Genomic DNA, 132737 nt, shown 5'->3' on the forward strand with positions numbered 1-132737 from the left:
AGGAAAAGGTAGGATGAGACTGGCAACTGATGGTTATTAATGCTTGTAGCTAGGCGAGTTTTAACACGTGAGGGGGATTCTTATTTGATGTGAGTCTGGGTGTATATATGTATGCATAAGCACCACTGGAATGCAGGTGCCCATGGAGTCCAGAAGTGGGTGTTAGATCTGCTGGACCTGGAGTTCCAGGTAGTTTTAAGTCACTAGATGTGGGTGCTGGAAATCAAATCGGAGTCCTCTGCAAGAGCAAGTACTCTTAGGCACTGAGCCATCTCTCCAGCCTCTGAGGGAACTTTAAACACAAAGAAAGTAATAATATGAATCACAAGAAAAACCAAGTCCCTCAAGTGAGGGCCAGTGAGTAGTTATCAATTAACAGTGGTTATTGCTCAAAGCATAGAGATTAACTCAGTACCAGGTAACTAGGTGGGTGTGGAGACATCCACCACTACGGAGGCTGTGGCAGGATGACCTTGACTTCAAGAACATCCTGGGCTACATAGGAAGCCCTATCTCAAATCACACAGAACATAACTGAAGCCTGGGGTTTTAAGGTGGTTGGTGGAGCAGCTAAGGGGGTGAATGGTAGTGTACGTATATACACGAGGTAAGACGAAAATGTACAAAGTAGGCAAAAGCTCATTTGAATCATAATTCAAAGCTGCTTCTTCTCATGGTAACACAGATGTCTCACAGCTGAGAACTAAGCAAGGCATTGCACATTTTATGGTAAACATTAAATTTTTTACTAAAAAGTGATCAGGAATAAGTTGATAGTCTTTTATGAATCCAACTTCCTGAAAAACTGCATTAGCTAATACAGGGGTGACAAGTTGACAGCCAATTCTTCCAAGCTCTGGCTTAATCTGAAGTGATAAGACACTCCTTCCCCTTGCTTATGGTGACCACAGAAGACTCATTTACCAAAATGTAGACAGGTGGATACATGGTACCAAAGAACACATTTTTAAACATTTTCACTTTATTAAAGTTTTGACAATGAAGGGTTCATAAAGTATTATTAAATTCTATCTGCTGTACAATAACTATCTGTTCCCACGTAGGGAACACATGCTGCAGTTATCATTTTAATATGTACAAAAGCAGAATCCTTACTAAGGACAACATGGATAAATAGCAAGCTAATAACAAACCTAAAGATTTCAGAAACGCCTCCTGAAGGAACCAGATGCCCCCTTGCCAGACACTCTGAAGAGCTGGGAGACATATCATGTGACTACAGATGTGCCTGAGCCAAGTGACAGTGACTTATGAACCATAAGAAAACACAACCCATTCTTCAAGAGTGGCACGAGGAGAGCCCCCAAACACCCTCTGCTGAAAGACAGAAAAGCTTTGATGGGACCAGAATCACAAAACAGAGATCCTTCATGTGGCTCATTAAAGGGTCCTCCACGTGCACGTTGAACACAACAACCAGCTTGCAGGACTGAGGGCCCCACAAGTCCTTTCCTGCTACCGTACTTGGCTATTTGGGGCATTTGGGTGCAAACGCTTAACTGGTGCTAGCCGGGAGAGGCCAAGGCGGAGGCTCTGACTTGGGGACTTGGTGGGTGCTCCTGCCAGAGGGCTGCTGCTGGAGCTTCTGCTTCCGGAGGCGGCTGCAAGAAACACAGAGGCAAACAAGCAGTTAGGTATATTGTTCTGCTCTGCAGAGCCTGTCAAGAGCAGCCCCAGATCAAAAGAATGACCCACGTCAGCAGATCTTGAGGCAAAACTTTGTTGCCAGGAAAAACAAAACAAAACAAAACAAAAAACAAAACACACTTCACTAATGTCCCTTGACTCTGTGACAGTCAGGGATGTGTCTGCAGACTTTTGAAATAAGAATGTCTCTGTTTACTGCTGTTTTGTTTTATAGTAATGAAAACAAATCACACTCAACCTTGATGCCTAATAAAGAAATAGGAAGATGGTAAACTGAAAACACTGGTGTGGAAGAACATGAAGTATCATTGGAACTGCTCACAGTTAACTCCTGTGACTGACTAGGAGAGAGCTACCACTGGCAGCTTTCTAAGCTGGTGTGCTTGATAGCAAGTTACCATACCTGGCGGGACCCACTTGGGTCTCTTGCCTTCAGCTGAAGGGCCGCACATTTTTGCTGGTTTCCTACTGGCCTCAGAAGAAAGACCATCTGTCTCGGGTAAGGATGGAGAGCCTGACTTGATGGCAGCTGGAGCCTTATCTGCTGAAGTCACTGAAAAACATAAAAGAAACAATTGTCATACAGGTAGATAATGTTCAAGTCTAACATATATGTCTAAAAATGATGAAGTCTCATATCTTCCAAAAATTCAAAAGGCACAGATTACCAATTTGAAAACAAAGATCACTTACTGTCCAGGTGAGGTAGTACCTGCCTGAAATCCCAGTACTCCAGAGGCTAAGACAGCAGGGTTTCAACTCAAAGCCAGCCTGGGCTACAAAGTGAGATGGTCTCAGAGCAAACACCACTTACAACAAGCCTAATGACCACGACTTTGGGTGAGCATTTCTGTGCCAGGTCGTGTGTCAGGTGTGAACTTTCGCCCTTTATGACAACTCCCACCTCAGGATCACTGACACTATCAGATAAGCGAACAGAGAGGTTAAGCAATTTGCCTGTAGTTTGACAGCTGTTGTTAGAGCCTATAATAGAAACTAGGTTTGACTTCAAAGGTCATACTTGTAGCCATTTTACAAATAATGCCTCCTCTGTATGTGTTGGAGACAGTGTTGACAACCCTGGGGTTACAAAGAACACACTACGTGGCTGGTTCGTTCTCAGGAACTTACTGCCCTGCACTGCACACCAGTTGGGGGACAGCAAGGGAAGAGCGGTGTCTACTGCAATGTGCTGACAGTCCAGCAATGCTCGGGAGGGAGGGGGGGAGGGGACCCTTGGAACCTCGTGTGTTTAGGAAGTGTAGAGGAGATGATCCTGGGCTGAGCTGATCATGGCTGAGGGGAAAGATGAGTGAAAGGACCTTTTCTTGGCAGAGAGAGTGGAGCATGCAATGCCCGACCACAAGCTCCTATACTGGTTTAGTATGGGTGGAGGAGGAATCTGAAGGGCGGGAAAGCTGAGGAGTACAATCAGGGGACTGTCATGTACCCACAGGCCATGGAAAGGAGTCTGGCTGTTCACAGTATTAAGTCTTCTCACAAGTGATATCCATGTTAAAAACTTTGTACTGGAATGAGATGATACACTGTATATCAAATAAAGCTTGCCTGAGAATCAGAGAACAGAACAAGCCACTAGATTAAATATAGAGGTCAGGCAGTGGTGGCACACACCTTTAATCCTAGCACTCGGGAGGCAGAGATCCATCTGGATTTCTGAGAGTTCAAAGCCACCTTGGGCTACATGAGATTGATCCAGTCTAGGAGAGAAACAGAGCCAGGCAGTGGTGGCACACACCTTTAATCCCAGTACTTGAGAGTCACAAGCCTTTAATCCCAGCACTTGAGATCTCATGCCTTTGCTACCAGTATTTGGGAAGCACACACGCCATTAATCCCAGCACTAAATAGGAAGTGAAATGGCTGGGTGGAGAAAGGCATATAAGGCCTGAGGAGACGGGAACTAGGAGCTTTCAGCTGAGGACTCAGCGGCTTGAGTCTGAAGATTCATAGAGATAGGGTCTCGCATTTGGCCTGAGGATTCCATAGTGATGAGAAGTTTCTCTAGTGGCTTCTTCCTTTGTCTCTGTGATCTTTCAGCATTTAACCTAGTATCTGGCTCTGGGTTTTTTATTATAAGACCATTTAAGATTCATGCAACAGGTCATGGCGATAAGACACCTGCCAGAAGACTGAAGCATGAAGATTAAAAATAAAAGCAGCATTTTGTAATAATCTATTAGGTAATACAGACTCAAAAATAATCTAACTTTTGAACATAAGAAACAGGTGTTCCATGTCCAAGTTATCACAAATTCTCGTTGTAAAAATTACACTAAGATGTTAAAATGGGTCCTTAAAACAGAGATCATGTCATGCAGGTAAGAAGGACTCAAGCTCATGCAGTCCTCACTGTTTAAACATCCAGACAGCATGGTCCAGCCTCTAAACGAGCAAACCTGGGATGGAGCTCCTGGCCCTCACCCCTGTGTACAAACCCCAGCATATGCTGAGGTGTTCTGAATGTCAGTGCTCTTATGGTAAGGTGTGGGTGCAGGGCATTTGCAGGGATGGCTGTGTGCTAAGAGGTGGAGGGTCTGTACTCAGTGCTCCTGTGGCTGCCAGGGCCCCGAATTCTCAGCTTTCTCCCCACTCACAATTCCTTCTAACCAGAGACGAGCATCAGCAGAATGCTGCAGGGAGGGACGAAGGAAGATCGGAAACAACAAATAGGACTCTATAAAGGACGAGTCGGGAGCAGGCTTACCCGACGCCTCATCCTTGTGTTTCGATTTCTTTTCTTTTCCCACTGCAGGTTTTCTCTGCACTGCTTTCTTCTTCGTTTCTTTAACTTTACGTTTTCTCACTGCAAATTCTTCATCACTTTCTTCACTCTCATCAAAATTAGAATCGTTTTCTGAATCTTCATCTAAAACAGAAAATTACATATTCTGTCTTTGCTCTAAACACTGAGACTTCTATTGCCTTATCTGCAATAGCCTCACGGTCACTCAACACACTAAGGATGCTCTTGCCTCTGTGAAAGCATGGTTTCTAACCTCAAATGTCAGCCTCTCCTGACCCGAAATAACACGTCCCACTTCACTCCCACCAGCCGTTTATAACCTCCACATTCCTTCTTCTTCATGGTGCTTTATTTTCTACAGTCCCAGGGCTCACACCCTGGAATCCACTTGCCAGACAAGTGCCCTAGCACTGGGCTGTCTGAGTCCTTCAGCTTGCACACCGTAACTCTCAAAACAGTATGTATGTGTTTACCATCTGTGACCCTCACTAGAATTTGAACAGTTTTGCTCATTACGATCATCTCCCCAGTATCTAGAATATAGTAAACATCAGAGGCATCACGTATTTGTTCAGTGAGTGTTGATGAACAGGGTTATATGGTGACAGAAGGTTAAAATCTAAAATGTTGTATCTGATTGGTATTAATGTACAGACTTATTCTTTTAAATTTGTAACACATTACAGTTTTGTCAAAGTCACCATATTTTCCCTTTGCCTTCATTTCTACTAAGTCTGAAAACAACTGATAGTAACATTGTTTCACACCACTTTCAACTCAAAATACTTAAGTTTCTGCTAGTTATAGGAAAAGCTGAAACCTGTTAGAACAGGTTAAGCGTTGCTCCACAGCTAGTGGCAGCCCGCCTGCCTTTTCCCCTCTTCCCCAGGAGTCCCACTGACTGCTCGTCTGTCCCATGGCTCAAGCCTTTCCCTCAGTCAGAAGTGGGACCTCATCCCTTGTTGCCTGTTTGTTCAGACCCAGCTTAAAGGCTATCTCTGGACAGTTTCTCCCTATGTGGCTGAGTTCAATGAATTGCTCTAGGAGTTTACGGACTTCAAAGGCTCAACACAGTGCTTTGCATACGTCCTGCTCTCCAGGAAGTTTTTACTGCACTCCAGAGGACTGACTTGAAGCAGGGGTATCTCACCAGCTGCACTGTCCGGCTCGGCGTCATCAGCACCGCTGTCGTCACTGCCTTCCGAGAGTGCCCTCCTCTGCCGCTGCCGAGCAGCGACTTTAGATGATGCTTTTTCCTCCCCTTCAACACTGCTGGCGTCCCCCTCCTCTACGACCTTGTCCAAATCTTCTGGAGACAGGAACATCAGTGAGAACTCTGGGCAGACTCTATGACCTCTGCTCCAATAACACTACACAGGCCACGCTGGGATGAAGTCCACCAGTCTCCCAGCAATAGCCTCTGCTTTTAAGGGTTATTCTGAGACCCTAAAGAGTCACTGCCAAAGAACTTTCCAGATGGCACCGGGAAAATGCAGCCCTTGAGTGGCCACCCTTGGTGGAATGGAGGGCCTGAGTAGTCACAACTGTCCAGTAAGGAAGAAAGAAGGTCTACAGTCAGTGAACAAGACTAAAACATAAAGAAACAAAGACCAGGAGATAGAAAGCCTTGAGACATGGGAAGACTTTGTTTTAGCTATGGGCACAGGAACTTAAAACAAGTTAGAAAATAGTACTGTGAATGAAAGAACTGTTATTAACATCAAAACGTACCTGAGTTTTCACTGGTTCCACTGCAGTTAGAGACAGGAGGAGACTTCTCTGTTAGCTCTGCTTTCCTATTGCTGTGTTCGTCAGTGCCTAGCATAGGAGGTAAGCAAAGAGCTTCAGATGCATCCTAATCAGTGTCTAAAAAGCAGGAAGATGACCAACGAACCATATGAACACACAACCGGGATGAACCATCCTGGATGAACCACCCTGGACTCCCACAGCCCAGCGGTTTAACTTGGAGGAGCTAACATATGGCACCAGTTTGGGCTCTACAATAAGACTGGGGTTTATTGTCGGACTCCATATGTAAACTTTCCTATCTCCTCTAGATTTAATTTCCCTGTCTGTAATATAAAGATAATAATGTCTTAGATGATTATTGTAGAAGATTAAATTCAAGTGGAAACTGCTTCTTATATGACCAAGTACAGTCAATAAATATCACTTCTGTGCAGACAAATCCATGCTCATGCTCCCTTGAGCTCTGTGGCGGCTTGAGAAATGCCCCGTAAGCTCACATATTTGAACTCTTGAGCCCCACTGGCAGCACTGTTTGGGATGTGGAGCCTTGCTGAAGGAAGGAAGACACTGGACGCCTCGAGAGTTTATAGGCTCAGTCCCCTTCCAGGTCACTCTCTCAATGCCCTGGGTATGAACAGAAATGTGATCAGCTGGCTTTCTGCTCCCCCTTGCCTGCCATTGTAGACTCTTAACTCTCTGGAACCCCAGGCCAAAATAAACAGCTCTTGGTCATGGTATTTTATCACAGCAACAGAAAAGCAACTGATACAAACTCTTTCCAATCATTACAACCTACAAGTGATAAAGCACTAGAATGTTTGCACAGTATGTGTGATGCCCTGGATTTCAGCCTTAGCACCATAAAACAAAACAAAACACAACCAACCTCAAGAATTTAGGAGACCTTTAAATAATGGTATTGATAACAATAAGTCTCCATGCTGTGAAGAACATTACTCAGTGAGGAGTGCTACTTCCAAGAAAAATGCCTGCTATACATTCCAGTCTTGTGAGATGAGGTCTAATCTTCTAATTTGAGATACAGGACATGAAAACACTCTTGACATTTCTGATTTCTGACTAATAGTCTTCCAATTCAAAACAGCTGATTATTAAAGAGGCAACATTAACTTAAAGTAAAAGCTTCATCTGTGTCATCATATACTACAAGGTTACAGCAAAAAAATTCAGAAGTGAAAAATCACAGAGAAATCTAGAAGTCATACTCTGAAGTCTATTGAACTTTCTATGAAGGTTGGTGCCTCCAATCTCAGTAGATAGCACAAAGTATCACCATTAGGTCATGTTCAAGAAACTCTGATTTAAAAGATAAGGAACTGGTCTGTTAGGACTGTCCAGCTCATTTGATCAAGATTGGACTCTTACTGCACAGCATTAACTTTTTATTATATCAGTGTCCCACACGTACATCTCTTTGCTTGACATATAAAGGAGCCTGGGACTTACACTATGAGGTGGGCTGCTTGATCTAATAAAAAGTTGAATCCACAGAGGCCCTCGCCAAATGCTCTTTTTATAGATCAAATCATGTTCTTTCCTCTGTGAAGGCCTACCCTAAAAAGTATTTACAAAAACTGTAAGACACTTTTAAAGATAAACACACAGAAACAGAATTACTTTTCTCTTGAGACTTCTGCACCTGGTTGGTAACTGTTGGAAGTTCCTTCACAGATAAAGCCAGGGCAACTTCTAGGCCTCGCTGGAAGACCTTGTCATCCAAAGCCACCCTAAAACAGACATGTGAATAACAATGGGTTTTAATTTCAATTAGAGCACTAATACCACTAAATCTAAAAAGCAAGTTTCAGATTTTCCTATATTAGTACTTAAGAGCAGCTACCTTCCAAAAATGTTCCCAGTGTCCTTGACTGACTCGAGACTCCGAAAATGTAGCAAGGTCCTGCTATCCCGAGTATGGGTGTGGCAGGAGTAGCCCTCTGCTGACTACTGTTCTTGTAAATGTCCTTTCTCTTTACTGTCAGTTCTGCCTACAAAGCTCTGGTTTACCCTAAGACAGACTCAGTTCACACATCACTCCCATCTCTTCATCTCCTCCACTGCTGTCTACCTCTGTTCTCCTAATTTAGATTTTAACAAATATTTCACTACATACTATGTAAAGATACTATTCTGGGTGGAATACTAAAAGTACCCTGAAGGAATCTTCAAGGTGAATTAGGAAGGTGGAGAAATAAGCCATACCAATAATTAGCCCAAAAAAGGCAGACTGAAAAGCCTTCCTGCTCAAGTTAACCTATAGTTCTAATGACTATAATAGGAAAACACAAAGACAGATAAGGAAAAACTTGAAGAACTTACTTTTTAAGTAAGTTATACTGGTGGGGATGATTTTGGTCTTAATAATTCTATGCATGTATGAAACTGTCAAAAAAGTTTTATTGAGATATATTTCATGTATTATAAAATAATTTTCTTCTTCCTCCTCTTCTCCTTGAGATAGGGCATCATGTATCCTAAGTTGCCCTCAAAACTTAGCAAAGTATAACCTTGAAGTTTTGGTCTTCCTGCTGAATAAAATCCAGGAATTCTTGCACAGAAGGCAATAACTCTACCACTGAAGCTGCATCCACCGCCCCATAAAATTCACCCTTTTAGAGTAGATAATTCAGCAGCTTTAGTATCTTCAGAGTTTTGAACACATCATCACCGTCTAATTTTAGAACACTTCATTATCCACACCCATCAGCAGCCATTCCTGATCAAGCCATGGTTGCTGGTTTTATGTCAACTTGACACATCTAGAGTCATTTTGGAAGAGGGAGCCTCAACTGAGAAAATGTCCCCAACAGATTGACCTGTGAGTGAGCCGGTGGTGCATTTTCTTGATGTGGGAGGGCCCAGCTCACTGTGGGTGGTGTCACATCTGGGATGGTGATCTTGGGTATTACAAGAAAGCAGGCTGAGTAAGTCATGAAGAGCAAGCCAATAAGCAGCACTCCTCCATGGCCTCTGTACCAGCTCCTGCCTCCAGGTTGCTGTCCTGACTTCTCTCAGTGATGGACCAGGCTATGCAGCTGTAAGCTGAAACTGTTTCCTTCCCATCTTGCTTTTGGCTGTGGTGTTTTATTATGGCAGTAGAAACCCTACCTGGGACATTGCTACCCTTCTCTCAGTCCCAAACAACTAGTAATTCATTTTCTGTTTGGATTAATTTATTCTGGACACTTCATACAAATGGAAGAATATTTAATAGGTGGCTTTGTGCCTACTATAGAAAGCATGGCATTTTTAAGGCCCATTCACATTATAGCATATATCTGTAGGTCATTTTTTGTGGCTGTGTCCATAACAGATAACTTATTTTATTTAACCAATTGCTGATGGACAGACATACAGTCGCTTTCCTATTTTTAATACTATAGACGTTGCTATGAACATTGACACGAGTGGACATATTTTCAGTTTCCTTGGGTACTACCTAAGCCATGCAAAAACAGTCCTATGTTTAACAGAATGAAGACTGCTAATCTATTTTCTTGGGTACCTGCACCATTTTACAACCCCATCAGCAAGATCTTTTAAAGGTTCCGATTTTGCCACATCTTCATTAACAGTTATTAACATCACCTAGTGGGTGAGAATTATCCACTTCTGTTTGCCTGACAGCTAATAATACCGTGCATCTTTTCATGTTTTTCCTGATTACTTCTGTACCTTTGGAGAAATACTCATTCAGAGTTTATACATTGAAATTGGACTATCAGCCTTTTTACTGTAGAGCTTAAATACTTAATATACTTTGGATGCAAGCTACTTAAGTTGTATCTGCAAATATTGTCTCTCACTCATGGGCTGAGCTTGTCTTATATTTAACATTCCACCCATGACATTCACAAGTAGAAACAACAATTCAGAGCACATTTCTCAATGCTAATGAAGTCTTCCCAGAGGAACCCATGACAGTAAAACATTACCCATCCCACCTACCCACATCCTTTCTGTACTATCATTCTGGGGTCTCTTAAGACTGCTTTCTCCCTCTTGGTACCAAATGATGAGATGTGAGGGTTAGTCTGGACACTATAGGACCTTCTCTTTGTTGGACAAATCACAGTAGGATAGTGAAAATACCTTTCATCTATAGGGGGAAAATGGTTTAAAATGTTAACACTGCCCTTACCCTTCCTTTTAACAGAGTAGCTTTGTGAGATCTGAAGGGGCAGAAATAGGCACAGGGTTAGTAACATTATTATTTAATGTTACACAAATGTTATTAATAAAAAGAAAAGACCCAGTTTTTTGCTTTAATGTTTGTGACTTTATTTTTCAAGTCAGAAAGCACTCAATGGCACCTCCCTGTGCTGCAAACAACACTCACCACCTGCTCAAATCCCCGTTTAAACTGAGGTGTTGAATGAGCAAGTCTGACAGCAGCATGTGTTTTCTGGGTCTTACCTCTCACCTTTTTTTAGGGGCTTTCTCTGTCAGGATGTCTTCTTTTTGGAGATTCTTCAAGCTAGGTTTTGGTTTGTTCTGCTTTAACTCCTTTGGCACAGTTTTGGGCTTTTTGTTTCTAGGCATGGTTGAAGAAATAAAATCGTCTATTTTTTATATAAATTAAAAAAAAGGAAAATTATTTTCTTGGCAGCTAAAGTTCATTACAGTGTATCCACATTTTATGCATAATCATGTTTAATTTCTACCTTAAAAATCAATAAGAACAATTTGTCTCTACTTTCACTCATCCATCCCAAGATGAATGGCAGCCTGTATATAAAAAAATCAACCTATCAAAAATAAATTCACTGACTACTACAAAGGTAATTTAAGACAGTTCATAAATGTCAGACGTAACAATTAACCAAAATCCACAGAACCATTAGGAAAACTGTAAAAATTTACCTCACCAAGTGGAAGGAAATCATTTTTAACCAAACTTCACAATGTAGCCCAGTATGTTACAAAGGTACATCACTAGTAAAAATCAGGCCTAGAAAACAGGCAGCACCACTGGCAAGGCAGGACGGCTCCACAACTGCAGCTGCTGTCTACCGATGCCGAAGGCCTCCCTGTGACCTGATCAAATCTCCCCACCCACTGCTGCTTCTCACAGCAGGTTCTGTCCTACACACCCTCCAAACTCCTGTGGTTCTTCTCAGGATACTCAAGAAAACCCATGTATGACACATGCATGTATACCTGCAGGATCACATACTTTTTAATAGAATTTGTTAACATATTTCTTTCATGCTTCCACATACAGAAATATAACTTTCTGCACATTCTACCCCATCTAGTATCATGAACGGAACTGGCAATCTCTAAGTACCTTGTCACATACCTTTGACAGTAATAGAAAGCTAAAAGCTATCTGCTAGACTATTTTTCTCAAGTTGTAGATACACTTAATGCAAAAGAGATAGAGAAATTACTAAAGTATTTGACTTAAAGGAATATATGGTAGCCTGGGAAAGAAATATATGTGGAATATATATAATTATATGGAAATATATAAAGGAATGTATGTTGCTGTGATTGGTTTAATAAAGAAGCTAACTGGTCAATAGCTGAACAGGATAAGCTTAGCCTGGGAGAACCAGACTCTGGGAAGAAGAAGGGCAAAGTCAAGAGTCGCCAGTGAGACACAGAGAAGAAACAGGAGGTGCAAGATGAAAGAGAGGTAAGGCCATGTGGCAGAATAGATTAATAGAAATGTGTTAATTTAAGTTGTATGAGTTAGCCAGTAACAAGCCTGAGCTATAGGCTGAGCAGCTATAATTAATAGTAAGTCTCTGTGTTGATTATTTGGGAACTGGCGGGTGGGAAAGAAAAGCCTGCCTACAAATATAACTTACTTCTAGGATGAGACTATAGCTCAGTGGTAGAGTATTTATACAGCACATAGGAGGTCCTGGGACTGATTCCCAGCACATAAACACACCACATAAAGAGGAAAATTCTGAGGAAATAAATTTCTCAATCTGTTAAGCAAAAGTAAAAAGCTCTACTTACCATCAGAGTCACCACCAGAGTCCTCAAACTGTGAGTAATTGACTGGTTTTTTATTTCTATGATCAAGACAAAATTTTCATTAATACAAATATTAATTTTTTACCTTCACCTTAGAGTTCTGAATAGTCTTGAAAAGAAGGATAATGTGGTTAGGGTCTCTTAAAAGTACTTCAATCCAAAATATTATTTGTATTTAACACAAGAACTTGGCATTAGCTGAAAAGTCAAAACCATATCTAATACACATGATGTGGAAAAAAATTAATGCAGGAAACCCTCAACATGAGGAGAACACAAATAATTTTCAATTAGAACTTATATTCTGTTGAGTGGCTACTGCACATTCATACATTCCTCTGTGCTCATTCTTTGCTTACATTATAAATTATCTCTCCAGTTTTACCCATATTTTAAAAAATCCCTCAGAGGTAGAGTCATAGTGGTTAAGGGTATATACAGCTCCCTCAGAGGATCTCAATCTGATTTCCAGCACCCACGCCAGGCAGCCCACAACCACCTGTAACTCCAGCTCTAGGAGTAAAAACCCTCTGGCTTCCTTAGGCATTTGCACTCACATATACATACCCACACAGACACACACACCTAAAAATAAAACAAATATTTAAAAGAAATCTCTCTCTAATACAAAACAATGTTTTTTAATGGGATGGACACTTTAAAATAGTTTGTCCCTATCGTCTTTGTGAGAACTAAAGTAGGCGGAAAGAAGTGTCAAGTTGTCTGGTTTCCCTTCTGTTGTCTACTGAACGCCCTGTGTAGACAAGCGTGTTTATCAGTTGCCCGCTCTTTCAGGCAGAAATGGAGTTCTGAGAAAGAGGCTTGTCCAGCTCCTACTTCACACTCACAGGTGTCTCCTTTGGAGAACCTCACGGCCTCACACTCATAGAAGGGATGGTGTCCATGTCGCTCTCTCACTCTCCAGAGCTGAAGAGTTTGACAGCTGCATGAACTATGCCAGCATCTTTAAAAACTCTGGGACAGAAAATTAGTAAATCAAACCAAAAGCCTCAGAAAGAGTTAAGTACACTCAGGTTGAGTTATAACACACACATCAATTCTTATTAATTCACGAAACACAAACTACCTATTGTATTCTGGAAACTCAGTAGGGTGAGAGTTATGCGGAAAACTATTACTTTTAAAAATGATTTTTAATTATGTGTATATGTGTGCCTGTGTGCAGGTATATTCATATGAGTACAATGTCTGTGAAGGCCAGAAGAGGGCACTGAATCCCCTGGAGCTGGAAGAGCTGTGAACTGTCTGAAGTGGGTGCTGGGAACTGAATCCAAGTCCTCTGGAAGGGCAGCAAGCACTCTTTTAACTAATGAGCCATCTCTCCAGCCCATGAACGCTTCTCTTTTTAAAAAATCTGAGTTTGTGGCAATGGAAACTACAATAACTGCTACCACCCCAGTGTGACGTCACTGCCACAGTGTGTGTCGAGGTGCCAACAGTCCTATGGTCATCGCAGTGCAAAGGACCCAAGAGCGCTGACAACCCATGCTTTGGTTTTACTACAATAAAATTGACAATCTAGTGGTACCCGGCTGCTAACGTTCACTGCTGTGCAGTTCAGATGACCTAACTTTGACCCCTGGATCTAGGAAAAGGTGGAAAGAGAGAAGTGACTCCAAGTTACCCACTGACCTCCACATTCAAGACATGGAATGTGGACCACCATCCCCATCCCTGTTATATACACAAAATAATAACAGACACACAGACCATAGTCAAAATCTCACAGGCCTGAGATTCCGGGGACCCTAGAGGCCTGCAGATCTGACTACTACTATGCCAGATAGCAGCATTTATGTCTTCACTATCTGCATGCCTATCCCCTTTCAACTTTACCATGTCAGAAACAGAAATCCAGTCCTGCCTTCTAAACCTCATTATCTTAGACTTCCCTATCTCAGCCAATACAAAGACCATCCACTATGAGCTCAGTCCATACGTTGTCCACCTTGAGTCTTCCCTTGTTTCCTCACCTCCACACCCGCTTGTCAGAAGTACCTAAGCTCACCTGCTCGACCCCCACATCCACACACCGTGCCAAATCACAATCCGGCCACTCCTGCTCCCACTCAGGGACTACCAACAGCCAGTGACCTTTATAAAGTAAAATCACAACAACCCCCTCCCGCCTCCACCCAAACGACTGACTTCCCACTGGCCTAGAATAAAATCCGAACTCCTTTCTAAGGCCTGCGAAGCCCTCCCTACTTTGGCATCTAACTCCTTATCTGACTTAATCCTCGACAATTCCCCTCCGTGCTCGTGACTACCACATCTTCAATGTGTCTCTCAAACATGGTCAAGCTCGGGGCCTCGGCTTCTATGTCATCTACTGAGAATGCCTCTTGCATTTTGCCTAGGTGACCCTCTCACTCTATTTAAAGCGAGGCTTTCCTCCTTCCTACTATGTTCCACTGTGGTGTTTATTTTGCCCCACCCCACCCCCACCCCATCTTCCACTAGAGTGTAACCTCCAGCTCCCTACAGTACAGGACTAAGTGAATTCAGTAAGCTTATTTTCGTTTGGTTGTGCAGCGCTGGGGATCGAACCCGGAGCCCCTCACGTCCTAGGCAATTACTCCGCCACTGGGCCACAGCCTCAGCTCTGCTCAGTACGTCCACGAAACGGACGGATGGCCTAGCATCCCGGCTGCGATCCCGGATCGCAGCTGCGCAGTGGGCAGCCGAGAGGGACCGGAGGCGCGTGACCGGTCCCTACTCACTCCCAAGCTGGACGGTTCGGGTTAAATGGGCCTTTCTGCCTAGGGGGCCGAGGGCCGTACAATGGGCCCGTCTGCTTTCTCTGCACCGCGGGGCTGCGGTGCTGAACACGGGGAGGCCACGTCCGTGGTCGCCCGCTGCGAGACGGGAAGCCCGAGGCGGAAGGAAGGCGGGGCGCCAGGCCGGCCACCCCGAGCAGAGCAGCGGCTGGCTCTCCCCGGAGTCCGGGACGATCATCCCCCTGCCGCCGCCCCGCCGCCCCCGGCCAGACCCGGCCCCCTCCCTCCACCCCGCAGGGCACCGGCCTCCGGCGTCCCCCAGCGCTGCCTCCCCGCCCCGCGGGGCGTCACCAGCCACGCACCTGGCAGGGCGCACCATGGTGCCCTTCCTCGGCTGAGAGCGGCAGAGTCCTGCAGCGGGACAGCGGCCGTGGCCGTTTCCATTCCCGCCCAAAATCAGACACCGCGCCTCCCCGCGGAGCCCCAGCCCGCCAATCACCGCTCGCCTGCCGCGCGCGGCGCCTGCGCGTTAAGAAGAGCGCGCCTGCGCGCACACACCTTCGCCCTCTGTACGCCATTCCGGATCCTGTCGGCCCGGACCCAGTGCGTGTTTTGTCACCTGCCCTTTCGTCACCACAGCGGTGTGGTTCCGACTCTAAAATAGAGTGTAAAAATAGTAACACTCCTCCAACTTTTATAATGACTAACTTAAAGAGGAATGAAGCAAAGGTATTTTGGATCGGAGTTTTCCCTGGGGCTGGAGGAAAGGGGAACCGAGGATAGCGAATCTGCAGGAGAGAATCTGTTGGCTGTAAAAACAAGCAAGAAGTCAGCTGATTTATTGGGCGGCTCGGCGTTGACAGCTCCAAGTGTTGCTTTGGCTTCCGAGGAAAGAGGTGAGCCCATGCCAACCGCGAGGAAACCCCTTCACTGCGGAGGTCTCAGTGAGGGTACCCATTAAAGGCTTACGGAACTCGAGCAGGCTTCCTGGCGACTATCTAAAGCGCGGGAGTGCAGCTTGGCATTGACGGTTCAGTGTATGTGGAAAACTTAAGTTTGTAGGTTGCATGTTGGTGTGACAGAGTGGAGGCACACCCAGAGAAGACCCCGGAGATTTAAACTGGGTTAAGATGAATTTATCCTGAGAGCAGTGGACTCTCATGAGCAAATATAGCATGAAGATGCATTTTATTGGTTTTGTTCTGTTGCATGTATATAATGTATTCTGATTACGCTTTCCCTCGCCTTCCCATATCCCCCTCCCATCCCTACTAACTTCCTCATCCCTTCTAACCCCCCACTTCCCTACCAGTCCGCTTTCCAGATTCATGGAATGTTTGGTTTGGTTTTGTGGCCCGTTTAACTTAGCCAGACCTGATGAATGAGCATTGGATTGCATCTACTCGTTGGAGTCTGGTGGGGGCACCAGTGGACACACAAGTGAAAACAGGGACTCCCCTTTCCCTGAATCAGTCCTTAAAAACAACCCAGACCTTTAGCAAGGCATGGGTCCCCATGAGTCCCCCCTTAGCTGCTGATGGGCATGGATCCTTCTGAGTCCCCCCCTTAGCTGCTGATGGGCATGGGTCCCCCGAGTCCCCCCTTAGCTGCTGATGGGCATGGGTCCCTCTGAGTCCCCCCTTAGCTGCTGATGGGCATGGGTCCCCCGAGTCCCTCCTTAGCTGCTGATGGGCATGGGTCCCCGTGAGTCCCCCCTTAGCTGCTGATGGGCATGGGTCCCTGTGAGTCCCCCCTTAGCTGCTGATGGGCATGGGTCCCCCTGAGTCCCCCCTTAGCTGCAGATGGGCATGGGTCCCTGTGAGCCCCCCCAGCTACTGATGGGCATGGGTCCCTGTGAGCCCCCCCTCCAGCTGCTGATGGGCATGGGTCCCTGTGAGCCCCCCCTCCAGCTGCTGATGAGCATGGGTCCCCCGAGTCCCCCCTTAGCTGCTGATGGGCATGGGTCCCTGTGAGCCCCCCCTTAGCTGCTGATGGGCATGGGTCCCTGTGAGTCCCCCCTTAGCTGCTGATGGACATGGTCCCCCCGAGTCCCCCCTTAGCTGCTGATGGGCATGGGTCCCCGTGAGTCCCCCCTTAGCTGCTGATGGGCATGGGTCTCCCCGAGTCCCCCCTTAGCTGCTGATGGGCATGGATCCCCCCGAATCCCCCCTTAGCTGCTGATGGGCATGGGTCCCCCTGAGTCCCCCCTTAGCTGCAGATGGGCATGGGTCCCTGTGAGCCCCCCCAGCTGCTGATGGGCATGGGTCCCTGTGAGCCCCCCCCCGCAGCTGCTGATGGGCATGGGTTCCCGTGAGCCCCCCCTCCAGCTGCTGATGAGCATGGGTCCCCCGAGTCCCCCCTTAGCTGCTGATGGGCATGGGTCCCTGTGAGTCCCCCCTTAGCTGCTGATGGACATGGGTCCCCCCGAGTCCCCCCTTAGCTGCTGATGGGCATGGGTCCCCGTGAGTCCCCCCTTAGCTGCTGATGGGCATGGGTCTCCCCGAGTCCCCCCTTAGCTGCTGATGGGCATGGATCCCCCCGAATCCCCCCTTAGCTGCTGATGGGCATGGGTCCCCCTGAGTCCCCCCTTAGCTGCAGATGGGCATGGGTCCCTGTGAGCCCCCCCAGCTGCTGATGGGCATGGGTCCCTGTGAGCCCCCCTCCAGCTGCTGATGGGCATGGGTCCCTGTGAGCCCCCCCTCCAGCTGCTGATGAGCATGGGTCCCCCGAGTCCCCCCTTAGCTGCTGATGGGCATGGGTCCCTGTGAGCCCCCCCTTAGCTGCTGATGGGCATGGGTCCCTGTGAGTCCCCCCTTAGCTGCTGATGGACATGGGTCCCCCCGAGTCCCCCCTTAGCTGCTGATGGGCATGGGTCCCCGTGAGTCCCCCCTTAGCTGCTGATGGGCATGGGTCTCCCCGAGTCCCCCCTTAGCTGCTGATGGGCATGGATCCCCCCGAGTCCCCCCTTAGCTGCTGATGGGCATGGGTCCCTGTGAGCCCCCCCTTAGCTGCTGATGGGCATGGATCCCTGTGAGTCCCCCCTTAGCTGCTGATGGGTATGGGTCCCTCTGAGTCCCCCCTTAGCTGCTGATGGGCATGGATCCCTGTGAGCCCCCCTTAGCTGCTGATGGGCATGGGTCCCTGTGAGCCCCCCCAGCTGCTGATGGGCATGGGTCCCTGTGAGCCCCCCCCCAGCTGCTGATGGGCATGGGTCCCCCTGAGTCCCTCCTTAGCTGCTGATGGGCATGGGTCCCTGTGAGCCCCCCCAGCTGCTGATGGGCATGGGTCCCTGTGAGCCCCCCCCCCGCAGCTGCTGATGGGCATGGGTTCCCGTGAGTCCCCCCTTAGCTGCTGATGGGCATGGGTCCCTGTGAGTCCCCCCTTAGCTGCTGATGGGCATGGGTCCCCGTGAGTCCCCCCTTAGCTGCTGATGGGCATGGGTCCCTGTGAGTTCCCCCCCCAGCTGCTGATGGGCATGGGTCCCTGTGAGTCCCCCCTTAGCTGCTGATGGGCATGGGTCTGTGCATTCACTACTGTTCACTGAAAAGACACTTATCTGATTAAGGCTGAGAGCAGCACTGTCTCTGGGTCCCTCTGAGACCCAGTGTCAATATTTAGAAGGTGGGTTGACACTGTCAGTTTAACTGAACAATGATCTTTAGGTCCCTCCTAGGGCCTATGATCTCCCCTGCTGTGGGGTTCTGACCAGGATTACAGTACCAGGCATGGATTTGCTCCTATGGAGCGGAACTCAAATCCAGTCCGAGCAAATTGGATACTTTCACAACAGTGAGAGTGAAGAGGTGGACACATCTTGTCTGGCAGATTAATATAGTTCACAGCTGGATAAGACCATTAATAACATTTCTCCCACAGCAGCCTGCATAGTACCTTCCAGGACTATAAAAACTAGCCAGCAGAGAGGAAACTTCCAGCTTGATTCTCTGTGTCTTCAACTGAGTTGTGCAGTGTCTTTAGCAATAGAGTTTGTCATCTGGTTTTTGTGGGCAACTAAGAATAATGACACGAATCTGTATTGTATTTTGGGGGGCCTCAGATATGTACACACACACACACACACACACACACACACACACACACGCTTTTTTTTTAAGAGACAGATTATATGATTTAGGTAGAGAACAGCGTAAGAACTGATTTGGTGGGGAAATTCTAGCAATGGGAAGTCCAGTTGGAAGATTGATGAGTAGATTTTTAAGGGATGTTTATTCCTACTCTCTTTACTATACTTTGTTTTCTCTGAGTAGTGTCCAGTGTGCCTTGTGGGTGGCTTCCTGTATGGTGTGTTCTCCTGTATATGTGCTTCCTACTGGGAGGCCTTTATTGTATTCTCTCACCCTTTCCTATCACATTTCATGACCATTATATCTAACATCTTCAAGATACCACCGGGTCTCTGTTGGTTTGGCTACCTTTACCAGTTCCATAAGCTCCACACCTGCATCCCCTCTGTATCTTTCCTAAGGATCCTCTTGCCCCATGTCTGTTCCTTCCCTTGTATTAAGTATTTTTTTTATTCTTGTCTAGGAATAAAAGCACTTTCTGAGCATATTGTTGGCCTGAAATTAACTTTTAGGCTGATTGTGGTGGTGTATACCTATAATCCTAGCACTTGGGGGTCAGGGGGCGTTGAGGCAGGAAGATGAAATGTTTGAAGTTAGCCTGGGCTACACAGGGAGTCCTAAGCTATTCTGGGCTGCACAGTGAGAACATGTCCAAAATGAAATGGAAGTAAAGTAGAAATTGGAATAGTTGGTTGAGAATCACATGGGTACAGTCTCTGAGTGCTGCTGGGCTGTGTTTTAGAGGAGTTGCAGCAGTAATGAAACATGTTTCCTGTGGACGTGTGACTCATGGCTTTTTTGTTGTTGTTGTTGTTGCTCATGGTACAGAAATCCTGCTGAAGAATATGAAGAAAAACCGAGAAAGATTCTGCAACAAGGAAAGAGAATTCGTGTACAAGTTCAAGGTAGGAAATGAGCGCTTCGAACTGAGAGTGCCCCTCAGGTTTCCTGTGGACGAGAATGCCAGCCATTTGCATGGACGTCTGATGCTGCTGCACAATTTGCCCTGCTTCATAGAGAGTGGTGAGGACTGATTTGTGTTCCTAATGTCTCTGTCATTGGAAGTTTCTCGGCAGCACACAGATTCTGAACTTGGGACCTGACATGTGAGACTGCACAACAGAATGTTAGGATCATGAAAAAGTGACCAAAAGTGAATTCAAAACCAGATGAATGGTGGGTTCACGGTACACACAACACGGACACTTTGTACTGCTGATGCCACCGTGTTCTGCACCTCCAGTGAGTGCTGCCCAGAGCTTCCTGGCTCAGATTCCAGCCTGCTCTTAGGCACTGCGGTGCTTTTACAGTTTTCTGTTCTCATAGAAATAATGGCTTAATTGTGGAAAACAAAGAGTGTAGTATTTTTCTCTCCTCACTCCTCAACATTGAAGTTTTTTAAATCACTATGTCTTTAGGTTGTATTGTGTTAGGATGTTTGAGTTTCCAAACAGTTTTTATTACATTGATGTATGGTGTGCCACAGAGCCTGCGTGAAGCTAGAGAAGAGCTCACAGAGTTGGTTCTTTCCTTCCACCGTGTGGGTCCTAAGACCTAACCCAGGTTGTTCCCCTTGGAAGCAAACATCTTTATCTACTGAGCCTTCTCTTTGGCTCCTGAATGTTTGATTTTTAAATATTGCTGCTTTAGTTGCTGACTTCAGTTTTATAAAAATTTGTTTAATAAATTTTGACATGAAATTAAGACAGAATTGCAAACAATTTCTGAAATGCCTTTAAACATATGTTTTGCCATTTTATACTACATATTTATGAAAAATGTCATTCTTGTCATTGACAATTATAAAATCAAAATGAAAAATATTAAAGATGCTCTGCATCCTACAGTTTAACTATTCAGCCAAGATTTAATTATTTTTGTAAAAATGAACAAGCACATCCATTCCATTAGTATACATCTTTTTAGTCTTTGTGTGAATGTGTGTGGGGTATATATGTATTGGGGTGTATGTGTGTGGGGTGTATGAGATATTTGGGGGGAAATGTGTGTGTATATGGGTGTGGGGTATGTGTGTGTATGGGTGTATGTATGTGAGGTGGGTATGGATATATGTGCGTGTGTGTTGGAGTGGGTGCAGGAGAACAAAAGTTGATATCAGATCTTCCTCTATTGTTGTCCACCTTTTGATTTTTTTTTTGGGAAGAGTCTTTCATTGGCTCTACAGCTCATCAGTTCAGCAAGATTTGCTGGTTAGTGAGTTCCAGGGATACAATACTCCAGCCTCTGCCTCCCCAGTGCAGGAATTATAGGCACACACTGCCATACCCAGCATTTTACATAGGTCCTGGAGATTGAAATTATATTTACATGGCAAGCACTGTACTCACTGAGCCATTTCCCCAGCCTTTAATTTAGTCTTTAATAAACAGTCGGATTTGTAGTAGACACCAAGGTAACATACATTTCCCCATGATTTTTAAACATTAAATATTTGATTTGTATACCTATTGTCTTAGTTAGGTTTATGTTGCTGTGGTACAGATCATGACTTGGGGGAAAAGGTTGCACTTGCAGTCCATCATCAGGGAATCAGGGCAGGACCTCAAGGCAGGAACGCCGAGGGAGGAACTAAAGCTGAGGTCATGGAGGAGCACTGTTTACTGGCTTGTTCTTCACGGCTTGCTCAGCCTGCTTTCTTGCAGTACCCAGAACCACCAGCCCAGCAGTGATACCACCTACAGTGGGCTAGGCCCTCCCACATCAGTCATTAATCAAGAAAAAGCTCCGCAGGCCTGTCCACATGCCAGGCTTGCGGCAACATTTTCTCAGTTGAGGTTCTCTCTTAGAGACTGATATTTCAAGTTGACAAAACAACCATGAACCTAAATATCCGAGTCGTGTAAAACTTTCTATGGTGAGTGCTTTGTGAGTGTACAAAGTTTAAGAAGCCCTGTCTAGAACACACAACCCCAACAGCATCGGAAGTGTAAAATATGACTTAACCTTCCAAGAAGAAAAACTGTTCACCAGAACTTTGGAAATTTTTGTTTGTACTGTAGTTATTCATGAAGTAATGTAGTATCTGAATTAATTGGCACAATACAAATTTAGCCACAGTACTTAACCTCTGAGTTTGGTTGTGGGGATTTACCAAGTGTCTCAGCATCACTTGCATGGTGGAACTTTGCTGCTAAATCGGTCTCTCTTTTCCTCTGCTCATTGGCTTTTGAGGTGCCAAAGTCCAGCAGGAGCACTTAGCACTGAACCACCTTTGTCCACTGACTTCCAGAGTCATCTCTTCTGAGTCATTTTGCAAGGGCCATGTTTTTTTCACAACTAGGGGAACTTTTAAATAGAGAATCTGTTGGATCATTGGAGCATGGATTATTCTTGGAACATGGACCATGAATGAAGCTGTGTGAGGAGATTTCTGAGACTTTGTAAGAAAACTCCAAGGAAACAAGATAAGAATCTTGTGACCTCAGTTTCTTCAAAACACAGAATTGTTCTTGGAATATGCTTTTGTGCTCCTCCCAAGTGTAGCAGACAGGAGTGAGTTTACTTCAGCTGTTGATACTCACATGCACGTATGGAAAAACATGTTTTTGCTACATGTGGCTCATCCTTGTGATTGTATACTTTACTCAGATGACTCTTCTTAATCCTCAGAGTATAAATTGTCTGATGCTCTGAGTAAGTTAGCTATTGCATGAGACTTTAGTCTGCCTCAGATTTCGGCTCCACTCTCCCAGGTTCACCCCACCAACTAGAGAGGTAAACAGATAAGGGAAGCTTGAAGCATTCTAGTACTGTCATCATATAAACCAGGACCCAGGACACAAAAGGGCAAACACTTACCCCATTGTCCTCATTGTTAGTTCTCAAAAGGTTGTGCCATCCTAGACAAATAGCATCACTGGGAGCTTGTAAACCTGTAAGAAATGTGAATTCTACTTTTTAATTTTTTAAAATTACATATTTATTCATTTTATTTTATATGCATCTCTCTGTGTGTGCATGCGCATACCATGGCATGTGTATGGCAGTCAGAATACAACCAAACTCAGTTCATTTGGATGTATGTCCCCTACTGTGTGTATGTCTTGCTGATGATGGCATTTGTTGTCTCTTGTACAGACTTAAAAGAAGCTCTGAGCCGGTTTGTAGAAGAAGAATCCCTCAGAGACCATGACAGACATGCCGAAGCATCCTTGGATGCTGTGAAGTCAGGTGAAGTAGATCTGCACCAGCTGGCAAGTACATGGGCCAAAGCTTATGCTGAGGTAAGACAGAGGGCAGAGTGTGTATTTCAAAAATACTCCAGACTTTACGAGGATGTTTTCATTGCTGAAGTCATAGGAAACAAAGTAGAGAACCCATTGCTTTTTTATTTGCAAGCCAGTAATATACACCATATGTTCTTGCTTCTGTGCTTCCATTCTCTATCAACATGAGTTCCCGAGGCAAAGTATTTGTGTGTGTGTGTGTGTGTGTGTGTGTGTGTGTGTGTGTGTGTGTGTGTGTGTGTGTGTGTGTGACTCAAGCCACCAAACACTTGTTGAAGACAGAGGACACTTTAAGGGAATTGGTTCTTTCCCTCCACCCTGTAGGTCCTAAGGATTGAACTCTGATGAACTGTCTTCAGCCCCAGCACCATTTTTTTAAATGAAGTATGTTTGGAATCGTACTTTTGGAAACATGAAGCTACTTTATCCTCTGTATTTCTTGGAGCATGTTTACATTTTTTTACATGTTTACGTTACTCTATCTGGAGTTCCAGTTGAGCTAACACCTTGAATTTCATCTGACAGCCTAAGCCAGCAATCCAACTTAATTTTCAGCTCTGCTTACTCCTGCTTTCTCACTTGTTTTTGTCATTGTTGTAGAGTGTCATTGGTTTTTTGTAGGGTTGCAGCTAGTATGGCCAGTTTAATGAAGTACAAGATGCTACACACATTATTACTTTATTTACTAACCTATGAATCATTTTAGAGTATGATGTTTTTAATAAGAAAGTTTTCTTCTGATTATAGAATATTTCATACAAATTATCTTTATTGTGCTGCGTAGTTTTATATACACTTGATACAAGCTAAAGTCATCTGAGAAGAGGGAACCTCAATTAAGGAAAGGCTTCCGTAAGATAGGGCTATAGACAGGCATTTTCTACACGAGGGAGGGCCCAGCCCACTGTGAGTGGTGCCACTTCTGGACTGGTGGTCCTGGGTTCTGTAAGAAAGCAGGCTGAGCAAACCATGGGGAGCAAGCCGGTAAGCAGCACCCCTCCATGGCTTCTGCATCAGCTCCTGCCTTCAGGTTCCTGCCCTCAGTTTTTTTTGGTAATGAGATGTTACGTGGAACCATGAGTGAAATAAACCCTTTCTTCCCCAAGTTGCTTTGCTCATGGTGTTTTGTCACAGCCACAGAAACCTAACTAAGACATTCATAATGCATTCACACACAGCCAAGTTAGTGGCTGTGAGAAGTGCCACTGTCCTGACATAGCTGCCGTTGGCTTGTTGCTCATCCCTTTGATGAACACGTGTGCATTTTGTATGGAAATGGGATCATGGCATACTGATTTTCTCTATTATTGTAGGCACTTCCATCCCTCGCTCTGCAGGAATACCTCATTTATTCCCCAGGCTACGTTACAATTCATAGTAACAGCTTAGGTTCTGTCTCTCCATGTTCTTTTTTGTATTCAAACAGTCCTACAGTAACATCTACATGGCAGGGGCTCCATGTCTCTGTCTGATGTGTCAAAGCACAGTCACAATCTCCACACTTCTCTAGTGGGATGTTGAGCCAGGACTGAATGTGTGTATTATCTCACAGACTACCTTAGAGCATGCCAGGCCTGAGGAGCCGAACTGGGATGAAGATTTTGCAGATGTGTACCATGACCTGATCCATTCCCCAGCCTCTGAAACTCTCCTTAATCTGGAACATAATTACTTTGTTAGCATCTCAGAACTGATTGGTGAAAGAGATGTGGAGCTGAAAAAATTACGAGAGAGGTACCACTCATTTCTTGTGTTATTATAATTAAATGTTACATTGTGAAATATAATAGCCTGTAGACCAGCTTGTTTGCACTTTCATAAAATTGAAACACTGCAAAATGCTTGGAGTGAGCTGTCTTCTTTACCACAGCCCTACAATTGGCATCTTCATTTTGCAGGTGAGAAAACCGTGGCTTACATAAATCCAGTAGTTATCCAAGGGCAAGCTAGAATTTTAACCAAATGATTGTGACTTCAGAACTATTAGCCACTCCTTCTCGCTCTGTCCCTACTCAGAGCGTCTTCTGGATTGCCTTTCTCTAGGCCATGGTGTCTTTCAATTATATTGTAAGCTTCCCACACTAGGAAGAAAATAGAGATAGCCATCGCATTGCCCCAAAAAATTGTAATCAGATTTGAATTCCTCTGTATAGTCTCCCTAAGATAGCACACAAACAGTGCTTTCTTGGATACAGTTTCTGAGTTAGTAAAAAGCCACCAACTCCTTTATGTTGATGTGTGGCTTTCCGGGATGCTCCTCTGGTTCTGTTAATTGTGGTGTAAAGCAAATGTCCTCCTCCTACATAGTCCACTTTGACTTAGCAGACCATTTATTACCTTAAAAGCATTTATTTAAGAGTCTGGGTATACATAACATCTAGATGAATTTTAATATTACTGGTGTACAATGGTTCTTGTTGTGGAAGCTTGTTAAGACCAAATCACACTTAATTTTTATAACTGATTTAATATTAATACTAAAGAAGTCAACTTAAAATGAGATGCTATATGCTCCTGTCTCTCATTAGCCTCACATTAGAACACATTAAGACTAACATTGTGTGGATAATATTTTTATTTTAATGGTTATTATAGTTAAAAAATTGAAATATAAAATAATCACAGATGGATTTCTTTTCTTTCATGATGCTGAACAATGAACCCAGGCTTTGAGCCTCATGTGTCTAAGGATTCAGCCAACTGTCAATCAAAAACATGCAAAAAAAAAAAAAAAAAAAAAGAGTCATGCCTATTTTGAACATCCTCAGGCTTTAAATCTTGTAGTTATTCCTAAGAATACAGTATAACAACTACTTACATTGCAGTAGTTGTTGTAAGCAGTCTAGAGATCATTGAAAACATGCTGGAGGGTGTGCATAGGTTGATACAGATACTCTGCCAGGGACCAGTGCTGTGAGTCCCCAGGGCTAACTGTATTGCTCTGGACACCCTTGGCTCCTGTGTGTCCCTCACCAGTGCTTCACCCAGCCAGTGGCTGCTCTCACCCCTGCCTGCTCCTCCCTGAAAAGTCCCTGTCTGGCCACCCATGGTTACACTGTTCTGTTTTCAAAATCAGAGGTGATTTCTATTCTGTTTATTTATTATTTTTCGAAACAGCTTCTATTCTACCAGGGACAATGAATTAACTTACTAATTATTTACCCTCTTTGGAACTTGATGTTTGATCCTTTTTTTTTCTATTGTGGAATAGTTTTTTTTTTTTTTTTTTAGGAGAAGTTATGGCATTTTATCGCTTGACATTCAGGTTGCAGAGTTGTCATACCTGGTATTCTGAGCCAGCCTATAGTTAGTGTTTATCTGAAATAGAGACGACTTTCCTTTGAATTTAACCTAGGCAATATCTTAAATAATTAATTATATGATTAATTCCTTGCATTTTTGGATACATTCAGGGTGACATAAATGTTCATGAAATTTTCCTTGAATTCTTTTGTCTTTTTTTTCTTATGAGAATTTTGCTGCTTTTATGAAACCATATTCTAGATAGTTCTTTAAACTTTAGAAGAAATGACAATAACACTTTTTATCCACTAGAGGGAACACTTGTAAAATATTAGTGCAAATATGTATCTAAGTTTTTAGTAGACATTTTTGTTTCTAAATGAAAACCTCTCTTATAATCATAATCTTCACCTGATGCCTCGTACTTTCTAAAATATTAATAACCAGGAGTGGGGGTGCACACCTGTAATCCCAGTTCTCAAGAGGCAGAGACACGAGGCCCCCAGGACTGCATCATGAAACCCTGTCTCAAAAAGCAAACAAAACAAAAAAGTTTATGGGACTGTCTGCATTGTATATAGTGAAGTGGAAGCTAAGTGATACTGAATATCTACTTCCAGAAGATGTCAAAGTATTCATATGTATAAGTTGTATGGGTCTAATTTCTTACATCTATCTATCTTACTTAATTGTTATGAATAAGTATAAAATCAGTTTTAACAACTTACTTAACCAGTAAAACTTAGTTTGTGTTCTATTCTGTTTATTATATGTTTGTTTAAATTTCTGTATTTACTTAATTGCATATGTATATGTATGGAGTATGTACATGTTCATATGGGTGTGTTCATGTTTGTAGGTAGGTACAATGTGTGTGAGTGTATGTGTGTGTGTGTGTGTGTGTGTGTGTGTGTGTGTGTGTGTGTGTGTGTGTGTAAAGGCCACAGGTCAATATTGAGTGTCTTCCTCAGTCTCTGTTCTCCATAGTTTTTGAGACAGGGTCTCTCTCACTGAACCTGAACTTTATCTATTTGCCAGGCTGTCTGGCCACTGAACTTAGGGATCTGCCTGTCTCTGCCTCCCGAGCACTGGGGTTATAGATATGTGCCACCTCCCCTAGCTTTTCTGTAAGTACTGGGCATCCAATTGGGCTGTCTCGCAACCCCTCAAAATAGCTTTTAGAACAAATTTTGCATGCATTAAGAGATAAGTTTTAACTTGAGATTTTACCAATGCTGTCAGAACATACAATAAATTATGAAAGTACAGCTCAGTAAATTGTCACAGAGCAAGCCGACCCTGGTAGCTACCACCCAATCAAGAAATAGGATGTTTTCAGCAACAGAGGCCTTCCTCAGGCCTTCCTAGTCACCGTTTTCTTTTACCTGTAAGTCACTGCTGTCTGTACTCACAACACCACTGATTAGCTCCTTCTGGAGGGAAGCCATTCTGTACATTGTTTCTTTGGGTAAATGAAGACTGTAGCGCTAGGCTACAAAATCAGGCTGTATTTTACATCACTCCTTAGAAGCAATTGTGTGACTTAACAGTTTGTCTCTGTCTTTTCAAACTTAACTGGCAGTTTCTGGGTGTAGTGGAGACTAACTTTCAGCATTGAGATCAGGTCAGTTCTCATATACTTGTGTGGAAAATCTGCTTAGGCTGGGATAAGACTGTTTCCTCAGGGACTCTGCAAATGAGAAGGGGTTGGGACTATCAAACAGTCACTGAGAGTCTGCTTGGATTTTGACTGCTTCCATTTATACATTAAGCTCAGATCATGATCTGGCTGCATATGTGATGTGGTTGACACTTTTAAGACATACTCATCAGTATTCACATACTCATTTTCAAGGACTCAGAGTATTTTCAAGATATTGGAGTTTTACTTCTTGGATATATTATCCTTCATAAAATAAAAATTATGCTTTCATTTTATTCACTGAACTAAAATGGCTGTATACTTTAAAAGTTTGATGAATTTATCTCATTTATTAATTATGTTTTAGACAAGGTATTGAAATGGAAAAGGTGATGCAGGAGTTGGGGAAATCACTCACAGATCAAGATGTCAATTCACTGGCTGCCCAGCATTTTGAATCCCAGCAAGTAAGTGAAATGAAATATAATGGCTTCAGGTATATAATTATGTTTTCTTTTCTTGTGAAGAACTTGACCAGTTGGCACTCTCTGTTTAGGACTTGGAGAATAAATGGTCCAATGAGCTGAAGCAGTCAACAGCTATCCAGAAGCAAGAGTATCAGGAGTGGGTGATAAAACTTCACCAGGACCTAAAGAACCCCGACAACAGCTCCCTCAGGTACTGACCCTCGCTTGTTCTTAGTCCTGTGTGTGTCCATCACTATCCATCTTATTCCAGAAGTAGCCTTGTTGGTTGTATATGTTTGGCAATGAAAATGCAAGATTTTGTACTTCATTATTATGTAGCTCTGCTGACCTCAAACTTGGCATTTAGCCTAGGATGGCCTTGAATTTGGAGAAATCCTTCAGACTCACTATCCCAAGTGGTAGAATTACAGGCATTTTCTTTCATTTCATTAAATTGCACTCCACTTGGCATGACTGGATGAATGTCAGACACTCACTAAGCAGAAAGAGAAAAATATCTCTAAGTACAGTAAACCGATTTCCAGAATATGCTAGCACAGGCTGTAAGCATTGGTAGACAGTCCCGGGCTGGCTTTGGAGGAGCACTGTCTTTATGTAATGCCAGCCTCCCACTAGTCTTGCCTCAAGGATAAGAAATATGTCTGCTCTTTTTTTCCCTTTCTCTCTTTCTTTCCCTCCCTCCCTCCCTCTCTCCCTCCTTCTCTCTCTCTCTCTCTCTCTCTCTCTCTCTCTCTCTCTCTCTCTCTCTCTCTCTCTCTCTCTCTCTCTCTCTCTCTCTCTTCGTGTTTGTTTGTTTTGTATGCCCAGACAGCTCCTTGCCAAGTGCTCTTGACACTGGCACACATGAACTGTGTCCTCTGAGCTCCACACATGTGTACAGCTTTGCCTGCATACACAACTACACACACACACACACACACACACACACACACACAAATAGTTGGTGGAATCTTCTCACGGCCATTTTAGTACCGCTTCCCTGCATATGACAGTCTTTCATTTACTTTGCTGTTTTTTTCCAAACTGCGCCTATCTTCTAGGGACAACCGAGGTACTTGACTTCCCAGCCAGCATTTTGAGAGCAGTGGGGTTCAGGGGTTGGAGCGTGCCCTGCATCCGGCTTTCTCTGCACGAATGTGTGCACTGACCCAAATGTAGAGCACATGCTGTGTTGCAGGTGATGGATTTAAGGAAGCTGAGAAGTTCCTTGCCACACAGCTGCCTGTCTGTTTGCTGCTGTGCTTCCTGGCTCGATGCGTAGGTCAAGTCACTGTAAATCCGGCCTTTAGTTTCTTCTTTCTAAACCGTATGCCTCAGGGAAAATGCCTTTACCATTACTGTCTTTGGTAGGTGTCTCCTTGAGCAATAGAAATTCTGTTTTCAACTCTTGGAAAAGTAGGTTTTTTGAGGGCTAAGTGACATGAAGTCAAGTCTGCCTATTTTAATGAAGCACAGATTAAGGAACTGAGACCGTCACAGAACCGTCACCACAGTCAAGACATGACCTTTCCTCTTTGCCTTCATGTCCGACACTCTCCTCTTGCCACCCTGTCAGCCTCTCTGAGCGTGGCAGCTGAGCTGGAGCCTCGCCAGCGCTCCAGTGTTTTTCAGCCATTCTCACGGGCATTGCTGTGACCTCTCCTTCCAGGTTCACTGTGTGTTCCCGATAGCTAACGTGTTGAACAGTGTCCACGTGCTAACCTTGTGTCTATGTCTCTCCTTTACGTTTTCTTATTATTGAGCTGTGAAACTTACGTTTGTACTCTGGCTACCTGTTTATCATCAGAAATGTTTTGTAGATACTTGGCCCCTGTTCTGTGGCTTATCTTTTTGTTTGTTTACTTTTAAAAGCAGACTTTGCTATTTGTGTAGATCAGCCTTGCTTGGGCTAGCAGCGACCTGCCTTCTGTGCCTTCTCTGTGCTTCAATTATAGGTGTGTCCTCCCATAGCCAGCTCTTCTTCCTCCTGCTTCATTGGAGAGTGGCAGTGCACACCTTTAATCCCAGCACATGGAAAGCAGAGGCAGGCGGATCTCTGAGTTTGAAGCCAGCCTGGTTTACATAGTGAGTTGCTACTCAATAAGACCGGGTCAAAAGGGAGATATTTTTCTAAATAGTAATTGTGTGCAGAAATTAACAGGCCCTCACTATTAAGATTGTTTACATCTTGTCAGTAGGGCAGCAGACTTTGAATTTTATCATCTAGATCCCCAGTGCCCAGTAGGTTTCATTTTCTATGGTAGTAGCTGGATGCTGTTTGTGCTTGGGTTGGAACTCAGGATTTGGAAGTGTTTTTCTCTGCACACTGCTCCATTGTTGGCATCCAGCAGTCTTTGCACATCTGTGCCATGGAGTAGGTCCTCTCTATGCTGCTGCTCTTCTCTCAGCAATTGAATCTTGTTTCTTCTCACCTGGTCCTAGACTTACTGTGGGTCAAGCCTTCTCCCATGGAGCTGCATCCCAGCCCTTGTCTACCTGTTGTCCGGTTCTGTTGTCTGTCAATTCAGCTCCAGTCTGGAGCAAGCCTGTGTCTGGCTCTCAGCTGTCAGTCGTTCAGAAAGGCTTCTCTTGTCGTCAGTCCCCGTGTGTCCTTGGCCACACTTAGTGAAGACCAATGGGAGGAGTTCGGGTGCATAAGCTACGGCTCCTAACCGTTCCGAAGTGACTTGCTAGCCTGCACGTGACCTTCAGAAGTCTGATGTGGTTTTCAGCTGATTTCTGTTGACTTCTTCGATGACAACACCCTTTGACAAATGTGCACTGATGCAAACAGGCTACCCCTTTTCCTCGTCCTCCGTGGAGAGTCATGCCACACTTGGTCATTAAGTTTCCTTCATTGCCTTGTGCCGTGGACTTGACTGGAGCCGTTATGTGGCCACAGCTCCTCTGGGGCAACTTTTCCAGTAATGAGCCGAGCAAAGAGAGCTTTCCTGTGAGAGAAGAGTGCAGGCGGAAATGCAGCCAGCAGCAAGTGTGCACATGGACCTCACAGCTTCATCATTTATCACTTAACTTTATGAATGGTTACTATCACTCTTATAATCATCATCCTCATCACTGTGTGTGTGGCGCGAGGTGTATGTAAGCAAGCGTCTGGAAAGTAGAGGACAACTTTCGGAAGTTGCCATTTCCCTCCCACAGTGAGTCTGGATATAAACTTCACGTCGGCAGACTTGGGAAAGTACAGCCTCTTACCTGCTGAACCATCTCAACAGCCCAACTTCTTCATTTTTAACCTGCCTTGCTCTCACGTCACCTGTTTTACTGTTTTGTCTAGAATTAGCCTCGTCGTGAGAACCACTGTATATTTTTAAATATGTTCAATCTGACCTTTAAAGGTATTACGTGTTAGTTCATCAGTTAATCCCTGAATCATTTTTTTTTTTTGTGATATATATTTTTTATTTTACAATACCATTCAGTTCTACATATCAGCCATGTGTTCCCCTATTCTCCCCCCTTCCACGCCCTCCCCTTACCCCCAGCCCACCCTCCATTCCCATCTCCTCCAGGACAAGTCCTCTCCCGAGGACTGTGATCGACTTGGTAGACTCAGTCCAGGGAGGTCCAGTCCCTTCCTCCCAGACTGAGCCAGGTGTCCCTGCATAAGTTCCTGGTTTCAAACAGCCAACTCATGGAATGAGCACAGGACTTGGTCCCACTGCCTAAATGCCTCCCAAACTGATCAAGCCAATCAACTGTCTCACCTATTCAGAGGGCCTGATCCAGCTGGGAGCCCCTCAGTCTTTGGTTCATAGTTCATGTGTTTCCATTCATTTGGCTATTTTTTTTTCAATAATTGAGTAAAACTGAAATTTATTATATGCCACAGTCGTCCTACGGACCTCCATGCTATATATATATAGCCTCTATGGTTCTATGGGTTGTGGTCTGATTGTTCATTTTATATCTAGAATCCACCAATGAGTGAGTACATACCATAACTGTCTTTCTGGGTTTGGGTTACCTCACTCAGGATGATATTTTCTAGTTCCATCCATTTGCCTGCAAATTTCATGCTTTCATTGTTTTTCTCTGCTGAGTAGTACTCCATTGTGTATATGTACCACATTTTTTTCATCCATTCTTCCGTTGATGGGCATCTAGGTTGTTTCCAGGTTCTGGCTATTACAAATAGTGCTGCTATGAACATAGCTGAGCATGTATCTTTATGGTATGTATCAGCATTCTTTGGGTATATGCCCAAGAGTGGGATGGCTGGGTCTTGAGGTAGTTTGATTCCTAATTTTCTGAGAAACCGCCATACTGATTTCCATAGTGGTTGTACAAGTTTACATTCCCACCAACAGTGGAGGAGTGTTCCCTTTGCTCCACATCCTCTCCAACATTGGTTGTCATTGGTGTTTTTGATCTTAGCCATTCTAACAGGTGTAAGGTGGTATCTCAGAGTCGTTTTGATTTGCATTTCTCTGATGATTAAGGATGTTGAGCATTTCTTTAAATGTCTTTCAGCCATATGTAGTTCTTGTTTTGTGAATTCTCTGTTTAGCTCTTTAGCCCATTTTTTAATTGGACTGTTCAGTGCTTTGATGTCTAGTTTCTTGAGTTCTTTATATATTGTGGAGATCAATCCTCTGTCAGATGTGGGGTTGGTGAAGATCTTTTCCCAATCTGTTGGCTGTCTTTTTGTCTTATTGACTGTGTCTTTTGCCCTGCAAAAGTTTCTCAGTTTTGAGAGGTCCCATTTATTAATGGTTGTGCTCAGGGTCTGTGCTGTCGGTGTTTTATTTAGGAAATGGTCTCCAGTGCCAATGCGTTCAAGAGTGCTTCCTATCTTCTTTTCTATTAAGTTTAGTGTAACTGGATTTATGTTTAGGTCTTTGATCCACTTGGACTTGAGTTTTGTGCATGGTGACAGATATGGATCTATTTGTAATCTTTTACATATTGACATCCAGTTATGCCAGCACCATTTGTTGAAGATACTTTCTTTGTTCCATTGTATAGTTTTGGCTCCTTTGTCAAAAACCAGGTGTTCATATGTGCATGGATTAATGTCAGGGTCTTCAATTCGATTCCATTGGTCCGTATGTCGGTTTTTATACCAGTACCAAGCTGTTTTTATTACTATAGCTCTATAGTAGAGTTTGAGGTCCGGGATGGTGATGCCTCCAAGGGTTGCTTTATCGTATAGGATTCTTTTAGCTATCCTGGGTCTTTTGTTTTTCCATATAAAGTTGAGTATTTTTCTTTCCAAGTCTGTGAAGAATTGTGTTGGGATTTTGATGGGGATTGCATTGAATCTGTAGATTGCTTTTGGTAAGATTGCCATTTTTACTATGTTAATCCTACCTATCCATGAGCATGGGAGATCCTTCCATTTTCTGATATCTTCTTCAATTTCTTTCTTTAGAGATTTAAAGTTCTTATCAAAAAGGTCTTTCACTTGTTTAGTTAGTGTTATCCCAAGGTATTTTATATTATTTGTGGCTATTGTAAAGGGTGATGTTTCTCTGACTTCTTTCTCAGCCCTTTTATCATTTGTGTATAGGAGGGCTACTGATTTTTTTGAGTTGATCTTGTATCCTGCCACTTTACTGAAGGAGTTTATCAGCTGTAGAAGTTCCCTGGTAGAGTTTTTGGGGTCACTTATGTATACTATCATATCATCTGCAAATAGTGAAAGTTTGACTTCTTCCTTGCCAATTTGTATCCCTTTGATCTCCTTTTGTTGTCTTATTGCTCTAGCTAGAACTTCTAGTACTATATTGAATAAATATGGGGAGAGTGGACAGCCTTGTCTTGTTCCTGAATTTAGTGGTATCGCTTTGAGTTTCTCTCCATTTAATTTGATGTTTGCTGTTGGCTTGCTATAAATTGCTTTTATTATGTTTAGAAATGTTCCTTGTATTCCTATTCTTTCTAAGACCTTTATCATGAAGGGGTGTTGGATTTTGTCAAAGGCTTTTTCAGCATCTAGGGAGATGATCATGTGGTTTTTTTCTTTCAGTTTGTTTATATGGTGTATTACATTGACTGATTTCCGTATGTTGAACCATCCTTGCATCCCTGGGATGAATCCTACTTGGTCGTGATGGATGATTGTTTTGATGTATTCTTGGATTCGGTTTGCCAATATTTTGTTGAGTATTTTTGCATCAATGTTCATGAGGGAGATTGGTCTGTAGTTCTCTTTCTTTGTTGCATCTTTGTGTGGTTTGGGTATCAGGGTAATTGTAGCCTCATAAAAAGAGTTTGGTAGTGTTCCTTCTGTTTCTATTGTGTGGAACACTTTGAAGAGGATTGGTATTAGTTCTTCTTTGAAAGTCAGGTAGAATTCTGCACTGAAACCATCTGGTCCTGGGCTTTTTTTAGTTGGGAGACTTTTGATGACTGTTTCTATTTCTTTAGGGGTTATTGGTCTATTTAAATGGTTTATCTGGTCTTGATTTAATTTTGGTATTTGGTATTTATCCAGAAAATTGTCCATTTCTTCCTGGTTTTCCATTTTTGTGGAGTACAGGTTTTTGAAGTATGATCTGATGATTCTCTGGATTTCCTCATTGTCTGTTGTTATGTCTCCCTTTTCATTTCTGATTTTGTGAATTTGGGTGTTCTCTCTTTGCCTTTTGGTTAATTTGGCTAGTGGTTTGTCTATCTTGTTGATTTTTTCAAAGAACCAACTCTTTGTTTCATTGATTTTTTGTATTGTTCTCTTGTTTTCTATTTCGTTGATTTCAGCCCTCAATTTGATTATTTCCTGGCGTCTATTTCTCCTGGGTGAGTTTGTTTCTTTTTGTTCTAGAGCTTTCAGTTGTGCTGTTAATTCATTGGTATGGGATTGCTCCATCTTCTTTATGTGTGCATTTAGAGCTATGAATTTTCCTCTTAGCACTGCTTTCATAGTGTCCCATAAGTTTGGGTATGTTGTACTTTCATTTTCATTGAATTCTAGGAACTCTTTAATTTCTGTCTTTATTTCTTCCTTGACCCATTGATGTTTCAGGTGGGTATTATTCAGTTTCCATGAGTTTGTGGGTTTTCTATAATTTTTGTTGTTATTGAGTTCTAACTTTAAGGCTTGGTGGTCTGATAAAATACAGGAGGTTATTCCAATTTTTTTGTATCTGTTGAGATTTGTTTTGTGTCCAAGCATGTGGTCAATTTTTGAGAAGGTTCCATGGGGTGCTGAGAAGAAGGTATATTCTTTTGTGTTAGGATGGAATATTCTGTATATATCTATTAGGTCCATTTGAGTCATAACATCTGTTAGGTCCTTTATTTCTTTGTTAAGTTTCAGTCTGGTAGATCTATCTTTTGGTGAGAGTGGTGTGTTAAAATCTCCCACTACTAATGTGTGGGGTTTGATGTGCGTTTTAAACTTTAGTAGTGTTTCTTTTATGAATGTGGGTGCTTTTGTATTTGGAGCATAAATGTTTAGAATCGAGACTTCATCTTGGTGGATTTTTCCTGTGATGAATATGTAATGTCCATCCTGGTCTCTTTTGATTGATTTTAGTTTGAAGTCTATTTTATTAGATATTAGGATAGCTACACCAGCTTGTTTCTTAGGTCCATTTGCTTGGAAAACCTTTTCCCAGCCCTTTACTCGGAGGTAGTGTCTGTCTTTGGAGTTAAGGTGTGTTTCTTGTATGCAGCATATGGATGGGTCCTGTTTTCTAATCCATTCTGTTAGTCTGTGTCTTTTTATAGGTGAGTTGAGACCATTGATATTGATGGATATTAATGACCAGTGATTGTTAATTCCTGTTATTTTTTTGGTTGTGTTGTGTTGTCCTTCTGTGGTGTATGTTGGTGTAGGATTATCTATTGCTTGATTTTTCATGGATGTGTTTAGCTTCTTTGGGTTGAATTTTCCCTTCTAGTGCTTTCTGTAGGGCTGGGTTTGTGGACAGGTATTGATTAAATCTGGTTTTATCCTGGAATATTTTGTTTACTCCGCCTATGGTGATTAAGAGTTTTGCTGGGTATAATAGTCTGGGTTGGCATCCATGGTCTCTTAGTGTCTGCATGAGGTTTGTCCATGATCTTCTATCTTTCATAGTCTCTATTGAGTAGTCTGGTGTTATTCTGATGGGTTTGCCTTTATATGTTACTTGGTCCTTTTCCTTTGCAGCTCTTAATATTTTTTCTTTATTCTGTGTGTTTAGTGTTTTGATTATTATGTGGCGAGGGGACTTTTTTTTTGGATCCAGCCTATTCGGTGTTCTGTAAGCTTCTTGTATCTTCATAGGTATTTCTTTCTTTAGGTTAGGAAAGTTTTCTTCTATGATTTTGTTGAATATATTTTCTGTGCCTTTGAGTTGGTATTCTTCTCCTTCTTCTATCCCTATTATTCTTAGGTTTGGTCTTTTCATGGTGTCCCAAATTTCCTGGACGTTTTGTGTTAGGACTTTTTTGTCTTTATTGTTTTCTTTGACTGACGAATCTATTTTCTCTATCGTGTCTTCAGTGTCAGAGATTCTCTGTTCCATCTCTTGCAATCGGTTGGTTATGCTTGTTTCTGTAGTTCCTGTTCGTTTTGTCAGGATTTCTATTTCCAGCATTCCCTCAGCATGTGTTTTCTTTATTGTCTCAAATTCATTTTTCAGATCTTGGAATGTTTCTTTCATCTGTTTAATTGCTTTTTCTTGGCTTTCTTTGATTTCTTCCCATTTTTTGTTCGTTTTTTCTTCCATTTCTTTAAGGGAGTTTTTTATTTCCTCTTTAATGGAGTTTTTCATTTCCTCTTTAAGGGAAGTTTTTATTTCCTCTTTAAGGGAGTTTTTTATTTCCTCTTTAAGGAAAGTTTTTATTTCCTCTTTAAGGTAGTTTTTCAATTCCTCTTTAAGGAAAGTTTTTATTTCCTCATTGAGGGAATGTTTTATTTCTTCTTTAAGGGCCTCTATCATCTTCTTAATGTCATTTTTAGGGTTGATTTCTTCTGTTTCTTCTGTCATGGTATGTTTAGGTCTTGCAGGTGTAGAATCACTAGGTTCTGATGTTGCCATATAGGTCTTTATGTTGTTGCCTGTATTTTTGCACTGGCGCCTACTCATCTCTTCCTCTGTGAGGTGCAGGTGGTGTCTGTGTCTGAGAGTGCCTCTCTTGTTCTAATTTTTAGTCTTGGTTTAGTAGGGGTTCTTGGTTAAATTGGTGCTTTTGGGCTATTTCTTCAGGGGCAGCTGATTTCGATCGGTGAATTATATACTTATGATTCTGGTGATCTGGTTTGGTGTCTGGGTAGCGCCTTCTTCTGTGTTCTCAGGTCACTTTTTGTTCATTTGTCAACTCCTCAGCTGATCTTGTTTCTTCAGACTTCAAACTGTAGGCATCTGAATCCTCTCCCAGATGGGTTTCAGCTGAGCAGGGTAGTCTCACCAACACCTCCAAGTTGTTGGGTTTCACAGGATCAGCAGCTGGGCCCTGGATTGTCCTCAGACGGAGTGTTCAGATTCGTTCTGGTTCTGACCCACGGAGATAGCTTCTTCCCCAGATGTTGGGGTTAGGGGCGTCCCTGTTCCAAGCTGTGTCTGCTTGTCTCCGTCCCTGGGCCTGTTTACCTCTGCGGTCCACCGCCGGGCCTGTATGTCCCTGTCAGCTGCCGCTGGGTCTGTCTGCCTCTGGGGGCCGCCACCGGGCCTGAATGTCCCTGTCGGCCGCTGCACGTCTACCTCAGCGGGCTGCCGCTGGGCCCGTCTTCCTCCACAGGCCGCCGCCACAGGCCTACCTGCATCTGCTGGTTTTCGCCGCCGGGCCTGTCTACCTCTGTGGACCGTCGCTGGGCCTGAATGTCTCTGCCGACTGCCGCCGGGCCTGAATATCTCTGTCGGCTGCCGCCGCTGGGCCCGTCTACCTCAGCGGGCTGCTGCTGGGCCCGTCTACCTCCGCGGGCCGCCGCCGCAGGCCTACCTGCGTCTGCTTGTCTCTACCGCCGGGCCTGTCTACCTCTATGGGCCGCCGCTGGGCCTGAATGTCTCTGCCGGCTGCTGCCGGGCCTGAATGTCCCTGTCGGCCGCTGCCGCCGAGCCCGTTTACCTCAGCGGGCCGCCGCTGGGCCCGTCTACTTCTGTGGGCCGCCGCTGGGCCTGAATGTCTCTGCCGGCTGCCGCTGGGTCTGAATATCCCTGTCCCAACTTCTTTTTTTTTAAGTATATGTAGAATAATGTCAGAGGTCCCTTATCAGATGGCAACAAAACCTAGCCAGTTCAGAAACTCCCACAAACCACTTCTGACACCTGCCATGCTAAGGAAGTACAACACAACCAGCCTTTAACACCTGAGCTTTTGGTGGAGTCGGTATCGAGGCTGGCGACGGTGCTGGATCGAGAGAGACCACCAAGGCTGGAATCCACGGACTTGCTCTTGGTGCTGACCTCACTGCTCTGGGAACTGCTGCTGCTGTGCCGCTTCTTGCCTTTGCGAAACATCTTTCACCATAGCTTGATCCAGAGAAGATGCCCTCCCCGCCTGGGTTCGTGCGTCCCCGGGCCTCGGGCGCCTGGCAGGGTGTAGGATGGTGCAAGCAGTGGCGGCCCGGCGGCTACTCCGGTTCGCACTCCAGCTCCAGCTTTGCCAGTTCTCCGGCCCCCGGGTCCTCTCGGCCACGCCCCAGTTCTGCGCAAGCGCAGTCGTCAGGCCCCCCTGCCTCCAGTTCCGAATCCGCGCCGCGGGGAGCCTGAGGAACCTTGTTCCTCCCTGAATCATTTTTAAGCCGCCAGGAAACAGTAAGCAGTGATGTGTCAGTTGATAGTGTAATGATTGAAGAGAATAATCCACATTGCTCACTGTGAGGAAATGGAAGGACAAGTGGGGCTTTGAGAACCTGTTGCTGCTTATGGGTGGCTTGTCACCATGGATTAAAGATGAGTTTAGGAATAAAGTAAGCTCTGCTGTCAGCTGTTCAGTTCTCTCTCATTTCATGGAGAACTTATTTTCCTCATAGAAAAATTCGGATGAATCTGCAGTGAGAGCCTAACAGTCGTTGTATTCATTTCAGTGAGGAAATTAAAGTCCAGCCGAGCCAGTTCAGAGAGACTGCAGATGCCGTTGGGAGGATTTATGAGGAGCAGAGGAAACTGGAAGAGAGCTTCACTATTCACCTGGGTATGGACGCTCTTTTAATAGCTGTGAGGAACTTCAGACAAATCCAGGCATGGGAGCAGAATAGACCGTTATTTCTAATTTCACATCGCATCCCTCTCCACGAAAGCCTAGGGTTTGTGTGCTATGCGTTTTGTGTTTTAGCTTAGATATTTGCGGAAAAATTATGATAGATGGGACATTGAAGGGCCCATTTTTAGTTATTGTTGCTGGAGGGCTTCTCTCCAGGTTCCACCAAGCCCCGCAGTCCCACAATCCACGTATGAAATAATCACTCAGACGCTTATATTACTTACAAACCGTATGGCCGTGGCAGGCTTCTTGCTAACTGTTCTTATATCTTAAATTAACCCATTTTTATAAATCTATACCTTGCCACGTGGCTGGTGGCTTACCGGCGTCTTTACATGCTGCTTGTCCTGGCGGTGGCTGCAGTGTCTCTCCTCCTTCTTCCTGTTTCCCCAATTCTCCTCTCTCCTTGTCCCGCCTATACTTCCTGTCTGGTCACTGGCCATCAGTGATTTATTTATATAGAGCGATATCCACAGCAAGTTATTATTTGGAATATGGATTTATCTTGCCACCGAAGTTCGCATTTGTTACAGGATTTCTGTAGCTGTTTCAGTATCTTTCTGTAACTTGTTCATCCCTAGGAGCCCAGCTGAAGACCATGCACAATTTGCGATTGCTGCGGGCAGACATGCTGGACTTCTGTAAGCATAAAAGAACTCCTGGGAGTGGTGTGAAGCTCCACCGGCTCCAGACAGCACTGTCACTCTACTCCACATCTCTCTGTGGCCTGGTTTTACTAGTAGATAATCGAATCAATTCATACAGTGGCATCAAAAGAGGTAAGCAGATGCTGTACATACATCTCCCATTCAGGTTCGCTTAGTAATGCCATTTTTGTAGAGGAATCTCACACTGTAGTCCACGCTGATCTTGAACTCAAAACAGTCTTCCTACCTTTGCTTTCTAAGTGCTGGAATAACAGATATGACCCACTACACCCAGTTTTCAAGTAAAACCATTTTTATGAAGGGATTATGAATAACTCGGCAGTTTTATGTGTTTCAGTACATCAAGCCGCAAACATACCTCATCCTGGCCATTTCAAATTAAAGTGAACAGTAAACAAACTACACAGCCCTGACTACTTTGACATTCATTACAGCTCAGTGATATTTAGTTCGTTCTAAAACATCATGTCTGCTGCTCCTATAGAAGAAGATTCTTATTTCAGGCTGCAGTTACAAATAATAATCCAGCTATAAATACATTTTTCGTTTTAGAAGCAAGTCCTGCTGAGTGACCTTAGTTTACCCAGTGTCTCCTGTTCCTTCCAAATTAAACAGAACCACACTTCTTATCATTTACAGAGCTCATTGTTTGCTACTTAAAGATGACATGGAGCTGTATTAGAATGTTCTGTACTGATTCTTTACTCCTAGGAATAAAGTGTTGATGAAAGTCATTGTACTCTATAACTTAATGCACAGTTATTACCAAAACAAATCATATTTACAGTCTTCAGTGTCTCAGATCTCAGTTTCTATAAGGAATTGATAAATATTTGATGGATCCCTTAGATTTTGCCACAGTTTGCCAAGAATGCACGGACTTCCACTTCCCACGGATTGAAGAGCAACTGGAGGTCGTCCAGCAGGTGGCGCTGTACGCAAGAACCCAGCGCAGGAGCAAGTGCAAAGAGGCTCGGGGTCAGTAAAGCATCCTTAAAGCACACTTACCCCTGCACCAGGCCATCCTGCTGGCCCGGAGGCGGCACTGAGACACAGAAGTTCATAGTGCTGGGAGAAAACTTAACAACAGACTTTAACATCTTCAGAAGCTTGGGTTCTATTCCCAGTTTCCTCCTCCTCCTCCTCCTCCTCATCATCATCATCATCATCATCATCAGGGATGCTGCCAACCACAGGCAGTGCTAAACTTGCACCCACTAGGTTTTCCTACACATACATAACTACCTGATACATTTTCACCTTTCACCCAAAGAAGCAGTTAAGTTGGTTCTCTTTGGCACATCTGAATTGTCCCTTCACTGGTCTCAAGCTTGGAGGCTACTGTTAAGCAAAACAAAAGCTGTTTGAGCACACTGTGATGTTGACATTGATCTGACAACACAGCTGTCAGCTACTGATGGCAGGTAGAATGCACCCTGACTGCACTGGTCAAGGGGCAGGTCACGTCCTGATGGAGTAGTGTGTGATGGAGGAGTGTGTGATGGAGGAGTGTGTGTGATGGAGGAGTGTGTGATGGAGGAGTAGTGTGTGATGATGGAGGAGTGTGTGATGGAGGAGTGTGTGATGGAGGAGTGTGTGGTGATGGAGGAGTGTGTGATGGAGGAGTGTGTGATGGAGGAGTGTGTGTGATGGAGGAGGAGTGTGTGATGGAGGAGGAGTGTGTGATGATGGAGGAGTGTGTGATGGAGGAGTAGTGTGTGATGATGGAGGAGTGTGATGGAGTAGTGTGATGATGGAGGAGTGTGTGATGGAGGAGTGTGTGATGGAGTAGTGTGTGATGGAGGAGTGTGTGATGGAGGAGTGTGTGATGGAGGAGTGTGTGATGGCATGACACGCCATCTTGGTAATTGAATGGCAGGCAATGGAAAAGTTCTGGATACTTATCTCCGGAATGTTCTGTCTGATGTCTGGACCACAGTGGATGGTGGGTAACTGACACCATGGAAGGAAACGTACAGATGAAACTGAAGGCTGCCCACCTTTCTGTGCTGTCTGCCTGTGCTTCCAGATGGACTCGTGTGTGTCAAAGCACGTGTCTAGTTCTCCCTTTACACACACACGGGCACCGTTCCGTATGCTGCTTGTGCACTAGGGCCTTCCTAGAGGGCCTTTGCTGTTGTGTAGTAGTACATTGCAGGGTACCTGGTACTAGTCACCCCCTTTCGTAGGTATTTATTCTTCATATTTGATTGTTAGTAGTAGTGCATAAATAATACTGTGCGTGAATCATGGTGCACTTGTGTAAGGAGTAAGCATGTCTGTGGTCACAGAGCACGTGTACTCCCCTTAATATTTCTAATGCCAGCCACTGCTCCCTGATTTATCTCTCTACCAAAGGTCTGCTGTGGCAGCATGTGTTCCATTTCAGAGCAAGGCAGTGATCAGGAAGTCGGTATGACAGTCCTCCCGAGAGGACCGTGCAGAGCAGCGCAGCACGTCCTCTACTCTGTCACCCTCCCCACCTCACTCGGCTGGTGGTGGTGGAGTCCCAAGTATAGTTAAAATATAATGATACCCCTTTCCCTTCTCCTTCCTCCTTCCTGCGCCTGCCAGGAATATTTTAGTGTCATTGTTAGTCGTGACCAAACACATGAAGACTGAGATTGTAAGTGTGGAAGAGGGAGGAGGATTTGGAGTCTACATATGAGAGAGAGTGCAGTGCATGACAGGAGGTCTTTAAAGCACCTGTGGTTAAGGCAGCCTGTGTCTGGCATGGTGTTTTGTCCTTGTTACAGCAACTACATTGTGATTTAAAGGAGTCAGTAGAATGAGGCGTTGTTGTTTGTTCATTTGTTTTGAGATGGGGTCTCAGTATATCCCCAGCTTTCCCAGAACTCACTTATTTTGGGATCTTCCTCCCTCAGCCTCTTAAAGGCACTAATATGTTATAGAAAAGTCTTGTGAAAAACACTTTCTGAGTGTCTTTTTCTGCACATGAGTACCTATTTTTTCATCATATTTACATCATGGTATACAACTACTTGTTTATTCTGTTTCATTCATTTTTTACTGTGTTGTTATAGTCATTATATTTCTACAGCTCATGATAAAAGCCAAAGATTGTCTTATGAACATTATATGTGTGTATGTGTGTGTGTGTGTGTATATGTGTGTGTATGTATATGTGTATGTATGTATATGTATGTGTGTTTATAAGTGTGTGTGTGTATGTGTGTGTTTAAATACAAATCACCTATTCACGTTACCGTGAAAGCTGTTACTTATCAAAACATGGACAGGAGAGTAGACTTTGAGCTGTTCTCTCTACTTTCTTTTTCCCTTTTTATTTTGAGATTATATTTTAATTACAACATTCCTCTTCCCTTCCCTCCCTCCAAACCCTCCTATATACTCCTCCATGCTTTCCTTCAAATTCATGGTCTCTTTTTCCGTGAGTTGTTAGTGCATGCATATCTCTCTCTCTCTCTCTCTCTCTCTCTCTCTCTCTCTCTCTCTCTCTCTCTCTCTCTCTGTGTGTGTGTGTGTGTGTGTGTGTGTGTGTGTGTGTGTGTATCCCAAATATATATACAAGTAACGTTATATGGACTCAACAGGTTGTGTTTTCAGGGCTGACTGTTTGGCATTGGACATCCAGTTGGTGTGTTGTTCCCTGGGTCTTGTTTCTTTGAAAGGGATTGTTCATTCCTTGTACAGTCAGAATTAGAGTGTTTATTCCCTGCAGTCTGTGTTGTGACCCACTGCTTATTTAAAGCACATCCATTGCCGGGCTCTGCTCTGTTACATGGAATATTCAACAGTTCAGAGCCTTCTGTCTGTGTGTGCTTCTCACACTTTCTCTACTCGTTCTTAAAAATGTGTCTGTGTTTAAAGACATAGTGCTGTAGGTCAGTTTGTCAGTGTAGTACTGTAGACACCACCAGGTCTGTTCAGACAATGTTTTAGAGTTGATGTTTTGATATGTGCTGTTTAGTCATTTGAAAATCTGACTTTTCTAGTATGGAATGCCATTTCAAAAATAGATTCTAAAATAGTTTTCAATTCAATTTGACTAAGTAGATAGGCTCTAAAAGACAGCTACTTTGAAAGGCAGTACTTATTTTGATTTTGTGACAAGAGATTCTTATAAAATCCAAGTGTATCTTCTATTAAAATATTAGTATTATGTAAATAATGTGTTCAGTCAAAATAATGGATACTCAATCAAAATGTCTCTCATTAAATCAACATTTATCCTTCTAAGAAAAATACCATGCCTCAAAAAAAAATATTGATTGTCTGAAAAAGTTCTGCTTGAAACAGTATCACATATCTACTTTAAATCAGTTGTATATAGTGTCAGATGAGATAGTAAATTTTAGGAATGTGCTGAATATAAAATGGTTCTTGATGTTGCTAGCGGTCTATCTGGTCCAGAGCAGGTTATATCAACAACAGTGAGTCAGAGTCTAAAAATAAAGATGGCCACACCACAGCTATCTAATGAAGTTACTTTATACGCAGCTAATGTAGTGCCCTGCACTCTCACAAGGAAACTAGAGTGTCCGCAAGTCTAATGTGGTTGAGACCATGTGTGGTCAAGGCTAGTCCCACCTCTTATCTGTGCGCCCTGGCTTATAAGTCTAATGTGGTTGAGACCATGTGGGGTCAAGGCTAGTCCCACCTCTTATCTGTGCACCCCCACTTATATAACAGCTTACCAAAGCCTTTCTTCTCTTACATAAGATAAGGAGGTGTGCTAAATTATAGTGCACACGTTTAGCATTGGCAAGTCCCCGAGTCCAGCCGTAGGTAAGAAGAAAGAAAGTGAGGGAGGCAGAGAGCAGAGGAGGAAAGGGAGCACCACCTGCCTCCCACACGCCTGGTCATGAACTCAGGAATTTGTCGGTGGCTGTGAAGCATGGAGCAGATGGCAGGCGTGTGGGGCGCACAGTGCACTCTTATAACATGGAGCAGATGGCAGGCGTGTGGGGCACACAGTGCACTCTTATAACATGGAGCAGACGGCAGGCGTGTGGGGCGCACAGTGCACTCTTATAACATGGAGCAGACGGCAGGCGTGTGGGGCGCACAGTGCACTCTTATAACATGGAGCAGACGGCAGGCGTGTGGGGCGCACAGTGCACTCTTATAACATGGAGCAGACTGCAGGCGTGTGGGGCGCACAGTGCACTCTTATAACATGGAGCAGACGGCAGGCGTGTGGGGCGCACAGTGCACTCATAACATGGAGCAGACGGCAGGCGTGTGGGGCACACAGTGCACTTTGCTGTTGTGGTTGTCTTGAAAGAGCACAGAGTACACTTTTATATTGTGGTTGTTTTGAAAGAGGAGGGCTGATATATTTCTGTATGTGGCAATATTCCTTTGTGTTGTATTTTCTTTATGAATAGATTCTGGAAACCAAAACGGAGGAAGTGATGATAAATCTAAGAATTCTGAGAGAAACTATTTGAATATTTTACCTGGTGAGTATCATTTTGTTTTAAATTATTGCTTTCTTATGGTCGCATACATTAAAATAGTAGGTTTGAAACATGCTTTCTTACGGTGTTCATTATAAAATGTTTGGCCGTATATCTCTTTGAAACAGCACTCGTGTCTGTATAATACACTCTGACAGACGTTCTCCAATGTAAGCCCCATTTCTGTACTAGTAATGACTTAACTTCTAGATCCATATAGAAACGCCCAAAAGTCACATAGAAGTTTCATGATTTTATATTTCTAATGTGCTCTTATACATTGTTTCTTAGTTACTAAGTAATGAGCCGAGAGGTGATTTTAACTCTAAACTAGAAGGAGGAGTGCACAGAGATGAACGTGGTTGAACCATTTGCTGGTAGTGGGCCATTTGCTGTAGACTCTTGTTCACATTTCCCTCACCTCTTTCTGCCTCTGGGTCTTCATTTCCCTTCTTGTTATTGGATGCATTTAACAGGTGGAATTCAAGCTCTCAGTCTTCCTTCTGGGTGAATTCACAGCTGGTTCTGGTTCTTACAGTCCCTCACATGCCCAGACACCACAGGAAGCCTTGTGCGTGCTCTGTAAATGTGAACTCTTAAATACAGTGGTAGGTTTCACAGTCTTAAAATCATCTTCCTTGATCGTTTGCTCTCCTCTTTTAAGGTAGTTTCTCCCATTTCCTTCCGCAGATCTTGAGCACACAGGCCATGCCACTAACTGAAGGAAAAGCCAGTCTCATTTCTGCATTCACCCTAGAAGGCATAGCACATCGAATTGTGGTCATCAGCCCCCAAATTTCCTCCTACCTTCGCATCTCCTGCCCTCATGGATAATATTTAGAATCACCACAGGCTGTTTCCTCCCCTCTGGGGAGCAGGAGCCATTTACCTATTATTCCTCGTGGGCCCATGACCTGAGTCATCACACTGTGGCTTTCTAGGAGTGTGTTGGCTGTTACTGTTTTGGAAGTGCCTATCTCTTTATTGTTCTATTTATTTCCTTCCTTCCTTAAAAAAAAAAAAAAAAAAAAAAGCCTGTGAGTTAGTGTCATTATTACCGCTGAGCAAGGAGGCTGAACAAGGAATGATGTGCCTTAAGTCTGAAGTAGGAAAGGAGTTTGAAACCACCACTATACTGACAGCATCTGAATTTCCACAGCCAACATATTGACAGGAGAGGAAAAGTATCTTCATCAAAACTTATTTTAAACCGTGAAGAAAACCAGTTGTTTTCATATACTTTTTTCAAAATTTAATTTTTTTTTTGTTTGTTTTTGTTTTTGTTTTTCGAGACAGGGTTTCTCTGTGTAGCTTTGCGCCTTTCCTGGAGCTCACTTGGTAGCCCAGGCTGGCCTCGAACTCACAGAGATCCGCCTGGCTCTGCCTCCCGAGTGCTGGGATTAAAGGCGTGCGCCACCACCGCCCGGCCAAAATTTAATTTTTAATTTAAACATTTTTTGTGCAGTATGTTTTTAATCCTGTTCCTTTCCCCTTAGCCCAGGAATGGTTGTTTCTTTATTATGAACTACGTACTTAACAGCTTATGTCATCCAATTTTCACAGTTTCATAAAAAAAGCCGTTAGGTCTGATTTCCCCTTTGCCTGCACACAGTACCAGGTGAGTAAGTTGAGGTGCGGTCACTGCCTCACCTAGCCAGAGTGCTGGAGGGCAGCAGCTCTCCTTCACTCCAACCCAGACCCTCTTCTGCAGTGCCTTAGTAATCTGCTACTACTGCCACGCCTGGACTGGCCCCATTTTACTAATGGGTAAAGTGAGACCAGAGGCAAGTCATCTAAGGTCGAACAAAGCAGTGCCAGGTTGGGGATTAGGAGCACCTGACCGGCTCACTAAGCCATCCCCCCTCCTGCTGGCCCACAGCCCAAACCCAGTGCTGGGAGTCCCTCCCACTGCGCAACCAGCAGGCATTTCAGTGGCAGACAGGCACAGGACCCAGAAGATCACTGCCCCACATGGTCAACTCCTTTCTGACGAGCAGTCCATGTCTCATTGCCATCACCAGACGACTTCCTTTTTCCTTTCTCCTTGACTGGCTTATGTTCTATCTCTGGCCCCATCCTTTGTCCATGTTCTTTTTCTAGTTCGTTAGTTTGTTTTTAAAGAGGCATCTGGAGGTGCAGCTTATATACACCAGTAACTAACGATGTTAAGGTGCAAAACCATACTACATACTTCATGATTGTATTACGTTTATTTAGATGTGTGCATACGTGTGTGCCTGTATTCTGTCTGCATTCATGCATGTGCACATGCCCTGGTACACATGTAAAAGTCAGAGGACAACTTGTGGGTGTTAGTGTTCTCCTCCTACCGTGTGGGTCCTGGGGATCAAGCTCGGGTCATCAGTGCTGACAGCAAATGCCTCTATCTACTGAGCCATCTAACATGGCCACAGTACTTTTATAAAATATTTTTTCTCAAACACATTTACTATCTCATAGAAATACTGAAAACAAGTACATATGTCTTCCCTTTATGTATTCCTGGATTGATTTATTTTATTTTAGATTTTAATAAACAAAATACCATAAATATTCATAAAAGGAAAATGAATTTTTTATTTTTAATGATTTATTTATTTTTATTTTATGTGCATTGGTGTTTTGCCTGCATGTGTATCTGTGTGAGGGTGTCGGATCTCCTGTAACTGGAGTTACAGACAGTTGTGAGTTGCTATGTAGGTGCTGGGAATTGAATCCCGGTCCTCTGGAAGAGCAGCCAGTGCTCTTCATCACTGAGCCATCTCTCCAACCCCAGGAAAATGAATTTTAAAACATAAAGAGTTTAGTAAGTAGCCAGATAGATGAACCTATTTTGTAGTATTAAGCCACTGAATTGTAACTTTTATTAAGATAAATTTCATCTATACAAGATAATTAACAACTTGTTCTCAACTGTTTTTGATAGTTGAATTTTTTTTTTAATTTTTTTTTGTTTTGTTTTGTTTTTCGAGACAGGGTTTCTCTGTGTAGCTTTGTGCCTTTCCAGGATCTCACTCTGTAGACCAGGCTGGCCTCGAACTCACAGAGATCTGCCTGCCTCTCGAGTGCTGGGATTAAAGGTGTGCGCCACCACTGCCCGGCCAATAGTTGAATTTTTATACACTGCAAAATTGCAAAAATTCAATGAAAAGGCAATGAAACATTCAGATAAGAGTTTATACTTAAAAAATTCTACCAACTTCACAAGTAAATAATGACTACTCATCAGTTTAGTGTATTAGTACTGTGTTCCAGAATGTTCTTACAATATTTTAAAGCACACTTCTGTATAGCATGAATCCCAATGGGAGTTAGTATACAATTTGTTCTCGATAAAGACAGTACTAGACAGATGTTGCCTAATGTCTGGGTGGATGGGACAAAGCCAGCAAGATATTTCTCCTTTGCTTGAAATGTCAGGTCAACTATAAAGGGATGGCATTCACAGTATGGTATGATATTTCCCAAGGTGAGGTTCGTCCTGCAAGGTGGACTGTCTTCAGGTTGTGAATTAAGATCCCTCTCTGATGTGTCCATCTGCTCAAGTGATCCTGTATTCTAACCATTGCTAACTGTTGCTTTTCCTTCCGTGGTATTCCAGTGAATACCCCATATGGACTTGTTTGACCGAATGGGTTGCTGTAGTTGTCAGTCCTGTGAGCCTTGGACCGTTGTTTCTGTCGCTTGCTGTGAGCTCGCTGTGTGTCCCTCATCAGTGTAGGGACTTCTCCAGCAGCTTCAGCTTCCTAGCTGTGCCTTCGTTCTACCCTGGCTCTTAGAGGGCCTACGAAGTATCTTTAAATACAAGTATTAGGGTTAAAAAGACAACTCTAATATAGTTCGCGACAAAGATGAATGAAATTGAGGGCAAGGGCTAATTGTAGAAGAGTGAATATAAACTTCTGGGAGGACAGGGCAGAATTTCTACTGAGATGTGCACATAGATAAATATGTATTTACATGTGTCTGCTAGGTTACTCATTGTTGACAGAACAAAAGCTGATGAGATTTTCTTGGCTATTAGGCTGCATAAGAAAAATGATTGTAAGAAGCCTGAATTTTACAGTTTAAGAAACACCACTCCAGCAGTCCATCTGAAACACCCCCCATGCATTCAACAAATCTTTATTGAGAACTTTCTATGTACTAGACATGGATTATTAAGATAGAAAAGGCCCTCATTAACTGTGAGCCATAAATAGTACCCTCTTTAACATAATCTACGTAAATAATAGGATGTCATTGTTAAGAGAAAAATAGAGCAATGGTGGTAAAAACCGTGTGACAGGGAGAGTCCTGTATCAGGTAGGATGTCAAAGAAAGCCTTTCCAAGAAGGCCACATTTGATCTGAGGTGTGATTGGTGGTATCAGCCATGAGAAAAGATTGGAGAAAAGCCTCTAGGCATCAGCCTCAATTGGGAAAAATCTCTACAGGTTTTTAGAGCTGAACAAAGGTTGTGTGGCTAGAGCAAAGAAGAGAGATGAGGCAAGGGGTGTTGAAGAGAAAGGCCTTGTCCAAGCAGTGTAGGCCTTGTGGATCTTAGTAAAGAGCTGGCTGTTTCCAGCTGTGCAATGTGTCTAAGTGAGAGAGTGCTACACAGGGTATTTGAATCATTTTGGACCAGTAGGTTTATAGTCAGGCATGACTGAGAACAAAGAGCTCATTGGACGGGGATGGATAATGGAGAAGGGATTAAGTGCAGTTTCTGTATTTAGGATCTGAGAGACTGCTAAGCAAAGATTGGCCAGTCAATCAGCTGAGATGTGAGAGAGCAAACCTCGGATGCAGGGAGGCAGGTAGCCAAGTCACATATTTTCACATGTTAAATTTGACATTTTATGTTGAGTAGAGATTATAAACACTTATATACCTATTATCCAAGGGGTTCCTTCATACCACTCTGTGACCCTCTTGACAAACTGGCTGTTATCTCTTATTTTAATTGTTTTTCTCCAAGAATAAGAAGCAATGATTGCAGTTGCTTCCTAATATGAAGTCAACCCATTGGCTTCTCCCATGGTTATTTATAGAGCTGTGGATGAGTGTGACTCATGCTTTTGAAAATCATGGCTGCATTTGTTGTTCACAGGAGAATTTTATATTACACGTCATTCTAATCTCTCTGAAATCCATGTTGCTTTCCATCTCTGTGTGGATGACAATGTGAAATCTGGAAATATCACTGCTCGGGATCCTGCTATTATGGGACTCCGAAATATACTCAAGGTTTGCTGTACCCACGACATCACAACAATAAGCATCCCTCTCTTGCTGGTTCATGATATGTCAGAGGTAAGCAGAAAACCCTGCCCTGTAGTGAGTTGTTACATAGCAATACTGTTAACAATCTACATTTTAAAGGGTTCCTTTTCTTTTAACTGGTAGACGTGTGTCTCCTGTCGGGTCAGTTGAATTCAGTGACGTATAAAACAGTATGCAAGCCGGGCAGTGGTGGCACATGCCTTTAATCCTAGCACTCAGGAGGCAGAGCCAGGCGGATCTCTGTGAGTTCGAGGCCAGCTTGGGCTACAGAGTGAGTTCCAGGAAAGGAGCAAAGCTACACAGAGAAACCCTGTCTCAAAAAACAAAACAAACAAACAAACAAACAAACAAAACCAGTGAGCAATGCTCAGAAAATTATGTGTTGCTTGATATTAGTAGGCATGGAATTCAAGAGCATCTTTAACTTTCAATAATAAATGGGTCTTCTAGCCTTTCTTCTACTCACCCTTCCCCTCCACTTCCTTTTCCTTCTCTGGTTTTACTTGAAGAAGCAGTAGATTTATCTTCACATTTACTGTGGAGTTTTTCTCCCTCTCACCAGCGGCTTGGTGGGAGAAGGGTACGGAAGATGGAGTCACGATGAGTTTCCCGGGAAGCAGACTCCAGAGGCCAGCACTGAGGTGCAGATCTGGTTTAGTGTGTGTGTTCATTGGCATATATGCATACGTTATCCCATCAGCTAAGGTCTTATTGAGTTACTGTCCAATGGGTCCAAATGGCACGCAACCTGCATTATGTGATGGTGAACAGGAGGAGGGCAGTGTGTTCAGGCAGTATGTCTGTAGACAAAGGACAAGAAGCAGGCAACACCCTGGGCTTTGGTGCCAAATTCGAGTATCTCCAGTTAGCTGGGACTCCATTATGAGTCATCTAGTGTTCCAGAGGCTCAGGTCTGCTCAGACAGCCAAAGGAGGTGTTGGTGCTTCTCGCGTTCCCTGTCTTTTCGTGACACCATCTGAACAGAGACTGACCCCTCTATTTACACTTGCCTTTGGTCAATGCTAAGATAAGTTTGCATTTTCTGGATATGCATTAGTAGGTAATGGAAAGAGACTCTAGACAGCAGAAAGAAACCGTTTTCTCAAGGAGGTCTTTTTGATGGTACAGATATTGGCTTACATGATGAAGATGTGGCAAAATCATTTACCTATTTTATTAGGTGCTGGGGATTATTTGACATTTTTAGTTGCACAAGATTTCTTGGGTGCTTCCTTGAGGCTGTCTTCCCTCAGGCATGTGAAAACTAAGGATAGGGAACAAGTTGTAGAACTTAAACAGAGTTTAAAATTCAACTTCAAAAAGCTAAAGGAACAAATAAACTGCACCCCACATGTATGCAAATAAGTCCTTTTGTGGGAGTCCCCTGTGTAAGCAAATAAGCCCTTCTTCCGCACAAGCAGATACAGGGTTTCCAAGCAGGCAGGGGCACATTTTTTTTTGTTTTGTTTGGGGGAGAGGTGAAGGAAGTATGGGTATTTATTTATATTTTTTTCATTTATTTATTTGAGATAGTCTTGCTCTGTAACCTTGGCTAACCTGGTACTCATTATGTTGAAATGATAGCCCAAAGAGTGTGTATATGGATATGTATCAATGTATCAATGGTGCTATGGGAAAACAGACTCACAGATACAGGATAAGGGAGAGCCAGTTGCAGAGTCCTTCTCTTTTGCGCAGGAAGGATGGGGATCAACACACACCGCTCCACACTGCCTGACGTGGTCTCCACCACCCAAAAGACAGTGACCCTCTCTCTCTCCTCTTTTAAGTGGTCACATAGGCAGACAAGAAGCCACACCCTAAGGCTTGTACCCCACAGCTATTGGTGGAACGAATTCCCACAACGTTATGTAGTTCAGTCTGGCCTCAATCCTCCTGCCTCTGTCTCCAGAGTACCAAGATTACAGCTGTGAGCCACTGCACTAATAGAAACTGCTGTCTTCTGTGCAGATTTAATTTCAGGAAGCAAACTTCATTATCTGAAGACTGTGCTAGTTAGGGTTACTATTGCTGTGATGAAACACCATGACCAAAGCACTTGGAGAGGAAAGGGTACACTTTCCATCAGGAGCTCAAACAGGGCAGGAACCCGGAGGCAGGAGCTGATGCAGAGGCCGTCGATGGGTGCTACTTACTGCCTCTCTCCTGGTTTCTTATGGAACCCCAAACCACCAGCCCAGAAATGGCACCACCCATGATGGGCTAGGCCCTCCCCCATCAATCACTAGTTAAAATGCCCTGCAGGCTTGCCTGCAGCCAGATCTTATGGAAACACATTCTCGATTGAGGTTCTCTCCACTCAGATGACTTTAGCTTGTGTCAAGTTGACATAAAACTATCCAGCACAAGACCAAAAGTTAATACCAAAATAAAAATGTGTGCAAATGTTTTATTATAGAAGAAAGTGTAAAGAATTAACCCCCCCATCAGACTGATTGTATTTCAGAAGGCCTCGTTTTAACCTTGCAATCAATATAAACACTATAATAATCAGTTCCATCTAAGTGAGGAAGCTAGGTGATTTCCAGCTTATACTGTAGTCTGGGGTCTTTGCTCAGCGAGCACATTACTGTTTTAGCAAGAGGATTGTGTTACCATCTTGTGGTGGCAGCCCCACACTTCCCTATTCTCACCCCACTCACTCTCCCCTGAGTGACACCAGGAGAGATAGACAGTGCTTTGTAAAGTTTCAGTTCTGTGGAGAATGTGTTAGTGATCCTCACTAACTAGTCATCTATAAAAGGTCTTTAGGGAGTGACAGCTACGATGAATTCCTGCCACAAGGAAACAGCCAGACATTCCTGCAGCTGGATTCCTGGTTAACCATCTTATAAAAATGGTTATACGTAGGTGGGAAACAACCTCAAAAACAGTTTCCAAAAGTCACTCAGTTCAGATCGACTTCCAGACATCTGATAGGACGGGGTTCCCTCTCCCACGGTGTTACAAAAGCTGCCCTTCAAACTGGGACAGCCAGCTGCAGAACATTAAGTTTGTTTCGGAAGTGTCCAATTTAATTCACAAAAGTAGATTGAGCCACAGGCCTCCCATCTGCTGTATTTAAACATCCTTCAAGGTCGGGAAGTTTATTTGACAAACTCAGAGGGCACAGCCCAGGATATAGAGGTGTGTGGTGGGTTTTGTGCAGGGATCCCAAAGTGTTCTCAGATGGTGTTTCTCCTCCTCTAGCAAACAGGATTTCTGGATGTGGTTGCCACATGTTAAGGTGTCAAAGTAATGGTGGGGTCTGAAATAGTTCCTGATAGCCATGACAGACAAAAAAGCTGTGGAATTGTTTTCAGCTTAAAAATAAAGAGGAAATGAAAAACAAAAGCAGCTTTAGGGGGAAACGTGGCTTTTATCTGTCTGTGATCTAAAGACACTGTCTTATTGGAGTCAGTCTAACCTAAAGTGGATGGGTCTGCAAGTCAGGAATCCTGAGTTCCCCACTTGCCTCTTTGTTCACTTGTTAACTACTGGATCCTTTGGGGCTTGTGACTTTTGTAATTGCTATGAGAAAGAAGAGGTTTGAGTACATATACATAATGTATGCGAGCATTCTGCTCAGATTCTCCGACTGAACACCTGGAACTCATACCCAGATCATACACAGAACAGAACATTTCTTGCACCCTGGAAGCTGCCCATGTACTCCAGCTACTTAAACCCTTTTCCACGAAAGAATATCCCTGATTTTCACTTAAAAGTGGGGCCTAAGGGCTAAGAAGATGGCTGGCTTCCTGGATAAAGGTGCCTACTGCCAAGCCTGACAACTTGAACGTGACCTCCAGAGCCCAGTGGCAGGAAAGAACTGATTCTTGATAAACAGATGAGAGGGAGCAGTGTGGAGAGAAGTGTAGAAACGTGTCTGAAATGGGGGTCAGTCAGGTCCACGTGTGCAGTGTTTGAGTTTGGGAGGCACACCCTTGTCTTCTGTGGGCCCGTCGGGTCCACGTGTGGAGTGTTATATAGCTCTCACTCTTTTCAGTCAGTACTACGTTTGTGAGGCACGCACGTCTTTGACTTTGTCTCACTGTTATATATAACATGATGTGGATCGACTGCAATTATTTAACCTTTTTACTCTTTAAGGACATTTGGGTGTTTTCTAGATTTTCCTTTTGTTAAATTTAAACCTCCAGTCAAGGTCAAGAAGTTTACTCTACAAACTCAGATGGCCTAGGCCAGGATATAGAGGTGTGAGTTGTGCAGGGTCCCGAATCTCTGTTATTACTTGTAATGCTCCTGTGAACACTTTATACATCTCTTTTGGCAATTCTGTTATAAATAAACTTAGAGATGGAGCTATTGGTTATTGGGTTTGTTTATGATTAGCTTTGACAGATATGGCCAAATTGTCTTCCAAATTGGTTGTAATAGCCATGTTGTATTTTAATGTTAAAAGTAAGAAACAAGTTGGATATGATGGTTCAAAACCTTTAATCCCAGCACTCAGGAGGCAAAGGCAGATACATCTTTGTGAGTTCAAGGCCTGCCAGGCCTAAATAGTGAGATCCTGTCCACCTCCCCCAAAAGAATCAAAGCTGTTTGCTCACCCTCTGCAATGACTATAAAACTTATTTATACAAATGTTTCAAATATCTCAGGGGCACATACATGAGAAGCAAAGAATAATCTTGTATTACTTTACATTGGTATATGAATTTGTATCTAACTTTGAAGATATGGAACCTAACATGACATATGGTTTCACACATCTGTAATCTTAACCTTCAATAGGCTGAGACAGGAGGATTGCCAAGAGTTTGAGATCAGCCTGGAATATGTAGCAAGATACTGTCTCAAAAAGTAAAAAAGAAAATAGGCAAACAGACACTCCAGTAATTCAACTTTAACCCTAATCCAAAGATTCAGGTGTCCGTGTATGGGTATTACATTTAAATAAAAGATTTTTTTTATTAAAATCAAAATTGAGAGTTAATTTCAGTTCTAGATCTTTAGAATCTATTCTTCCTACAACGCCTGTTTATAATATATGTATAATAGCATGGCCCAGGTTCCTGCCCTGGTTCCAAATTCCAAAGTGTGTCATTTGATCCATTTAGCTTTCGGTGAATTTCCCACACAGTGCGTTCACTTAGTCACTTTGCCATATATAGGACTTATATTCTAAATTCTGTTGCTGTTGCCTGTCTCTATCCCATCTACAACAACATATCCTAAAGTCTGTTTCTGGGAGTGAGCTTGTGTAACCACTGGCCACATCCCATGGTAACAAGCAGTGAGTCATGTCTTCTCATGGCCTTCTGAACTTCGGAAGGCTACTCTTGTAGGCAAAGAGTTGGTTTTTGCGGGGGTTGGGGGGTGTCTTTAATTTTTTCAATTTTATTTTCTGTGTGTGAGTGTTCGCCTGCCTGTGTGTATGTGCATTATATATATGCTTGGTAACCAGGGAGGTCAAAAGAGAGGGTGTCAGGTCACCTGGAACTGGAGTTACAGATTGTTGTGAGCCACTCTGTAGGTGTGGGAATTGAACCTGGGTCCTCTGCAAGAACTGCAAGTGTTCGTAATTGCTGAGTCATCTCTCCATTCCCCCTTAGGTACTATTTTAATCAGAAAAAAATAAGTGGTAGAGTAAGAAAACTGGCAAACATCTAACTTATTTGTGAGATAGAATTGCTACATAGATATATGAAAGATTTGGGGAAAATGTTTAGCTGTCCAGCATTTCTTTTTAGACCTATACTAATAAACAATAGTAAGTTAAAAATAAATTGTGTATGACAGTGTGAATCGCCAGTGCATTAGACTGTGCTGTAGACTGTAGCCTGCACTTCATAGCTCTGCTGGGTTCATGAGTTGGTATTTTGGTATGTCTTCTAAGTAGCATCGATGAAGCTGTCAATTCACATCATTCTGAAGAGTGTAAAATTCTTAATTTGTCTCATGCCATATATTCATTAGTCACACATATACAAAACAGTAAGGAAGCATGGCATAAATGGATAAATGTGGTGCTTTTTGGACAAGAAGGGCAGTGAAAAAATTTGATCACTTTTCCTACATTCTTTTGGACAGTCCAGCTGTGCTGCAGCCTTCCACATTACCACTGTTCCCCTGATGACAATGTATTTGGATAACCCATGCTCTATATGTTGGTGTGCAGAGCTGGCCATTCAGAAGCTCTTTTCTCGTAACTCACAATTAGTTGTTTTCCTGACCTTTACCTGGTGTTCATAAGTTGTTCTTCAGGTTGTAAAACAAACTACTATCTGGTGATACATTTATATATGTAAAACAAGCACTTCATTAAGATCATATAATAATTCATTTAGGCTATTACTGTGGGGTTTCAAAAAGTGTTGTTTACAGTAATGTTTTACAGTGATGCAATAACTCAATTATGCCTTTGATTTCGTTCCTACTTGTGACTTTTAGTAAATGTGTATCATATGTATAAGCTCCTCGAGGCACGCAAGTGGCCCAGCCTACCCTGGGGACCTCCAACAGCCAGGTTGCATTCACAGAACACTCTTAACTGTCTTGAGGGCTGGACCCAGCCGCCTCCCTACCGAGTAAAAAGCCCAAGCTCAGGATTTAAAATCCCACCAATCTCTACCTTGGAAATCTCCACTCTGGAAATCTCACTCCTGCCCCACCCCCACCCCAAGGAACCCTATATAAAATAAACCCTGTCTTCTGCTCGGTTCTCTGCTGCTTCTAGCAGAGGCAGCCACCCGCTTGGGGTTTTCCCTCCCAATAAATCTCTTGTGTGGTATGACTAAGTATAAAATATCCTGAATTCCAAAAGTTTAAGAAACACCATAATGAAATAACACAATTTATAGTTATGAAAAGATTTGCAGAATGGGAAGATAATTCTGTGACAGGTGCAAAGAAATAGAATTGAATGGTATGCTCACTAACATGCTATGGAAAATCATAAGGTGTTCGCATAGTCTAGTGTATCCATGAGCATATTGGCTAAAGATTAAAAAATCAAATGAAGAAAATGAGTACTTCTAACTCATTAGCTGTCTGATGTAGGCTACTTGCCATTACTTCTATGATAATGTACTATATGGTAAATTAAACATTTTATTTCACTTGCAGTTATTGTATAATCCAACATAATTATCATGCTAGCATTGAATGTTTATTTGATGGAGTAACTATGTCACTAACTGACTTTAAAATTAATTTCCTAGGAACCTTCAAAGATATGTTCATTTTTAGTCCTGTTTAAATCAGCTTTCATTCTGCAAGTATAGTTTACTGGGTAGAAGCTATATGTCTAAAAGCCAAGGAAATGCAGTTGGGGTGATTAGCATATTAGCCTGGATTCATCTTAAACAGGAGCACTCAACATTATAGATAAAGATCTAATGATAGGGGTTTTGGTTTTATTTTTTTATATAAAATTTTGCTGAAAACATATTTTTGTGTGTCTTTTTAGGAAATGACTATACCCTGGTGCTTAAGGCGAGCAGAACTGGTATTTAAGTGTGTCAAAGGTGAGCAGAGCCGATGCTTAGCAGCCACTATGTAAATCCCATCCCAGTTAGTGAAAGAAGAGCCAGCAAAGGGAAGATGTGAAAGTTGCCTCTGTCCCTGGTGCTTCCGTCAGGTGCTTAATCGACTATCTCATAGTAGACTGTGTGATTTTATCATTTGTCAGCCACAAATGAACAGCTCTCTAGCTGTTCTGGAACACCAGGGTATCTGGGTGCTGTATTAGTTGTGTCACGTGATGCTGAAACAGAGCGCCCGACAAACTCAAATGCAGGAGAATGGCTCAGACTTTGAATTGCAGTCCACCACGCAGGAAGACTTGGCGGCAGCAGTGAAGTGTGTCACATTCATCTGGTCACCAAACAGATCAATGTGGGGGCTCAGGTAGCCTTCCCTCACTTGTGCAGCCTAGGACCCCAGCCCATAGAACGAACGAACGATCCACCTACCCCGAGGGGGGTGGGGTCATCCCACATCAGTTATCCTCACAGACATGTGGAGAGTCTCCAGGGCAACTCTAGATCTTGTCAAGATGATGGTTAATATAAACTACCACAGATGCCATTTACATGTTGCTGATTCTGACTGCTCTTGATTGCCTTTTATTTTCTGAAAAAAATAGAGCCAAAAACTGAATTAACTTTTCATAATCTGTTTTATCTTCATTCTGTGAAGGCCATATAGGTCTTTGAGCTTGTTGGCAAAACTGTTAAAACTCTGGCATAGAGAATCAGAGCCTGTGAGTCTTTATCTGTCCCAGAGGCTTAGCCTTTCCTTTGGACAAGTGGCTACCCAAGCGGTCAAGACATGAGGCCCACAGTGAAAATCCTGCTCACCTTGGTATAGGAGTGTTGGGATGAAAAGCCAAAGCTCATAACACAGCAGCCTGTTGTTCTGTTTTAGGTTTCATGATGGAGATGGCTTCATGGGACGGAGGAATTTCTAGGACAGTGCAATTTCTGGTACCACAGGTGTGTTATCTGAGCAGATCCCGCCCCAGCCCAAAGCTGTGTTATCTGAGTGAATCCCACTCCACACTAAAGCCGTCTAAGATACTCCTCAAAGATTCAGCCAAGTGTGCCACCCTGAACTATTCCATATAACGGCCTGACTTTAAGGGGAGAAGTGTGTCTGGATGCCATGCAGGCACTTAGTGTGCTTGCAAAGATGTGAGCACCTACCACTCTGCAGATCTCTAGCCTCCAAACCAAAGAGACTTGTCTTCCCTTCTGCTAGGAAGATTGGGGGAGGGGGAGAAGGAAGGAAGGAAGACCATTAGCAGATGATTCTGAATTCTCTTTTTCGAGACTGGGTCTCACTATGTAGTCTTGGCTGGCCTGGAACTCACTGTGTAGACCAGACTGGCCTTGAACTCACAGAGATTTGCCTGTCTCTGCCTCCCAAGTGCTGGGATTGACCCACTGATAGCATTGATACCGGTAATGGTTGATACCTTCAAGGGTTCTGAATTCTGTTTAGAACTTAGCAAAACAGGCGGAAAACTAGTGATGTTGACTGGGAGTTTTTCTAGTAATCAGAATCTTTACTTGATATTTCTGTAAGTTGCCAGAGGGTTGGAACTAGAAAAACAGCTCCAATCTGTAGTTAGTAAATCAGTCATGCAAGATAATTTTCACATATTACACTCCCTATCTAGAGTGAGATCCATATTTTAAAATACTTTGAAAAGATGAAAAGGTCAGTGATGGTCTAATAATTGCAAACTCTTTTCTTGTTTCCCTCTTACAGAGTATTTCTGAAGAAATGTTTTATCAGCTAAGTAACATGCTCCCCCAGATCTTCCGGGTCTCCTCAACACTCACTCTGACATCCAAGCACTAAACCCTAACATGTGACCAAAGAGGTTTCTCAACTCTCCGGGAGCAAGAACTGTGCTGGAATCCTGTCAAGCAAAAGGTGCCCAGTGGAACCTGCAACTCAACCACCTGTCAAATTATGATGGACCTTGTCAAACATTCCAAAAATGTGTGTATTCTGCAGCCTAGAGATCAGCTCGCAACTGAAGCATTTACTCAGAAAGCCCCTTCATGAAATAATACCTCTTTTTTTCCTACTTATATGTCCCATCTATGAATGATAATGTTAAAATTTAAAGTGTTTATTAAACGTGGACATAAATCAGTATGTTTATTACATTTCCATGGAGCCCTCTATGACTTTTCCAAGGCATGAGTCCTATCAGATACAAGCATAATTAGCATAAAGGTACAATCTTCCTTCTACATTGTCAAATCAGAATTTAAATATACATTGCAAGTGTGTATATATATGTGTGTGTGTGTGTGTGTGTGTGTGTGTGTGTGGTGTGTGTGTGTGTGTATCATGAAAATGTTTTTGTAGCAATATAAATACACAAGACAAATGTGCTTGTTGTTTTAAATTCTCCTGTTTCAAACCCTGGCCTTTAATCTACTCTTTCTAAGGTTGTATAAATTAGAGTCAGAGAAGGCTTTGAATTCCGTACTGCTGTCTCACCTTCCCTCTGTGACCTTACCCCTGTCTATTAATAACATTTCATAGCTGGGAAAAGAGCCGGCCTGATGTAAGTCAGTCGAAACCTGCACCTGGCAGCATTATAACATTGACAGTCAGGATCGTTTTCATTTCTCCATTTTCCGTCAATGCTGTTTCCTTACCCATTATTCTACACCGTTTCACTGAAGAAACTGCATTCAAATTTCTGTCTCTGATGTTTATCCTCCTTTATCAAAATTGGCTTTTGGTATACTCTTTGCTCAGAGGCTGCTTGTCATGTATCCCATGTGTAAGTCATTTGTTAAGAGCTGTGACTCGGAGTCTTTGATGTCATGATAAAGTGGTATTTCTTGATTTCAAGAAAGCAAAAACAGCACTTTAAGCCTGCCAGAGTATCAACACGATGGCGGACACTCTCTTGGTAGAAAGAGTGCTTTCCTGTGGAGGACTGTCTCAGATTTCTACTCAAGGAAGCGATGGAACACCAGTCCACACTATGACCATCAAACACTAATTTTTTTTTTTTTTTTTTTTTTTTTGGTTTTTCGAGACAGGGTTTCTCTGTGTAGCTTTGCGCCTTTCCTGGAACTCGCTTTGGAGACCAGGCTGGCCTCGAACTCACAGAGATCTGCCTGCCTCTGCCTCCCGAGTGCTGGGATTAAAGGCATGGGCCACCACTGCCTGGCCAAACACTAATTTTTCCAAGTTCTTTGCCAAGGGGCTTGGTACTACATATGGAGATTCCCCACTTCCTGGAAGAAATGGTCTTTCAAGCACCATTGTTCTCATTGGGATTAGTTCTGACACAGGGCAGACAGACAGAAACTGGAGATGAACAGGTCGGGATCAGAGAGTGTTGCTGTTCATAAACTGACTGATCTAGCTAGGGTAGGTGTAGTGGAGTCGATAAAAACCGCTCAGATAGAGGTGTAGCTCTGTGGTAGGATGCTTGTTAAGTATGTGTGAACCCCAGCCAGAAGTAAGAGCATTCGAAAAGAGACCTTGAGTTTTTTTTCACAGATGCTGTGGGACTTAAGATATTTAAGGGTATAATACCAACAGCTGGAAGGGTGGCACATGCAGCTGTCAGGGTGCAGAAGTTTGATGAATGCCATTGACCAGTTTTCTTTATCACCTCAAGGCTGTCTTACTAAGTCACTTGTAACCTGGGGCCTTCCCTTAATGGCAATGTAAAGTACAACTTGACCTAAAAAACCAAGGCAAATTTATTGAGTATCCATTTTCAGTTAGTGCTATATTATATAATACATATCAGCAATAAGATTGGAAAAAACTCCTACAATTTTATATACCACTGATGAAAGCCAAAAAATGAAAAACCAAGCCAGTATTAATACAATTGCTTGCAGTTAAATGGTGAAGACTTTAACCATGTTATAATTAAGGGAACCTGGAGTTTTGTATTTGAGCTAAGAACACTAAGATTATAGCCTTTTCCAAGTCTTCTCATCTGCTTCTTGGAGGGGAGCGCTTCATGGAAGATGTGTTATCTTCTGTCACTGTGACTGAATATGTGAGATAATTGGCTTAATAAGGGTTCAGTCCACGGTTACTATGGTTCTGTGTCTGTGACAGCACAGGACACACTGGTGGGAGCATGTGGTCACAGAGACCTGTTCACAGTAGACAAGGAGCAAGTGAAGGAAAACTTCCTTTGACTAGGCCACACCCCTTAAAGGTTCTTCCACCTCTCCATTATACCGCATTCCAGATTCAAATCATAGCAGATGAGTAGAAGATATCAGTAGTTCCGATGGCAGAAAAGACAGCAAACATTCTGCAAACATCCAGGATTGCAGACAGTGCAATAGTGAACAGACAGTATGCTGAGAGAAGTGACTTCAAGTCTTGTGACTTCAAGGTGGTGTGCTTAATACACACGGGTAGGGAATGTCCTAGTGAACATGGTTGTCTGTTTGTATAAACAGACGAATGTCCCTAAGGCAGATGACAGGGAGGTCTTCAAGGCCTTCAAGCTATGGTTTGGAACTAAGGCCAGAATGCTGAGCCCGGGACCTCCATTTTCACTGCGCCTCCCTTCCCTCCCCACCTGTTCCCAAGTGAAGCAAAGGGCAGCTCTAACCTTCCCATTGATCTAGAAGTGTGGCGCCAGCTGGGTCTCAGCATGACACTGCGACCAAAATGGAAGAAACACATGGAAAAGGAATTTCAGCGGAAGAATCTTGCTGGCCCAGGAGTTTGCAGTTCTGGTGTTGACACAGCACACGCCGTCATTTATGTCACTTTGGCTGCATCCCACTCCTCACAAGAAAACTCTTCTTGTCCCAGGATCCCGAGGGTGAAGCCACGGAGCTGGGGAGAAAGCACCTAGAGGCTGCAGCTACTTTGGAGTTTCTATTCACAATGGCTGCTGTTCTGTGACTTCTCTCCTGTTCAATTGGACTTTGCCCAAAAGTACCCACAGCAATGTAAAAATCATTACCATAAACAAAATGATAAAAGGATTATTTTGCAGTACCTACCTTCAAAAATGCCATTGTCTTCAGAACCATTTAAGTAAATGATTTTTCTGTCCTCTAACCAGCAACTTTCCTGGTGTCCCCACAGAGCTCTGAAATGTGAAAGCTTAGCACACAGTTGAAATTGTTTAAGCTGTCTGTTTTTGTTTGAAGGCTTGTCTGTGAGGGTGAAGTTCTGAGTGCCAGGTGGCACGTAGTCTTATCATATAGGGCTGTCTTTGTGTAATTGTCACATATATTATAAAATAGATCTGTCATCATAGAATGCCAGGAAATTTCACAAAATCAAAACCAGAACCTTGGCATTTGGTGTAAGCTGTGGGTTCTTGTCCAAGTGAAATACGTGTTTTGAAGATTGTTTACCTATCTCAGTGGTACCCCTAAAGCACAGAACCCCAAACGGGCACCACAGCTGCAGACAGAAAGATTGGGAAATGGCTGAGTGTCTTCTGAGGTTCCCCACAGATCCACGATGTGCTTGTGGCCTCACACTTACAGACACAGCTCAGGTTAGTACTGCACACTTGGGAATTTTCTTGCTGTGTTTTTTCCTTTTTCCCATAGGAAAACACTTCCTGTTACATCCTGGTAAGAGTTGGCTGAACTTCATGCCACGTACAGTCCATTCTCACCAATCACACATTCCACATTTGTGAACCCACCTAAAGTGTAGTGTACCTGCATGAAAGTCGTTAACAGTAGGGTCTGGGGAGTGGCCCAGTGGGCGGGAGCCCTTGCCATGCAGGCATCAGGACCTGAGTTTGAAGCTGGGTGTGGCTGTGCATGGACCTGTAACCCCACTGCTTTGAGGAGTGAAGACAGGAGGATTTCTGGGACTTGCTTACTACTACCCCAAATCCAGGTTCCCTAAATCCAGGTTCAGTGAGAGACCCTGTATCAATGGAATAAGGCAGAGGATGACAAAGCATTGTACCCAGTGCACCAACATTCATGTGCATACATGGGTAGCTGAAAGTTTTCCTGTGTCCTGCCTGGCCCATGGTCAGGACAAATCTCTCTCACCCACCAGTCCCTCAACCACTCAGACCCAAGTAAACACACAGAAGCTTATGTTATTTTTAAACTATGGCCATGGCAGGCTTCCTGCTAGCTACCTCTTATATCTTAAACCATTTCTATTAATCTGTTTTGCCACATTTTCTGTGGCTTTACCTGTGTCCCATTACATGTTGCCCCTTGGGTGGCTGGCTGGCTTCTCTCCTGACTCAGCCTTCCTCTTCCCAGAATTTTCCTTGTCTGCTTATCCCACCTATACTTCCTGCCTGGCTACTGGCCAATCAGCATTTTATTTATCAACCAATCAGAGCAACATATTTACAGCATACAGAGCGACATCACTATCATACATGGACAGGTGCACATGCATAACACACACACACACACACACACACACACACACACTCACATGCATGTGCACAGGGGTGAGGTGAGCCAACAAAGGCAGTAGTTTCATCAAATCTAGATCATATATGTTCTGGTTAGGTTTTTCTGTCAAGTTGACATAGGCCAGGGTCATCTGAGAAGAGTGAGCCTCAATTGAGAAAATGGGCCATTTTCTAGATTAGTCATTGATGTGGGAGGGCGCAGCCCACTGTAGGTGGTGCCACCCCTGTGTGTGTGATCCTGGGTTGTGTAAGAAAGCAGGCAGAGCAAGCTGCAGAGAACAAGGCAATAAGCAGCATTCCTCCATGGCTTCTGCTTCAGTTCCTGTCTCCATGTTCCTGTCTTGAGCTCCTGCCCTGACTTCCCTTTTTGATAGTGTGGCCAACTCACTTTTGGCCATGATGTTTTAATCACAGCATCAGAAAAGTGGCTAACGAATGTGCAGTGACTTCCTGGTGGAGAGAACGAATGTGCAGTGACTTCCCGGTGGAGAGAACGAATGTGCAGTGACTTCTCGGTGGAGAGAATGAATGTGCAGTGACTTCCGGTGGAGAGAACGAATGTGCAGTGACTTCCGGTGGAGAGAAATGCAAGGCCTTTGGCAGCAACTTTCAGTCATGGCAAACAAACAGAGTTGCTCAACACAGCAGTGACAACTTCCTCCCACAAGGCCACACCTTCTAATCCTTTCAAATAGCGCCACTCCCTAAGCATTCAAATATATGAACCTATGAAGGTTATTCTTATTCAAACTACCACATTTATCATACAGAAACTGAGACCTAGAACTCATTACCAAAATGGCAAACAGGTCCACTCTGGAGACAGTTAGGTATCCAGCAGGAATGGTACTGTCATAGATTAGGTGTGACCCATGTGGAAAACATTGAGTGGTATCTCTGTCTTTCTCCCATGCTTTCTAGATTTCTCTCATTTTTCCTTTTATAATGAATTCTGTTTTCCTGTTAGCTCATCATATTCAAAAGTCTCTAATCCAAGCAACAGTATAGCATCAGAAGTCGGGAGCATTGCCTAAATAGTTACATAAACCTGGTTCAAATGTTGGCTCCAATTTATGCACAGTGGCTTGTTACATTAGGCATATTACCTACCCTTCTTAAGCATGTTCTTTCATTGGTAAGCTGGATGGAAATTAATAATAGTATCTACCTCATTGAGTAGTTGGAAGGGTCAAATATGAGCAGACTACCTGGCATATAGTCATTCTATAAATGTTTGCTATTATCCTTCCTTCCTGCCTGCTCTTCCAATCTTCCTTCCTGTCTGACCTTTCTTCTTTCCTTCCTTCCTCTCATTAGATAAGAGTCACTTAAAACACTATGTACTCAAGGAGTTGGTGAAAGAACACATGGTAACTCAAAGTACGAGCCAATGTATGACCAGGATAGACAACCAGTGCAGAATAAAATGTAAGAGTGCTGTGGGAATCAAAATAGAAACATTAGCAATACCTGGTCCAAAAGAGATGTCAAATCCATTGAGAGCAGTGGGCTTAGCCCTGTCTTTCTCTGGCACTGAGTAGGCATCCTCTGAAAGCCCTTGCTATTCTCAGTGGGTCAAGCCCAAATCCTCTTGGCAGGCAGGCAGACAGAGTACCACCTGTGTCGGCAGTGGAAAGTTTCAGATACAAAGGGTTGGGCAGGTTAGAATGTCAGGAGGAAGTCACAGGGTAGGTGACTAACTTTGGATGTGAGTGGAGCAGGAAGGACTGGCATATTTTTATCAGGTGAACCTAACTTTTAGACATAACAATAGGATGAAGTAGTTGGGGAGTTTAAAGTCTGCCCACACAACTGCTACGGTGAAGTAGCTACCCTGTTTCACATCCCTGGTTATCACTTGCAGTTCTTCTGCTGGTGATCTGATTAGAGGTTTCCTGCTTTACAGATGAGCAAGTGAGACAAGAGGATTAAGTGCTAGGAAGGGAGAGAGGGGGTGTCCTGGGGTGAGAGCAGGGGACTAGCCGTCAGAATTCAGTCTCCTTGGGCTGCTTCTTGGCTTATTTGTAAGTCTCTGGTCAGCCATAGATTCAGTGGACAACTGATGACCACGGCTTGGTATTTGCAGTTGGCTGGCAGGAATAGATGACTGACTTTCTGACGTTCCTGACTTTCTTTCACTAGGTCTCACCCTCTGGGTGGATCGTGCAATGGAAGTTGGGGTGGAAAAGAGAGAACTGACACATGATTGCTTCCACCACATTCTGTTGATTAAAGCGGGTTCAAGAGGTGGACTAGCAGACTCATATTTTGGATAATCACAGGAGAGAAAAACAAGGACATAGGATAGAGAGAGGAATCAGGAATAGCTTTATGTCACTGGGTCACAGCCGTCTCTCTCCTCAGCACTTAGCACTATCTCAGTTTTTGTCATTCTTCATATTCATGGGTGTTTCATAGCCTCAATGGAGCACTATCAGATGCTGCTGTAAGAAGGGCAGTTAAAAGCTTTGTTTTCTACACGTGACTCGACTTGCTTTATTAAGATCCAATGTATACTTAGGTATAGCGTCTATATTAATCCTGGCTGCAGCTACTTTGGGTGAGGAGGGTCCTGGTAATGAAACCCAGTACTCACACATGCTAGGCAAGCAAGCACTCCATCACTGAGGTGCATCCTCAGCCTAACTCCTTAGTTTTGAGTACTCGGAGTTACAGGCCTATGACCAACTGACTTATTCATTTCTTCTACTCTTTGACCTGAAGCTTTGCTCATCTTGGTGCCACGTTGTCCTGTGCCAGGTACACATTAGAGTCTCTCCAGGGTTGTAAGAAGAGTTTCCTGGATTGCAGAGTATAGACATCTTCAGGTTCAGCAGATGTGTTCTAAATTTAACTCAAGGGATTGCACCAATTCTCTCTTCTAAGAGGGGTGGGCATTCCCCTTTCACAAATCTTTGCCTGAACAAAGTAGGGGCTGGAGATGTACTATTCTGAGGACAGAAAACCATATTCCCTGCTGCTTTGCAGGTCCCTGGGTCCTGGTGACCCTGAGCAACACTGAGTATGCTTGGTTGGGCACTTGGACGTCTTCCTTGGTGAGGACTGATGAGTGAGTCTTTAGTACTTATCTTTTCTTGGGTGATGATGTTCAAATTGCTCTCACCATCACTTTCTACATGTGGAAGGTTAAGCTTTTGTAAGTCATCCTTGCCTATCGCTTTTTGTAGGCTATGTGATGTCTTTCCAGTTTATGTAACATTTTGTTTTTCACAGAGGGTTTAAGTTTTAATGGGACATATTTTACCATTTTCTTACAGTTTAAACTCTGTGTCTTAGTTGAGATATCCTCTATTCCACCCAGGATCATAGACATGTTCTCATGTGTTTTCCTTTATGACTTTTAACATCTTTCTTTTTATTGCTTTGGTCTTTAATCCATTTGTTACATCATATCATATATTGGGAGTTATGCATCCCATTATATTTGGGTCCAGGAAGAAGGCTTACAAGCCATTGTGGCTAAATAATTTTCTAAAACTGGTGGACATAAATCTTTAGGTTCAGGGCCGGGCAGTGGTGGCGCACGCCTTTAATCCCAGCACTCGGGAGGCAGAGCCAGGTGAGTTCGAGGCCAGCCTGGGTTACCAAGTAAGTCCCAGGAAAGGCGCAAAGCTACACAGAGAAAACCTGTCTCGAAAAAAAAACAAAAACAAAAAACAAAAAAAAAAATCTTTAGGTTCAGAAAAAAAAGTAGAAACCTGAACAGAAAATAAAAGCAAAATCTCTCTAAAAGTTTTATTAAATCAAGTAGAACCTGACAATTCCTAAGTACATAGACTTCTGAACAATAACAGCATCTTCTCAGTAGACATCAGGAAACAACAATTCTAAGACAGCTGGCCACTGACTTTTCACCCATTCCATCCCTCTCAATCAGTTTGGTTACTAGCCAGCTATGACCTTGGACAAATGATGTCTTTGTGTCTTAGTTAGGGTTTCTTTTGCTCTGACAGAACACCATAACCAAAAAGCAAGTTGAAGGGAAAAGAGTTTATTGGCTTACACTTTAGCATTGTTGTTCATCACTGAAGAAAGTCAGGACAGCAACTCAAACCAGCAGGATCCTGGAAGCAGGAGCTGATGCAGAGACCATGGAGGGGAGCTTCTTACTGGCTTGCTTCTCCTGGCCTACTCAGCCTGCTTTCTTATAGAACTCAGTATCACCAGCCCAGGGATGGCACCACCCATCATGGACTGGGCCCTCCCCCATTGGTCACTAATTGAGGAAATGCCTTACAGCTGGATCTCATGGAGACATTTCCTCAACTGAGGTTCCTTCCTCCTTGATGACTCTAGCTTGTGTCAAGTTGACACACAAACCAGCCAGTACACTTTGAATCCCAGTTGATAAGTCTACAAGGTATGATTTATATCTTTTCCTGTTCTCTGTTTCATAGAACCACACAAGGACAAAATGCTTTACAAATATAAAGTTATAAAAATTATAGATTTAATTCTTCAGAGCAGAGCTATATTTTAATCTAAAGATCTCCACATCTTTGTAGGAATAAGCCAAAATGCAGATGTGTGGGTAGAAGAAAGAATAGAATTATGCATTAAATAAATATTCATTGAATATCTGTAGTGTACTATGTAAGAAAATTACATAATGATGAATAATACAGATTGAAGAAACACTGAACAATATGTTACCTCCATCTAGTAGAAGAGACATGTAATAAACACGCATGTGGCTATAAGTTATGATCTACCACATAAGAAAATAACAGGAATAATGTAATTTGTATGAAGATATGAATAAATGACATTTAATCTAAGACCTAAAACATTTGTAGTGACCACCCAAAGAATAGAAGCTGCTTTCTCATGCCAAGGAAGCAAAATGAACCAAAGAGCAGAGATAAACAAGAAAGCAGCAGCCACAGGACAGATACAACTGAGTGTGGGAAAACCCCTGGTGTCTGGTGGAAAGACTGAAAATGGAGACTCAATTGAGGTACCAAAAAAAAATCTCAGAAAGGAAACACTGTACCACACCCCTTATGGTGTTTATGAATTCCTCGTGTACCCCAGGGTTGCATCAACGTGAATCTTCCTAAGATGTTCAGAACTGAGCATGAGATAGACCACCACCAGACCCCGGACTCTGCTGAGTGGCACAAATGTGAGATACATTCTAGTGACACTGTGACATCATTGAAAACTCCAGCATTGAAACCACAACCTCCTAAAGGTGGGTCTGAGTGCATCACCTCAAACAAACTAGGTTGATTAGGAGAAGAGGTCACCATTACTCAGTGGACTGAATCAAAACCTACAGTCTCATAGAATGATAATAGAGTTCTGGGCCAGTCATTTTTAACAAATGATCTTGGGAAAACTGGATCTCTACATGTAGAAGAATGAAACTCGGTCAGTTCTCTCTCACCCTGTATACAAATCAATTCCAAACACATCAAAGACATGAAATACTAGAGAGATTAAATTCTGGAATTTCTAATAAAGAGCACAGAGTACACTTCAGGATGTAGGTTTATGTCAGGATTTCCTGCATGGGACTCCAGTTGCCCAAGAAATTGGATCAACCATCAACAAATGGAACTTTCTAAAATTAAAAAGCATATGTACTGCAAAAGAAAATGTTTGACAGAAGAGGCAGCCTACAGAATGGGAAAAAATCTTTGCCAGATGTGCATCTGGCAGAGGAGTAGTGTCTTCAATATAGAAATAACTCAAGGAACTAAACACTAAGAAAACAGCCTAGTTAAATGGTGTGCTGTATAACTGAACTGAAAGTTCTCAGATAAAGAGATACAAATGGTTAAATAGGTTTAAAATGCTCACCATTCTCAGCCATCAGGGAAATGTAAATCAAAACTACTTTGAGATCTCATCTTGTCTCAGTCAGAACAGTTAAAATGAAGAAAAAATACAAGTGCTGGTGAGCTGGAGAGGAGCAGGGGACACTTCATGCACTGCACTGTTGTTAGGAGTGCAAAATGGTGCAGCCACTGTGGACATCAGTGTGGTGGCCCCTTAGCAAACTGGAAATAAACCTACCATATAACCTTACCATATCACTCCTGGGAATACATCAAAGGACTCTATTCCATATTACAGAGACATGCTAATTCATGTTAATAGCTGCTCAAGTGACAATGGCTATGATATGCAAATAGCCCAGATGTCCATTAACTGATGAATGGATAATGAATATTCGGTACGTATACACAATAGAATTTTATTCAGCAATAACGAAAAATGAAATCTTCAGGTAGATGAATGGAGCTGGAAAACATTATGCGGAGTGAGGCAACCCAGGCCCAGAAAGACAAATGTTGCATGTTCTCACCTGTATGTGGATCCTACTGTCAAGTCTTTAGGTTTGTGTGTTTAATTTGGAGTGTCTGTAAAATGCAGAAAACTAGAAAAGGACCATTAGTGGAGAGGGGGCAAAGATGTTAAGGGATGAGGGATAACAGAACACAAGGGAGAAATGGAAATAATGGAGAGGGAGATTTAAGTTGGGTGAGGGGTGAGAGGGTAAGGCAGAGGAGGAGGTAGAGAGAGGGACAAATAACACTAAGGATGTTTGAAAATGCCACATGAAAATCTACCATTTTATAACCTTCATATTTTTTTCACCTGAAGGAGTTTTTCTAGTTATCATACGCAAAGGTAATATTCCTTCCAGAAGCTATAGGTTGCCAAATAAAAATCCTAGTGCCAGATGCAGAAAACCTCCCCCCAAGTTCTTGATCAAGAGTATCACAGAAACCCACAAAACGATAGAAGGCTATTGCCAATCCTCTAGATGGGCCACCAGAACTCGATGGTAAGACATCATAGCTGAAGACACCACCCAGTCTTACCACAGGACATGGAAAAATCAAGTTTACTAACCAGGAAGCTTCCTTGCTGGTGAGTGGATTTCACAGTGCTGGAAGGTGCTATGTAGGCTGCTGAGGGCAAGAAGCCACTAACATTCTTCCCCATATGTGAACCCCATGAGCTACAATAATGACAGCTGTGGCAAAATATGGCTGAGGGAGCCAAGCGGTACGAACGCTGTGGGGTAATCATTGGTTTTCTGTGGTGAAAAGGCAGCACAGACATTGTGCAAGGGGGTGAGTGGGACCGTGTTCGAATAGAGCAGGTGACTGGCTGGCTGTGGCCTGTGGGCCATTATAGTCCCCTTTGCTGGAGGAGACTGACGTACATACAGCCGCTTCTTTCCTGCCTTGAGCGCTGCAGTTTCCTCTTGGTATCCCTCCCTCCTGTTGTCTGGTTGTCCAGCTCATGCCCACACTTCAACTTCGATGCTGTTTCTTGAGGACCCCCTTCCTGGTTTTATAGAGGATTCCCTAACCCTTTACCCTATCATGGTATGTTTACCACAGTGGAATATTTATTTGTTTGTCTATCTTCCTACTGTTTTCTAGATGTTTTTGAAGGGTTAAAAAATCTCATGTCGCATTTCGATCTCTAATGCCTGGCAGAGTTTTAGGCACATGTAGCCCCTTAATAAAACGTTTATGGTTTTCACTAAGCGAAGAGAAAGCCACTGAGTGGCTCCCTGGCTGTCCATCCCTAATCTTAAAACTGGAGCTGAAGCCGGAGGTTGGTGGCGCACGCCTTTAATCCCAGCACTCGGGAGGCAGAGCCAGGTGGATCTCTGTGAGTTCGAGGCCAGCCTGGACTAGAGTGAGTTCCAGGAAAGGCACAAAGCTACACAGAGAAACACTGTCTCGAAAATACCAAAACAAAACAAAACAAAAACAAAAACAAAAAACAAAACAAAACAACAAAAAAAAAAAAAAAAAAAAAACACTGGAGCTGAGGAAACCCTGTCTATCTCCCGGAGAGGGTTTGTTTGGTAGGACGTCAATCCTTTCCCATAGCCTGACTTCTCCCAGGGAGTCAGAGGTTCCAAATTGAGAACCAGACACTGAATCTTTTCTTGAGCAGTTCCCATCCCATCCATCAGACAGACGAACGTTCTCCAATCTGTTTGAGCCCACTTCCAGCATGCACTCTCTTACACTGGCTTTAAAAATAAGCCCTCAGGGGAAATTGTTACATTTCTTTCCAGATGCTCTCATGAATGCCAAAAGTGGCGGACAATGAACCATCTGTGGTTATGGGTGGAACGGCCGCCATTCAGCCAGGCATCCTGGGACTGGCTACAGCTTGCTCAGGGTCCTCCCATTTACAGATCATCTCTGATGAAATGTAAAAAGGTCCACTTTCTCAGCCAAGCCCCCTTGTGCTGTCTTGAATTAGCATCAATCTAGACCCTTCCTCCGAGGTTTTACCTTCTAGTTGAAAAAAACTCAAGATAAGATAAGCATACAGGATCCCCTGAAAAGGTAACAGAAATGTAGTTGACTAATTTACTCATATACTTTTTACTTTGTCTACCCAGTGCCAGATGCCCTGCAGGACACTGGGTTACAAACTTGAGGGGGAAAAAGGTGGTCGCTTTTTCAAGAGATAGTATAAAACTACAACACTAAATGCAAAGAGTGTTTAGACTCGGGAGAGATCAGTAAAGGGCGAGGTTTTCCATGAGGTGGGACTTGAACTGATCTTGAAATGATTGTGGGATAGGGATGGATAAAAGGAACAATAAATTTCAGTTAGAGAAAATGAGATGTCGAGAGGTCAAGGGAATTGAATGCTCAGCATGGAGAGGATAGTGGGAGCTGAGGGTAGAGAGAAAATAAAAGATCATATTCTGGAAGACTTTGAAGATCTGGAATTGAACTCCAAGGGAGAAGTATAACAACATCTCATTTTTATTAAAGTGAGCTATAATTCAAGAAGCATAAAATCTTCTTAAAATATTACGATGTGTGTGCGTGCGTGCGTGTGTGCGTGCGTGCGTGCGTGCGCGCACACCTGTGTGAGTTTATATGCATCACATACGCACAGGGGCCTTCAGAGACAGGTAGAGGGTGTCAGGTCTTCTGGAACTGAAGTTACAGGCAGTTTAGGAGCCATTATGTGGAACTGAACTTGGATCCTCTGCAAAAGAAGAAAGTGCTTTTAATTTCTGAGCCATCTCTCCAGCCATCGTAAAATCCCTTTAAAGTATAGAATACAGGTCTTTTTACTGCTTTTACAAAGCTAATTAACCATCATCACATTCTAATTCCAGAGCAGATAACATCCTCCTGATGGTTTCTGAACAGAGAACACATGGGATATGATTGTACTTCAAGTGGATCAGCTTAGCAACAGAGTTGGGATGACCACAGAGGACCTAGAATGGGTAACAGGTTCAGAAGCTTGGAGACCTGGATTAGAACAAGCCATATGCCATTTGCCTCTTAAGTGATCTTCTCAACCCATCCATGACAAACAAGACTTATGATGGGATCACATGAGATAATCTGTGTTGTTTCTCATCTTGTATTTCCCCCTCCTCCAATCAAAAAAAGGTAGCCTGATGTCTGCATTTTTTTTTTTCGAGACAGGGTTTCTCTGTGTAGCTTTGCACCTTTCCTGGAACTCACTTGGTAGCCCATGCTGGCCTCGAACTCACAGAGATCCGCCTGCCTCTGCCTCCTGAGTGCTGGGATTAAAGGCGTGCACCACCACTGCCCGGCTATGTCTGCATTTTGTAACAACACCGTGGCCAGCCTCCTCCAGCTTCCATTTCAGGGATTCAGAAATCAATGTTTGGATTATGCTTGAGAGGAGAGAGAGGGACTATAGTGAGTCAGTCAGTAGGAGCTGAGGCTAAGAAATAACAAAGGTCAGAGGGATATTCCCCCACATTTTGGAAAGAAGGTGTTTTCTGGTTATGGAGGGAGTAGGAGCTTCACAAGACGTGACAGCATACTAATTCTAGGATGCTGAGCCCAAACCCCAGAGCCCCGGGCCTCAAAGATAAAAAAAAAAAAAAACAAAAAAAAAAAAACCCTGCATCACTTTGCAAGTGTGACAACACAAACCTTTAATCCCAGCACTCAAAGGCCAGCCTGGTCTATATAACAAGTTCTAGGACAGCTAGGGCTATATAAGGAGACCCTGTCTTAAAACAAAACAAAAAAATTACAAAAAATCAAAACCCAAACCCCTCCTGAACCCGTGAGGCAGACAAGTTTGTAGCCCCCAAGATCACAGGACTTGGACAATGAATACATCACTCTTCTGTGGAAGAGATTCTCCTAAGCATTCAATTTTGCAGTAAACTAGTAAACTCCTAGGTTTAGCTAACCGTGTTCTAGTGGGTGGAAAGCTCATGGTCATAGTAACTGAGCTATCACTTGGGCAGGAGGAGATGCAAATGCATGCTTTCTTGAGAGGTCACATACTGTGATTAATGGTGTGCTTTCTGAGGCCAGTGAACAATTCCTGCCACCATCATTTATTCATCATTAAGAACTTGAGCATGTGTGGAGTGTCTTTCATAGGACCACCAGCTCCTAAATAATGACACTGAGACTTTCTTATTAATTATGAAAGATTGGCCTTAGCTTGTTCCCAACCAGCTCTTAAAACTTTAATTAACCAGCTTATATTAATCTATGTTCTGCCATATGGCCCTCCTCAGTACCATACATCCAACTTCTTCCTTGTCTAGTTGGCAAGTCTCTTGCACCTCAGATTCTTTCCCAGAGTTCCTATCTCTCCCTGAAAGTGCCTCCTATCCTCTTCTGCCTAGCTATTGGCCATTCAGCCTTTTACTAAACCAATCAGAAGGTGTCTTAGGCAGGTGAGGATAAATAGACACATCTTCCCACAGTGTACAAAAAGATTATCCCAACAAGCATGTTAACCTGTAGTTGGAAGTGTTCCTGTGTCCCAGCTGGCCAGCAGTCAGGACAAAATCTCTCCCACTCGCATCCCCCAAGTAAACACACAGAGGCTTAAACTGCTCAGCCATTAGCTCAGGCTTACTACTGACTAGCTCTTACACTTAAATTAATCCACAATTCTTATCTATGTTTAGCCACATAACTTGGTGCCTTTTCTCAGTTCAGCCTTGTCATCTTGCTTCCTCTGTATCTGGCTGATGACTCCTGACTCAACCTTCCTCTTCCCAGAATTCTCCTCTCTGCTTGCCCTGCCTAAACTTCCTGCCTGGCTACTGGCCAATCAGCATTTTATTTATCAACCAATCAGAGCAACACATATTCACAGGATACAGAACAACATCCCATGGCATTAACCTCTCTGGATCTCTGTGTTATGATTGAATATAAAATGCCCTCCACACTTTGAGATGAAGCAAGTGCCACTATTTTGGGAAGAAAGTTCTAGAAACCTTAGGAGGTGGAGCCTGGGTGGAAAGAGTAGGTCACAGGGTGTGGGGGTGCATTTGAAGGCTATTTGCCTATGTCTCAGTCTCTTTCTTGCTCAATTTCCTGTTCACCACATGTTCTGCCAAAGTGCATGGGTATCAACAATTGTGGGCTTTAAGTTGTTCTCTCGGATATTTTGGTCATAGGTAAAAATGGTAACCAATACATTGGGTTTCCTCCAAATGAGAATGTGAATCAACTATCTCATAGTCATATCTGAGGATTAAATAAATATGTGTGAAGTATTTATAACACTGCTTGGTGTAAAAGTTTTATTTTAGTGTATGTGCTGGATAGTTTTATGTCAACTTGACACAAGCTAAAGTCATCTGAGAGGAGGGAACCTCAATTAAGAAAACCCCTCCTTAAGATCGGGTTGTAGGCAAGACTGTAAGGCGTTTTCTTAATTAATGATTGATGTAGGAGGGCTCAATCCATTGTGAGTGGTGCCATCCCTGGGCTGGTGGTCTTGGGTTCTCTGAGAAAGCAGGCTGGGCAAGCAAGAGGGAGAGAGCCAGTGAGCAGCACCCTCCATGGCTTCTACGTTAGCCCCTGCCTCCAGGTTTCTGCCCTGTGTGAGCTGCCGCTCTTGCTGCTTTTGATGATGAACTGTTAAATGGAACTGTAGGCAGAATAGACCCTTTCCTCCCAAAATTGCTTTGGTCATGGTGTTTCATCGCAGCCTTACAAACTTCAACTAAGGCAAGTTGGTAGTAGAATAAAAGGGTATTGCTGTGACAGATCTGAGCATGTTGTTTTGGGGAGAATGTGTAAGGACTTTGGAACTCTGTACAAGAAAAGCCATTGAGTGTTCAATGCTTTGTGACCTGTTCTGTATGAGCTTGGAAGATGAGACTGTTGAGAACAGTGTATAAGATGGAGGCCTGGCTTGTGAAGTTTCAGGGGGAAGTTTAAAGACTCCATTAGGACTATTTCTTATTTTACTATTATTCTCACACAATACATCCCAACCACAGATTTTCCTCCCTCCACTCCTCCCAGTTTCCTCACACACACCTCTCCTCTCCCCCAGATCCACTCCTGCTCTGTTTCCCTTCAGAAAAGAGCAGGCCTCCCAGGGTATCAACTGAACACAGCTTAACAAGATACAATAAGACTAGACACAAACCCCCACATCAAGGCTGGGCAAGGCAAGCCAGCAGGAGGGAAATAGTCCCAAGAGCAGGCAAGAGTCTGAGACACCCCCACTGCCACTGTCAGAAGTCCCACAAAACATCAGGCTGACAGCCATAACATATATACAGAGATCCTAGCACAGGCCCATGCAGGCTTGGTGGTTGCCACTTCAGTCTCTGGGAGCCCCTATGAGCCCTGCTTAGTTGATTCTGTGGGCCTTGTGCTCCTGGTGTCCTCAACCCATTTGACTCCTACAATTCTTCCTCTATCAGGCCTCTTGGATGCCATTTTTATTTTGGATTAAGGTTCTGTGGTTCTGGTTATCTTAGGCTGTAGAATCAGCTGTGATTAACAAGATACCAGAACTACTAAAGTGACCTTTGCTTTGCCAGGATACTCGATGCTGGCCAGCTGGAGCTGAGAAATTAGCAGTGATTAAGAAGAGACAAGCATCATTGATATGAAATCTTCTGGGAAGTGTTTCTTAGATCACACAGAAGCTGTGTTCCAGAGGTGGCCAAGGTTATGCCTGACACTGGCAGGTGAACTTGGTAGTATAAGCATCACCCAGGTTGTACTGGTTTTGAAGGCATGAAGAGAGAAGCTGAGGCTTGGCAGTACGAGAGGTTAGGAGAGGCCACTGGTGAAGGTGCAGCCTCAGTGGCGGCTGAAGGCCCATGACTGAAGGGGTTATGCAGAGAAGTTGAGGCATGGCACCGTGAAGACAGCCTATCAGAGGCCATTGGTGAAAGTGCCGCCCAGTTGCAGCAGGAGACCCCAGCATTTTGGAGATGCCAGTAACATGGGATGACCGCCAAGGACAGCAGCAGCAGGAGAGCAGAGCTAGCCAGAGCCTAGAACACAAGTTGTGTGTACTGAAGAGGGTGGAGCTGGAGAAGTAGTAACTCAAGACCCTTGGAGGAGCCCAGAAGATCCTGGGTAAATCGCAGACTTTGGATGTGGAGTTATTTACATTTTTGCATTTTGATTTTGCTTTGATTTGATTTGATTTTGACTGTAGCATGGTTCCTCCCTCTTGGAGTAAGAAAGTATTTCATTTATTTATTACTTTATAGGAGCCTACAGTTAAGAGACTTTGAATTTTAAAAGAGATTGACTATTTAAAAAAGACAATTTTTAATGTGTTTTAATTTGTAAAGACTATAGGGTTTTTTAAGTTATCTATATATTTAATGTGAGATCTTGGGGATTAATGAGAAAGGAAAAGTTGTGATGTGTTTATGTGTCAAGCTGACAAGGAGTCAATTGTGCTGGATAGTTTTATGCCAAGTTGACACAAGCTAAAGTCATCTGAGAGGAGGGAACCTCAATTAAGAAAATGCCTCCATCAGATCTGGTTGTAGGCAAGCCTGTAAGGCAGTTTCTTATTTAGTGATTGATAGGGAAGGGCTCAGCCCATGGTGGGTGGTGCCATCCCTGGGCTGGTGGTCCTGGGTTCTATAAGAAAGCAGGCTGAGCAAGCCATGTGGAAACGCCAGTACGCAGCTCCCCTCCATGGCCTCTGCATCAGCTCCTGTCTCCAGGTTTCTATCCTGTGTGAGTTGCTTCCCTCATTGCTATTGTTGATGAACTATGGAAGTGTGAGCAAAATAAACCCCTTCCTTCTAAAGTTCCTTTGGTCATGGTATTTCATCACAGCAACCCTAACTAAGACAATAGAGTGTGGTTACTTTTCTCCTTAGGGTGGCAGAACATCTCACAGAGACAGCTTTAAAGGAGGAAGGAATTGGTTGGCTCCTAGTTTGAGAGGGAAACATCCATCATGGTGAAGAAGGCACGGTAGTGGAGCATGAGTCCACAGACCACAGCATATCCACAGCCGAGAAGCAAAAGGAGGTGGATGCTGGCACTCTCTTGCTTTCTCTCCCTTGATATCCAGTTTGGGGTCCCAGATCACAGGGCAGTACTGCCCAAACCCAGAAAGGGTCTTCCCAACCCAGTTAAACCTTTCTTGAAATACCCTCACAGACGTACCCAAGATGTGTCTCCTAGGTGATTCTAAATACCATCAAACTGATAGTCAGGATTAACTGTCACAAAGTGCTTGCTTGCTTGGATGAATGAATGAATGAATGAATGAATGAATGAATGAATAAGAAGGAAACACTTCATTGAGAGTGGGTGGTAGAATGTAATCCCATAACAAAGAGGAACTCATGTGGAAACAAGGATGAGAAAAGGTTTCCAAAGATAAAGACAAAGACTAGCAAGCTAGGGGAAATTGTTAAGATGAAAATCCTTAAAAACAATTTTAACGATGAAACCGCATGTGTTTATAGTGTGCAATGTGTTTCCCTATATGCATGCTCTGTAGAAAGACGAAACCAAGTTGACTAATATGCACTCCTTTTCATCTGCCTTCTGTGATGAGAACATTTAAAAGCGACTCCTAGAAGTTCCTAGTCTTACAATGCCCGACTTTATTGCCCCATCATTGCCAGCCTAGAGCTCTGCCACTGAGCAGCACCCCCAGCTTGTCAATGCATCTTTGATAACTGCAGCCATTGCATCACACAGCCAGGAGAAATGCGCTCCTCTTGTCTAGCTGGAAATTCACATCTTTCCTTTGACATCTTTCCAATCTACCCTCCCAACCCCAGGCCACGTGAACCACCATTCTGTTCTGTGCATCGGTAGCTTAACGTGTTTTAGATTCTAAATGTGAGATCGTGTGGTGTGTCTTTCCTCCCTGTCTTGTTTCACTTGGTATAATGTCCTCTAGATTCATTCACAGTTTCACAAATCCTTCTTTAATGATTTGAATGAGAATGTCCCCCGTAAGTTTATTTCTTTGAACAGGCGGTCCCCAGTAGTTGACATTGTTTGGGGAGATGTGGCCTTGTTAGAGGAAATATGTCACTGGAGATGAGTTTAAAGACTTGTGCCTCTCTCAGCTGCTCCCTTTGCTCTGTGTGTATTGTTAAAGATGTGAACTCAGCTTGATGCTGCAGCTGCAGTGCCCGCCTGCCTCCATGTCTCCCTGCCATGATGCTGATGGACTCTCTTCCCTATGGAACCATAAGCCCAAACAGATCATTCCTTTTATAAGTTGCCTTGACCGTGGTGTTTTATCTCAGCAATAGAAAAGTAACTCATGCACTTTCTTTTTTCAGGCTGCACATTGTCCCACTGTGCATATTATTTCATCTAGCCATCTCTTGATGTATACTTAGGGTGGTTCTATTATATTGGCTATTGCAAGTAGTGTTGCAATAAGCATGGTGTCTCTTTGACACACTATTTTGTCTCCTTTGATATATACCCAGAAGTAGGGTTCCTGGATCCTGCAGTGGTTCTGGTTTAGTCTTTCGGGACCCTTCACACTTCTTTCCATATGGTTATACTAATTTATATCCCTTGACACTGCCAATAAAGCACTATTTTCTTGATTGCCTCTTAAAATAGTTCACTATTTGTGTATGGAAATATTACTAATTTTATGAGTGGATTTTATCTCCTACAACTTTAGTGGATTCACTTACTAGTTCTAACAGATTTCAGAAGACTCTTTAGGATTTTATGTATAAGGAGTCCTGTGTAGTCAGAGACAAAGGGAGATAGCCATTAAAGAAGTCTAAAAATGTATGACATTGGAAATAAACACAGATATTTTATGATATATAGAAGTAAAAATAAATGATCCACAGACAACAGGCAGGGAGATAGTGAAAAGAATTTGAGAGGTAAATAGATTCCATAATGAGAACATTATAGAGACAGAAAATGATGATCAAAAACAGCCAATAAAATTATATAATTGATAGATCAAGTAATATAGAGCTATCATAAAATCAGAACAAATTTTTTAAAAAATTTTTAAAATTACTTAAGACAAAGTATGAACTAGGTCATTTCTAGTCTTGGGGGTGGGAAGAGGCTGCTGTTCTAGCTCTATCCCCTTCCTGCCGATGCACCTCAGTTCTTGTCTCTATCTGATGTGTGGACCATGGACCCATCTCTCCCAGGGTGGGAATTTCCTGCCCTCTGTCCTTAACAGTTTATAAATCTACTTCCTCCTGTCTGGCTTTCCAGCTGCTTGGCGTGTGCAGTTCCCATCTTCATTCTGAAAGGCAGTGTCCACAGGGAGCGGGGGTTTCCTTCTGCCCTTCTCATCCCACCTCTCCAGGGCTAAAGGATTTACCAAAGACTTAAGTTGGACTAGCAAGGGCACTCCGGCTGCTGGTTGCCACTGTCACCACCCTGTAGGACATCACTAGTCACCCCTAGAAGGGTCTTTGCTAAAAGCATAACTTAGAGGGAACTTGTCATCTTGCCTTGATACAGAGGGAACACATGTAGGACACAATCACACATCTCCCCTAATCTCATTCTTCTTAAGTACTTAAACCCTTGCAACTGCATTGTCCTGTAAAATAACTGGACTTCCCTACAAAGCGGTGAGCTCTCATGGGGGCAGAGAGTATGTGAACACAGTTGTAAAAGTGTTACAGAATGAGCAGGTGTTACTATTCTGTACACAACACTTTCAACCATCCATCAATCTCTGTCATCTCATGGCTGATGTGCCAGGTTCTGAGGACCAAAACTGTGTGGTTAGGAGAAGGGAGATTTGGGTATAAGAAAAGAGACAGAGAATTTCCATTGCATAAGTCCTGATTATAGGACAAGGGCCCTGGTAAGATCCAGAGAGAGTTCTGGTCATCTCTGCCAGATGAACCTCCCCCAGAATGAGCTAAACAAGTTCTTTCCCTCCTGGACAAGAGGAAGGAAAAGTCCCATTCAGAACCACAGAGAAACAAGTCTTCCGTACTGATTATATACAATTTGCAGCAGTGTTTCATTTGGTGCCCAGGAGCCTGTAATAGCTGGAATTACCCTTGTTCCTCTTCCTCTTTGCAGGGCCAGAGCTCTGTGATTATGTGTCAGAGGATGACATCTCCATGCCAAACTTGTTTGGCTCTGGTTTTGTTTTGTAATTGTGTGTGTGTGTGTGTGTGTGTGTGTGTGTGTGTGTGTGTGTGTGTGTGTATTCAGAATCAAGATGTTCTCTTCTTTTTATGCTGTTCTTCATTTCATAAGTAATAAATTTAAATGTTTTGGCATGTCATTTATTTTGGGGGGTACAAAGTGAATGAGAGAAAGAAGGAAAGAAGGCAAAATAGAGACCCGTGCCTGCCTACTGAAACGATATCCCATGTAGATAGAAAATGCATATGTGACTGAAACGGGAAGATGGACATGAATTGGTCTGTGGAGTCCTAGTGATTAGGAGAGACTTGAAGATAAGAAGCTGGTGTGACAGTCTTTCCAGATGATGGATGCCATTGTAGGGGGTCACCTCAGCCTGGTTCTCTCCAGGAGTTTTTGTAGTAGGGGTCCTGAGTGGAGTAGCACACAGTATAAAATATTAGGAACCTTAATCTGGGGGTGTAAACTATTTCTGTAGAGGCTCAAGCAGTAATAATTTGTATTTCATAAGCCACATGGTTTCTATTAAGGCACTCAACGCTGCCATCATACACCAAAGGCAGACAAAGACTGTACATGAACTAGAGATGGCTATATCCCAGCAAGACACCATTTATTAAAATGGGCAAACAGGAGGATTCAGCTGGCGGGCTGTAATTTTCTAAATCCTGTTTCAAGGGACTTAATTTTAGGACTTAGTTCCGAAAAATCTTGAAACTTTTACGATAAGTTGAGAATGATGGAGGACAGAGGAGGAAGGAGTAATAGGAGGAGGTGGCAGAGCCAACCTGGGCATTTGGGCCATGGCCATGGTAGGCAGGGGATAAACATTAATTTATGCATAAATTTAGGGATTCCCTAAATTTAGGAACATGGATCTATGGAAGGAAAGTAATTCTGATCGTGAGTTGATGAGTAAAACTGGAGTCCTAACATGAAGGAAATTGATGTCTCTAGTAGTTATTTCTATGCAGTAAATTAACCTCAAACTTCATGACTTAAATCCTCTTGTTAAATTCTTAAATATCTATTGTTTCTACTGCCTTCAGGGGTCAGAAATTCAAGAATGGCTTTGCCATGTGGTCTGGCTCATGGGTTCTAATAAGGAACAGTTCTAGGTCAGCCAGACTACCGCCACCCAAAGGCTCAGCTTCACATACCTGACAGCCAGATGCCTCGGTATGGTTCTCTGTGAGCCTTTCCGGGGTTTCCTTACAACATGAGGCTCACTTCCCCGAGAGAAGCAATCCAAGGAGGCAAGACAGAAGCTGAAATGCCCTTCAGGAACTGTCCCAAGAAATCATCTGTCATCGTCTTTATCAGACTCCATTCTTCACCAAATCCAGCCTCACTTCTGCACTGAGGAAAGACTAACCAAAGAATAAACAAGGTGGTCGTGATCAGCAGGGCCAGTCTTAGAAACTGGCTTATACCGTTACAACCAGGAGAGGTAAAACTGTAACTCAGGCCTCACCAGTCCTAATACATCCCCTCTCTTTTTCCATGCAATTCAAGGTAACAATTTTCCAGTCCTGGTATTAAAACATGGCCGTCTTTGGAAAGGTTGTTGGTACAACATCCCTGTGTCCACCACACCCAGGTATTATCCCAACATCATTTACCTTGCCATCATAGAAACCAGTTGTCTATACATCAGTGCATCTATTATGGATTGTACCTAGCTGCGTTCACCACTATACCTGCCTTTTCAATATTTTTATTTTATCTTATTTATTTATTTTGTGTGTGTACATATACTTTCATGGGATGCCCACAAAGGTCAGAAGAGGGCAGTGGATCCTCTGAAGCTGGAGTTACAGGTAGTTGTAAACTGCCCATGTGTGCTGGGAATTAAATTGCAGTCCTCTTTTCATTTAATTAAATTAACAGCAGCCAGCACTCCTGGCTGCTGAGCCGTCTCTCCAGTTCTCTTCATGTCTCTTCTGCCAGTTCCACAGTCTCTTCCTTCCTGTCACTTCACAGGTGTCAGAAATCAGGCTGCAAATTTTCAGTTTTGTTCTCTTTCAAAACCGTCTTGACTATTTTTTGATTTTTCCTCTTTTTTTTAAAAATGAGTGAGTGTCATTTTTTTTTTTTTACTAAGCCCTTTCAGACTTTTGAAAAACAGTTTTAATGTTATTTAATTTTCATGGCACAGGGTTTACTTGTTTAAGTGTAAGATCAATGAGTTTCAGTGAATTCATAATTGTGCAGCAACCCCCACAATTCAATGTTAATGCTTTTTAAAACTGATCACCATTATGACTCTGTGTGTGTTTGATACATGTGTGGGGGCAGCACGCCCGTGGTGCTGAGACCAGGAGACAACAGTGTGGAGTCAGCTCTCTCCTTCCTTCATGTGGGATCCAGGGGCCAGACTCCGGCCACCAGGCTAGTGTGCAGACACGTTCCCACACCCATGTCACCTTCCCCATAGCCCAATTTTCAAATATTTTCTCTCCCCCAAAGATGCTTCCTGTTCCCTCCTAGCAGCCTCCCTTTCTCACATCCTTGTCTCTGGCAATCACTAATCTACTTTCTATCATTATAGCCACCCTTGAAGGATATTTCGTATAAACAGAATTATGCAATGTGTGACTCTTTTTCATTTAGTGTGTTTTTGAGGTATTTCCACTGTTTTGCTTCCATCAGTATTTCATAACAGTTATTACAAAAACATTACATTCTTAGCCTTTGCTACCTTTGGTTATCTGTTGCAAGTTCATTTACCTATTGATAGTTATTTTGTTCCCACTTTTGGTTTACTATGAATGCTGCCAAAGCCATTAATACACACGACCTTGTTTGGGCATACATTTCATTTCCAATTGGCAAATGTAGGAGTGAAATTGATGGGTCATATGGTAAATTCATATTTGACTTTTTAAGAAACTACTAAAGATAGTAAGGTATTTTTCAAGGCTGTATACTTTTACATTCCCACCAGATAAGAGTTCTAACTTCTTCCCTAACCTCACAAAGCTTAGAATTGCCTTTTTATAGAGCTATCTCAATAGAAGGGGATGGGGATCTAGCTGTGGTTTTAATCTGTATTTCTCTAATGACCAATGATGCCAAACATCTTTCCATTTCCTTTTTGGTCATTTATGTATTTTCTTCCATAAGAGTCTAACTTATTTTTCTGTCACCGTGGTAAATACCCAGACAAAAGTGACCCAATTGACACAGGACGTCACAGCCGGGCGTGAGTCTTGTGCGTGTTTTATAATTGGGCTGCATTTCGTGGACTGTGAGGGTTCTTTATTCGGAGTTAAGAGCTTTATCAACTATGTGTTTTGTAAGTATTTTCTCCTAGTTTTTGGTGGTAAGTAAATATGTGAGGTAGAGATTTAAAGGATCTTGTTTTGTAGCCCAGACTATCCTTAAACTCAAGCACTTCCAGCTCAATAATGCTCATATAACAAGTGTGTTCCACTGTGGCCCACATCTTTTACTTTCCTAAAAATATCCTCTGAAACACAAAAGTTTTATTTGTGATAAAGCCTAACTCATCACATTTTTATACATGGTATGAGATAGGGCTTAAGTCCATATTATTGCATATGGCCAATTTTCTCAGAACCATTTTTTGAAAAGAACTACCCTTTCTCTATTGAAATTTTGTGTTAGCTTTGTTTAAAATTTACTGGCCATACATATTTTAATTTTAGACCTCCATCGCTATTCCACTGAACTAAATATTTATCTTCAGGAAAATTGTTTTAGAACTTCCTTGAAGGTGCTATGACAATAATTACAGTTACAGGCCAACATTTCTTGTAATCAGAGATACAGGCTTTTTATTTTTCGAGACAGGGTTTCTCTGTGTAACAGCCCTGGGTATCCTGGAACTCATTTTATAGACCAGGCTGACCTTGAACTCAGATATCCATCTACCTCACTCTCCCAAGTACTGGGAATAAGGTACGCGCCACCACTAACAAGTTAGATGTAGACATCCTTAACAATGCTGTTGCTGCTTTGAGCCAGGATCTCCCTATGCTATGTGGTTGAAACTGGCCTTAAACCACCCATGCTGGGTATAAAGTCTCTTTGTACTCTCCTACTGAGCGCTGAGCTACCACATCTAGTTCCTAGCAACAATTAGCAAATCAGTTTATATATATATATAATTGCATGGGCTTTTTCTCAGGGGAGCAATCTTAATTTAACATTACAAAAGCAATCAATGTAGTTTACTATTTAACAAATTAAGGATTATGATTACCTCAATGTGTTCAGGAAATAAAGTCTTGTTTTAGTTCCTTTTCTACTATTGTGATGAAATATCCCTGAAAAAAGCAAATTAAGGAAGGTGTTTTAGCTCATGGTTCCAAAAGGAGACAAGTCCATCATGGTGGAGATGATATCAGGAACAGAAAGTTGACTGGTCCCATTTTCATCTACACACTGGAAGCAGCCGGGGGGGGGGGGGGGGGAGGTGTAGGAAATGATTGAGGACTACAAACCCTCAAAGCACCCTGCCCCGGGTCTTGCTTCCTTCAACAAGTTTCCACCTTCAAAAAGTTCCATGACCTCCCTAAACAGTGCCAGCCACTGGGGACCAAGGGTTCAAATACATGAGACTGTGGGGCACCTTCCCCATTCACAGCACAACAAACACTTAATAATCAATATCCACTGTTAACAAAAACTCCAAAAATTGAGAAAAAAAGAAATATCAGTTGGAAGAAGATACAAGAACCAACTTAGCTTGGCAAGGGTCACCTCTGTAAAATCTCTGCTAATATTGTTTTTAACATGGATGATTGGGTATGTTCACCCTGGAGCTGGCAACAAGACAAGTTTGTTTGCTGCCACCTCTTTAATATTGTTTTTAACATGGATGATTGGGTATGTTCACCCTGGAGCTGGGGACAAGACAAGTTTGTTTGCTGTCACCTCTTCTAGTCATCCTTGAGGTAAGAAAAATAAGTACTCTATCCAATTGAAAAGGTAGAGGAAAATCCATTTTTCTATGAAGATGATGCGACCCTGTGTGAAGATACCATAGTCAATTAGAACTGCAAACAGATTCATACGTCATACATTATCAGTATACAAAAAGCAGTGGGCTTTCTATGTGTTGGTAAAGAATGACCTGAAATGAGAAAATCCTTTCATTCACAGTAGCATCCAAAAGAACAGAGAAAGATGCTAGAGGTAAAGACACAAGAACGTCATCTGGTTGGGGAAGTGGTGATGTTGACCTCAGAGAAAGAACAGAAAGTATTTCCTCTTCATCAGTTTTCTAGAAGAATTTGTATGGAATAGACATAATTTGTTTCTTGAATGTTTGGTAGAATTTACCACTATGCCATGATCTAGTTTGGTACATTTACCATGTTCCTTTGAAAATCATGGCTATCCTGCTGTTATTGGATGGCGTGTTCTAGGTTTCCATTAAACGTTGGCTGATGCTGTTCTTCAGGCTGTTTCCAACCCGGCTGATTTTTAGTACTTGTTCGGTGAATTGTTAAGTGTGTGGAGATCTGTCGCTTAACTGTAGAGTTGTCCATTTCTTCTTGCAACTACAGTGGATTTTGTTTTATTTATTTCTTTTAAATTCTACTCTCAAGTACAACAGTTTCTTGATCATTCCACCCTTTCTCATTATAAAATGACCTTATTTGTTCCTTTTTGCTCAGAAATCTATTTTGGTAGTTATTAATGTAGATATAATGGCTGTCTCTTGATTTATTTTTTATGTGGACATTGTGTGAGGGTGTGGATGGGTGTGGAGGCCAGAAGGCGTGCTCAGGAGTCAGCCTCAGGTATACTCTCTGTCTCCTTTGAGACAGAGTCTTTTTCTGGTCAAGAACTCACCAATTAGACTACACCAGCTAGGAACTTTCTTCTAAGCAGCATGTATTTTAAAATCAAATATGATGATCTCTGCCTATAAATTGATGCCCCAAACCATTCCAATATAGCCCTCAAAGTCTTGTTTAACCCCTATCTTTGTTTCTCTGTTTATAAGAGAGATATTTCAGTTGCTTTGAGATTTTGTTTGTTGCCATTTTTTTTTTCAATTAAAGCAATGTACCTTGTACTTTCCTTTATATATCTAGTGTTTTGGGTTAAGTTTAGATTTGTGACTTTGTAATTTTCCTCAAATTTGGAAAAATCTAATCAATTATTTCTTGAAATGTCTTTTCTTTCCCACCCCCTCTGTTATATAATCCAGTTATGTAACTAAGAGGAAATGAAAGGATGCTGTGTTGTTTTTTTTAATTTAAAGGTAACAATAATAACAATAATAATAATGATAATAATATTTTTGGATACAGGGTATTATTCCATACTACAGGCTGGCTTTGAGCTCACTATGTAGCCCAGGTGGCCTCAAATCCAGGCAATTTACCTGCACTAGCCATTCAAGTGCTAGAATTACAGGCATGAGACAACACACCTAGCTGTAAATGTGTGTGTGTGTGTATGTGTGTGTGTGTGTGTGTGTCTCTGTGTGTGTGTGTAACCGAAGTTTTAGGTTGACTACAAAACTCCCTAGAAAGTACAGAATTCCTTGCATGCTGCTTATCCTCCTATATGTATAGCTACTATCCTGCCCCAGAGGGGTCCATTTGTTACAGCTAATGAACACATCACTGGCACATCATCCCCTGAAGCCTGTACATGGTGTGCATTGGGGTTCTTCCGTGGGTGTGCTGTGGCCTTCAACAGATAGTAATGGGATGTTACTACCCTTCATCATCGTGCATGGCAGTTTCACTGTCCTCCAAGTCTGTCCTATGTCTAGCTATGCTTTCCTCCTGCTCCCCTGCAAACCACTGCTTTCTGTCTTCCTGGTGTTGTCTCTTCTGAAATGTCATATAGTTGGAATAGTACAGTGTGTGGCTCTGGATAGTCACTTTCTCACATAGTAGCATTCCTTTGAATCTCTCTCATGTATTTCTACAGCTAGGTGTTCATTTCTTCTCAGTTAACAGTCCATTGCCTGGTTGTGACATGATTTTCATCTGTGCACCTACTAAAGGGCATGCTACATACTTTTAAGTCCTGAGAGATTTTAATAAAGGTACAATAATAATCTACGTTGAGGTTTTATATGAACATGTTTTCAGTTCAATTAAGGTCAATGCCAAATTATATGCATTTCTATAAGCAATGACAAGAATCTCTGTGCTCCACAGCCTCACTAGTGTCAGTGTTACCAGTTCTGTGGGATTCCACTGTCTAATGCAGTGACACATCGCTGTCATCTACATTGTCATTTCATAGTGACACCTGATGTCAAGCATATTTTCATGTGATAAATTGCCATATAAATGCACACACATACATAGACACTTCTTCATACACAGCCTAACATATATATTATATATGTGTGTATACTGTATGTTTATGTATATATGCCATATATATATGCCATATCATGTTTTAGTCAAGTTGTTCATTATCTTATTAAGTTCTATTTTGGATAACTGTCTTTTGTTGGATTATCTTTTACAAATAGCTTCTGCTGGTCTGTGTTTATCTTCTCATTTCCTTTACATTGTCTTTCACAAAACAGAAGATTTAAATGAATGAAGTCCAACTTCTTCCCTGAACTATTTATTTTGTACCACAGTTAAAAGTCAACACCCTCAAACCTCTCAAGTTTTCCCCTATATTTTGTTCTAGGAGTTTTATAGTCTTACATTTTACATTTGGATCTGTGAACCATTTGAATGATTTTTTTTTTATGGAGACTATAAGGTCCATCCAGACTCGGTTTGCCCCTACATGGATGTAAAAATATCCTAGCACCATTTTGGGGGAATATTTCTCCATGGCATTGACTGTGTGTCTTTGTCAAAAGCAGATATCTGCATTGACTGCGCCCACTTCTGGGCTCTCTTCTCTTCCACCCAGCTATGGCATATTTTTTTCGCTAATCCCAGTCCCAATAACTGAAGCTCCCTAGTTGGCCTTGAAGGACAGTAGCAGTCTACCAGCTTTGCTCTTAAATGTTTTGTTGATTAGTTTTGATCTTTTGTGTGTATGTTTAAGGTGTATAATAAGTTTTTGATACCCAGAAAGAACACAACTTGATAGAATTTTCACAGAGAGTGAAGTGAGTTCATGGATTGGCTTGAGGAAAATACCGATTCATCTGTGAACATGGAGTACCTCTCTTTGGCTCTTCTCTGATACATTTTATTAGAGTTATTCATTTCCCACATATAGCTCTTCTGATGTGCTGTTACATTTGCATGTACATATATCATGTGGAAGAGTGATTATATAAATGATAATATAGTTTTAACCTCAAATTCCACTTTTCAAGGGTAGCATATAGAAAAGTGATGAAGGGCCAGTGAAGTGTCTCAGTTGGTAAAAGGGCTTCTGGTGAAGCCAGATGATCCGGAGTCTATCTCTGGAACCTATCTCTGGAACCCACATAGAGGTGAAAGGAGAGAAGTGACTCCATAAAGTTAGCTTCTGACCTTTACATGTGTCCTGTGACTACCACTTCTCCATACATACACACACACACGTAATTCACATATATATATGTATATATATATACATATATATGCACACAATGACATCAGTAGTAATAATAACAACTCTTGTTCATTAACCTGCATCTTTCATTGCTATTATACTTGTCAAAGCCAAGAAAATACTTTTTTAAATTCTTTTGGATTTTTCTACCATCTACAAACAACAGCTTTATTTTCTCTTCCTCATCTATTTGTATTTTCCTTTTGTCTCACTGCACTGGCTAGGACATCTAAAATAGTGTTACAAAGCAATGCAAAGTGAAGTTAGCATTGCCTTGTTTGTGCTTAAATTGTGTGTGTGTGTGTGTGTGTGTGTGTGTGTGTGTGTGTGTGTGTGTGTGTTTTAATTTTTTTCTTTTGAGACAGGGTCTCACTTGTAGCCCTGATTGGCCTGGGACTTTCTATGTAGATCAAATTGGCCTCTGACTGACAGAGATCCTATGCATCTGCCTCCCAAATGCTGGAATTAAAGGCATGCATAGAACATCAAGCATGAATCTGTTTTTTTTTTTTTTTGTTAAGAACCTTTGCATCTACATTCATAAAGAATACTGATCCATTTTTGTTGTGTCTATATCTGACTTTGGTATCAGGGTATTCCTTGGTTCATAATGTGAGTTTGGAGATATTCTTTCTCTTTCTATTTAATGAAACTGTCAGGAACACTGGTGTGAGCACTTCTTTAGAGATGGCTGGAAGCCAGTTGTGGTGGTGCATGCCTCCAATCCCAGCACTATTGAGGCAGAGGCAGGTGGAACTCTGTGAGTTTGAGGCCAGCCTGATCTGTACAGCAAGAACCAAGCTACCCTGAGCTACATAGTGACATAGTGAGCTCCTTTCTCAAAATATTAATGCAGAAAGAAAAGTTTGGTAGAATTTAGAAGTGAATCTGTCCAGCAAAGGCATCCTTTTGTTAGAAAAGCTTTTATTATTATTATTTGTTGCCTGTTGTGGATCTGTTTACATTGTTTATACCCTCTTGGTTTAATTTTGATAGGTAATATGCATATGATTTTACCCATTCTTCTGGACTTTCCAAGATGTGGAAGACAGTTTTTCAAAGTTTTTCTTTTTTAAAAATTTATTTATTCTATGTTTTTCACATCATGTGTCTTGATCTTATTCATTTCCCATCCCTTTACATCACCCTTTGCTCTTGCACTCTCCCCCAAATAAAACGAAATTCAAGAGGAAAAAAAAAGAAGAAAATAAAATGAGAAAAATAAAAAATGAAAGGAATTAAAAATCTTCTCATGGAAACTGCAGTGGGACCCAAGTTGTGCCGTATACCCCTTTGTCCGTATATCTCTTCTTGCAAGTGTTCATTGCAAAGAGTCATTGGTCTGGTTTTAGGCCCATGGTCTTTACTATACATTTGATTCTGGGCCCTCACTGGGACTCTTCCTGGACATCCTGCTGCTGCCTTGTGTTGTGGAGATCCTGCAGCTCTGGGTCTGCAGGTTGGGTCCTTTCACTTGTTCCAACAGATCATAGATGAGGTGGATGTTGGGGCAGGCCAGGTAATAACCCTGGGATTGGGCCTGGCAGCTGTAGGTCTGCCAGATGGGAAATGGGGACAGCTCTGCCATGGTCACAATTTCGGGGCTGGCTCACCCACATCTGTGCTAACAGGGTTGGCTCTAATGTGCTGTTGTGGTGAGGCGCAGGGCCTGCTCTCCCAAGTGTTGCAGCTGGTGGGGGTCAGAAACATCTCTCCTGCTCTTATGACCACTAGGTCAACTCACCCACCTGTTTCCAGTGTTGATGGGTGGGTGGAGAGGGTCAAAGTTTTTCTTAACAATTGCTGAATCTCACTAGTATCTGCTGTGATGCCAACTTTTTCATTTGTAATTTATTGATCTGGGTCATTTGGTTGTTTGGGTAAACACTGTTGATCTCACTTATTTTTCAAGGAATTGTTTCATTGATTTTTGTGTTGGTTTTAGTCTCCTTTTTATAAACTTCTCTGATCTTTAAAATTGCTTCCTGTCTGGTGCCTTGGTGTTGGCTTGTTCTTGCTTTTCTAAGACCCTAAGACCTACCTTTAACTTATTTATTTGAAGTCCCTCTAATTTTCACTGTAAGTACACATGGCTCTAAATGTTCCTCCCAGAACCACCTTCCCTGTGTCCTACAAGATCTCATAAGTTGTGATTTCATTTTTCTTTTAATCTATGAGATTTCACATTTCATCCTTGATTTCTTTAGTGACCTTCTGATTATTCAGGGGTGTATTGTTCAACCTCAAAGTATCTGTAGAGTTTCTATGATTTCTCTTATTATTGAATTTACAGTTTTCACCTTGTTTGTTTTTTCTGTATATAGTGTAGGCATGTTTATATGTTCCTGTGTATGTGTACATAGAGGATAGAGGCCAGATGTCTATATTGACTATCTTCTTCTATCATTCTCCATCCTATTTTTTTTTTAATTTCAGACTTTCTCTGAGTAGCCTTGGCTGTTCTGGAACTCACTTTGTAGATAAGGGTGGCCTCAAACTCAAAGATTCTCCTGCCTCTGCCTCCCACCTCCTGAGTGCTGTGATTAAAGGTGTGTGACACCAGCTCCCTTTTAGTTTTCTCCACCTTATATTTGAGGCAGGGTCTCTCACTGAGCCAGGAGCTCACCAATTGAGCAAGACTATCCCAGAGATCCTCCTGTCTCCACTTTCCTAGCTCTAGGGAATGGGGGCTGTGCTGCTGCACTTAGGTTTTGCATGTATATTGGGGATCAAACTCAGAACCGCATGCTTGTTCAGCAAGCACTGTATGAATGGAACTATTTCCCCAACCTTGTTCAGCAAGCACTGTATGAATGGATATAACTCCCCAACCCTTTCCTTGGAGTTTATTCTACTATGATCTGATGAGATGCAAGAAATTATTTTAGTTATTTTTTTATTGTTTAAAACTTGCTTTATGAGCTAGGATGTGGTCTATTTTAGAAAAAGTTCCATGGCTCACTAAGAAGACTATATATATTCCGTAGCTATTGAAAGGAATATTCAATAGATACCTGTTAAGTCCACTCATTCTGTGGTGATTTTAACTCTGATGTTTCTTTGTGACCTTTAGTCTGGATGACATAACAATTGATAAAAGTGTAGTACTGAAGCCACCTGCTATCATTGTATGGTGACCTATCTGTCCTTTTGTGTCTATTAGTGTTTATTCTAATATACACCCACACATGTTATATATTCTCAATGGAGTATGTCTTGCATTAACATGTTGGGGCCTCTTTTTTCTAAGTGTTGCTGTTCAGAATATTCCTTTTCCTTTTTTTATTTTATTGAAAATAGATTTTTTTTTTATACAATATATTCTGGTTGTAGTTTTCCCTTTTTCAACTCTTCCCAGAGTCTCACCACCTCCCCTCATTCAAATCCACACCACCATGGGGCTCCTTTAGTGGTGGCCTCCCTCTTTTATCTCATCTGACTAATGTTAGTTTGAAGTCTCCTTTAGCAGATAGTAATAGAACCAAAAACAACAACTTAGATGAAAATCAAGTGACAGATTTTTTTTAAAAACACAATTGTAATCATGTTTAAAGAACCCAAAGGATTCAAAGAAGTCATAAACACCTAAATGAACTTAAAGAAGACAGGAATAAACTTAATGAAATCCAAGAAAATAAACAGCTGAATGAGTATTGAAGACAATGAATTCAGTAGAGACAAAATACCAAAGAACACCCTAACTGAAAATTTTAAAAAATCAGCAAGTCTATTAAAAACACCCAGTGGAAAACTTCAGCAGAATAGATTATGTAGAGAACAGAATATCAAGACCTGAGGACAAAGTGGAATATTAGAGCATTCAAGAAGATCATAATTTTTTAAAAACCTCAAAATCAGACAACGCAGTATGTTTGAGACACCATGAAAAGACCAAATTTACAAATTATACTTAGTCATAGAAAATGGAGATGAATTCCAAGTCAATGGCATAAAAACTGTCCAATAAAATTATAGAAGAAAACTTCCTAAATCTAGGGAAAGAGATGTACATTCAAGTACAAGAAGCACACAGAATGCCAAATAGACAGGAGCTGGAAATAAACTTCTCCATAGAACACGATAGTTAAAACACTCACTATGCAGAACAAAGATCGTGTATCAAAGCTGCAAAAGGAAAGATACAAGTCACGTGTAAAAGCTGACCCATCAGAATGACAGAATTCTCAATGGAAACTATAAATGCCAGAAGAGATTGGAGAACATGCTTCAAGTACTGAGAGATGCCAACCCAGACTAATTTACCTGGCAAAACTGTCTATATTCCTGACTTTTTTGTTTCTGTGATAAAATGCCATGACACAGGTAACCTACAGAAAGAAGAGTTGATTTGGATTTGTGGTTCCAGAGGGAGAAGACTCCATCATGGCAGGGAGGCACAGCAGCACACAGCAGGCATGATAGCGGGAGTGGGAAGTGGAGAACTCACATTTTCAATTGTAAGCTTGAAGCAGAGAAAGTGAACTGGAAGTGGTATGAGACTTTATACTCTCACAGCTTGCCCCCAAGTGATGTATTTCCTTCAGTAAGGCTGTACCTCCTCATAACCTCTCCAAATAGTACCACCAACTAGGGACCTAGTGTTCAAGTGCCTGAGCCTATGGGGGACATTGCTCAGTCACATCACTGCACTATTTATCATAATTGAAGGAAAAAGAGAAACTTTCCATTTTAAAAACAGGCTAAGTGACCTAATGGTGAGAAAACATTGGATCAAAATGATATCGTCGACCAAAGGGCTCTAACATATATTTACCAAAGATTCCATTTAAACGCTCCATGACATATTCTTCTCAGTCACCCATTGAAGCTTCTCCAAATATACCATCTATTAAGACACAAAGCAGATCTTAACAAATTTAGGAACATTGTAATAACTCCATGTATTCTATCTGGCTGCAATGGAATAAAGCTTGAAGTTAATAGCAGAAGAAATTCCAGAAAATACAGAAACTAATGGAAATTAAATAACACACTCTTGAATGATTAACATATCATTGAAAATTCATGAAGGAAGTGATTAAAAAAAAACTTAGAATTAAATGAAAACAAGAACAATGCCCAACCTCTGAGATACAATGAAAGCAGTCCTAAAAGGGAAATGTTTAAGTGTCTACATAAAAAAAGAGAGAGGACTAGAGAGATGGCTCAGTGGTTAAGAGCACTTGCTGTTCTTGCAGAGAACCTGGGTTCAGTTTCCAGCACCCACATCATGGCTCACAAACATCTGTAACTCCAGTTCTAGAGCATCTGATGACCCTCTTGAAACCTCCGTGGGCACTGCACACAGGTGGTGGGGCACTTACACACTGGCAAAACACTCATACACATAAAATAAAAATAAACAAAAAGTCAGAAAGAATTCATATTTAATGTTCTAGTTCAAGAGTTTGAAAAACTAAACAAAACAAACCCAAAGCAGTTGACAGGAAGAAATAATCAAAATCAGGGCAGAAATTAATGAAATGGAAAAACACTTAAAAATACAAGGCATCAATGAAAGAGTTGGTTTTTTTTTAAAGATGAATAAAATCTACAAATCCTTAGTCAAATTATCTAAAAGAAAAGGAGAAAAGACCCAAGTTAATAAAATTAAATATAAATAAAGATATCACAACATACATCAAAGAAATCTAGAAAATCATAAGGGTATTTTTAAAAACCCAAGTTGGAAAGCCTAAACTAAATAGACGAGTTTCTAGATATATCTGACCTACTCAAGTTAAACCAAGATAACATAAATAATTTAAAGAGAGCCACAACAAGCAAGGTCATTAAAGAAACAACGACAAAAAAACCCAGCCCCCACACAGAAAAATTCAGATGGATTTGTAACATAATTCTACATGACCCTTAAGGGAAAACTACAATCAAAACTCCTCAAACTATTTTACAAAGTAGTAATAAATGGAGCACTTCCAAGCTCCTCTAGGAAGTCAGTAAGAGAATAGTTGGGCTGTAGGTAGGTTTTCCCTCCCAAGATTTTTAATAAATCCTCACAAGTTTTCCTATAGTGACTTCTCCACCACAAATAATGAAAAAGGGTTCCCTCTTTTCCCACATTGTCACCAGCATTTCCATTTTTTAATTTTGATCTTAGCCAAGCTCAAAGAAGCTCTAGTTTCCTCTGATAGCTAATAATGCTGAACACTTTTAAAAAGTGTTTATTAGCCATTTGTATTCATAAAAGGCTGATGAACACTTTTTAAAAGCCCAGTTATTCCACTCCTGGACATATACCCAAAGAACTTTGCATCCTACAGCTGAGATTCTCTCCCATCCATGTTTATTGCATCTCTATTCCCAATAGGAAACCAGCTTAAATGTCCACCAAATGATGAAAGTTAATATAAATATGGTGACAATGCACAATGGAATTTTATTCAACCATAAAGAAAAATGAAAATATGAAATGTGCAGGTAAAATGGATGAAACTAAAAAATATATATACTGAATGAAGTCACGGAGACACAAAAATCAATGCCATATGTTCTCCTTCATATGTAGATCCTAGCTCTGAATCTCTAATACTGTGTGGTCAAATTAGAGTTTCTAGAGAGGCTAGAAACATAGAGGTCACTAGGAGTGGGGAGGACTCGAAGGTAGTGAGGGAGGGTGTGAAAGTAGAGATAGGAATACTGAGAGTGGAAAGACTTAAGTAGGGAGTTGGTGGGGGAATAAAGAAGACAGGGGATTGGGAGAGGGCCAACCAAATAGACAGGAGTATGAAAAAGACATTTGGAAAACTACAATCTTGTAACCACATCCCCACCCCGACCCTGAAAATGGTTGGAAGTGAGATGACCTGTGTTCTAGTTAGCATTAACTGTCAATTTGATCCAGCCTAGAATCACTTGAAAGAGCCTCAACTGGGTAATTGTCCTTATCAGTTTGGTCTATGGATATGTCTGTGAGGGGTTGTCTTGATTGCTTACACTGATGTAGGAGAACCCAGACCTCTGTGAATGACACCATTTCGTGTGCAGATGCTCCATTCCTTGTACCTGGGCTGTGCAAGAAAGGTATAAACCTGTGAGTGAGAAAGTGAGCAGTGTTCCTCCATGGTTCCTGCCTCCATGTTCCTGTCTTAAGCTCCTACCATGACTTCCCTTGATAATAGATTATGACCTGGAGGTGTAAGCCTTTACATTTCCCTCCGCAAGTGGATTTTGGTCAGAGTGTCTTATCAGAGCAGTAGAATAAAATGAGAACACTACATATGACTTAAAAAGCTCAACCACAAAGCCAGGTGTGGGATAATACCCTATGAGTTGTTGGCCATGGAGGCCCTAGAGACCCCTAAAACAGTATAGACTCTTACTGCTCCTCCTTGGTGCTCACTAGAACTGGATGAATAAGACCCTATTGCTGAAGACACCTTGTTTGCATGAGATATAGACATCAAGCTGGAACTGGGCTTGAGGCTTCTTCCATGCCAGCTAGTCTTTATACCATCTGAAGATGCTATGCATCCTGCTGGTGGAAAAATGGCATCAATAGTATTGCTCAGCTGTGAACACTATGAACTATGGATCCTGTTGACTTTTTGGCCAACCTGAGTAGATCTTGTCTGCTAGACCTGGAACCTGAGGACATGAAAGAATGGGGCGGAGCACAGTCTTAAAGTTGTAGGCAACCTCACTTCAGTGTCAGTGGACTTTTATATGTAAAACAAAGAAAGCAATAATCCAAGGAAGACTGTCTGAGTTCAGAAAAACATGATCAGAAAAATGAACATGTAAATAAACACCAATACACACACTAAATAGTAGCAGAGCAGCCCTTTCCCAGAATTTTCTCAGGACAGACCAATTTAAACACGATTGCCTAGCATGTACTATAGACTATATCTGGGAAAGCATGAAAACCAGGCAGAAGACCATATCCAGATTCAGAGTACACTGACCAGAATGAGTTCTAGAGCTATGTTCTGACATCCAACAGGAATAAACATGTCTTATAAATTGAATGTAAATGTTTGTCACAGGGAGCACAGAAGCACATTCAAGACCAATCCAGGGAACAAAATGCACCTGAGGTAAAAGGCCCTCTGTCTTTTCTCCTGGATTCTCCCCGACAGTTCCCCCAAGGCATTGTTCATCATGGGTCATTCATTTGACTGTTCTGACAGATAACTTGCCAGGCAAGATGTGTCTCCCTATTTAATAATGTCACCAATATTGGGGGGCGGGGGGGTTAATCAACCACTCTCTGATTGGATTTGAGGTCCACTCCACAGGAGGGGATCTACTTTGTCTTTAAACCCACTTAAAAGCATGTGGCTAGGAAAGTCACAAGACCTAGGAGGTAACTTCATTCTGCTGTTTCAATAAGTTGACTCAGTGTTAAACTATCTTCTAAATATATATACATATTTAAGCTCATATAAAATTACAACTCTCGATATTAGTCAGAAAAGCCTCTTTACAGTGAGCTATGATGACTGCAGAGACTTACGGCTGCACAGAATACTGAAAGTAAGTGACAGTGATTAGCCCTGAACAAGGTCTCTGTACCATCCCCTCTAAAGTGCAGAGAACTCTGTGAAATAGGGTGTCAAAGACAGTGCAAGTAGGAGGACGGTGAGAACAGCTCTCTGGAATGCCGTCTTCTGGGCAGCACACAGCCGTGGCAGTCATGACCTCACAGCCGTTATGGATGCAGCAGGAAAAGAGAGAACCACTGGGCCTGGCCTGGGCTTCTGAAATCTCAAAGCCCACCCCCAGGGACACACTTCCTCCCATAAGGCCACACCTCCCAATCCTTTCAAATAGTGCCACTCCCTGGTGACCAAGCATTCAAATCTATGAGCCTATGGGGGTCATTCCTATTCAAACCACCACACCCAGTAATAAAAAAAATGTAGATTCAACAAAAATAGTTGAATATAAGTAATAAAAATAAAAAACTGTGTCTGTGTATGTATACATGTGTATGTATACATGTATGTGAGTGCCCATGCCCTTATGTGTTCATGTAGAGGCCACAGATTCTCAGGTGTTTTCCTTCCTTGCTCTCCACCTTATGTTTTGAGACAGGGTCTCTCACTGACCCTGTGCTTACCTTTTTTGGTTAGACTTTCTGGCTAGCAAACCTCCAGGATCTGCCTGTGTCTGCCCATCTTCCCAGAACTGGGATTATAGCCTCACACTGCTGTGCCTGGTGGGGTTGTTGTTGTTGTTGTTTGTTGTTGTTTGTTTTGTTTGTTTTGCATGGGTACTGGGGATCTGAAATCAGATCTGAGGGCTTGGACAGCAAGTGTGTTATCTATTAGAGCATCTTCCTAGCCCTAAAAGCTTTTCTAAAAAAAATAAGAGAAAAACAAGTACTACTAACAGTATAAGAGAAGGAGGGGGGAGAAGGGGGAGGGAGGGAGGGAAGGAGGGAGAGAGAGAGAGAGAGAGAGAGAGAGAGAGAGAGAGAGAGAGAGAGAGAGAGAGAGAGAGAGATGTAAGGGTTTAAAAAGAGAAAGATGAGATTTGAATGACTTTCTGAGTCCACTGAAATTGAAGCCTACCAGGTAGGTGGGATGTCAGTGAAACCTGTGGGCTTCTGTCTTTCCTGTATTTTCTGCTGTGGCTGAACCTGTACTGGACAAGTGTCAAACATCCTCCAGAGCTGTCTGCTCTCCAATGATGTCCATGTTCTGTGCACCCGGGGCCTCTGCTGGCATACTCTGACGTCTGCTGGCTGGGCAGGCTTTCCTCACTCAGGAGATTTCCCCGGACATACACCTTAAGATGGCTAATGTTCTATCTGGGCTGGGGGATTGTCTCCCAAATATGTTGAGAATCGATGAAACAACCAAGAACTGAGACCTGAACAGTTAGACCTGTCTCTGTTCTCCAACAACCCGCGCAGCATTAAAGCACCCGCCTGAGGGCTGACGTCATGAGTGTCAAGAAGTCTGCTGAGCATTTTGAGTTCTCAGAGCACCTCTCTGGAGGTTTGTTTGCCTGTTGGCCACATAAGTTCAAGGCTATCAGATTCCAAATTCATTCTCAAGTGATTGAGGTCAGCAGTTAGCCTCTAAGGGCAGGTCCACCTTCTTCTGTAAACTTCACTGTCTGGGCTGAGCCTCCTGATACCTGCACATTTTGGCCTCCCAGCTGATGTCCCTCCTGTTCACAATAACTTCTTCCCGTGGCTGTCACCCTGGAGCTGTGGTGGGTTGAATTCTTGCTCCCTGACTCATGATTTTTTCCCCCATTACTCAAGCTCTCTTGTGAAACTCACTTTCAAACAACAGGTTTTCTCTCAGGATTCTGCTAGCCCCAGCCCTCTGAGCTGGAGGACCCCCTTCCACTGCTGACCCCCCATCTATCTCCTGCTGTCTTAGCAGTGATTTGAGGGCTGATGGGTTGTCTAGTGGGCAGCATTTTTCACATAGGACATCTGATTCACTTGTGGAGTAAGGATTCTCCAGGGGAGTCGAGCGGCGGGAACTCTGTGTCCCTTCCCCATGCTGAGGCCCTCTCTGCGGCTGTTCTGTTACCCACTCTGTGATTTCCGGTGTTCTTCATCTCTTCCTGTCTTGGGAATGCTCTATTCTTGATTATCCGGACTCTTCTCAATCCTTGTGTAACTATTTTTGATGACAAAATGTAAAGAATACTATTATTAAAGGTGAGTTTTTCCAATTAAATGTGTCCCACAAAAACCAACATTCCAATCACCCCCCCTCGGAGAATTTTATTGAGAATTTCATAATGCATATATGCATTTTGATAATATCCACTCTTTATTTTCCCTCAGTTCCTCCCTATCCACCATACTACTTTTTCCTCCCAATTTCATGTTTTTACTCTCTTGAGCTCACTTAGTGTGTCAGTATGGAAGGAGCACAGGGTCACCTCCTGAAACCCAAAGAAGCCTCTCAGGGACCACATCTCTGAAGAAAACTTACTCTCCCACCCCTAGAAGCCAGTATTTGCCAATAGCTCCTCAGCTAGGGGTGGGACTTCATGAGCCCATCCCCCGATCCTTCCCAGAAGTGTGGGTGGCCTGCTCTTGTGCAAGTCTTATGCCTGTAGTCACAGTTCCTGTGAACTGGTGTGTGCAGTGGCCCTGTCACATGCAGAAATGCTGTTTCACTGCACATGCCCACAACCTCTGACCCTTACAACCTTTCAGCCCCTTATCTGTAATGGCCAATGAGCCTCGTGGGAGACGGGTTATGCTACAGACGTCCCATTTAGAGCTGAGTACTCCATGGTCTCCTATTCTTGGCAGGTTGACCAATTGTGGGACTCTATATTAATCGCTATCTTCTGAAAGATGGAATTACCTAGTCTTGATCATCTTGACTCTTCTCATCTCCACTGTTAACTTTAATGACAAAATGTTAACAGCTGTTACTGAAAGTGTGCTTTTTAAATTAAAGTGTCCTATCAGCACCAACATTCCAATCTTCCTTCTACAGAAGGCGTCTCTCCTATTTGACACCACCAATCTACAGAAATCCATGGAGCCAAGCCTTCCATCCAATAGTTATGCAGATGGCTCATCAGCTGTATTTTGTGGCAGGGGTGTTGCAGAAATGATGTAGCAGACTCTGCTGCCTGATGGAGTTCATTATCAAAGGGAATACTTCATTTGATTTCCGTCAATCAGGTAAGGGCAATGGCGGAGGTGTACACAAACCACCCATGAGATGGGAACGAGGAGAGTGAGGACAGAGCACATAGCATGCCTAGAGACAAGTGGGAGAATGACAAGGCTTGCTTCTGAAGATGATGTTTACGATGTCCTTTAGCATGGGACCCCATCCACTGGCAAAAAGAGGGTGGTTTGAGCAGAGTCATGAGACAGGAACCTGAGAGCAAAAGGCCATTTTAGGTGGGAGAAGGAAAAGTTCCCAGAGAAGGGGAGTGGGGGATGGAGCTGGAGAGGACAGGGGAGGTCAGGGCATGAGAGCCTCCTGTGCCACACTGGGGAGCCTGCCACCAAGGGAAGAGAGCTTTACATAACTCTTCATGACGGCTGGCGGGGGCATGCCCGCCTCAGCACGCACGAGGTATTATTAGATGATGATGACCACGGAAGACAAACCTGAGAAACGGCAAACTCTGAGCAGAGCCAAGGTCCTTTATGTTGTGAAGCTCCAGAAAGTTATCTGACTCCTCTGCCCCTTTGCAGATTCAGCTGAGGAGTGCAGCCATGGTGGCCATCCAGCCCTACACACTGCCTCCAGCAGCACCAGATGGCCCTTTGCGTTGGCATAGAGAGCTGGGGTAGAGTGAGGAGGGGGCGCTGAGAGAGGCAAGAGAAAAATGAGACAGCAGAGATCAGATCAGAGAGCTGGGAGCTTGGATGTCAATCACCCTGAGAGACACAACCAGATGGAGACTCGGGTTGAAGGAATGCATCCCACAGCATGCAAACCCCCAAGCAGATGATTTCCGAGGTGGAGCAGAGGAAACAATGTGGTCAGCTACACCACAAAGTGGAACACCCAGGTCTTCCTTGGCTCATCCTCAAGTTTAGGAAATCAGGGATAGAGCATAGTTTCCAGTTGACTGTCCATCAATATTCTGACATGTCAGGACAATGATAGACTGACTATTCCCAGCAGAGACCCTCTGTCTAGGGACTTAGAGACCTATGAGAAAGAAGCCATCCTAAAGGGGAATGGAGCACACCCTGATGAGTTGGATCCATCAAGAGACTTAGCCTTCTGCTGAACAGGAAGTCAGAAAATCAAATTCAACTGTGGACATCTTTTTGTAAGAGCAACACGAAAGGCCCATTTGTTCTCACTTGCCTAGAAAGGAGACACAGGGTAGCCACAGTGCCTTGAGGACTTTAATAGAGCTGGAGTCATATCCTGGGTGTATGATCCAAACTGATACCCCATGATGGCCCTAAGCAAGAGCAGTTATGTGCTCAGGTATATATGTGAGTCATGCTTGACATGTCCAGAAATCCCTTGAGAGTAATCTGCCGTGGGTGAGGTTACACACGAATTGGTAACAGCAATCAGAGGATTTAGGTGAAGACTGAACTTACATGGGGCTTCCACTTACATGGGGGAGACCTGGGGCTGGTGGAGCTCTGCTAAGAAATTGAAAAGCACAGGTTCTCCATAGAGACAGCCACAGGACAGCAGACCCGTCCGTCTCTTGTCACACATTTCATGAACCCTAAGTGTCCATCTTTTTTCAGGTCTAAGACAGGGGCCCTTCCTCACCCCTCTACATGTCCATCCTGTGCTAATGGTGCCTGTGAGCAACCTACAGCCGGTTCTGTGTGCCTTTCTGAGCAGAAGGGGAGGAGCAAGGGGCAGGGGCCCCAGGTTCTGAGCCAAAGCAGAGCAAACCCAGAGTCCAAGACGGAGGGTATAGATGCAGTAAGCACCAACTGCTGTTTTGTTCTCTCCCTGACGGTTTTCTGAATTTCCCAACCAGTCGTTTGAAAAGGGTAATGCTGCTTTTTCAGAGCCAACTGTGAAAAGTCAAATAAGCTGCGTAAATGAAGGCAGTCAACAGGCCTGGCTCCTAGGACAGCTTGTGTGTTCTCTTGTTGGCACTCCTGGTATTGGGGGGGTGGGAATCCTATTATGTAATAAACCAGAGTCTTGAGGGCAGCCAGCATGCTATGCAGAGGTACCTCCCCTGAGCAGCTGATATGGCAGGTTGGTACTGTAGCCCAGCCCCCAATCTAAGCCATCCACGGTTCATGCTGCCCCAACTCATGGAAGAAGATGCGCATGGACATTTTCCCACTCACTCACACTAAGTCTTGGCTCATCAAGCAAGAGTGATTGACAGCCCCCAAAGGCTACTGAGAGCAACTATGTGAAAGAAGGGTCCGGGGAGGCCTCCTCCACCTGTTACTCTTTTCTTTATCACTTCGTAGCCAAAGGGTCCCTAAGCCCCGAGTAAAGGGTCAAGTGCAAATCTGGTAAACCAAGCCGCCCTAGCAGTTGTCAGGTTAATTAGCCTTCAGGAAAATTATGTGGCTATCTGAGCAGAGTGGAGTTGCTATGGAGACAGGCACAGGAGGTACATTTAGAGTGGAGCCTCATCACATCACCCGATAAAAATAAGACTGCGGCTTTTTAATAGAATGAGTTACTTAAGTTTTATATTTAACAGGGGACAACACCAAAGCTATTACTGGTTTTCAGAATATTTTAGGAATCTGGACTGCCTGCTCCTGCATATGTCAACAGCCATCACTACATGGGCCGTAGAGGGCAGCGGCTAAGCACTGGATGGCATGTGCCACCCCACCCCCCGAGATGAGAGATGGCCCTTCTCACTTCGAGTTTGCCCTTCCTTAATTGGGTGAGAGATTTCCGATGTGTTTCAGAAAATGGTCCTCTGAGAGCTGTGCTGTTCAGCAATGTCCCTTTGCGTGTGCCATGCTACTCGCTATAAAAACCACACAGGCTAATCATCCCACCCTTCAAAGGAGAAGAAATGCGGCTCAGAGGGGTCCAAAACTCACCCAAGATCGCACAGCCAAGAAAGCATACCATTAGAATTTAAATTCAGGGGTCCCACTAACAAAGCCCATTGCTTTATAAAATGTCATCACAGCGGTGACATCTGCACAGGAAGGAATGGGAAATGAGGTAGACCCAAGGAGGGGCAGGCACCTGTGACATTTGAGAGGCAGCGTGTGGGCCTTGCTATACTTTCATTTCATTTTGAAAGTGGATGTGTTCCAAGAAGAACTCCAGGGACTCTGACTTGTCCTCACTAATGAATACCTCACTAATTATAGGAAATTAATTCCAAACCAACTTCTCTGCATTGCTCAGCTTTCTGTTACTGTAACAAAATTCCTGAGCTGATCAGCCTCAAGGAGGAAGGCATTGTTTTGGCCCATGGTCTCTGTGGTTTCAGCCTGTGGTGCTTCATAGGCTAGGAACTTCATATAGTGGAGAAGGTCTGTTCACCTCATGGTGTCCGGGAAGCAGGTAGGGGGGAGGGGGCAGGAAGAGACTGTTGTCCCAATACCCTCTTCAAGAACACACCTTCAACAACCTAACTTCCTCCTCTTGGGCCTTACCTCTTAAAGATTCCTCCATCTTCCAGCAGCACCACAGGCTGGAAACCAAGCCTTCAACACAGAGGCCGTTAGAGGCCATTCTATGTGCAAACCATAGCATTCTCTGAACCAGTGATCAAGTGACTGGGATGCTGGTTCCCAAAGCAGTAGGAATGTGGTTGAAGCAAGATTCCAAGCTGAGCATCAGTGAGAGAGAGCGTGCCTCTGCTCTTGCGCATGTCGAAGCTTAATCTATGAAGTCAAGCTGGGAGTCCAAAGTGAAATTCTTCCATCTCTGGGTTACTCAGAGTTACTCTAGGTTACTGCTATCCTGCAGAAGGATGCTTCCAAAAGTCCTACTTTATTAATTTAATTTTTTTTTCTGTGAAGACCTATGTGGTAGACTCCATCTCTGGCCACACGGCTTCAAGGGATCTAAGAATGCATGTCTAGGGCAGAACTAAAAGAGATGATAACCAAGCATCTGTCAACTGAACGAGAGAGGGACAGGTAACATGCAGAAGCCATTGACTCAGCCCCAGACCTGAGCAGGAGACTCAGGACCACAGGGGAGGTACACTGGTGTGGCTAAGCCATGGAACTTGCAGAGGAGTTTGTCCAGGCTTCCAGCAGTGGGATTGTGGCATGCAAATGAGGTTGGCATGTAAGTGTGGTGGCATCCAGGTCTTAACCTACACAGGACAGGATCTGGGATCAGCTGCCACCTACCATGCTGTGTTCCTTATCCTTACAGATATACCCCTTACAGTTCCTGTACTGGCACTCCACCAACAGATTAAGAACTGGATTGTAGGACAATGAAACTAGATGTTGAACTCAAGTTGTCTCCTCAGGTGGCCTTGGTTAACTTATTTCACTCTCATAGATATGAGTCCTTCTTATATATTTATAACCATGTGCAAGTATCCCCTCTGTTTATTTAGTGTAGCAGTGTGTGTGTGTGTGGTGTGTGCACTTCCACATGCGCCATGGTGCACATAGGTAGGTAAAAGGACAACTTGCAAGAGTCCTCTCCTTCTGCCATGTGGGACCCAGGGATCAGACCCAGGTCATGAGGTTTGGTTGTGAGCACTGTTTCATGCTTAGCTATCTCACCAGCACAGGATCCTTTCTATACCCTTTTAAATAAGTTTTTTTTAACCTCAGGTAATAGACATGTTCTACTTAAATGATACCTGAGAGGATAAAGTGGATGTAGGGTAACTATAGAAATGATTTTAGTAGTTTTTAACTGTAATATTAGCCTAGTGAATGTTAACTACCCGGGCTGGAGAGGCAGCTCGGCCGTTAGAAGCACTTAATGCTCTTGCAGAGAACTCAAGTTTGGTTCCCAGCACTCACGTTGGGTAGTCCGCAATCACCTGTAACTTCAGCTCTAGGGTATCCAGCACTCTTCTGGACTCCATGGGCACCCATACACACATGCATGTACTCATAGACACAGACACACACATGCACCTAATTTAAAATTTTTTAATCATTTTAAGTTGGCTGAAAATACAGAAATTTTCTGAGACATTTGGTAATTTTTTTTAAGACAGAAAAATCGTTTTGCAGCTAGGACTATAGCTCAGTTGATTGATTGCTTGTTTACATCCATGAATTCCTGAGTTCAATCCCCAGCACCATAGAAAACCAGGCTTGTTAGCACATTCCTGTAATACAAGTTCTGGGTATTCAGAAGTTCAAGGTCATCCTTGATTACACAATGAATGTGAGGCCACTTGGGATAGATGAGACTGTCAAACACACACACACACACACACACACACACACACACACACACACACAGACACACACACACACCCCAAAACATTTTGTCCTACTGAAAGAGTCCTTCAGTGTCTACTTGGTAGGAATAAGGAAAACATGATAGCCTCTGAAAATTTGGCTTCTATTTATAAGCAACGCTGTGAGAAGGCTTTGGACCTGTGCAGAATCTATAAGGCCGATTCTGCCACATTGTGTGAGGGGGGTTGGAGGGGGGGGGAGGGGGAGGTTCAGAGTTTGCAACTGATCCAAGAGGAATGGTAACAATTAGAGGCCAAGGGTGAGCTGAAGCGGGAGAATGGCATGACACCTCCTTCACCTCTGGGTGAAAGTCATGGCCACAACTGTGAGCAGGAAAAGGTGAGCCCCTCCCGGCCTCCACAGCGTTAGTTTTGCTGGCCAACCCCTCGCCTATATCCCCTGTCCTGGGAAACAGGCCCTCCTCAGCCATGGGCTCTTTCCATGAATAGGTCTTGAGAGTCACTTGTAGGCCAGCATCATCACCTGCCACCACGCCTTCCCCATCTTTCTTTACCCTTTGCCCTCTAAATAAGGAAGCCAGCGTGGTGGGGCCAAGGACTGCTGTCCAATTTGGGTCCTGGGTGGCCTCTGCTCCCTCTTCCCTGGGCCCCCAGCCAGCTCCACCCTCCCGCAGAGATGCTCCCTGCTAACTTCATTCCTGCCTCATAGTTGGAATGACAGTGCCTCTCAGAATCCCTGGGGAGTGGGGAGGGTGGTGGGGGTCTGGGGAGGCAGCCAGGCCCAGGAGCAGGTTAATGTTACAGCCCTGGGTAAGTGAGCTGGGCCGGCTGACGTCAGGGTGATGATGGGTGGAGGGGAGGGCCGGGTTGCTGAACTATAATGATAGGTCAAATCAAATAGGATCACCTCGGGACGGAGCCCCGCAAACTGGATAGGGTGCGTCTCCAAGCCATGGTCCCTACCAGCCGCAGCTCAGTCTGGGTCCCTCTACTCTCTACCCGAGTGCCCGAAGCAGGCTTTGGTTTCATGTCAGCAGCCTTCATCTGCCTTCCAAAAATAAGCCCCTGCCGCCATGCCGAGGGGAGAAAAACAAGAAGGGCGGTATTTTTAGGGCCATTAATTCTGACCACGTGCCTGAGAGGCAAGGTGGATGGCCCCGGGACAGAGGCTGTTCATCACTATGTTCCAGGGAGTAGGACGTGTTCAGGGCACGCTGCAGACTCTCGTCTTCTTAGGCGTCCTAGTGGGCATGGTGGTGCCCTCACCTGCCGGCGCCCGCGCCAACGGCACACTCCTGGACTCCAGAGGCTGGGGCACCCTCTTGTCCAGATCCCGAGCTGGGCTAGCTGGAGAGATTTCGGGTGTGAACTGGGAAAGTGGCTATTTGGTGGGCATCAAGCGGCAGCGGAGACTCTACTGCAACGTGGGCATCGGCTTCCACCTGCAGGTGCCCCCCGACGGCCGGATCAGTGGAACACACGAGGAGAACCCCTACAGTGAGTGTCGCTGGCAGACAGATGGGGTGCTTGCTGGCTTGGGCACAAGCAGAGTCAGAAGACGAAGGAGCCTTGTGCTGGTGGGTGGGGCTGCACTCTAAAGGGAACATGCTGGACAACGTTTAGATGGCGCCATCCCACCCTCCCCTACCCAGATAGAGGTGCAGGCCCAGGAGACCCAGACCTGGGCATCTTGGTGTTCTTAGCCATCATCCCAGGTAACTCCATCCTGGTGGTACTAATTACTCCAGTATTAGTGGTCCATCTCTGGACCCGGAGTCAGCCTGAAAAGCTATTACTGCATTGGTAAGGGAGATAAGTTATGATATTCCATCCCAGTTAGAGCCACACGTTTCTATACGGCTGTCCTCTTTGAAAGGGACGAGCAAGTGGTTTGAAAAGTGCCATTCTGAAGTACAGTCTTTTCACTGTGCTTCCTCTAATGTCAGGTGCCTGCCTGCATGGACAGTCTTCCAGCCAAGGCAAGGTTCGGGCTGTGGGGTCTCAAACAAGCCATCCGGCTCTGTGGAGCTGCAGGGTCTGTGAACTGAGTTGGAGGATGTAGAGCAGACATTAAACAGTGGTGATCAAAATTGATTGATTGGTGTGTGTGTGTGTGTGTGTGTGTGTGTGTGTGTGTGTGTGTGTGTGTATGTGTGTGTGTGTTGCTGAGGATTGAACACAGGGACCCAGGGCATACCATGCAAGCACTCTACCATTTTGAGCTATATTTCCAACCCCCATTCTTTTTCACCCAAGTCAATGACCTTTCAAATGACAGATTCACTGAAAGCCCAAATTCAAAGCTAATCTTGAATAGATGTTTGAATGTTCCTTGTGATCCCCAATTCCAATGTAAAACTTTTTCATGCAGAACTGAGTGTGCTGTAAGGTGTGACAGAGCTGAGTGTGCTACAGGATGTGATGGAACTGAGTGTGCTACAGGGTGTGACAGGATGTGGCTGGTGTAGCAAAGGGATGTTATAAGGTTAGAGAGATCAAGGACAGAAGTGATGGAGAGGCTGAGCCTCTAGAAGGGGGACAACTGGATGCCTCTGAAGGATCTTAGTCTCCTCTCTCGTTTCTATGTGCTCTCCATTTCTCTGTCAGGCCTGCTGGAGATTTCCACTGTAGAGCGGGGTGTGGTGAGTCTCTTCGGTGTGAAAAGCACCCTCTTCATCGCCATGAACAGTAAAGGAAGACTGTACACCACGGTGAGTTCCTCGGAGAGGGGAAGCTCCAGGCTGCAGGAAGCCTGCAGCTCACACCCCTGAAAACAGCACACAGACAACACTGAGAGCTGACTCTTTTTTTGAAAAGGAAGAAAAAAGGGCAGTGAAAGGAGCCCATGCTAGCCAGGCACCTTGGAGCTCATGCTTCCTCTATTTCACAGAGAAACACCTGCACAGGCCTGGGCTTCTCCCAGCCCCGCCTGCCAGGACCCTTGTCCTTAAAGAAGCCCCAGTTCAGAGAGCTCTTGGCTAGGGAAGAATGTGCATTCTGACATGAAGTTGTCATGCGGGCTCACAGTTGGGTCTGAGTGGCTGAACTCGAGAGGCCCAGAGAGGCAGGCCCGTGGGTCAGCCTGTGTGTGCTGCCCACATGACACACCCCTCCAGGAGACACTCTGCTGGGGTGCTGCAGGAGGTCTGCAGAAGGAGGCTAGCTCTTGTCTTCATTAGTGTCTTGAGAGACTTTAGCCTGAGTTTTGTGTCCTCTGGTCGCTGATACCAGGGTCTACAGAAGTATCCTCCTCTGTCATACCTTCCCAGCAGGCATTGAACCCCACCCCTCCCTCTGCACCACAGATCACTTTGGGAGGGCAAATGCTGAGAGATTTGGCCCTGTGGTGGAAGGACAACCATTAAATGTGTTTGTTAAAACCCTGGCTTTCTCTGACCCACTCACTTCCAGGGCTCTCAGCCTGAAACTTGGCCTATTCCAAAATATGTTAGGAAAACATTCTAGGGAGTTGATAAACCAAGAGGTCTTTGACAGAAATAAGGAAGCTGGATCTAGCTACATGGTAGAGCGCTTACCTAGTACATACCAGGCCCTGGGGTCAATCCCTGGCACCAAAAAAGATGAGGAGGAAGATGAGGAGGGGGAGCCAGTGGCTAAAGAGGAAGGGGCCTCGGATCCACTAGAGGAGTCCACAGGAGAGTGTAGGGCCCGCTCCTCCCGTCTCTTGGGGGGACAGAAGAAGGTTAAGAAGGGAAGAGCAGACCTGGGACAGGTACTGGGTTCCGGGGGAAATCTCCCAGCAAAGAAAGTCTGGAAAATACTCTAGTGAGCTGGTCAGAGCTTCTCGGCTTCCAAACCTTTCGAGCAAGTATCTCAAAGTTGCTTTATGGTGTGTGCTAAAATCGGTGCCTCTCCAGCAGAGTTTTGTGGACACCCAGGCGCACTCATCATTTTGGGAGCCTGTTAGATGGCGAGGTTTCCAGGACCTGCTTCAGAAACTCAGCAGCGCCGGGCTGGAGACTGGCAGTCTGTCTGGCTCAGGGTTCAGGTGTTTGTTTTGTCTTAGATTAGGTTTTTAGAGGTGCAGGCAGTTGTGGGTGCTGCCAGGCTCTATGGCATATGGAAAACAAGGAAGCATGTCCGACCTGCCTGGTGTGAAGTTAGGCCCGGGGGCAGCAGGAGGAGAAGACTGGGCCTAGATGGAATTCTCAGATGCCGGATGTACCACTCTCTGGGACAGTGGCAGGGCAGGAAGCAGCCTGTGACCACCTGAGGCTTTGGTAGAAGAGGCACCCCTTCTAGGGAGTGAGTCCTCCTAAAAGCTCCTCCTCCTCAGCCCCCATGGCACCCAGAATCCCACCAGCCAGGAGATCCGGGACAGCTGGGTCTAGGACTCCGGGTGGGCATTTTGGCAGGCAAATCTGCCAGAAGCCCAAATTCTAGAAACACTTCTGTCACTGTAATTAACACATTTTTTTCCCTCAGTTAGAAAATAATTCAGTTTATGGCAAGGGAGAGGGTCATAAAAAAGGGTAAATGCATCCACTTTCTGCTCGAAATCTCTGGTTCTAAGAGAAGCGGAGAACTTGGAGCATAAATTGTGGCTACCAGAGAAAATGCTCCCCAAGGGTAGACCCTCCCAGGGCAGCAAATTTCTCTGAAGCCTGAGACACCCAGACTCCTCAGGTTCTAAAGGTGTCTGGAGTGCTTGCTCGCTAAATAGCCATTGCTAGGGAGAAAGGGGACCTCTCTGAGAGAAACTCTCCTGTTTCCATACCCAGCAACCTGGAAGCATGTGCTCTTGGTGGGAGATTCTCCCTAGACCCCAGCTAGAGATCGGAGCTGGCTGGACAGCAGTGCCCCAGCTAGAGCACCTGATGCTTTATGTGTGGCTGGGGACCAGATGCTGCTGAACATCCATCCATCCATCATCCCCCCCCCCCGCCCCCTCCCCCCTCCTAAGCAGCAGTTATCACAGTCTAAAAAAACAATTGCCAACTGATCCCAGGAGCCAGGAAGACTCCTGCTGGGTGGTGATTTCATTCACACTATTTCCCTTTAAGCCCCCCTGAGCTGCCTCCTCCCTCAAGTAGATCAGCTGCTGTAACCTCTAAATGGCATTTCTCATGGTGGGGGGAGGGGGCAGAGGAGGAGGAAGAGGCAGCCACCATGTGGTGGGAGAATAGGGGTAAAGAACAGCTACCTAGAAGTGGTCTTCCTCCCTTCAGATGAAGGGGTATGGAGCATAAGGCCTGTTAGGCTCTCTCTAGAGATGGCATAAGCAGCCCCTGTACTGAGCACATAGATTATCTGGGATCCTGTGGAGTGGTTATAAACATTGTCCCACAGTGCCCTGGAGAAGCATTTGGTCTTTAGCCTCCCTTTGCAGGTAGAGACACAAGATGTCCACAGTCTCTGGCTCTGTCCCCTCAACCAGTGGCAGCTGTGTGCAGAACCGTCTCTAGTCTCCACAGATAATGCATAGAAAGCTTGCAGGAGATGCTCATTTGACTGGACAGACTGGGACTAGTGTTCCAATTGCTGCCCAGTCCTCCTCTCTAGCTGCTGGACTCACTTCGGCCAAAGTCACTGAGTTTCTCTCAGCCTGGATTTTTGCCATCTTGGATGTATACTGGAGCAGAATACGAGTGAACCCCAACATTCTCACTCCCCTTAGAATCCAGAAAGTCATCAAGGATCTCCTCCTGAAGGTGGTTCTGTGGCTCTCCATTGAGAAAAATGTGTTGCACTTTGAAGAGGTTATACCACGTTCACATACTTCTCATCAATACGATCACAGTGACATGCAAACCTCCCATCTCCTCATATGTCCAGGAGTAATAGGGACACATGTCCAGAGCACATCCAGGATGAAGATTATTAAAGACAGAAATGGCTTAGCTCTGCATAAAGACAAGAGGATGGGTGTGGTAGCACCGCTCCCCGCTCCCCGCAACTTTTGGGACCATTTTTTACCAGAAATATTTCACCCCAAACACCCAGGGATGCTTCACTTTGCACAGCACTTCTGCACTGGGGGAGTTAAAGGTTATTTCTTTTTAAATGGATTTGGCTGTGCTTAGGCCTAAATGGAATTCAAGACATTGTCACGCTGGTGCTTCAGAGTGGCAGGCCCAGGGAATGTGATCTGGTGGAATTATTTTCATTTGTTCAAGTCATAATATATGGTAGCTACTTTTACTAACACGGTGTTTGCTTGGCGGGGGGCCTTTCTCACCAAGCCAAAGAACCAGTGTTCCTGAGCCATGGGAACCCAAAGCTCAGGGGTGGGGCACGAAGTACCACCACAGTCCCGTGGAAAACGCCGTCAGCCTGGGGCCTGGAGAGGCATCAGTGGGTTCAGGGAGCTGTATTGTGGTGCTGTTATGTCACAAGCCCCTAAGCCACCTGAATGTCCTGCAGGGTGGGGAGCTGGCAGAAGCAGGGGCAGGCAGGAGGCTCCTAAAGAGTATGAGCTCTCAGCTCCCACTTCAGGTTTGTAAGGAGTTCTGGGAAGGCCAGGGGTAGAAGATCGGTTGGAGAGAAAGGCCAGAATGGAAGCAAAAGCAGTCAGCCTGAAACGAAACAAACAAGTGGGGGCATCGGGACAGATTCGGATCATCAAAATCTGATGGGCACCGCTGAGATGTGGCTGCGGTGTGGCTGCGGTGTGGCTGGGAGCTGGTCTAGAGCACAGAGCCTCGGGTTCCGTTTCCAGCACTGTCCCTGTCAAAAATATCTACTGAGCAGAAAGCAAAGTGAAGTGTGGCCTCTATTGATACCCTCAGGGTGTTGGTTCCAGGAGACCCATGGAGCCCCAAATCTCTAGGTGCAGAAGTACCTCATAAAAATGCTGTAATATTTCCATATGACTTGAGTGCATCCTTCTAGACATTTTGACTCATCATTTGATTACTTTTAACACTTAAATACAACCCAAAGGCTACATAGATAGATATTGTACTGGTTTTTTAGGGAACAATTTATTAGGGAATAAAAAAATTCTATGCATGTCCAATACAGATGCAATCTTTTCCCAAATATTTTTGATCCATGTTCAGTTGGCTCTAGGGTTACAGAACCCACAGATATACACGGTCATCTGCATATGCACTTACAGTGATGCAGATGTTTCAAAAATGGTGGTTCTTAGCCAGACTCATTCTAGACAATAGGATGTGGGCAATGCCCATAGTCCTCAATCCAATGGCTCAGCTCCTCTCCCTTCCTCTGCTCTGCTCTCCACCCTAAGACCTGATTTCCTCTCACCAGTTTGCTAACAACACACAAAAACCTCTCCTTTAACCACTATCCAGATCAGAAATAAATTCTCCTGGAAACTGGCTGGGCGAGTTCCTCTCCGGAGACACCCAAAGTTAGAACAGAGGGAAAGTAGGTGGGTGGAGGGGGCCGCATCACCATGAGAGACCACTACTTCTGATCAAAACTGCTCCCCCCCACTTCCTGGCCCATTTTGTACCCTGTACTCCTCTGCCATTTTAAATAAATTACTTATGTGGGTAGATAGCACATGAAAATGATTTAAGAAGGAAGAAAAAGCACAAAAGATTCCCACAGAACTTAAATTATTTCATCCCTACCATTGTCTTCAGGCCTCTGAGTTCCTCCTGAGACACCACCTGTGTGACCAGTTCCTTGTGGACCATTCCATGAATAACCTGTTTGTGCATGCGTGTGCATACTGGTAGCTTTAAAAAGCCACATTACAGAAGTTCAAGGTTTTTTAAATTGTATGTGTGTGAATGTTTTGCCTGCATCCATGTCTGTCTGTGTACTACCTGTGTGCTTGGTACCCTCAGAGGCCAAAAGAGGGTGTTATTACAGACAGTTGTGAGCTACCATGTGGGTGCTGGGAATTGCACCCAGATCCTCTGTAGAACATGGGTTCAAACTATGCATCTTCACTTTGTAATATGTTTCTGGGACAGCCCAGTGTCACTGTGCAAAAGGTTTTCTTTTTGTGGCTTAAAGCACCCTATAGTGTAGCTCGATCATAGCTGAGACAACTGCTCCCCTCTTAGTAGAGACTGGCTGTTTGGGATTCTTGCTATTAAAAAGGTGTTGTGCCAACTTTTGTACACATGTGGGAATTGAAGGCCAAGATCTGTTCCTAGAAACAGAATTGCTGATCATCAATTATCTCCATTTTCAAAAATAATTCAGTAGATACTGTGAATTGCTCTATATGGAAGTAATAACACTACACACCAAAGAACACTGAGAATCCCTAGTCTCTGGGCCTTACCAGTTACAGTATCAAATGTCTTTCTCCCTGCAATCTGACCACTGATCCCTGGGATACTTGTCTGGGGATAGGAGTTGGAGTCTACTGGGAAAGAAGCACACATCCACAGGGCTCAGGTGCTGTTTAGTGCTGTTGGAGACACCTGCCCCAGGGCCCTGGAGTAGGATGGCAGGTTCTCTACCACCCCATTGTAGCAACATGAAGAGAGACCTATGTGTCTCCACTGCTGGTGAGGCTGGATGTACAGACTTCTGAAGCATTTAGATAATTATTCTTTTATCAACAAAATCTCAGGAGTCCGATATCTGGGTAAAAACCTGATTGATCAGAGAAGCAGTTACCTCTGCTCTCTCTCCTTCCTTGATCCAAAAAGGGCTGAGACACTTTCTAAGCCTCTCCCTACTACTTCCTGTGTCTCTCTATGTGTCCTGGGTCCTCCAAAACCTCTATGGCTAATTCTGGTCAGCTGGCAGCTAGCTCCACCCTCTGATTCAAGGTATACTTTATTGGCAGTCTCAGGAGTGTCAGAGTGCAACCAAAATATCCCACAACATTTCCCCTTTTTGTCTAAATAAAAAGAAAAGGTTTTAACTCTAATACAGTAAAACTATATACAATAAGGAATTATCAGGTAAGAATTACATTCACAATTTCCAGTCCGTTTGCATTTGGCAAATTCAGAGAAAATGCTCCATTATCTATTCTATCTTGATGAATCCAAAGTTTTGTACCTAATTCACTTTCTACCCTAACTTGTGTTACCATCCTAAAAATATCTTTTTAGAGCTCAAAACATTTTTTAGATAAACAACTTAAGCCTTATGTTTTTCGACTTTATAACTTTACATCTCTTATGTAAGTTTCTTTTTTTAATTAGATAACAAGGAAAACTGTAAAACTATAACTATCTAGTATTCAACCCCATCATACACTGGAGAAGGGTAAAATATTACCTGAGTAAACAGGAAATGCAGGGCAAACAACTTCCAAAACTATAGAAATGACAAAGAGAGCTGGCTGCCTAGACAGTCACCCTAGACTAGGTTCCTCTGCAATGTTGGGCATCCATCTTCAGCCTAAAGGTCTAGAAAATCTGATAGACTTTTTTGTGAAGCAGAAATTTTGAAGGATTGTTCTACCTTGTCCTGGCAAAGTTTGGCAGTTGCTTTCTTTTATGTCCTGCTTGTCCAATGTGGACAGCATTCTGTCATCAGTCAAGTCAAAAGTAGTTTCTTTGTCCAGTGGTTAACTTTGCCATAAATGAAAGCAAACTCCATATGGAGGGTCTTTGAAGACCATCATCCTTTTTTGAAGTAAATTAGTGCTGTCAGGAACAGATGTGTCTCACTGTCATAAAAAGCTTTATGCTATTAAAACATTTTAAATGTCACATTCTGTAGATCTCTGAAGTGTTTGAAGACTATATATATATATATATATATATATATATATATATATGATTGAACTTGAAAACACACCTAACATGACTACGTTTGATTGTTATAGATGACTAACTACTACCCTGGATTTCTTAATTTTCCTAGTTTTCAAAGACTAGAACTGCCAGATGAAGCATTTATCTAAGTATTCTGCTATCAATAAAAACTTGGGAGTCAGATATCCGGGTAAAAAACTGATTGATCAGAAAAATGGTGGAGAAGCAACCAGTGATCTCCGTTCTCTCTCCTTCCTTGATCCAAAAAGGGCTGAGACACTTTCTAAGCCTCTCCCTACTACTTCCTGTATCTGTCTGTATGTCCTGGGTCCTCCAAAACCTCTATGGCTAATTCTGGTCAGCTAGCAGCTAGTTCCACCCTCTGATTCAAGGTAAACTTTATTGGCAGTCTCAGGAGTATCAGAGTGAGATCAAAATATCCTACAACAGACTTCTTTCAGAAATCCAAGGGCACCTCTCGTGCCAGGGAGAAGTCATAGAGCCATACTAGAACTGTGGTTCCTAGTATGCTTGTATATACACGCATGCCTATGCCCCCATGATAGCCAGAGGGAGACACAAAGCAGCTTCCTCTATAGCTCTCTGCCTAATTCCCTTGGGAACCAGGTTCTGTTTCTCTGTAAAAGTGAGTGGCTTTTATCTCAGATGCCATGTGACCCCAGAGAATAGTGTAGACTATGAAGCTCCACTCACTTTTTGGGCTCAAAGTCAAAACTGAGAATGAGCCTTTTTTCTTTAAGGGACTGCAGACTTTGGACAGAAGAACTATGGGTGGAAGAGACAATACTGGAAAGGACTCAAGAGCTCATTTGTCTCTCTGCTCCTCCACCCACTACCCCAGCAGCTCCCTGGCATCACACCATTTGCATGAAGGAGAACTGAGGCTCTGAGTGGAGGAGACTGTCCAAGCTCACACTATCGGGAAATAGAAAGGGGAGAGGGGAGCCCTGGGCCTCCGTCCTGCTCTCACGATAGGGTTAACATGGCTCAGTGTCACCCTCCCTGCTCTCTGCTCTGCATAGAACACATTCTCACCTGAAAACTGGGTAGAATGCACCCCTACCTGGAAGTCTGGAGGTCTGCTCCAAGCTCCCACAGGCTCGGAATATCATCCCTCTGTGTTCCTGGCCTTGGCTTCCTCCTGGTGTAGGAGGGCAAATGAGAGGAACTGTAAGTGCCTCCATTTTACCCTCTGATGTTTCTCCCCTCTGCAGTGTAAACCCCGTGGCAGTGTCTTTACAAAGGGAAGGGATGGAACACAGAGGAAGGGCCTCCTCTGCGTGGCTCAGCTGGTGTTTTGGCACTTCTTAATTATCACTGGGTCTCTGCTGTCTGTTCATCTTCACAGCCCAGCTTCCAAGAGGAATGCAAGTTCAGAGAAACCCTCCTCCCAAACAATTACAACGCTTACGAGTCAGACCTGTACAGAGGGACCTACATTGCACTGAGCAAATATGGCCGGGTAAAGCGGGGCAGCAAGGTGTCCCCAATCATGACTGTCACTCACTTCCTCCCCAGGATATAAGGACCCATGGATGAAGGCTCACAAAGTGACAGCTGCATCTTTTCTGTTGGAATTTTCCACAAGAGAACAATTATGCTCGTATCCTGTGACTTCTGAGTCTGGCTTATCTTGTGCCTCAAGAGACTGGAGTTGGTTTCCTTGGCCACTGGACTGCATGGCATGTAACCCACATGACTGAAGGGTTGCACTTGACATCTCAGAATGCCAGTGGATCATGCACTTTGACCTCACCTAAGGAGAGACAGTACAGATGACACTTGTGACATGTGGTCCCATGCATAAGGAAAGGCTGAGATGGGAGTGTGCCTGTGTCCATGCATACCCATACGTCTTTAATAGATCCTCAAGCAAAGGCATTTCAAAATTTTCTTTCTCCTGACATTGTCACTGCAAGAACCTGCCTACCAGAGCATCACTTGTCAAGTCAGCAGGATTGAGGTGTGCCTCATTCTGCCTTGTTCTGATCATCCATCCATCCTGAGACATTAACTGCACCAGTTGTTTGAGTGACAGCGAGCGGCTGTCTTTTATGTGTAGGGAGGAAGTGAGGGTGTAACAACCAATTGCAAACTAGAAAAAAAAAATAACCTGGCACCCTGAACTCCATGCCCACTGGGCTCCTGAGAACACTATGATGCACTGTTAAGGAAGCTGGGAGAGAAGGGGGTCCCCTCCTTGGAAAAAAGTGATAGAACAGTGTCTGTGGCCATTGGGAGATCTGTGGAGGCAGAGGGACTGGATGTTCTGTAGAGAGCCGTTCTGCCTGAGGTCTTTGAGCTGTGTGTGGCTCTAAGAACAGGCCAACACCAGGCTGCCTGCCCATAGCGTTTCCTCACTTTGAACCAGGTCTTATTTTAACCTCGGATGACAAGGATCCTAATAATGGCAACCTCCCTGGCAAGGGAGGGCAGTGTGCAAATTAGGGCATGAAGGAAGTCCAGAGGCTTTGGACTCGCCATGGTGATCCCTCTCCAACTATGTCCAGGAAGCTTGCCCAAGTTCTCACCCGATACCCTCACTTCCTCCTCACTTGTCCTAATCTTACATACACAATGCCACCTGGATGCTGTAGAATGGGTATTGTGACCTCCATCATGTGCCCCTCTTCCTCACTACAGTAGGAGAGGCATGATAGTCCCAGGATTCAGGCAGCCAAGCTGAAATGCCTCCTTGCTCAGCAGTGCCTTCATGCCTCTTGTCCTTTCAGAGTATTTTAAACCAAGGTTCCCCAAGGGACTATAAATGTGGTCTGCCTAGAGCCTGCAGATTCCTGAACTCTTGGAATGTTCCTAAATCTGATACCAGAGAGAGCCATATCAGTGCACAAATATTTTCAGCATATGTTACAAAATGACCTGACACCCTCTGCTACTCTTGGGAGCCCTGACCTGCAAGACAATCCCTCATCTGTTGCAAATACCTCTGTCTTCAACATACCTCTCTATTCGCAGATCCACCCCTCTATAGACAGATCTGGACTCAGGGATTCTGAGCTGAAGATGGGGGTTGGCAATGCAAAAGAGAGACTCCATTCTGGCTTCCTCCTTTGCCCTGAAAGTGTCGGGTTGGACATATGATAAGTGAGGAGGAAAGGCCAGAGCAAGGTGAGATAAATTAACAGATGGTAGGAGTTCAGCCACACGGACATCCCCAAGCTTTGGATGGGAACTAGAAAGAACCGAGTCTTGGATCAGGTGTAAGAGGGAGAGAAATCAGTCCATCTTAAATGCTGGGATGTTGGAGTGCAAGTCAGCTGGGAAGGAGAAAGCCACACTCCTTTAAGACATCTTTGCCAGTGCCACCAACCTCATTACAGGGTTTGTCAGAAATGGGGTCACTTGGAATTTCAAGTGTGTTCATTCCTGATGGAACTATAAGGCCAGGATGGCTGGGGCTGTGGTCTACGAGAGGGATAGGAGAAAATGTTTTAAGCCTCAAGACAATCAACCACCAGCCTCCCTTCCTCCTTGCCTCCCTTCCTGTCTTCCCTTCTAGACCTTTAAGCCTACATGCCTTAAGCCAACGTACTCTGGAAAGATTGCTAGATCTTCCCCGCTTCTTTATTGAGGCTCATGAAGCTGCTCAAATCCTAAGAAGGAGTTTTATCAATTGCCCACTTCCACCTTCCATGGTTGGGGTAAGAAGGAGGGGATACAGGACCCTGGGGTGGAGCAGGCCCGGTGTTCAGCTAGCTGCCTGGGAGCCATACTGGCATGAGGATTTCCTATGATTGGCATCAGTCATGAGAAGCTGGGGTCTCTAGCTGGCCCTAGGATTTTGCTTTATTAGTTTAATACATGGCTGATAATGTCAACTTTTTCTCATGTAAAGAAATTCTCTTAGGAGGTTTCTCTTTGACCTGAATTGACTGAATTCACCCAAGTTCAACCCAATCACAGGCAAGTTAAGGAGCAAAAAGAACACAATCCGTGGAAGGTGCTGCCGATCCCTTCTCTCCTGCTACTGTGCACAGTGTACAGGGTGGAGTGTTATTCCTACTTGGTCACCTGCCTTCTTTGAAGCTGTTGTTTGTAATCCTCTCACCAATGCGCATCTAGAAACTGATGGGGGCAGGGCTGGAGAGACAGTGGTTAAGAGCTCTTGTTGCTCTTCCAGAGGACCTGGGTTCAGTTCCCACAAGATGGCCACAGCCATTTTTAACTCTCTAACATGCAACACCCTGTCTCCCTTGGCTCCAAGGGCACTGCACAAACATGTAGGCAAAACATTTCAGTGTCCCACAGCCTTGTACCACCTCTTTGCTTCCTACTTCCGATACATTTTTTAACCTCCCCTTGGAAGACAGTAGGCGATCTAATAATGAATACCCTGCCATCACCCTTTCAGATTTCTGCTCTGTCACATCCCACAGTTCCTCCAGCAGACCAACTTCTCTTCACACATAGCTCCAAGCCCTTGGTCACAACCAAGGTTATGGTTTAAGAAGAATGGGTGTTTTTTTTCTTGCCATCTGAATCAATACAACCTATCTTCTTTTTCAGACATGTAAGTTTGTCTCTAAATCAACAGCCCAGGCCTGAACTCCAATCCTGTCCCCAGCCCTAGCCTGTGAAGTTTGGCATATTCTTCTCATGTGGTCTCCAGCCCCTTCTCCTGCCCTACGACCACAGATTCTCCAGGTTAGCACTCCATGTGAGTTTTTGAGGAAGGACGGACATTGAAGGGTCCATGACGCCCCTTGCCTTTGTCACTACAGCTGTGGTTGCCCTGGGCAAACACAGTTACCATATGCGGTTGCTGGCCCTAAGTCTCCAGCATAGCATCTCTGCTGAGATTCCCTTCTGGCCTTTTTTTTTTTTTGTATAGAACTAAGCCAGAAAGCTCTTCAACTTTCTACCCTTACGTTTTCCCTTAAGAAAAACTCCAAGCCACTTGTCACAGAACAGGTGACAAGCCCTCCTCATAGTGACTTCTATGAGTTAATCCTACCTTCCCTCTCCACAATGAACCACACACCCATGTCACTTCCCTGAAAAAGCACCAAAGATAGAAATGTTGGGACAAGGCTAGAACCAACAGGAATACTCCCGGCTGTGTTTACATCGGGGTGAATGGAGCCTCTTCACGGAGCAGAAGGAGAGTGGCTACCCCCAACCAGACCCTGACTCTAGGGCAGCATGCAGATAGCCCACATGGAGCCATGTTTGTATACCTCATGAACTACTGAAAGCCCAGCCTCAGACACGGTTCTCTTTGTTTCATTGTTAGGGACCTGGGGCTGGGTCCTGGTGCAGACCTGTCCTCAAGCTTGAGGGCAGGGGGTAGGGAATCCAGAAGCTGTTCAATCATGTGCGTGTGAAATGTGATGCTTCTATTTTTTTAATATGTATGTGCTATGCACAAACCATAACATGTTCCAACAAGAAGTTAACAAGGTCTTTTTATACGTTTCTCTAAACTGTTTGACTCGCCCCTCCTATTAAAACTGACAACCAATCTCTCAGTTTGTAATGGATTTTTATCTCAATTATCTACCCCTATCTGGGAGCTAGGATGCGGAGGTGGGGTGGACACAGGTTTCTGGTGTTGTCGATGATGAAGGCAGGAAGAACTTGTGGGGAGCCCATTGGCCCTATTACAAATGGTACATTTGTCCAAGGAAAGTTCAAGACCAAATACAGATGGGGACTATAGCCCCCTTCCTCTCTGCCTTCTTCTAAGTTAGAACATTTTTCTGTATTGTAATCCTCTCATTCATTTACCCACCCTAGAACTACTTAACGAGTGTCTCATCCTGGTTTGAAGGATGCATGAGAAAACTGTTCTCTCACCCATTCCCTCATAGATGTGAGTCTAAAACCTTGTGTGGAGGTGGATTAATAGTTGAGAGAACTTTCTGCTCTTCCAACAGCCCTGGCTTCAGTTCCCATTACCCACAGCTCACAAGTGTTTTCAACTCCAATTTCAGGGGATCTAATGCCTTCTCCTGGCCCCAGGGGCATTGCATGCACGTGGTGCTCTGACATGCATGCAGGCAAAATGCTCATACACATAAAACAAAAATAAATACAGCTTTAAGAAAAAAAAAAAAACTCACCTGGAAGGGTGGGAGGAGTTGGGGAGAAGAGATGGAGGAAGAAATGATGTAATCCGTCTCTTTTCCCCAACTCTTCCCATTGCCCCCACCAAGTGATTTTTTTTAAGTATTGCAAAAAATAAAAATAATTTGGATGAGTACAAAGCCCACCACTCAAGAGCATATTACCTTGTAGATGCCAAGCCCACTCTATTGACTCTGGTGAGACCCAAAGGGGGTCCAGGAGTCCGTATTTCTTATACGTGCCTAGGGTGCCTAGGCAGCTCTGACACTGACATTTATTGTCTAGCAGGAGGAGTGGACCTGCAGAACATTTGCACAAGGGGAGTCACTGTCGGACTTTTCATAGTAAATTAAGCAAAGATGATAAAGACCAAGGAATGTAAGCCCCTCCCCTCACACGTGCCCGCCTCCCACCATCAGGCCCATCACCTCCTTTGCATGTTCTTACTCCCGCCATCCCCTCCCCACATGCTTCTTACTGTGCTCATCACCTGGGGAGAAGAATACATGCTTTCGTTTGAGCAGGGCTGGGTTCTGCATACATCTAGACACTCTTGGAAGAACAGCGTGGTACTTGGCATGTTTTTGTATTTATTCATGCAATTCATATTTCTAGCCCACTATGTTCCAGAAATCATACTGGACCCTTAGAATATCATTTTGACAAATTCTACATGGGCTTATAGACTAGCAAGGAAGGTAGATGTGAAACAATTCCAGCAAACAGTAATGAGGGTGTGGAAGAAGAAATTCCCATGTCCTGTGGAGCTTAGAAAAAGGCCTTACCTCAGATAACTGGATAAGAGAACCAATCCTTGAGAAAGATGAGCTCTTAAGGGTGTGAGACTGAGGGCAGAGGAGCAGCTGGGGGCTGGAAGGCAGGAGAAAGGGAATGTTCTGGGAGAAGAATACGAGAGATGCTTGAAGGTAGGGCTATTAGGGAAATGGAAGAGAACACTGCACCTTCCTTGATCAAAATGTGGCCATTGTTGCAGGTACAAAATGAGAAGAGATCTTGGGGCAGTGTTGGTGGGACTCAAGATGGGTGGTGAGAAACTGTGCCATAGAGTTTTTGTGTGACACCATCATACATCATCTTTCTGAGACTTCCTTCTTCAGACCTGTAACCTCCTTGCCATGGTAAGTAAATTTACAGCTCTCAGAATAAAAATAAAATTGTATCATATATTGAGGTGGATTAACTGAGAATGTCCCCCACAAACTCAAATATTTGAATACTTAATCTTCAGTTGATGGAGCTTTTGGGGTAGGCTTAGGAGATGTGACCTTGCTGGTGGAAGTATGTCACTGAGGGTCAGCTTGAAATAACTTGGGAAGCAAAAATAATTTGGAGGCTTCCAATTGAAGTGTTCCAGGTCACAGGAGATGCTGTCTTGATAGAGTAGTGATGGAGGGATTGAGAGACATCTTACCCACCATCTCAACCACAGCCTGACCCCAGGATGCTGCTTACAGGTTGAATCTAAGCCTCAAGAGCCAGCCTCCACCACTGACTGAGAAGAACCCTGAACGGTTCAGATTCCTTTTCTGACCATTCATCTTTCTTATACGGGTCAAGGAGGAAGCCAGTTTGCCACTTCCATGACAGTGTGTGTGCCTACTTTTGAGACTCTCAGAGCAAACACGTGTTGACATGAACACAGGCAAAAGGGCCCTTCTGTCTAACCCGAAAAACAGATACCCACAGAATAACAACTGTCCTGCCTTTCCTTATGTCTTAGGAAAAAGAGCCGTGGTGCCGAGGAAGAATCGCACAGCAGAGATTCAATTGTTCTGTTGTTGTGACAACAATCCCCCAGGGATATTCTGTACTCTGTCCATACTCAGTCAAAATATCTGTCCTGTATTCTCTAGTTTTACCCCCACCCCTATCCTTACACCCATCCCTGGAGACAAGCAGAGTCTCATCGCCCAGACTGGCCTCAAGTTAAGATCCTCTACCTCAGACTCTGGAGTCCTGGAATGCTGAGTGTACACCGCCATGTCCAGCTTCTCCTCCACTCCCATGCAGTCAGAAATGCTGAGAACGCGACTCCAAGACATGCAAAACTCTCCATTGCCAATGGGGTTTTAACAGGTATTTCAACACAAAACTTTTGACACACCCCTATCCCCCACCCCACAAAGAACTCAATGCAGTTTAGAAAAACAAATATCATACAACCAAAATATGGAGGTGGATAGAAGAGGTGGTAAAGGGTCATGACTATATATGGGAGACTTGAACTGAAGAGGACCCGAGGATTCTCAGGGCTGGCCAAGGGACTGGATTTATTGTCCATATCAATGATTGATAATTAGTTATCTCATTAAAATCACAACATCCCTTTCCTCACGTTTTGGTGGAACACTCTCTCTCCCATGGATCCTGCAAACATCCCGAGTCAAGGCTACTCCTGGTCCCCAGGTCACAGACGCTGCCTCTTTCCCTGACAGTGCATTGAATGCTGGTGTTAGCTTAAGCTGCAACCACAGAATCGCACAGATGGCATCTGAGACAACAGACTGATTTTCTTGCTGTTCCAGAGGCTGGAGTCCAAGATCAAGGCCGAACAGCATTGGTATTTAGTGGGTCCTCTCCGACTGGCATGTCTTCTTTGTGTCTGCCCACAGCTTTTCCTCTGTGTGTGAGGAGAGGGCCTTTAGTCCGTGTCTGTTCCTCTCCTTGCAAGCCCACAGTCCTGTCAGACCAAGACCCTAACATATGGCTTTGTTTAAATTTAATGTTCTCCTTAATGATCCCATCTCCAAATACAGTCGCACAGGAAATTAGAGCTTCAGTCTATGAATTGGTGGGTTAAGGAGAGCAGTCTACTGCAGAGCCTCGCCGCCACCTGGCAAAGTCTGACCTCATATCTGATGTCATTTTCACAACATTCCAGGAAGGAGTCTACAGTTGGCACATTGGTCAGACTCTGAGAGGATCTGCTGTCAACATATATAGCCCCAAACTGGGGATCCTCTTCTTATGGATAAGTAAGATAGGCAGTTACATGGAAAGCAGGGATTTTAACACCTAGAGGACTTTTGAGTGTCTAAAGACTATTCTGGTTATCACAAACAATTATGGGTAGTACTGGTATCCAGGGGGAAATGACTAGGGATACTATTAACACACTTCATCTGCTGAATAGCCCCAAATAGCAATGGGGCCAAGGTTGAGAAGCCCTTGCTGAGGTGTGATACCCATGTGATTTGGTATGAACTTCTCTATAGAAGACCCTCTCGCCAAAACCCAGACTGGAAAGAAACATTCTAAGTGCTAGTGTGTCCATGTTAGCATGGAAATTCCCATCCTAAGCAAGGGTAAGCATTATCACAGTCTGTCTAGACTGGAGGGTTTGTAGGTTGGCCCTGAGGAAAGGGATGTAGGGGAGATGGAGCAGCGTGAGAGGTCAGGGTCATGGGCAAGGGAAGTGGACACTCACTTTCTTTTGGTGCTCACCATCACTTTTTGTTTTACCATATTTGGATCAGGCCTCCACCTCTAATCCTCCTCCCACACCATCTTCCATCATAGGCCAGCAAGACTTTGTTTATGAACTTTAGTCAACTAGAACATATCTCTTCCTACATAACCTTTTCATTTTTAAAAGACTGCTTATTTTCATTTCCTTTTTAAATGTTTTATTTATGTGTATGGGTGTTTTCCCCACATGTATGTCTGTGTACCATGTGCATCTCTGGTGCCCTTGAACACCAGAAGATGGCATTGGAGCCCCTGGTACTGGAGTTACAGACAGCTGTGAGCCTCCAAGCTTCCTCTGGAAGAGCAGCCAGTACTCTTAATCACTGAACCATCTCTCCTGCCACTCCCTCCCCCAGCCTACTCCTCTACACACAACATTTTCCTGATTTTGAAATTAAAACATATTCTTGGTCAAAAATTTAGAAAGCCAAAAAAAGGGGGGGGAGTTCCAGTATTATGGTTTGTATTAAATGTCCCCCAAAGGCACCTCTCCTAAAGGCTTGCTCTCTAGCCTGTGGCAGCTTTAGGAGGTAGTGACATCTTTAAGAGATGGGACCTGGGCTGGAAATGTGACTTCATGGTAGAGCACTTGCCTAGCGTGCACAAAGGCCTGGGTTCTTTCTCTAGAATAAAAAGATAGTGTTTTGTTGTTGTTTGTTTTTCGAGACAGGGTTTCTCTGTGTAGCCTTGGCTGTCCTGGAACTTGCTTTGTAGACCAGGCTGGCCTTGAACTCACTGAGACCCACCTGCCTCTGCCTCCCAAGTGCCAGGATTAAAGGCTCCCACCATCAACCACAACAACTACTCAGCCCAGATGGGGGGTCTTAAAGGAACAAACATTCAGGATCGAGGAGTGTGCCTCTGGAGGGGATGTTGTGTTCTGTCCTCTTCTCTGTTTCCTAGTCACCACCAAGGGAGCAGACCACAGTCCACATGCTTCTGCCATAGTGTGTGATGGACTGGAACCCCTGCCAAAGTATACATTTCTTATTTTGAGTTGATTTATCTCAGGCAATTTGTCACCAAGCCAGAAAGCTGGTTAAAACCCCAGACATTAAGGAATAATTTTCACTCATACTCTCCCTTCCATTGCTGCTCAGATGTCGGTTTCCTTCAGCCTCCCATATACAAAGCAAATTTAGCACATGGACAAGCACAGCTGAAGGGTGCCACTGCAGAGCGATTTTATTTCTGTCTCACGTAGCTCTTTTTAAATTTGTTCAGCGAGGTTAGTGTCCCTGGATGCAAAACTAGGCAGCCTGGAGGATGATCTGTCCCCTCGTGGCGATCTGCAAAGCTGTGGAATCTTCTCAAGCTGCAGAAATGCAGAGGCAAGTCAGAGACAATAAATTCTGGGAACAGAGCGAGGTGCGCATTGGTCTTCATTTCCAGTAAGACTCCTTTCCCAGCTGCGAGGAGGAAGGGAGGCTGTGGCCGCTTCTCTCTCCACCCTAGTCTTCTCCTCAGGACCAGCCGGTACTGGCCAGGAGGAAGACAGGTGAGAGGGAGGCTCTCACCTCAGCAGGCCTGTTGGAAGTGAGCTCATGCTTGCTGCATTTCAGAAATGCCGAAACCCTACTCTCTCATTAGAAATGGCTTTGGGTTGCTCAGAGGCCCCGCCTCTGAAGATCCCTTGCTTAGCACATCCAGGACTCAGTGGCATCATCATCTGTGGGGGTCTTTTCCTTCCATCTGCCTCCTTAGAAAGCCAGCCATCCACTGCTAATTTTCTCTGCACTCTACGCTACTTCCCTAGGCAGTGGTATTGGATGGGGGGGGGGGGGGGGGCATCACCCTTTCACTGACGAGTGTCCCAAGCTAGGTTCCTGGTAAATATGCAGACACTCCTCCCACAACAAAGCCCACGAATGTGTATAGCGGGGGCAGTAACAGCCTACACTTCACTCTGAACTCCAAGACAGCAGTGGTGTTCCCCTGCCCCCCCCCACCTCCCCCACCACCTTGGGATCTCACAGGTAGGGGTCTCAGAGCAGTCCACTGTATCCATCCACCTGAGGCTGGAGCGGGTGAGGGGATGGGGGTGCATATCAAGCTTCCCATCAGGCTCCACTGAAATCTCTTTCAGCTCCTTAGGGGATTCCGGGTCCTCCTAACATCCTAAAACAGTTCCTTCTAAGACATCGCCTTTCAAACTTCTTCTTCTCTGACTCTCACAATAGGTAAATCCTGTGGACTCTTGAATGTAGATCCATACGGCCACTGCACACTGTTCTGTGTCCTTCCCTAGCCTTCTCTGTGAAGCCATGCTCCGTACAATTCTAGGTTTAAAACCTTTTAAACTTGTGGATAGCAACTGGGAAGAATGAAGGTATAAGAAAGGGAGCCGAATTAGGGGGAATTGTAGAAAAGAGTTCATTGTTTTTAACCGTCCTTGGAGATATAATGTGTGCTTTCCGTAAGCATACCAACTGGCTTGTGAGTTTCTTGGTTGGTTGATAAAATCTTATTTGAGGAACTAAAAATGTGAACCTTTTATAAGGTATAACAAGCTGTCCATCAGAAAATGCTAGCTTCCCCCATGCTTTCCAAACATTTTAAAAACTCCACAAACTTCCCCCAAATTGTGTTTTCCCAAAGCCTTCTTTCTGTCCTCCTCACATGCTTCACAGTACTGCTTGTCTTTCTGAGTAAACACGTTTCAGTTGTTCAAACCTTACTTCCTTTGCCCAGTCAGGGCAATTCATCTCCAGAGCTGTTAGTTCCGCCCCCTTGTGGTTGTCTCCTAACTAATACTCATCACTAGAGCCTGCGGACTTGTGAGCAGGGACTGGGATGCTGAGTTTAGGAATAAACAGATCAGCCCTTCCTTGCCCAGAAAGATCGCAGTGATGCTTCAGGTGAGAATCCACTGGAACTTGCTGGAGAGAAGGTGGCTCACTGTGAAGAGAGAGCAACAAGACTTGCAGAGGGAGGGCACTGAGCTGGGAGGGAAAGGAACCTTCTAGACTGCAGGAGCCCAGCCTGTGCTCCAGACCCAGTGCAGCTCAGGCCTACAGCATGACAGTGTAGACCTAAGGAGTGGGCAGCAGGAGACGGAGACGTGGGGGTGCCGTTCTAGAGATACCTGGTCCTGGGTAAGCTATGCAAGCCTCAGTTTCCTCTTTCACAAAAGTGGGGATGATAATAGTGTCTGCCTCATAAGTCCATGTGAAGATTAACTGTTGAGAACTCTGCACTTTACTTGGCCTTATAATGAGTAAAGGTAGCCATTGGTGGCAAGTGGCACAGGGTATGTCTGAGAAAGGTAGATAAAATAGGTGTTCCAATAAAACGTTCGCTGCTAATGAAGTATAACGACATTTATTTTAGCCGGGCGGTGGTGGCGCACGCCTTTAATCCCAGCACTCGGGAGGCAGAGCCAGGCAGATCTCTGTGAGTTCGAGGCCAGCATGGGCTACCAAGTGAGTCCAGTCCCAGGAAAGGCGCAAAGCTACACAGAGAAACCCTGTCTCGAAACAAACAAACAAACAAACAAACAAACAAACAAACAAACAAAAAAAGAGAACATTTATTTTAAAAATAAGCCATTGGTATTGTCCTAGTTAGCTTAAACTAAAAACTTAAAAATTCTAGCTTGACACAGCCTAGAATTCTCTGAGAGAAAAACGTCCACTGAGGAACTATCTTGCTCAAATCAGTCTGTGAGTATGTCAATGGGGATTTGCCTTAGATACTGAGTTTGATGCAGGAGGACCCAGCCCATGGTGGGAAGCCCCATTCCCTAGGTGGTCCTGGGCTGTATAGAAAAGCTATCGAAGTCTGAGCTTGTGGATGCACAAGGCAGCATCATTCCACAGTCTCTGCCTCAAGCTCCTGCTTAAATTCTGCCCAGCTTCTCTCAGTGATGGGCTGTGACCTGCAAGTGTGAGTCGAATAAACCCTTTCTTCCCCCCCTAAGTTGCTTTTGGTTGGAGTGTTTTTTTAATCACAGCAACAGAAATCAAACTAGCACAGGCATAGATATGACTTTATCATACGCTGATGATGAGAGCTAATTTGCATACTAATGAGATGGCTGTACTTGTCTGTCTCGCTCAGTCCAACCCCAAAGCACTGATACATGCTGAGGGCTGACAGTAAAAAATTACAGGTCTATTTTCCATAATTAAACATTTACATTTCTATGAAGTAGAAAGCTGTATGTACTGAAAAAAGCAGTCTATAATATACAGCTATCTGTAATCTAAGCCAGGGGGTTCAGGTAGCATTCACTGGCATTCATAGTGCAAAATACGTATCGTATGTGTTCTGATAGCAAGGCTGCAGTGAAGCTTCATGATTCACCATAGGTAAACATTGCCAGACACACTTCAGATTCATTGTGTTTAATTGTGAACTATCTTTTTAGCTAGTGTGTGTTGAGATACAATTTCCTGTTGCTAAATTTTTCAGAACTCCCATTCAGTTATGTGACTCTATGATGGGTCATGAGATGAGTTTTAGGAAACCCTGTCTTGGGGAATGGATAACAGATGTGGATGAATGTACAGAGAAGTGTGAGTTGAAGACAGAGTTTGAAGACCAACCTAAGGAGCCCCAAATCACCTTTTAGATAGTGGTGAGCTGCTGTGGGTATTTTCCACCAAGCAACATGACCTGAAGAGAACCCTGTGAACAGGAAAAAAGACCAGAAAGTGCTAATTCATTTAGTAAATATTTATCTTTCCTCCTACTCATTTAAAATCATGGCAGAGTGCTTATAAAGAAAGAAGAAAGAGGGGGGGCAGCAAGAGCGTGTGTCCTGGAAACCTCTGTTCTGACAAAGTAGACACACCCATTGCTCCACCTCACTGTAAAGTAGACACATCCATTGCTCCACCTCACACTACAACACGATTACACATCATGGGAGGCTGTCAGGTAGACGGATCTCACATGCGCTCCCTGGGTGTCATGTCTCCAGTATGGCTTGGATCCTACCCAACTGCCTTGCAGAATCAGTAGGTGCATCTGATGAGACCACATGCTATAAAAAGGTTTCCAGAAGCTTCAGTCACTGTGGGAGCAAGAATGAGAGTGGGTTCATGGTGTGACGATCTAAACTCGCCTCACAGGGTACTCGTCTGGCTGGCTCAGCCCATTCAACACAGCAAGATAGAATGCTTCTGCCTCCTTTCATTGCTCCAAAGCAAAGAAATCCAAATGAAGTCAGGGAGAGGAGATCGCTCTGTGAGTGCTGGGTGCTGGCAGACAGGTTACACCAAGAGTTCTCAAAGGAGCCCTCAGGCACTTTGGGGAAGGTGTTTGGTTGTCATGGTGACTGGGGACAGTGATGGTCAGTGACAGACACTGAAAACAACTGTGTCTTTGTAGGATAGTCCAGTCCCCATGGCGAAGAATTACTCTGCTCAGCCTTCAGAATGTCACATGGCTGAAATACCTGCTTATGAATCTGAGCCAGAGTCAGCCTGCCTCACAGGAGGCACAATCAAGTCACAGTGCACTGAATTTTCTAACTAGAGTATGAATGGAGGAGAAAATGATAGTTTGTCTTACTTGAAACTCTTGAGTTGTTTACTACTTTGGAAAATTTTTATTAATATAACCACAGCATCACATTCACAGAGGTGCTCTCTCTTACACACACACACACACACACACACACACACACACACACACACACACACTTTTACTAAACCTTATTTCAAATGTCAGAAAATGTAGATAATTTTCAGCAGAAATTTTCTTGCTCCTCCTAACTCCAGATGCATCCATTGTTACTC

The 132737-nt window shown here is 43.7% G+C and overlaps 3 protein-coding genes across 8 annotated transcripts; 2 read left to right on the forward strand and 1 right to left on the reverse strand.

Moving 5' to 3' along the window:
* Window positions 1-964: 964 nt before the first annotated feature.
* Rad51ap1 (RAD51 associated protein 1) lies at window positions 965-15433 on the reverse strand. 2 transcript variants are annotated; one of them, XM_006987878.4, is made up of 9 exons: window positions 15303-15433; window positions 12182-12237; window positions 10632-10770; window positions 7826-7935; window positions 6167-6253; window positions 5586-5741; window positions 4397-4558; window positions 2072-2221; window positions 965-1622 (listed from the first exon to the last, which is right to left on the reverse strand). In XM_006987878.4, the coding sequence occupies exons 1-9, from the start codon at window positions 15317-15319 to the stop codon at window positions 1477-1479; spliced, it is 1023 nt and encodes a 340-aa protein (XP_006987940.1). In that variant the 5' UTR covers window positions 15320-15433; the 3' UTR covers window positions 965-1476. The 2 variants fall into 2 exon arrangements, with proteins under 2 accessions (XP_006987940.1, XP_006987939.1); XM_006987877.4 differs by having other exon boundaries at window positions 5586-5744.
* Window positions 15333-60796, forward strand: Ferry3 (FERRY endosomal RAB5 effector complex subunit 3). 5 transcript variants are annotated; one of them, XM_042274155.2, is made up of 14 exons: window positions 15333-15836; window positions 19854-19930; window positions 23124-23269; window positions 24825-25006; window positions 28525-28624; window positions 28714-28835; window positions 39606-39712; window positions 40363-40560; window positions 41299-41427; window positions 45822-45896; window positions 50985-51187; window positions 58596-58653; window positions 59555-59622; window positions 60401-60796. In XM_042274155.2, exons 5-14 carry the CDS (start codon window positions 28538-28540, stop codon window positions 60491-60493), a joined length of 1140 nt encoding a protein of 379 aa, XP_042130089.1. In that variant the 5' UTR covers window positions 15333-15836; window positions 19854-19930; window positions 23124-23269; window positions 24825-25006; window positions 28525-28537; the 3' UTR covers window positions 60494-60796. The 5 variants fall into 5 exon arrangements, with proteins under 5 accessions (XP_042130089.1, XP_006987938.2, XP_076424134.1 ...); XM_006987876.4 differs by having other exon boundaries at window positions 15440-15836; window positions 19854-20048; XM_042274153.2 differs by having other exon boundaries at window positions 15827-15977; window positions 19854-20048.
* Window positions 60797-108800: 48004 nt separating this feature from the next.
* Window positions 108801-121412, forward strand: Fgf6 (fibroblast growth factor 6). The gene is made up of 3 exons (XM_006987875.4): window positions 108801-109231; window positions 110342-110445; window positions 118766-121412. Exons 1-3 carry the CDS (start codon window positions 108886-108888, stop codon window positions 118940-118942), a joined length of 627 nt encoding a protein of 208 aa, XP_006987937.1. The 5' UTR covers window positions 108801-108885; the 3' UTR covers window positions 118943-121412.
* The last annotated feature ends 11325 nt before the right edge of the window (window positions 121413-132737 follow it).

Source organism: Peromyscus maniculatus, chromosome 3 (assembly GCF_049852395.1).
Source record: "Peromyscus maniculatus bairdii isolate BWxNUB_F1_BW_parent chromosome 3, HU_Pman_BW_mat_3.1, whole genome shotgun sequence".
NCBI lineage: Eukaryota > Metazoa > Chordata > Mammalia > Rodentia > Cricetidae > Peromyscus > Peromyscus maniculatus.

What these genes read in the sequence shown, in the direction of transcription:
- Rad51ap1 (XM_006987877.4), bottom strand. An exon ending in GAGAAAGCCCCTAAAAAAAG is followed by an intron (nt 7,936 to 10,631) that starts GTGAGAGGTAAG and finishes TGTCTGTTTTAG; the next exon opens with GGTGGCTTTGGATGACAAGG. An exon ending in ACCCAAGTGGGTCCCGCCAG is followed by an intron (nt 1,623 to 2,071) that starts GTATGGTAACTT and finishes TGTTTCTTGCAG; the next exon opens with CCGCCTCCGGAAGCAGAAGC.
- Ferry3 (XM_006987876.4), top strand. Translation starts at nt 15,659, where the DNA reads ATGAAGCAAAGGTATTTTGGATCGGAGTTTTCCCTGGGGCTGGAGGAA. An exon ending in TTTGGCTTCCGAGGAAAGAG is followed by an intron (nt 15,837 to 19,853) that starts GTGAGCCCATGC and finishes CTCATGGTACAG; the next exon opens with AAATCCTGCTGAAGAATATG. An exon ending in GGGCCAAAGCTTATGCTGAG is followed by an intron (nt 23,270 to 24,824) that starts GTAAGACAGAGG and finishes ATTATCTCACAG; the next exon opens with ACTACCTTAGAGCATGCCAG.
- Fgf6 (XM_006987875.4), top strand. Translation starts at nt 108,886, where the DNA reads ATGGCCCCGGGACAGAGGCTGTTCATCACTATGTTCCAGGGAGTAGGA. An exon ending in ACACGAGGAGAACCCCTACA is followed by an intron (nt 109,232 to 110,341) that starts GTGAGTGTCGCT and finishes TTTCTCTGTCAG; the next exon opens with GCCTGCTGGAGATTTCCACT. An exon ending in AAGGAAGACTGTACACCACG is followed by an intron (nt 110,446 to 118,765) that starts GTGAGTTCCTCG and finishes TCATCTTCACAG; the next exon opens with CCCAGCTTCCAAGAGGAATG.